The following is a 104,816-nucleotide window of genomic DNA, read 5'->3' as shown; positions in this document are numbered from 1 at the left end:
TTCCGCGGCGCCACAATTCGCAATGCCCATAGACTGTCGCGCCGCCAAGCGGAATTCAGGAGCGTCCTCTCGAGGAGGGTTAGTAGACGATAAAATGGCAGCACTACGCAGTCTCTCCCTTGTTCGGCTGTGCTAACCTGAGTGTTAACGCATTGGCAAGGAAGGAACACTACGACTTTGCATGTTCCCTGCATCAGTGAACAAACCGGGCCCTCCGTGACATGAGAAATCTGATTCGTTCTTGCGAGACGCGAAGTTTTCGTGAAAATAACGTGGCGAGTCGCGCTTTCAATGCTAGCCCACAGCGTACGCCTACTATCAGCTTCGCGAGGCTTTCTGTAGTCACGTAGGTTAGTTAAATGTTATCGTCTGACATATTCAGTTGAATCTCACCCTGTTTTACTTGTATATAGCATTGGTCAGTGTTTCTTGTAGAGCATGAATCCCATAACACTACGCGGGAGGTCGCGCGGGCTCGCGATGTGCTCTTGTAAAACTCAGCGATCTCAAGTTGTCGATACATCAAAATAGGGCCTTTATCCTTTGTCAGCAAAGCGCTGTTACTAATCGTGCGAGCGACGTTTCAATCACTCGAGGACGCGTCTGCTCCACGCCTTTCGTGGAGCGAACGCTTTCCACACCGTCCTTCGCCAGTGTGTTGGTGTTGGTTTCATAGCCAGCGCTGCGCCGTTTGTTTTTGTACGTTTGTTGATAGGTGGCAGCACACTGCAAGCGATTTGCTCGTTGACCGATCCGTTCTTCGCGCCCAGAGGTCTCTCTAATTGTAAACGTGGTGACGCGGAGTGGTCGCAGTCGTTCGGCGGAGGAATTTCTTCGGATTGCTTTCAGCAGTGATGTTGAAAGAAACCATCTTGATGACGAGGATTTTTCACTGGACATTGAAGACTGTGAAAGCACCGAGAGTGACAGCTGTGACAGCGACGATGAACGATCAGCTGAACTGACGAGGAGCGAGTTGCACTTAATTCACGTCCCCTCTTGCCTGAATGTTCTTTCACGCTCGTAAGTCACTTTGATTGTATTTAACGTATAATATCCTTGAGCGAGATCAGAATAAAATCATAGTTCCTCTTGTGCATTGCATGTATCACAATTATTGTGGATATTATGGAGCGCCGCATCGCCAACACGCTCGAGCTCGACCAGCGAAGCGAAATGGTTAGAGCGATGGAACGTGCAGTCACGGCCACAATCTACGCCTCTCGGCTAACTTCTTCGACGTTGCGAAAAGCACACGTGTGCATTCTTTTCGATATTCATGTTTGGATCGGGCTGATCGAATCTGCAACATGCGAGTGAAGTGAATTGCACACGGCTTGAGTCTGAGCATGACTGTGACACTAGCGCTACTGAATTGGCTGTTGGATGCTTGTGTTCCGTTGAAGAAGTAACTCCGCGTTCCTGACTGCGCAAGTAACGACGACGGCGTAATATATGTTTGCAAACCATAACCACGTTAAACGTGCGGTCCCGTGCTGCAGCGACGACGCTACTCGCTGGCGGCCTACTACTGCGGCAAATCCGTCAGGCAGGCTCGGTACGTACTACCTCGGTGTGCCGTTCAGCTCATACGTCAATTTTAGTTCCTGCAGTTTTATGTAGCACGCACAGGATTTCGCAAAGAATCGTTATGCACGGTAACGGAGCTGAAATATAACCTTTCACACCGCAGCAAATAATTAGGTGGGGGGTACTTTGCACTTTCCATGGTTTGGGAAAGTATTTTAGTCTCATATCCAATTCAGCGCGGCTCATGACTTCATCCGGTGAAAGTGGCACGGGCCGTACGTCCGCACGTCCTATCTGTTCCTATGCTAACAAACGGGTTGACCCTCCTCCTGGCGCCATCTTGAAAAGCACGATGCGCCACCTATAGTCTGTGGGCTGGATGGATGGATGGATGGATGCTATGAGCGTCCCCTTTATAACGGGGCGGTGACATGTCTGCCACCAGGCTCGAAGGATAAAAGAAGAAAAAAGAAAACAAACTTCCTTGTTTCATGTTGTCCTAATGCCTTATCTACATTGATTAAATCTATGTTATTATAACAAAAAATATAAATTCACAGTCCATCTCTCTGCCTCTTAAGGCAGAATAACCTTTTTCCCCCAATTATTTATTTTTGTACTTTATCTCTACTTTTCTGCCACCAATACTCTAACCGTCTCTTACTTATTTCTATCGCGGGCGTGTTCAGCTTTCCATTGTTGTCCCTAAAACCCAAGGCTTCATGTAGACTCGTGCCCACACGTATAGCTGGGTGAATATCGCCACATTCAATCAGTACATGTTCCATCGTTTCCTTAGTTCCCCCGCAGCATGTACATTGTTCTTCTTCGTTACTGAATCTCGCTTTATAACTACGCGTTCTCAGGCAGCCCGACCTTGCTTCAAACAGTAAAGCGCTTCCCCTTGAATTATCATAAAACCTTTCCCTCCTTATTTCGTTTTTTCCTTTTCGGTAGTTACTCAGAGCCGGCTTCTTTTCCATCGCTGTCATCCAATAAGTCTTCTCCGCCTCTCTGACCTTCCGCTTAATGCTCCTTGTTGCCATATCGCCCGCACTGCCAGCCGTATATTTACTGGTGAGCCCCCTAGTTCTTTTTCTCCACTGCGTGTCAACGCTTTTTCTATACAAATACCTGAAAACCTTCTCTGCCCATCTACTCTTCTTCATTTTCCTCAGCCTCTCTTCGAATCTCATTTTGCTCTGCGCTTCCCTCACTTCAAAGCCTGTCCATCCCATATCACCCTTCACCGCCTCATTTGTCGTCTTCCCGTGAGCGCCCAAGGCGAGGCGGCCCACCGTCCTTTGATTTACATCCATTCCTGATTGCACCTCTGACTTCATGCACACCACTGAGTTCCCAAATGTAAGCCCCGGAACCATCACACCCTTCCACAGCCCTCGGAGCACCTCGTACCTATTGTATCCCCATAAAGCTCTGTGCTTCATAATTGCAGCATTCCTCTTTCCCTTCGCTACCGATGCTTTCTCTTGTACCTCCATATATCTATCTCCCTCATTTACCCATACTCCGAGGTACTTGTACTCGCTTACCCTCGGTATTTTTTGGCCCTGTATTAAGACCGTATGGTCTCCGTGATCATTGAATATCATCAATCCACATTTTGTTGCACTAAATCCTAGTCCTAGAGCCTCACACTCCCTTCCGCATATATCTGCCAGTCGCTGTATATCATCTTGACTGTCCGCAAATAAGACAATATCATCAGCATAAAATAGACCTGGAAGCTTCTGCTCAACCATCGCTCCGACCTGTTTGTGTGACAAATTAAATCCAATGTTGCTACCTTCTAGCGCTTTTTCCATCCTCGCCATGTACAGCATGAATAACAGCGGGGACAAAGGGCATCCCTGTCTCAGCCCCTTGCTAATTTCAACGCTGTCCTTGCTACTTATTCTTTCCCATTCTATACAAACTGTATTTTCTCGGTATATTTCTCTCAAAAGCTGTACACAGTCGTCACCTATGCCCACTTCCTTCAATATATCCCACAAAATTTCCTGATTAACGTTGTCATACGCCCCGGTGATATCTAGATAAGCTACGTATAAGGGCCTGTTTTCTATTTTAGATATTTCTATACACTGGGTAAGAACAAACAGATTATCGTCTAACCGCCTGTCGATTCGAAATCCATTCTGAAGTTCTCCCAAAATATCATTTTGTTCTACCCACGCTTCTATTTTTAATTTTACTGCCTGCATCGCCAACCTGTATAGCACCGATGTAATTGTTAGGGGTTTATACGAGCGAATGTTATCTTTTTCTCCCTTGCCTTTATAGATTAAGTTCATTCTAGTTTTTCGCCAACTGTCTGGTATTTCCCTCTCCTGTAAGCACTTTTCTACGGCTTTCAGCAGTGCTTCTTTAGTGTTATGTCCTAGTTCGGGCATTGCGAATAGTGCGCGCCGTCGTGCGGTCGCCGATGGCGTCATCACTAAGGTATGCGGCGAGGGCGTCCACCGGTACCATATATTGAAATAAAGCGCTGCATGAACGGAGGCCTGTATGCAGCGGCTGTTGTGGAACGCGCCCACGCGCTGCCTTCCACGGTCTCCCGATTAGCGAGGCAGTCGCGCCTCAACTTATCGCAGAATCAAAACACCTAAACAGCTGCGCTCAGAATTGGCATTAGGCAGTATCATAATCATAGGTGAATTTTTTTATGTGCACCTTAATGTATGTGCACGGGCGCTTTCTGGATATACCAGCCCCGTGTAAAATGCTGCCGCGGTGACCGGGAATTGAACCCCACGACCCGTGCATGGTTAGCATATCAAACGTCCCGGTAAGCAAACACAGCTGGTTGTATGGCCTTGAAACGTTCGACAGATGAGCCAGAAATTATAACAGACGTAGCCTTTCTGCGCATACTAACGTGAGCTTGAATATGCTGCTGAAAAATATTAAAAGCTCTTATCCGGCTCCTGAAGCTTTAGCGCGGATGAAAAATAGTTGGGGATAACATCTGAAGACCTTTCTGATATGTGTACTGACTTTGGAGAGAGAGAGAGAGAGAAAAGCAATTATTTCATATGATGCGAATGAGAAATGATTTCCGTGGCGCTGACAGTGTTTTCCGTTACATATAAGTTTCTCTAACAGTTTAGGGCTGCTGATGCACCCTCGCCACTGCGTGTGTACGGTCATTTCCAATATGAGCAAAATTCGACGTCAAACTTAGCAGCAGGTCACTGTGGTACATTGCAAGTCGTGTTATACTGAAGCATGTACTGATTATAGTACATGTACTTCAGGCACAACGGAAGGGCTTAAAGATGTATGAGAAACTGTCTAAATATAATGAGTGGTTTCGCTTTTGCGCGGCGTGACGGTGACCATAGCGACCGAATATTACTTGATTGTCCTCTATAGTACACGGAGAGACGGAGTTTATACAGAAAGCGCATTACATATAATCTAAAATTTTCATTATTTTACAAAGGCTATTGCAACGACCACGGTTATTCTAAGAAATTCTAAGAAAATAAAAAAAAAGGAAAGAAAGAAAGGAAAGACAGGACGAATAACGCTAGTTCATTGTATACCGATGGCCCATTTTGTGTAGCAGGAAAAAAAGATGAAAACTTTGAAATCCCTGTGACACTCTTAAATTCGAATTGAAAGCAAGCTAGAATAATCGTAGTACGTAAGCTAGCGGTCCGTCTCACCTGTTTTTGTGGACGTAGCAGTATCTGCCGTCCACTATCTCCACGGCGTACATGACATTCGAAGTCGTCTTTTTCTTCTTCTTCTTCTGCTACAATTTTCTCGTTTCTCATTGAAAACGGGGTATGCCAGTGTAGTTACAATAAATACTCTTCCTTTTTGCTGGTATATTGGCGACTATATAGCGACGAATATAGGTTTTCAGGCATTATTATAGTGCGATGTATACCGAAGCGCACGCTGAGTGAAACGCGCTGATTTATTACGATATACAACTTTACCGTTTCTGTGCATTGTGTGGTGTTACTTTCGACAACACAGCGTGCGGTGAAATCGTGATAATATTTTACGTATCTCATCGCGCGCACCGAAGGACTAAAATAAAGTTGTTCATCCATCCATCATTGTCTCTCGCGATTTTTCTTGTACAGCGAAACTGTTTACCTATGTATATATCCATGCGTTCCCAGGTGGGGCATTTATTTGACGGGCTCTTTTGTCTCTATATGTAGACAAAATGGACAAAAAATATAAACAAAAAATTAGCGTAGCTTGCATTAGTGGCGCAAGGCTAGAGAAAGATCGGCACGTTGGTCCTGGTCTTTACGAGCTAGGTTATGCTTGGTTTTGCTAAGTTTTGCGAGGTGATGGTTGCTTTATTTATTTATTTATTTATTCGTCGATTATCGATTGGCCATTACAAGGTATTGGCCATGCGTTTTGAGCTACGGTAAGCTCATCGATTATTAATTGGCTATCGATTGGCAATAATGAATTAAGGTATTGGCCATGCATTATGGTCTAGGATAAGCTGGCAACCAAACATTTTGTACTATTTATTGGTTATTTATCGATTATCGATTGGTTATTGATTGGCTATCGCATGGTATATCGATTGCTAGACTATACTTCTCAATCATGTTCAGCTAGAATTAGCTAGGCTAATTATAGCTAGAATTGGGCACAGTTTGTGCGGGCACGGTGAGTGATGCGAACGCACTGATTTACCGCATGTAAGGCACTTACTGCCATATTAGATGCGAAGTATATCTTAAAGGGCCCCTGACAGCAAAATTTTTGTTGGTGACTTTTTTACTGTAATTTGTAGCTTTGTGTCTGGTAATCCCTAAGTTAAATCGTAAATGCTCTAGCGTATCGTATAACTAATTCTAGCGTAGTTAATTGTGACCATTCTAGCGTCACTTCAAAACGCCCGCCTAAAAACCACAAGAAACTAGCGCCCCCATGCGGGGGAGCGTCAGAGACCACGTGCACTCAAGCTGTGGTGACGTTGAAAGCGCGGTTTTCAAATCGGGGCCCCGCGCGCGGTAAAGATTGAAAGTATGTGGGTGCCTCTGTATGGGTCCCCTCACGAAAACTACCTCGAGAGCAGCCCGATAACAAAGCGAGAGGGGTGCGGAACAATAGGCCTCGCCGGGTGCCAGTCGTCGTATTGTGCACGTGCACCCCGCAAACCTTCCGTCACGTCCACAATACTTGCTTTACTCGTGGAACGTCACACGGGGCCTCTATCTACGTCATACCAGGATGTCGCGAGGTGCAGCCAACTCAAATGAGCACTCACGCTTACTTTTAAAACCAAATTAAGATATCTCAAAGGCAACGTTCGTCACTAATAATCAGTCAGATGTGTCCCCGTATACAGGAAAGTCAAACAACAAAAACATCTCGAGGTTTCAATTTTAAGGCGGAGCTCAATCCGGTGGTGGTGGTGTGCGGCGTGACCACCCTTACTGCGCATGCGCAACCCTCTCCACACTCTCCCCTCCCCCTCTCCACTTTCCCTCTCCCCACCCCCTTTCCACTCTTCCTCTGAAACGCGGGCTAGACATGCCGAAATTATCTCCTGCGCAACGCCGCGATGAGCTCGAGCGCATGCGCGTCCCCTCCGCTTCTCTCTCCCACGCTCTCGCCCGCCTGTCGACCGCGTTCCCCGCTCTCCCTGTGAGAATTAACGGCCAGGCTGGATGGATGGATGGATGCTATGAGCGTCCCCTTTGTAACGGGGCGGTGACATGTCTGCCACCAGGCTCGAAAAAAAAAGCTTCCTTGTTTCATGTTGGCCTAATACCTTATCTACATTGATTAAATCTATGTTATTATACCAAAAAATACAAATTCACGGTCTATCTCTCTGCCTCTTAAGGCAGAATGACCTTATTATTCCCCCATTATTTACTTTTGTTCTTTATCTCTACTTTTCTGCCACCAATACTCTAACCGTCTCTTACTTATTTCTATCGCGGACATGTTCAGCTTTCCATTGTTGTCCCTAAAACCCAAGGCTTCATGTAGACTCGTGCCCACACGTATACCTGGGTGAATATCGCCACATTCAATCAGTACATGTTCCATCGTTTCCTTAGTTCCCCCGCAGCATGTACATTGTTCTTCTTCGTTACTGAATCTCGCTTTATAACTACGCGTTCTAAGGCAGCCCGACCTTGCTTCAAACAGTAAAGCGCTTCCCCCTTGAATTATCATAAAACCTTTCCCTCCTTATTTCCTTTTTTCCCTTTCGGTAGTTACTCAGAGCCGGCTTCTTTTCCATCGCTGCCATCCAATAAGTCCTCTCCGCCTCTCTGACCTTCCGCTTAATGCTCCTTGTTGCCATATCGCCCGCACTGCCAGCCGTATATTTACTGGTGAGCCTCCTAGTTCTTTTTCTCCACTGCGTGTCAACACTTTTCCTATACAAATACCTGAAAACCTTATCTGCCCATCTACTCTTCTTCATTTTCCTCAGCCTCTCTTCGAATCTCATTTTGCGACGCGCGTAGCGTCCCTTTTCGCGTTCCACGACGCGAGGTCGGTAAACTCTATGAGGTCGGTAGCATGCCCAACGAACGCCAACGGAACGCGATCGTGCAAGTGCTCCGGCTTCGCATCGCCTCATGGTCCCCTTTAGCGGGAGATGGTGTAATTTTTTCTCTAGGGTAGCCCACTGTGTTCAATAACTGATTCTCCAAATACCCCTCTTAGGGACCCCGGACTAGGGGTTCCTCCCACGCGCTTCTTTGCCATGCAAACATCAATAAAGACGTTTTACTCTCTCTCTCCAAATACCCCATGCGGGGGAAAAAAAAAGAAAGAAAAAAAGGCCGTATCGAAACCGAAATACAAAATTCCGTCGCCGAAATCCACGGAAGCGAACATGGCAGCCTAAGTTGAAGGCCCATTATCTGATAATAATATGTAGTACACCTTCTTATTTAATAGACTTCCTTTTTGGTTGAAAAACTCAATATTGTCAAGGTCAACAACTTGCACTTGCCTGTATATGTCAACAATCGGTCAAGTTCAGCGAAAAAGACAATCCAGGTTGGGCACACTGTACATTTTTTTTTTCTCCTCCGTTATTTTTCACTCGCACATGGCAGCCGCTGTGAGCTGCTGCATTTGTTGACAGTGGTGACAGTCGATTATAATTTATCGCATTTCTCCGTGCATCCGCGTTAAAAAATTCACGCAGAGGCCGGACGTAGTTAGACCACGCCTTTACGGCAATTTCACCGTGTTGTCACTGGCGTTTTTGGACAAGTACCAACGAATGTTTTCGGCCTTTCTTTGTTAGTGGGTGAGCTATCTCGTTGTTGACTTCGTAACGCGAAGGACTGTGTGACCCGCCAGCGCAATGAAGGCAAGCAGACCAGATGCCGGCAAAGGCCACGGTGCCTGGGGCGGTAAGTTACGTATTTTGCTCTGTTACATATCACTGTAAATTTCTCTGCATGACTTCTTTTAACCATGAACATGGATGTCTCTGCGCTGTGTTTACTGCAGACCAGCGGCAGCAGAAAGGTGCGAGACCAGATCAGCATGGTAAACGAAAAGTGTTTGTTGGAAACATCGGTGCCGAAGCCAGAGAGGTAACGCGCAATCGTGACCCGTCCTTGTACATCTGTCCGATTCTGCGGGAAAGAATCACCCATTTGTGTTTGTTACATTACAGGAAGACATTCGCCGGGTTTTCGAGAAGTACACGGTGGAGAACGTGAACATGCGGTTCGAAGGAGAAAGGAAAGCGTGGGTATCAAGCTTGCATCAATTTTCATGACATCATGTCCCGTACATACTACGGCCGTAGCTTCGTTTCGCTGGCGTAAATTGAGAGTATGAAACAAGTTAAAAAAAGTCGTTTGGTCCAACAAGTAAAAAAAAAAAATTCGTTTGGTCCTGAATAGCCTCGAGTTCGTTGTAATAATTGTTAGGGTTTAACGTCCCAAAACCACAATACGATTATGAGGGACGCCGTAGTGGAAGGCTCCGGAAATTTCGACCACCTGTGGTTCTTTAACGTGCACCTAAATCTAAGCACACGCACACGGGCTTCGAGCATTTTCGCCTCCATCAAAAATCCGGCCGCCGCGGCCGGAATTCGATCCTGCGACCTTCGGGTCAGCAGTCGAGCACCATAATCACTAGACCGCCGTGGTGGGTTGGAGTTCGTTGTAGGAACTTAGTGTAAAATTTCCTAATGTAGTGGAGCAGATGTATGAACACTGCACTGCTTAAAAAACTCCCAGGGTCCCTTATGCATTTGCTTAAGACGACTTGAAGGCCAAATCATATTTTTTCTCTCAGCCGACATATTGATGCTGCCCCGCCACCCGTTGAAAGTTTTCTGCACTTAACATGGTTTTGCACTGCCTCCAAATTTGGAGGCACCTCACCTGGTTTTGCATTGCCTATGTGATTGGACCACCTTTGGCCAAGCTATGATGCGATGTGATGACGGCATCATGTGACGTCACAAATTTTGACTATCTGTGACGCCATCTCGTGCTGATGATTTTTTTGCATCACTCATCCCCGGCACTGCAGGACGCGAGACACCGACAGTCAAATTTTGCGTTTGATGAGGCATCCATGGCTTTCGCCTTAATAAACGAAGTGCGATGTTTGAGATCACTAAAGCCGCTAAAATGTCGCATGCGTTTTGAAAGTACAGAAAAGAAAGATGAGATGTTTGAAGCCAAGTGTTGATAAAGCTGGCCTCGTATGTGTGTGACCCACGGAAATCTGGCCACTATTTTGATTCCTGTATTTTCTTGCTTAAACACAGAAGATGTCTGGAAAGCTAAATATGGTCCATCATGGGCTTTGCGCCTTGCGAGCAAGGCTTCTCATGTGGGTGAAGAAGCTCGTTGCACGGGAAAAACAGTTGAGAGCTCGAGAAAGGGAAGCAGGTTATTGAAGTATTCGGACACATGTATGCAGGTTTTCTTGAAAGAGGGTTTGGCTGAATCCTTGACTCATTGCAGGCTATAAGCATCTCTACAAAACCGCTAAGGCATCTTGTGTACACACATGTGCCTTTGAATAAGATTGGCTCGCTGATGGGCTTTTTGTTTGTCTTCACCTTGTGTGCAGTGGTAAATCTTCTTCCTTAGCTCGAGTCGTGTTTTTTATTTTTTTAAAGCAAAGGGGAAAATCAACAGCATCTCAGTTTGTTGAATAGGTTATGTGGAGAATGCCGGCACATCCCAGAGAGCCTGACTACCACGCCATAATCCAGACAATATGAACTGTGGGGCTGTTGTGATGGAGAAACCAGTCGTTCGCGTTGCACTATTTCATTCATTCTCACTACTTTCGGTCATAATTGCCTTAATATCTCCAAGTGAAGTTGCAAAAGCACCTGCCTTGCGACCCTTGGACTTAAGGGCGTTGACGAGGCATTCGTGCTAATGCCGTGTATCTCCACCATAGTTTTATTATCACGAGCACTGCCATTCACTCCCGGTACACACATTTCACATCACCCTCATGATTTGAATACTTACTTTTTACGCACCTTTAGTGCGCAGAATTTTAAGGCCCGTATACAGCCACTTACCACATTCATTGTTCACATCTCGTGTCCCATGACCTGGCGCTCTTTGGCCATCAAATGGTCCTTGCGCCATAAAACACCATATATCACATCCAAGTAATGTTGCTTGTTGGCAGTGTCCTGGAGCAAGAAATTCCCGCTGTATAATTCCACAAACACTGTAGAATAAAAAAAACACAGATTAGCATCTTTACATGAGGGCTCTTGTGCATGTGTGTCTGTGTGTGTTAGTCTTGGCGTACAAAAGGCATCTTCAGCTCGGTTGGAAGGTTTCAGGGTCATACCCATAGCACCAGTTTTCGTCGCCTGTGCTTATCTTTGAAAAAGGAGTTTCGGTCACTTTTGGTGTGATGTTAAAATTTCTTGTGCAGAACCAAAAATGTCCTTGTTTTGTTTTTTTGGCCCCTCTGAGCAGGTAGCGGACAAACATTGTGGCAATACCTCTTATATGTTTACTCGCATGAGCTCACAAGTGATGCTATTAGCTTCTGAAATCTTGTCATTTGTGTGAAGACAACTCTTGAGTCGAAAGCTGGCCAAATTGAAGTTGGTCCTTAGCTTTCATTTCTCCTCTTGGAAATGCAAAAGTCATTAGAAGTCATATATAACCGGACACCTTCTCTCTCTCACTCACTCTCTCTCTCTCTCTCTCTCTCTATATATATATATATATATATATATATATATATATATATATATAGTTTGAAGCAGTTGTTGTGCTTCTTTATTTCAAGGCAGAGCTGTAAATGGAACAGTTACTTGATTTGTGGTGTCTCTTCATGTCCATCCATGAGCAGAAAAACATGTGACCTCCTCTGTGGGAATGACGTCGCAGATCGCCAGAATTGGTGACGTCATGATCGCATCATGACATCACACGATGATGTCATCATCACACGATGATGTCATCAATTGACATCGGTCTAAGGCGGGCCGATTCCGGAGGCAGTGCGACCAGTGTAACTAGTGGGCCAATCTTGGAGGCTGTGCAAACTTCAGTGGAGCAGTACGCCTTTCGTGCATGTTTCTCTTTGTCAGTCTAGTCTAGGCACTGCATTAGCGCAGTTGTGCGTGGCAAGCCTGAGTCGACTGCTCATTTTGAGAATGCCCAATGTGCAGCATGCTTATGAAGAACGTTGGCAAGAGCACAAGCGGGGGTGCGCCCGTCTGTGCCGATGTCCCAATTTCACAAGACAAGCATGACAACAGTTGGGACAACCTTGACCATGTACTTGCAGTTTACAGTGACATTGGATTGGCTACCGACTTGTGAAGTGTGCTTACGTCCACTTAGTGCGAGAATGTATTTGCAAAATTACAAAGAACTTCATAAAGTCAGTCTATTCCTCCTTGAGACCCTGCCTCATAGGATTGGGGGCTCATGTACAGAATGCAGTAGGCATAGCTAAAGAATTTCTTCATTTTCATTCTTCTTTAGGCACTGCTTTGTCATCTTCTCTACCGAAGCAGAAGCAGAGGAAGCCCTCAATGGTTCATTCATGCTCAACAATCATCCCATTGCTGTCAAGAGTGCTAGCATCAGGACTGAGCCTGCTGGTTTCACCCCTGGCACTGGAGCCCATCGAGACCATCGTGAAGGTAACCTGACGTGCCTCGACAGTGAATTTTTTCTTAAACTCTAGCGACTATTTACAGCAAGGTTTCTTCCTACGAAAACTCCTTGGGCAAATTGGTTGTACGAATGGAAGCCATTGTAGCACCAGTGGTATCTTGTTCTCTCTTCTTCGTCCGCTTTTTTTTTTTTTTTAAAGGAGTACTGACACAATTTTGAGACATCGCAAAAGGGACATTTTTCATTTACTTTGTGTTCAGTGTTAAGGCTCTCCACACACTGGAGTCAGACAACACGTATAAAATATTTTACTTTGATTTTAAAGTTTTCGTTCTTGGACATCTGCAAGCCATCCCCACCGCAGTAGATATTATCACAATGAGTCAACACAGTTCAACTGAGTTTGCAAACTCTGCATCGTTCATGCACCCTAAATCGCAGAAATCACTGTCGGGGTCACTGGACGACAATTCACTCATCGTTGTTTGCGTGCAGCACGAGCAGATCACAGAGCTGCTGCTATTACGTCGCAAGTTACTGTCTCCCCATGACGTCACACTGTGATTACACGTCATTGAGAAGCCACCCCTCGATATCGAAACCGAAAGTGCTTTTTTAAGGTATAGTGGTATTAATAATACCGTATTTACTCGCGTAATGAACGCACTCTTTTTTTAAAGAAAAGTCGGCGCCAGTTTGGGGGGAGGGTTCATTACGTGCCAGAAAAGAATTGCAGGAGTTATAAGAGCTGAAATTTCGCATGACGGTGTTAAAAAGCTTGCTGCCCAACCGCTGTTGGCCTTGAAGTCAGTGGCTGGAATGCCTTGATTTCTGATCGTGGTCCGCGCATGGGTTTAAGTCATTTTGTGGGACACTTAACATATTCGAGCCTCTTAACATAGTCGAGAACTTGTCTCTCGACAAGAGGAAACTTTCCTTGATTTGGCTCGCGAAATGCGCGAAGGTCCTTTTTCGTAGCTGAAAGCTCTTCCTCTTGTTTTCTCCAGTTACATACGCGCACCGATCGATGCTGAAGTGTCATCCAGCCGCACGATCTCCATGCTCCAGCATGGAGATCGACTCAATTTCGACTCACGTCGCTCGCGCTCGCGCTGCTTGCAACTGTTTAGCATGGTTGTTAAACTATATTGCGACTCTTATTGTGTCGTTGTTTTGAGTTATAATGGCATAATTTAACGTTGTTTCGATCGTCAGCGGCACTGGCAATCACACCGAAATAAAATGAACAGATACGCGCATTAAAAAAATTTTTTTTTTCGAGGACCAAAGTGGGGGGTGGGTTCATTATGCGAGTGGGTTTATTACGAGAGTAAATACGGTATATTTGATGTGCCACACCCAGGCACCACAATAATCTTTTTAGTGTTCTCGACACTTTTTATTTAGAACAACAATCTCAAAATATTTAAAATTCGTGTCAGTACTCCTTTAAGCTAAAGTGGCTTCAATACATTCCTACATTTGAAGCTGCAGTGTCATTGGGGATATCTATGTTGCTGCTTCATGGCATGCCAACCTGCCCATCCATTCAGCTTCATCTCCCAGCTGTGCATTGCTTTAGTGTTAAAACTGGAAATGTGCATTGCTTGAAACTCTGAGCCTAACTCCGGTCCAGTGCCTAAGGCAGAGTAATTGGTCCACTGTAACCTTACCTTTCAACAGGCTTGCATAGCCTGACAATGCAAGCCTACAGTCTAACCCGGCCGTGTGTTTCATATATTATTTCATATATTGATTTTAGTTCTTGTCCAGATCAATTTGGTCACTATCATGCAAATCGGTATGTTGCATCAGTGTAATAGAAGTGCCACGAGTAAAAATTGGGAGTAGCTTTGCTCAATGTTCAAAACAGCGAATGTGATAACTAGAGGCCGGATTTTTAGGCATGAAAAAAAGTTCATTTTAGGTGCCAAAAATAGGCAGGCAAAACGTATTAGGCTTCCAAAATCGTAAATATAGGCACAATAAATTTTCACATACATGCAAATAATTTCAAAAGAAGACGTGCGCAACCTCCATCTACGACAGGAAAACAAAAATGTCATTGCTTAATATGGCGCAAAGGCACCAACAGTTGAACATAGCCGTGCTTTGTCCCGCACGGTTCGCTGAACACGGTCTCTTCCGTATTCTGGATGAGGAGTCAAGTGTCCACTGTCGATTCAACACACCCTTGGGTGTCTTCTTGGCATGACTGAGAAAGGCAGAGCAGGAGCACATATAGCCAGAAAACTAAGAGACCAGAAGGGAGGGATTCCTCCTATTGGCCGGGTCGAATCGCGTAGAGCCAATTTCTGCTCCGGCAGTGAACCACTGCCGTAACCGTGGGGGAGGGGGAGGTTGGTAGGTTCAAATTATTACCCCCCCCCCCCCCCCGAAACTTTTCTGTTTTGCATGTGTATACATGCACGCACACATACAAATGCACGCACGACCATACGTAAAGTATGGTTGAATCCCCTCCCTCCCCCAAAATTTCACGCTAATGCAGTGAATACCTTACAAAGTAAATTACAAAAACAAAAGCCACGTGCACATCACATTTTTCTTTCTTTTCTTGCTGTTTGCCCTCATTTCCGCTGACGGCTCTCCACAGTCTCGCATTTGCCAACCGCTCGCACCATGTCTGCGGCGGCGAATGCTCGCTGGCATGTGCCACTTCACGGTTGCTAGCGGTGGTTTCCAGGAGCTGGTTGAACTAGAGGACTAGGTTGAACCCCATAGTTCCGAACAGTCAATGTTGTGCAGTAACATGAATACCGGTCTCAAATTGCTCCGGGGAGCGAAACTTGAGGCTCAATAGTGTTAATATAAGTGCCAATCTTGAAAATGGGCATTTATAGGCATTTGTAAGCATTTAGGCACAAACACCAAAAAGAGGCATTTATAAGCACTGTAAGAACACTATAAAAGCCTTTCTTAACCTCTAATTCAGGCTCATATATATAAAGTGGCGCGATAGGAGTGCGAGGAACAGAATAGGCGTTTGCTTAAAATTCGGTCTTTAGTGGTAACTAATGCTGCTCTGGAAGACTGCTTCCAATAATTTGCCCCCGTTCTATTTTTCATTTCACTTGTATTCACAATACAAGCAATTAAGCAAATATATTCCACTGCTGATGGCGATATGTAGTGCATAGGGCTGTGTGGTGTGTGTGTCATGCTCTCTCTGGTGTGTACTACGTTTGTATTGACTGGCCCGTGTGTTTTTTTTTAGGTTCCAAGGACATCTCCACCGACAAGTCGAAGGAAGTTTTCCTTGCGAATTTGCCAAACCTCATTGAAGAGGTCAGCTTTAATGCCTTTTATTTTAATTTAGATGTGAAAGCATGGGACTGTGAGCATGCCTGCCTGCAGACGTTTTTGGAATGTACTTGCTTCAAAAAGCTTAACTTATTCCCTGCTTGAGCACACAGCAAAAAAGTAAGACTTGCCCTATGCACATGCGTACGTGTACTTTAGGATAACACCTTTGATTCTGTGGGATGTACAGTTATGGAATTAAGAGTGAGCATATGGGAGCGTGTAGATCTTGGTATGAGTAAGCGGCTACAATATTGCGACTGTTGGGTGTGCGTCACCTGCTCACATGTGATCTGCTGTGGTGGTGGTGGTGGTATCTTTATTTCTCCCAGAACAGGAAAAAAAAATTTCTTCCTTGGCTTGGCATAGTAAGCTTAATGCACAATCATTGTTTTGTCTTGATGGGGTCATATAATACATACCGTAAAATGCAGAGCAAACGCCCCCACCCGAGCAAGCGCCTCCCTCCCTTTTTCGGGAGATCTGAAATAGGCGCCAGTGACTGAGCAAGCCCCCCCCCCCCCCCTTCCTCCCCTGCGGCCACATTTTTTTCAAGACGAGCATCACTTCTATAAAAAGAACCACCTGAATAAGTACACTGAATGCGTATCTAATAGTTGTATATGAAATTCCGTTGTCATGTGGCCGGTCGTATATTGGTCAAACCGGTTGCTGCTTCAATGGTTTGACAGTGACGAGGGGGAATAAAAACAATAAATAAATAAAACATTTCATTAGAAACATGGATGGGCATTTTTTATTTTTAGCGGCTCTCCCGCCGCCATCTTGAATTTCGGTCCGTGACCGAGTAAGCACCCTCCCTCCAAATCTGGTCCGATTATCCTTCACCGTAGGGGGGGTGCTTGCTCGTCATTTTACGGTACGTGCTACAGTTGCGAGAATTCGTGAAGGTGGAGTGATTTTTCAAACAATAGTTTGACTTCAATTTAAGATGACTGTAAACCTGCTCAAATCTTCCTGCTTTAGCTGCATGATTGCGGTATGTGTAAATAAATGATGACGCATGTCCCATAGAGCGACGCTGTGTTAGCTTAGTGGTTGTGGCACTGTGTTACTGAGCTTAATGCCACTGGTGCAATCCCAGCTGAGGTGGCCGTATCTTGATGGAAGTGCTGGGCTTTTTTTAGAGTCAAAGGTTTAGTCCTAGGATTGATGTCATTAGTTGTGAGGGATGTGTGCTTGTACAACACTGTTTTGAAAAAATTAGTGTCACTATTGCAGCAGTACCTCGTGTTTGTGTTTCTTAGAGGACTACAGAAGAACTCATTATTCAGGAAAATATAATACTATTTGCTTACAATTTTGTCGTGCAGAAAAATTCTTCTAGTGCATAAAAGTGTGAGAAAGAAAAGGTGACAGGGACAAACTTCATGCTGTAACAGTGATTAGGTTTATTATTGGTCAGGTGGCCTGAATAAAGGCAAAGGAAGCTTTTCAAGTACATAGTAAAATTGAAAGGCAAGTGGCACATGTGATTCTGTGCCCATTAAGGAATCTACATGCGTGTGCATGTAGGTCCGCAACAGCAGTTAGCAGTTAGGCTACGTATACTGATGAGGCATGACAGGCAATCTTTGTGTTCCTTGGGGAGACGACACCACAATACAGGCACCGGGACCATTCTCAGTGGCAAGATGTAGCAGTGAACATGGATTTCATTAACTCATACTAAACTACGGATTGCATTGTGGAATAGTGCAAAGAACAAAGGGACACAGGCGAGAGAGACGATACAGGCGCTAGCTTTCAACTGCCATTCATTTTCAGAAAGACAACATATAAACATACAACTGGTCATGTGCAATGACTCCATCCAACAGCGAAAAATGATCTACAATTCACTTTCCCCACTTACAACCCTGAAACCAGCTACCCTAGTCTCTTATCCAAAAGGGATAAAGATGGGTGGCTTATGCGCTTATCTCTCAGTCTTGTGATGACAAAAAGCTTCAGCTACCTCTCTAGCTGTTTGATCACCATGTTGAAATAATATGGTTGTGTCATCAAAACAAGGGGCACATTTGCACTTCGTGCAATGAAGGGACAAGTGGCTACTTGGCCTGCATATTAAAGGGACACTAAAGGCAAATAACAATTTATGTCAGAGTGAAAGCTCAATGTATGACAACATCTAAAACAGCAATATTATCAACAGCAGTGCCCTACTTACCGAGAAATTAAGCTAAATGTATCATGCGATGAGCGCCATGAGCGGGACATTTTGGAAGTGATCCTGATGATGTGAGAGAGTCCGACTACAATTCATCACTCGTAATCAAACTAGTTGCAATAAAAAAAGAACCTTCCGTGCATCAAGAGACGTAACAAAATGCTGCTTGTTTGTTTCTGTTTCACTCATGGAAAAAAGAACCTCTTTGGCGTTGCCATGGGGAACGGCGCGCGTGGTTTAAAGGTTCCGTTTTCGCCGAACTGCGCTTCGTCCGGCGTCCTGCTTCGCTCACGCGGTCGCGTCTCAGTGGTAGTTTCGGTATCGCGTACTGCCGCTTGTGTTTTGTGCACTCGTGAAAGTTGCTCTGACAGAAAGTTCAACAAAATGCTGCATGCATGTGATGTTGCCGGATGCCCGAATGGTGCACACCGCCGCGCAGTAAAGGCGGGCAACATTTGGCACGGCAAAGGTGACGCCAGAAAGACCGCTTTCAGGCGGGTAACTTGAAGTGCGCTAACGCGATGCGGACCACTAAAACGTGATTTTATTTCAAAATAAGCACTTCCTTGACACAAAACTAGCACTAAGAGGTTTCTGGACTGCTATTTCAACAATCAACGTCGACTTAATATTTGCCTTTAGTGTCCCTTTAAGGAAGATAGAGGTTCACGAAGTCGAACATTTACGCAACGTTCCAATTGTATGACATACGTGCGACCACATGACATTGGCAATTGATATCGTCAGTTGAAAGTTGAAAGCGCCTGTATCGTTTCTCTGGCCTGTGTCCCTGTCTTTCTTGCGCTATTCCACAATGTGTTCATACCAACTGACTCTGCTTTCTTTATTGCTAACATACAAATTAAACAGGACTGGCGTTTGAGAGCATGAGTCATGTAAACATAGAAAACGGGAACGTGTCAACAAGGTTTTGATGAGGTTGTTGCATTAAAGGCAGTCGCTTTCATTGACAGCTGTACAAAAGTCAAGTATTGCACGAGTCTGTATGGTAGGTAGCAGTAAACCTGCAACTAAGTCAATGTCCGATTCTTCGGACTCCCTAGGAACCGCGAAATCGTCCGAAAAATCGGGCAGTCCGAAAAAACGAATTCATGCTTTTTTATTCCGCAAGCGGTCAAATCGCCACAGCAACATCCGAAATAGCTTCAATGCCTCCCAGTACTCTTATCAGGCATTTTGGTGCGCGCCCAGGCTCTCGCAAGTACATTCAGTACCTGCCGCGAACCCTGCTTAACTACGTGCCAACTGCCACTTGCAAATTTGCATCTTGTGATGAGCGCCGCTGACACCAGCAAAGCGCCGAATAGATTACGGCTCTCTCGCATGGAGTGTTTGGAAACGATGACGCGGAACACAAACACGAGCGGACGACTCGTCCGGCTTTCCCTGATGTGTGTGCGCACGTAAACACACGCACACACATCGCTGAATCTCCGCTGATACCCAGAATTTGCTGCCATGTGAAGCCGATCGATTCTAGTTGTGTGCAGCACATTGCCAACTAAGCTGATGCCATCACTGTACTGTTGCTGTACCGTACGCACGCATTTGTCATGAAAGGGTTCGTGATGCCCACTCCGTTTCTGACCGCACACGGGCGCGGCAATGGCGAGCTGGTTTCATTCGTGAAGGCAACACGTCTGTTCTGCGCACTTAGCGGTCTCACACAAAGAGGCAGCATGAATAGTAGCACGGCATGTTTGGGTTCTCGCCTATTGAATGCGTGCAGTACGCATGCAATTGCGCTAGGCCACATGCAGTATCGAGCAGTTGACTGAAGATGCTTATGGTAAAGGTTGTCAGCGATTAAGCCGTACTGGTGCGTTTCCCACCTGCCGCCATCATGCCTCCGTGCATTCCGCTGCTTATCCGTAAAGACATCGCCGCACAGTACCGTGATAGTGGCCCCTTGAATTTCTGGTCTGCTTCATCCCATAACACTTCGGCATTGCGGCAAAGCTGCCTTTTGGACTCTGCTACTGTCGAAACAGATCGACTCGCGAAAGTGCTGAAAGCATATGAATTTTCGAGCATGTCCGGAAAATTGGGCGTCCGAAAAATTGGCAGTTGACTGTACATGTGTGTTTGTGTTATGTATTTGCTTCAAATGTGGAATACTGCTTCAGCAGTGATGTGATTGCGCATATTGTCACACTTACAGGAACACATCCTCCAGCTGTTTGAGAGGTTTGGACCCGAGAAAGTGGTGCTTAAGAAACCGGATAACAAGAAGCCGTAAGTAATATTATACAGGTCATATCATTGGTGGATATGTAGATAGTAGCTGCCGGGAGGCGAACTACTTGTATAGTGACATGGCATGGTGTCGTAACAGGCTGGAGAAAATGGGATCACATAACATAGCATCTGTCTCTTCGTTGGTTATCCACCTTCAGAGCACAATCGTTTTTTTTTCCCACGACTGTATTACATGTGCTGGGCATTGATATTTAAAACAGGTTTGCATTCCTGACACTGCGAGACCAGCAGGCAGCTGTAGATGCCATCGGCGAGATGAATAACCATGTTTTTCTGGGAAAGAAGATCAGTGTCATGGCCTCTGGACAAAAGGGTGGTGAGTTGGCATATGAGAATTCATTAAGGGGGGACGCTGCTCTTAAAAATTATTTTTTATTTCTTGGTTGATTTTGATGAAACTCCGTGAGTTTATGTACATTTGTGTGCTAATTTCAAATATGAAATTATTTTTATACAGTCGAACCCACTTATAACGATCCCACATATAACAATCTATCGGTTATAACGACCATATTTGGGTGCACTTACGATTTTCCTATGCTAACCATTGAAGCTGCGTCCAGATATAGCGAACATTTTTCAAAGCCTCCTACTTTTACAACGAACACTTCAGACACGGTCGCGGTAAAAATATGGCGCATACGAAGCGAAAAAAAGTTAAAACATGCCTTCTAAAGCGTGACAGTGGCGCGCGCTCGCGCGTGCCCCGCTCCAGTTTACTCGCGACTAAGCACCGCACGCAGATTTCGGACGCTGCGAGCGACGTCGCACACTTTCCAGGCGTTTCTTCAGTGGTAGAATCAGGGGCGTAGCCAAGGGGGGGGTTGGGGGGTTCAAACCCCCCCCGAAATTTTTCAGTTTTGCTTGCGTATATATACACGCACACATACAAACGCACGCACGAACATACATAAAGTATGGTTGAACCCCCCCCCCCGAAAAAAATTTCTGGCTACGCCCCTGGGTAGAATGGCAGTGAGGGAAAAAAAATAGTAGGCAGCATGAAGCCTTGCGGTCAGCTTTCGCACAGTAACCTTTCCTGACGCCGTTCTCTGCAGCTACGACCGCCTGCGATGAACCAAACAATGCCTCGGAACGCAAGAAGGCATAAATGCAAGAAGTGATAACCGTGATAACTTTCTATCGCAAAAAGGTTCACTGCGTCCCTAAACTCGTCGACGCCACAATGTGCCGCGAAAAGTCGTCCGTCTTTTCGGCAACGGCAGAGACCGGTCGATCGGTGATTACGACTTCCACGCGATTGCGGCGATGCCTTCGCAGATAAGCATCAGAAAAGAGCGAAGGCGAGGTGGCGGCCGTCGATGAACGTGCCATTATGCCTTATAGCCGACAACCTTATCACAGTCATCTGTAGATATCTGCTCGGCTGCGCGTGTGGCGTACGCCGTACACTGCGGATTGACGGCGGTACGGGCGCTCGCTAAGCCATGCTGCCGTTCGCAAGTTCGCCGCCGCCGCGTCGTGCGAGACCGCTTTAAGGTGCGCGTCGCTTTGTAGAAACGAAAGTAGCTCGCTGTTGAGCGGCGCGGGCACCGAGAAACGTCGATGCACTGACAGCGAGCGTATACTGCGTGTTTGACTAGGTACGTGACAACTGAAGTGCGCCGCGCATCGTCGTGCAGGGCCGTTAGAGCATCGCGGAGACGTAGAGTGCGCGTTGCTTGGAGAATGCTTGTTTTCGCCGCGTTGAACGAAGAGGCTAGTCGCCGCACCCGTGCACGGTCCGGAGTGAAGCAAGCTCGAAGAACGTACAAACGCGCGCTTACGGCATACAGCAAGCGGCCCGACAGTGACTCCGCGACCCGAGTAGGCGACGCGCTGCACGCAACTAGCCAGGGATGATCGGCTCCACGTCGCGGTACCGCGCTTCGGTGAAACGGTGTCAGCTCGTTGCAAAGGCGATTAATTCACTCGTGAGCATGCAGCGGGCATCGCTTCACGACGCGAAAAGGCTTAGCTTGTCACCGAAGGGGTTGTTAGCACTTTACTAAAAGTGCATAAAGAAAAAAAAATGGCTTGGCCGCTAAGCGCACGTTTTTAAGGGCGAGTCTATATACAACGAACTACTGATATAACGACCACTTTTCGCGACACTTTCGAGTTCGTTATAAACGGGTTCGACTGTACTATAAAGTGCAGTTCTTAAAATACAGAATATTTCATGTGCCTGTTGGGGAGCAAGATAAATGAAAAAAACACAAGCCAAAATTGTGCATTTTTTTTTTCTTCTGAATAAATGTGAGGGGCGAGGTCTTCTGAAGTGATGTCCGTCTTGTTTTGGTTTTGTTTTGCATGATACTACTTGCAGATTTTCACATGAAACTTCATATAACGAAAACCTGTATATCACAAAATATGGCCGACATTCGTCAATTTCGTTACATCCAGGTTCAAATGTATATATGCACACGTGCGCACACAGATACACGGAACATGATGTTGACACCGACGGCAAAAACCCACCGATAGTGTCCATATACAGTAGACTCATTAAATGGAACCTGAAGGACCAGGAAAATATGTTCCATTTAACAGGAGTTCTGTTTACCTAGAGACTAAGACGGCTGCAGAATTAAAGTATGAAACCGTTCATATCAGAGGCAGTTGTTCCATTTAAGCAGCAATTCCGTTTAACAGATTTCTGTTGTCTGAGGGTCTACTGGAATTGCCATTGCAATCAAACAAAAAAGGATATCTGTTATGTGGGCTTGTTACCTTGTCGTAAACTGGTTAATTTTATGACCATTTACTTGGAAATGGGCCATTCATTTAGATCTGGTACTGGCAAATGTGTGCGTTAGGGATATGCGAATATTCAAACTTTCGAATATTTTTCTAATAATGTTTGCTCTTCGATTCGATTTGCACTGGAATTTGACTGTTCGAAGTATTCGAACTTCTGGGAGATAAATACAGTCAGCGTCCGATTTTTCAAACTCCCTAGGGACCGCGAAATTGTTCGAACAATCGGGCAGTCCAAAAAAACGAATCCATGCTTTTTTATTCCGCTCAGTGGTCAAATCTCCACAACCACATCCGAAATAGCTTTAATGCCTCCCAGTACACATATCAGGCATTTTGGTGTGGGCCCAGGCTCTCGTGAAGGCATTCGGTGCCTGCCGTGAACCCCACTTAGTTAAGTGCCAACCTCCAATTGCAAATTTGCATCTCGTGATGAGCTCCCCTGGTACCAGCAAAACGTGGATTAGATTAGGGCTCTTGCATGGAGCATTTGGAAATGACACAAAACACAGAGACCACGGCAGAAGAGTTGGTGACTCGTCCGGCTTTTCCCAATGCGTATGCGCACGTAAATGATGTGCACATGCATTGCCGAGTCTCCGTCGATACAGAGAATTTGCTGCCATGTGAAGTCAATCGTTCCTAGTTGTGTGCAGCGCATTGCCAACTAAGCTGACGCCGTCACTGCTGGGGCGCTAGCTGTACTGTACACCAAGAAAGTGTTAGTGTCAAGAAAGTGTTAGTGATGTGTTGTGTATTTGTCAAGAAAGTCTTGGTAATGTCCACTCCATTCGTGACCGCACACGGGCGCGGCGATGGCGAGCTGCTTACGTTTGTGAAGGCAACGCGTCTGTGTGGTGCACTTAGCAGTCTCGCACAAAGAGGCAGTATGAATGGCGGCGCGGTGCATTTGTTTTATCGCCTATTAAAGGAGCACTGACATCAAATTTCAAAGTCTAGATGTGCCCTTCATTCGATTGCTCGGTATGCATAGGTCTCCTTGGCCAAATTTGAATGGCGTCCGTCGCGGGGAAGTAATTTTATTTCGAGGGCAAACATCGTACGAAAGCTCAACGGAAGATTGATCACGCTGAGACATCGCCACTAGTGCTATGTAACAGGTGTGATACATTCCGAGCATACCATCCTGTGTGACGATACGCTAGTAACAATGATGTCGACGATCTGAGTGTATTTATTGTACCGGCGACGCACTCACCGGCTCTCACTCCCAGCCAGTGGCTCTCCTTGCTGTCCTGATTCGTGCCTGCAATTCATCGTGTCGTATCGACTGATTTGTCGTGTGATCCTCAGCGCGAGTGCGATCAATCGGAGCGACTACGTACCAGCATGTCGGGGAACCGCTGCGTAGTACGGACCTGCTCATCGAGGCGCGGAAAAAGCGGAAAGTGCGTGGCGTTTCATTACACGTACGGTACACGCCAACATCGCTAACAAGTAACACGTATGTAGCGTTATTAGTGAATGTTAGTTGGTCCATGGAATTCTTTGCGCTAGCGTAATGCCGGGATGTAGCGGGTTACTGCAGCCGTAACCGTGAGAGGCCGGATAGGTGGGGCCATCTGGCGGTGCAAAAAAGAACCTGCCAAGCACAGAATTGTTATTGTAGAAACCTATCGTATTCTATTTCTCCGCTGGTGTGCATTCGCTATGCCGATATGCCATAGACCCCTCTGCGTATACCGGAATGCTGTGCACGCTAAAATTCTCTGATATAGCTAATTGAGACACACCAGCGAGTATGGCCCAAGCGTGAGTCCCCGGGCACCTCCTCGTTGCTGCTTGGAACGGCGTCCAATTTTGAATCGCTGTTTTGCAAAGGGTCGAAGCGAAAATGATTCGCGAGGTCGCGTATCGCGGTGATTCTAAGTTCCAGAATGCCGTCTTCAACACTAGTCGATACTTTTGACGGCGACGGCGGCGATGCTGGTGACAAGGCATGACTGAACGTGCGCGCCTAGCAGACGAAATGTTAGCTGAGCAGCTGATCCTCACGTCACTCCTTTCTGTGGACAAGTGGTAAACTGGGGCGCGGTCTGGAATTGACCGCGAGGGAGCGCTGTCAGCGCTAAGAAATGGCGGGCTTGCCGGCTGTTTTGAATCGTACTAGATACCGGTGATATAAATCAATGAAACTGATAGTTATTCGTCCCTCAGTTGCACTTTCGGTCGCGAATCGCTACTAGGGTGTAGATAACTGCTTGTGGATGGAAAAATCTTGACATGCGTAAATTTGATGTCAGTGCTCCTTTAAATGCGTGTTGTACGCATACCACTGCGCTAGGCCACATACACTACTGATCAGTTAGCTGAAGACGCTTATCATGAGGGTTGTCAGTGAATAAGCCGTACTGGTGCGTTTGCCGGCTGCCACCATCACGCATCCGTGCATTTTTTTTGCACTACTACGATATCGTAAACTACCAAGTAGCATGGTCATGCGCCTTGCCAATGAATAAAAATTTCATTTTTCAAGACACGTTACCACTGCAGCAGTGAAACTTAGCACCACCTTGAAGGTGTTGCCAGAAAGTGCATTTTCCGCTTCATCTAGCTCCTCCCCGCAGCAACAAGAACTAGAGTTGTGCGAATAGCAAAATTTTGGGTGCGAAGCGAAGTCAAATATCAGTGTGAGTGCGAATCGAAACGAATATTTCTCGAATATTTCTTGAATATTCTTCTAATACTTCGAAGTGAAATTGCAGAAAAAAAAGTTGGAGAGGATTCCTAAACATATTCTTATGAGATAGCAACATGAAAGTGTTTCTTTTTGCTAGGTTGATGAAGCGCTGGCAGGGTGGTGTTTCATAGTTGTCTTATCAAGAATCAGACAATGTGGAGGCCGAATTGCATTTATGTACATGATTTGGTGCAACCAAAGTGTTGCCGACAACACTTCACACGTGATAGGCAAAGATGCCATTTCCTCAGCCTCTCCTCCTCTTTCAACTTCTGTGGAAGCCCAACTGATGTGGTGGACATGGGTGTGCTTTCTTCAAGTCTGGAGTTCCAAATCTGCCTCGTAGACATCGATATACGTATAAGAACATCTGAAATTTTGGATGCAAAAAAGCTTCGGTGTCCGATTTTTCGGACTTCTTGCCCAAATTTTAGGTCCAAACAGCATTAATTGAGCCCCCACCTCTGCCACATCTTTCATCTCCATGTTGGAACGAGAGTTTTCTTGAGTTAATACATTTGCGAAGGTAGCGGAGCTTGAAAGGCAGCTTTGCCGCAGTACGAAGGTGTGATGAGGTGAAGCATGAAAATGTAGGGACCACTTCCAATCGCACATTGACTGTGTCTTGGCTAAGTTCGACCGTAACGGAGCTTGAAAGGCAGCTTTTCCACAGTACGAGAGTAATGAGGTGAAGCATATTGAAAATCTAAAGGGGTCACTTTCAATCGGACGTTGACTGTAATTGTTTTTGGGAAGTTCAAATTGTTCGAAAAGTAAAATTCCAGTGCAAATCGAATCGAATAGCAAACATTGTTCGAAAAATATTTAAAATTTCGAACATTCGCAGACCCCTAACAAGAACACAAAAGCAAATAATCTCCTTTTCTCTTTCTTTGTGCAATGCCGAAGGAGACAAGAAGAAAAAGGGTATGGAATTTAGTGCCAAGCTTGGAGCACGAGAAGCTTTTTTTACTCTTGTACACAAGGTTAATATAACCGTCTCCTTTGTTTTGCTTGTCAGGTTCATCAACTCAGCCAAACAGGAATGCACAGCCAAACAGCTCCAATTCTTCTCATGGAGGCAGCAGTATGGAGGAGTCTTGGGATAGCACGCCATCACCTGCACCAAGTAAGGGCTTGGGCATGTCTTCATGGTCTCTTTCTTTTCTCGCAACCATCGCTAAATTGTATATTCAAGCTCTCCTTATGAGCTGTGTCGAAAAAGTGACAAAAAAAAACCTTTGCTCTGCTGCCTGATGTTCTCACCAAGCAATCACACGTGCAACCACATGGTGGATAGGGGACTGAGGTCACAAATTATGTATCCCCCAAGATTGGCACCTGCCTTTTGGATGTTGTAGTGCTTGTTACCACAGGGCAAACAAAGAGCAGTTATGTGTTGTTTTGGCCTCCGAGATCTTGACATGTTTAAAGAGTACATCATGAAACCTGTACAGAGGACCTGAAAAGCAACTGCACGAGGTCACAAACAATGTGGTAGTGAACTAAGCAGCTGATAAAATAAACTTAAACCATTGGCTCACAGCATGTCATCATGGTAACCCAGACCGCCTCTCTGCTATCCCTAGTTGATGGATCATCCAGGCATCAAAACATGTTAATTGTGCAACAAGGTCGTTTGAAGCTGCCCACCCATTACAAAGTGTGCAGGTGCACGTGGCACCTTATGGACGCAAAGGGGGTGCTTCACCGATTTGCAAAAGGAAGAATTATGGCGTAGTGAGCACTTCGAAACTGTACTTGCAGTGGACATTCTAGGATAATTTGAAACTGCCAATGTTATGCACACAAAAGTTCCTTTCCTTGCGGCACAGTTGAAGGTGATGCGCACAGGGCCCGGTTACACAATCGCATTCTAATCTTGAAGGCAAAGCTCAAGCGTCCTCCAAATTTTTCAAACGCTCATCTGTTCTTCTTTTTCAATTCCTCCATGTTGTTTTAGTAGAGCGGTGCTGCTGCAGGAACGTCGGAATTTCGCATGCGATATCTATCTGCCAGTCATGAATGCAAACTCTGCAGTTTAGTCAACGGAGCATAGCAAGCGGCAAAAAGTGCACTGGACTGCCTACAAACATCGACAACGATGGAGAAGGCCATTTTGTACATTCATGCAGACTGAGAAGGCAAGGTTCAATTTGGCAATATTCAATTTGAATATCATTTACAGTACTGGCGAATGACACCTGCTCTGTGACAGGGGTAATAGACAGGCTATCTTTTTCTGCATCGTACTGCAGTGCATATATGGCTGATGTTTTAGGCACTGCAGGACACAAACAGTGTCCTTAGGCAAATTAACTGTAGTGTGCATAAAAGTTTATTTTAGTTTTCGCAATGTCAGTCGTTCTGCGTAATGGCATTGAAGTTAACTTTGCCGCAATACATTGGTGTCATGCGGAAAAGCGTACTAGGAGTGGAAAGCGACCACAAGCTTTCACGGAACATAGCACATTTTGTCCCTAAATTGCTGAAGCATACTACACACGCTGTATAATTACGAGTATCAATTTCATCGCTTATGTCTAAGAACATTACTCGTAGTTATTCAGAGCTGACGTTGCTGTGGCCCTGATAAGCTATAAATAAAAATATTTAAGAGTTTTATTTTTTCGCATCCACATCTCTGGCTTTCACCCTTCTTTTGCTATTACACAAAAAGGTATGCCTCAGGCTTCAAATGCATAACAGATAATGGTCTCCTCCGAGTTTTGAGACAGTGCGGTGTTTGTATCCATGTCATATATGCCACTTGAAAGCTTGAAAATGGAAAATGCTTCTAAATCTGTCATGAGCCACACACATCCATCCATAGATACCGCATGGTAGTTACTTTAATTCTCCACCATGGTACATTAATTTTGGTGGCGCTGGAAAACAAAATGCTCTTGTGCCATGCTTATGGTGCATGCAAATAACCACAGGTTGCTAAAGTTGGTTTGGAGTTCCCTCCATCTACATGGTCACTGTACTAGTGCAGTGTGCAGTTTCAGGACAACGATTTTTTGAAGTATTACTTTACGTTTCTGTAGCTACCGTCTTCTAATGGCTACAGCAAAGCCCAGCATTCGTCCAGTGCAGGTAAATTAAGGAAATCATTCTGTACTTGGCATTTTGTTTCTCTTTTTTTTCTCTAATTGCCTTTGCGGGCTTTTTTTCTTGCCAAGGCTCAGGTTCGGCACCTTGGCCAAGTAGCAAGGGTGTACAGAATGGCAACAACTCTTCTCATAAAGGCGGCAATTCAGAAGAAAGCTGGGACAGCGCACCGTCTGTGCCTGTTGTTGCTCCCGAAGCACATTCTTCCTCCGCCTCTTCCATGCCGAGCCTCGATGGACCTCCGATGCTGTGTAGAGTCTCGGATGCTCTTGGGGCTCGCGATATGCTTCCACCGCTGATTCGTGTCAGGAACAGTGGACCGTCTACGGGTCCCAAACGAGCTGTCCTTAACATGTCTGAGCAGACTGCTATGAATGGGGTGGACTCGCAGGATGGTCCGCCTCCCCTGGACCGTGTTTCAGCTCACGGAGCCCATGGCAAGCCGCGACAAGAAGGTTGGTAACTTTTTGACCACGGCTTCAGTTCCTCAATAGGTGATCGCTTTGTATAATGTACATAGCATTCGTCCTGATACTTATGTCCGGACATCGAAGCTTGATCATAGAAGCTGAACATAGAAGCTTGAGTTCTTGGGATTATGCTAACTTTTTTTCTTGATAAAAGTGATAACATCTCTTACTGATGTTTGTTGCTTTGCATTTAAAATTTTGTAAGTGTATTAAGAGATGATGGCCTGGAACTACTAGTTATTTCTACCGGTGACATTTAACATATATTTAAAGGGCCCCTAAACCACCTCCAATAATTTTTTTAACATTTCAAGTAAACGCGTGCATTGAGTTCAGAATGCCATCACAGTCAACAATGCCAAACGTGGCAGCGCTACGAGCCGCGGGCGCCCCACAAATTCCAAGAGACAATCCCTTGTTCCCTCTGTGCCTTTCGGCATTCCTCATGCCCTCAGTGTTCGCTGTGACGTCAACATGCCGTCTGTCGTCATCTACAACACCTGTTTGTCCGATCGCAGATACATGCGCTTGCTGCTCTTCCTCCTCACATGGCGAGGGGGAGCACTGAGCTAGGAGAAGAGACGAGCCGATAAACGGAGCATAGCGAAGAAAAGATGGAAATGAGCGAGGGCGTCTTTTGTGTCATCAAACGCGTGCAACTCCGCTATTACCACACCGTTTTGAACAATTCTCATGGCTATGTGTTCGATATAGACTCGCGCACAGCTGCAGCACAACTAAATTTCGACCTCTGGGTAGTTTAGGGGCCCTTTTGTGGGGTCTGAATACGAGCTGCTCTCGGAACACATCGACACAGTAGACGCCGTCCGGGCAACCAACACGTTTACATTTATTAACCTCGTTTACATACGGTGCGCGCGCCTGCCAAATCTGATACGGAACTAGGACCACGCTAAGTAAGCTTACACAAAGACAATGCAATACACAGAAAACATAACAAACACAAGACAACATAAGACATACAGTGCACCGCGAATGTGGCTTCACTGATGTTCGACTCACCACGAGGGGCCCGCAGGAAACGAGCCGCAGTATCGTCACCCACAGACCCACCTCGGCAAACTTCCATCCACGCACGCTACCAAATCCCAAAGAGAGAGTCTGCCATTTCGTGCACGCCGACCTAACCTCCCAGGCGGCGCTGCCGGCGCCGCGGCGCTAAGCCTTCATCGCGCGAGCACAGCGCCACTTTCGGTCAGCGGCTTTTGCATCCAACTGTGCCAATACGCGAGACGTGCGTGCTCCATGAGGCGCAAACGCTTTACAGGGGGTGATAGCGCCCCCACACTTTAAGGAAATGAACATTAACATGTGTTGCAGGTCCACCAGCGGTCAGCTCACCCAATGAAGTTTTTGTGGGGAATTTGAAGGCAGGCATTACAGAGGTAAGGTTCAGCCTTCCATTTATCTATTGTTCCTACTGCTTCAGTAGCGAGTGCCAGCAGATGTTATGACGTGCCAAAAACAAACCTTCTGAATTTCAAGTACATAGTATTACAGAGTTGCCATGCAATGACGAGTATCGCCCAGTGTTGCTTTCGTTTATTGATATATACACTCAAATCTTATTAATAAGAAAGTCACATCTGCGACCAAAAAAACTTTGTTATATCCAAAAATCCGTTATAAGCGTTCATTTGTAACACTGTATCTATGACAAGACTATTCTTCATTTACTTTGTTATAACCAACGTTTTTAGATTATTTCAGTTTGCAAACTAGCTTCGAGAGGCGGCCAGGTTTTGTCGCCATCCCGAGAGGTGGCGCTGGCGTAGCATTGAGATCGGTTAAGATGCAGTACGAAGGGCGACGCTTGCTTCAGCCGCGTGCTTTTGCTGCGTTGTTGGTGCTCGCGCGTTAATCACTCATGTATTCTGAGGTTTCACACGTTCCATCAAGGCATGAGCTGTTTGCTGTGGTTGAGCGTACGTATTTGAGTAGATACCGCGAAGTGTAAGCGCCGATTCTCGACATGCCGAGGTGCAGCGCGCCGTGTTGTTCGGGGTATGCTTCGGCTTCGGCAAGTCCCGTAGCGCGACGTTTCTTTATGGGAGCTTTTTTATGTTTAGAGGAATTGAAACCAAGTTGTTTTCAGTTTAGCTGCAAAGGAACTGGCTCTGTTTTGACACTTTTTGAACCCTTCTTGGCGCACTTCGGGACTGTAATGTGACAAAATAAGCATCGGTTGTCCCGTTCACAAGGACACCACTGCTGCAATAATATCTGGGGTATTTATGTGCCAAAACCACGATTGATATGATAATGAAGCACGTCGTTGTATTGCCTCCGGAAATTTAGACCATCAGGTGTTTAACGTGCAGTAACATCGCACATCACACGGTCCTCTAGCACATCCATCGAAATGCGATCGCAGCGGCTAAGATCGAACCCGTGACCTTCGGGTCAGCCGTCGAGCACCATAACTACTGCACCACCGAGGTGAACCACCACTGCTGCAGAGCATTTTGCTGCCAAAGACGCTTGCAAAAGCCTAAGGTCTTCAGAAAAGGTCGCATCTGCAAAAAATAAATTAAAGCTAATGTGAAGGCTTCCTGTACAGTTCCGTCATCGTAACCAGCTTGAACCGACGCAGCGCTTGCGGGGTGTGCGAATAGTGATTTTTGAGGCCGAATGGAATAGTGACAGAAGTGAATAAAATTGAACAAGGTATACTTTTTGAATAAAAACCACAAATTTATGAAACAGCCGTTCTTAATTAGAACAAATGTAATTTGATGTTCACGTCCTCGTATTCATATCTTTATTTATTTATTTATTCATTCATTCATTCATTTCGCGCTTTTTATTATCGGTATGAATATCCAACCAGCCAAGTCAAATAAATAAATTTCCACCTCATTGGCTCAATAAAATTTCCTGAAACTTGCCGATCGAGTTACTAAGGTAGCTTAGTAACCTTAGTAACTCGTCAAGTTTCAGGAAATTTTATTGAGTCAATGAGGTGAAAATTTATTTATTTGTTATGCTCAAAGGTCTCAAAACTAGACTTTACATGGGAAGTAATGCCAGAAAGATAGGTCGGTTGGGACGATGGCAGATAGAAAGGCATTCCATATATTTTTTTTAAGTATACAGCAAGCCCTTCACGGCCCGTGTGAGTGAGTACATAAATACAAGAAAGTATATACATTGCCGAAAATTCATGTTGAAAATTTGGGTTTCGCCCATACTCGTATACAGCTTTGCTGTAAAAGAAGGTCGATACGTATTTAGAATGGGCGCATGCTATAGGTACACAGTATTTGAAAGCGTATGGCGGGAGGAACGCACTGGAGTGACAGTTGCAGGGATGACAGCTATCGTACTTTTGCGCAAATTTTGGCCTTGCTTCATTGCAGTTGACATTTTGAAATATTCATAAAATATTCGGGCTTACAAATGACTGCATGCTATTCGATTCGATGATAGAATCGAAGAAGGCACTGTTCCATTTGAATATCGAAATTTTCGAATACTCGCACACACTCGTAAATACGTCGCTGCAAATAATGTACCTGTTGACTTCTGTTTCACGAAATCGAATGAAAATGACAAGACGTGTTTTTCTGGCTTTCTTGCTGGTTTTTGATTTGGTAGGCTTTTCAACAGCAGGCGTAATACGCATTCAGGTGATTTTGGAATATAATTGAGCATTACGGGAGCCTAAGATGATTTGTGCATATACTGGCGAGAAATTAATGCCGGTTACAACGGGAAACGGAATGAAGGTAAGCGCACTGTGCAGTGTTTGCCTTATCTTTAACTTTTTTTTTTTCATCTCCTGTCTTGCATGCTGCTTGTTTCTTGTTATAATGCTCAGATACAACTAAAACGCGCGTTTCGCTCGAGCCAAGTGAAATGAGAGCGACTACCACATCGAGTTAATCGTTGTATCGTTGTGGTAGTAGCTTGTCGACCCCTTTCAATCAGTAGAGCAGTAGCCGAGACCAATCCTAACGTGACCGCAGCGCACCCGCCTGGTTAGCGATCGCGGCGAGCCGCTCCGCGCCACTGGAAAGCCGCGCTCTTTGCCAACTGAAGTAATCTAAAAACGTTGGTTATAACTGATAATTCGTTATATCCGTGTTCATTATGTCGAGGTTTGAGTGTACAGTAGAATCTTGATAATTTGAAATCCTCTTATTTGAAGGGATAGATAATTAAGACTGCAAGGCTAATCACACCAATGTTCTGTCTATTTATGACCCGTCAATGCCACTTCTCATTACCCACAAGCAACATGATTTAATAGGTGACATGAATGTTGTACACTTGCCAACATTGCTGCTGCTGCTGCACCACTTTACCCTAGCTGGCTATGTGATCTACTGTGCAAAAGCATAGCTTGCTGCATGATATACTGTGCAAAATATAGGATTGACTTTCTTCTACAGCTTGGATGTTTATGTTTGAACTTACTGCATTGATAATAGTACCATATCGGTGCCAGTTTGGGGGGAGGGTTCATTACACGGGATAAAAAAATTGCGGGAGTTATAAGAGCTGAAATTTCGCATGACGGTGTTAAAAAGCTTGCTGCCCAACCGCTGTTGGCCTTGAAGACAGTGGCAGGAATGCCTTGATTTCTGACCGTGGTCCGCGCTTGGGTTTAAGTCATTTTGTGGGACACTGCACATACCTCACTACGGAGCCTCTTAACATATTCGAGAACTTGTCTTTCGACAAGAGGAAACTTTCCTTGATTTGGCTCGCGAAATGCGCGACAATCCTTTTTTGTAGCCCAAAGTTCTTCCTCCTGTTTTCTCCATTTACATACGCGCACCGGATCGATGCTGAAGTGTCGTCCAGCCGCACGATCTCCATGCTCCAGCGCATGTTCGACCACCTTGAGTTTAAAATCGGCCGTGTAGCTAGCGTACCGAACCATCGCACTCTACGCAGCAGGTGTCCAACGAAGTTCACAACGATCAAGAAACCAGACAGCATAGAAGCAGCGACAGCGCTATAAGCATGGCCTCCGAGATTGTGCGCCGACAAGTTTCTCTCGAGCCCATAGAGTTTCATACAATAACCTAGAGAGGAAACTGCCGCTGCGATCGTTCAACCACCATGGGAATGATGGGAAGTACAGGCTTTGGATTAGATTTCTTTAGCTAGCGAACTGTCTACGGATTTTTTTTCTACAGTTTCAGTTTCGTTCTTTGCGAGGCGTGGGCAGTGGGGTGCGTTGCAAAGCACTCAAGCAGTGCCTTTGTTGTTCAAAGAGGCTGAAGACCGCTAGGTTTCTTGGTTTGCTTTTGAGGTTGTATTTGACAGTTTTAGCAAAGCGTCGTGCACTCACCGCTGCGCATAGATGTGGCGTCTCATGACACTGCAGGAAGTTGCATAGAGTTCACGGTTGTTTCATAAGCGCGTCTCGCCAAATGCGTTCAAATTGGCTACAAAACAACGGTGAAGCTAAGTAGACGCGCCGTCACGCTCCTCTGACTTCACTTCACAACAAAACAAGACATGCAAGGGGGCAGATTACTTGGACAGATGCACCTGGCATCGCAGCAAATGATACGTTAAGTGTTTCTCACTCAATACAGTACTGTTATTTCCATAAATAGATAATGTGTACTTTCAAGGGAAAGACAAGCGCGTTTGTTATAAGTGTTGTAAAGAAAATAAATGATTATATTGTGACACCAAATCTAGAACACAATTGCAGAGTAATGCATACCCTGGTGGTTGAATTTGTTCAGGTTTCAGTTCCATCTCACAGTCACGCAAACATTTCGCAATAAATTTTACGTACAAAAGAATGAAGCAAGTTTTAATTGGAAATAACTTCATATCACTTCGTTTTACACTCTGCAAACAAGCGTTGCGAATCTCAAGAACCTAATCCGTCCGAAGCAAATTCGAAGCCTGTACTTCCCATCATTCCCATGGTGGTTGAAGCGCCGCTCAAGGAGCCCGCGTAGACACTAGTGCCAGATTCCCCTCTAGGTATTATTGTAAGAAATTCTATGCTCGAGCCGCTCGAGAAACCTGGCAGCACGCAATTTCGGAGGCCATGCTTTTAGCAAGGAGGTTTCTTCTGTATTCGACAGATGGTGCTCCGCCGCAAAAAGGCACGACTTTTAAATTTCGACTCCCGTTGTTCGCGCTCAGGCTGCTGGCAACTGTTTAGCATGGTTGTTAAACTATGTTGCGACTCTTATTGCGTCATTGTTTTGAGACATAATGGCGTGATTTAACGTTGTTTCGAACGTCAGTGGCACTGGCAATCACACCAAAGTAAAGTGAACAGATATGCACATTAAAAAATATGTTTTTTTTTCGAGGACCAAAGTTGGGGGGGGGCTTCATTATGCGAGTGGGTTCATTACGCGAGTAAATATGGTATATTGTGCATTTGTAAAAAGTGCACGGTGCAATTTTAACTGCAGTGTTACAGGTGAAGGAATGGGGTATATCCATACAGATACGGAACTTCTCATGTGCCACTGACACTGTCATTATTATTTCGAAACGAAGTGAGAGTTATGACTCTAGTGTAGCTTTACTCAAGTGTGCTATCTTTCACTTGCACTGTCTGTTTAGGAAGAAATAAGGAGCATCTTTGCAAAGTATGGAGTGGTCAACATTGCCCTGAAAGCGAAAGGCCCGAAGCCGTAAGTGTTCCATTGTTACCTTTATTCCAGGTTGTTATGTGTTGGATAGAAAGGATGTTCAGAGAACATCTTGCAGCTCTGTGGCACAACACATGGCAATTTGTTCGAAGTGAAAAGAAGTGTGTTTTGTCAATGAAAAGATTGTTGTGGTGCAGAATTTACAAAACTACTATAAAAATTCCTAATTGATGAGAATGGGGTCATGAAAATTATTCACTTTGGCTGAGCTTTGCCTTTGTTCGATGACTTAGTCCACCTCTGTAACTTTACACTGCTGTTTTGCCCTTTGCAGCAGCAAAATGTGCTTGGTGAAAGAAACTTGGTGCAGCAAGTCAACAAGCATAATGTGAACTATCTAATGTGCACTGGGATTGTATGGGAATGTCTACTCCTCTGGTGGCTTGTCACTTTCGTATTTCTGTTATGAATAGCAATATTAAATGATCTTTCCTGCTACTATACTACCACACAGACGAGTCGTTCTTTTCCGGAGCACAGACATTTTTTGCATTCACTTTGGTGTAATGCTAATGGTGCCGCATGGTTTACTGACATTTGTCGTTGCCATATTAAAGATGCTATGACTTTTACCCCATGTAGATGACACCTACATAGGTAGACAATGGCAGTAGTGTGTTGATCCGGTAGCGTTGCTGTGGTAGGCTGTGGTATCACTTACCTGCAAGAAGTGATGATTGAATCAGATAGCTCATACATTTAACTGGTAGCAGCATGCTGGAAGCAGCATTTAGTCTGGACAGCCAATAGAAAGCAATGTTCTCTTATACATATTCCAACATGTATAAGCATCTGGTTAACACTTGAGGGTCGATTTTTTTCGCGAAATGCGTCCAAAAAGTGTGTATTTTTTTTTATTGCTGAAATAAATTGTTTAGATGAATCTATTTAAGAAAAAAAATTGTCTAAAATTTTTTTGGGTGATCGTGAAATGGCAAAAAAAATCTGCTGTGTTGTTACATGCACATAATTTTTTCATCAGTAACAGCAAGATAAATTATAAGAAAAAACTATATAGATTGTTAAAAAGTTATGCGTTGCAACAAACATCTGTGTAGTTCATAGACATACAAGAATAAGTGCACAAAGTGGCGTCAAGTGGGAATATGGAAGGAGAAAAGCCGCCTTTTATCCAGTGAGCATCGTCTCGCCACGCACGCTTTTGAGATGTCGCTCACTCATCAACATCTGAATCTTAACTCGTAAGTAACGCCTCGTATGACAGGCTGACATTTATTGAATCAAGTTCTGATTCGCCAGTGGAGCGGCGATTAGGAGGAATCACTGCTAGACTCACTTTTGCAGCCGAGAAACCGGCTCGCACTTCCATAACGCAAGCAAACTGCATGGGTGAGTGCACTGAAGAAAACTGTGTAGTTGTGAGCACGTCCGGAAAGCAAAAACAAGTCTGAAACCTATAATAATCATTTGTCTTATTGCTAACAAAACGGAAGCGGTTTTTGCGAGTCCCCAAAACAGGAAATGCAACCACAGCGACATCGTTTGTGTCAGTCACTGCCTGCACGGAAACAAGCGTAATCGCTTACTGGGGAGCAATAAACGAGATAGTAACAAATCCATCACCTTTTGAGGCATTCTAAACCAGAAAGCCATCGGTTTTGCAGGCACAATAAGCCGGAACCGGCCGAAGGACGAACCCGAAACTAGCCGGTGCACCACTGTAGTAGAGCATAAAAAGAAATGGAGAGGCACCGGTTCAAGAAAAAAATTTCACATACTATTCCCGAAGTGTGTCAGCACATGCCAAGCAAGAGAAATGATCGAAAAAAGCGTGCATTTTAAACATACAGGCAATGATGTACATGTACGGCGTAAACCCTTTGGTGCCTCTTAGATGATGCCGTTCATGTACGGCGTAAACCTTCAAAGGGTTAATCCACGGAGCATGACCCCCACCTTACGGAACCAGGATGTGCTGATTAAAAGGTGTTATCGCACGAAGAAAGTAATACAAAGAAGGCATGGAGGAGTTGCATGAAGAAATTACATTTGGTGGAGTGAAATGCGAGCTTTTGGCACTGTAGTGAAACTGTTGCATCTGCATTGTCACTGCATGATGGCAATTGTCTTTGCAAATATGAATTGCAGAGCACTGTGGAGGAGTACACATACAGTATTGCCAGTTGTATGCAGCTCCCGATTGTGCATCTGTGCAATAGTCAGATTGTTGTGTTATGTCCTGGTACATCTTATCATGCTGTTGTCGTGTTAGTATCTTTTCATTATCACATCTAAGAAAGTGCACAAGTTTGTGGAGTATTACGCAAAATCCAGGGACAGTAAATGTGCACGGGTGAGTTAATATCATTGCAATGATTGCTAGACCTATAGGTGCCCATAATTAAGTCAACCAATTTTCTTCTTTTTTGTATCCAGCATATGCTTTGTGGAGCTGGAAAGTGCAGCAAGTGTTGACCGTGCCGTTCAAGACCTCAATGGTTCCTCCGCGGGAAATCAGCAAAATTTGGCTGTCCGCAAGGCGGATGGCACGAAGCCGAAACAGAAGCCACAGAAAGCAGGTACATATTGTACATATTCTTTTTAACCGCACATCTTGTCTGGAAGGTGTGTGTGCATTGTCATAATTGATGCTCTGCATTGCAGTGGCCTGAAGGTAAATTTTCAGGAATGCTGATGATAAAGTACTTGAGGCAGTCAATACAGTGATGAAAAGTAGAAAAAATTACTGATGTCTGTTGCAGATGCACCTGCTGCGAAGGACCCTTTCAGCAATGCAAACAAGCTCTTTGTGGCTAACCTTCCAAAGAATGTTACAAAGGTATGAAGTGTTTTCACTGATACAGCATAGACCGCTTATAACGTAAGTCCGCTTATAATCCGAATATACCGCTTATAATGCGAATATCCGCATTATAAGCGGTACCGCACTATAACCAAAACAACATTTTTGAAAGGTTGCACGTGTGCAAAACATGTCCAACAGGCAGGCGCGCGATTCCGACTATCGTGGCATGAGACTGGGACGTAAGTTTGCATCTGCTTACATTTGAAAATGTTGAACGGTTAACGTCCGCGGACCTGCGGTGCCGACATAACGAACGCGGAAAAAACGCGCCGTCACGGGAAGTCGCTGCGGTAACACACTGCGCATTTGCGATGTCGAAAACGGTGGCGACCACAAACCACCACTCGAGTGTTTCACACGCACGGCCGCGTTTTCGTTAAAGATGTAAGTCACCCCTTCTAAATGCAACAACTTCAAAATGTTTCATTGACTCGGCACCAAACCGCAACTTCTGTAGTCCGCGGCCGCCGACATGGTAGCTAGCGCTTGTTAGGCCTAGCGTGCGCGTTGCAACTTGGCATGCCGTCGCGAGAAGCTTGCCCATGACAACACGTAGATCGGGCGTCGAAGAGATCGCACTCGCGAGCTAAACCGTGGGCATCACGCATGAAACGAAGTTTCGGTTCGCGATCGGGAGAACAGTCGCGGCAACTATCCTGAAAAAGTATTTCAAGCTTGTAAGTCCGCCTGTTGGTGGCAAAGGCGAAAGCTCAATCGCGTCTCAAAGCATTGTTACTTGCGGGGGAATCGAGGTTGCACGCGCGATATCTGCGCTGTACGAAGAAGCAACTATTTTCCCGACGGAGACAAACAGCGGTGACACGCTCTTGATGCGGACGCGGTCGCCCGTACGTCGCGGAGCGCGCATGTCAAGCTGCCGAAGGGACTATACACGCGCTATCCGCACGTGGCGGCAGGTGTCCCGCCACGTGCGGAGCGGGTGTGCGGATAGCGTGTGTATAGTCCCGAAGGGGGGCAAAGGCTTCTTCGTCGGCCACGCAACCGCTCCCCCTCCTCACACCACGCACCTGCGCCGGGCTGCTGCCCCCCACAGCCATCCCTTTTTTTTCTCCCCCCGCTCCTTCTTCGTTGTTCGTTTGTAACGCCGTCGCCACTGTCACCCCCCCTGGCGCATCTCCGCTGAGAAGCACGCTCGCTCCCTCACATCTCTGAGAACGTTCTGGCAGGCGCATTATAACCGGTCTTTCATCTCGGGGGACTGCACAATAAGCGGTATGCCTATACATGGAGTTCTATGGTAGGGTAAATGGGAGTCAGAAAAAAACGCATTATAGCCGGTACTGCACTGTAAGCGGTTACATTATAAGTGGTCTCAGCTGTACTAAATTCAGTGACATTCGAGGAATTCAGAACAAGCTCCACACAGAAAAATTCGCCTCTGATGCCAAGACGGTTACTGAGAAAAGCCAACGAAATAAACTTGCTTCCGCTGTGACTTCATGGATATAAGCGTACAAAATCAGTTGGTGCATATAGCACAAATCCTCTTTGAGATAGATAGAAATCTTGTTTGATGATCACCACAGTATACTTATTTGCTGCCTAATCATTCCACTCTTGTGCCAAACAGTTCGAACTAGGCTTTGCTACTACATCCTGATAAAATGAACTTCAATTGTGCCAAGCTCACCAAAATGATTCTCAGAATTTAATGGCACCTGCTGCCAGTAGTTGTGCATTTGGCGCTTATCTTGCCAGCATCACTACTGCCAGTTCATGTTTCCGAACCGAATTATAGCTTCTTTGATTGTTTAGCACAAGAGCAAAATTTTAATAATTACTAATACTTCATACTTAATGAAAGAACGAAAAAAAAGGCTTTGTCTAATATGCGAATTTGAATCGGGGCGTCCGCAATCAGAAGCTAGACTTGTTACCACGACGGCAAAAAAAAAGGAACATAGAAATAACATGATGTAAGCCTGTTTTTTTTGTGTTTTTATATGTTTGAAACTACATACTTTGGTAAAGCAAACCTCAGTTTGCCCAATGTACTTTGTGGTGAGTGTGTTTTGTTCACAGGTACTGTTCTGACTTTCTTTACAGGATGACGTAAGAAATATTTTTGACAAGTACGGAGTGCAAGAGACTTTTCTCATCACAACGAAAGGAGCTCCGTGAGTTGTAAATTTGGTCCTGCTTTGTTAAGATATTAGAGCGAGAGGGAGGAGATGGCATGTCAACTCAGAATAGGCCAAGCACAAAGTGTGAGGCAGCATTGCTGGTTATTGAAAGGTTGGTCAAGCAGGCAGTATTTAAGAGGTGTGCAAGCAGGATCAAGCATAGCAAAATTGGCCACTTGTAACATTATATTGCCTTGTTGTTATTGCTTTTTTTTTTAAACAACGAACCAGTTACCTCTAAAGGGAGATCTTGATATGATGAAATTGATTATTACGAACCGATGGATATAAAAACAGACTGCAGACAACTACAGTTTATGGTACCTTCAACTCATCTACTGTGATAGCAGCAGATCATAGTTGACCACTTTTACGATCTGATGCTGCACTGAAGCAAAGCACGGCAACCATACATAACATGTAAAGCCTAAAGACAAGCAGATCCAATTTACTGTGTGATCAGTGTATTCAAAGCTCTCGCGCCCATTTCATCGCTGTGACTTGCCATTCGAACCTCTGCGATTAACCAGAATGGCAGGTCACTGAGTTCTCTGATCACCAAACTGAGCTGCTTGCTCTTCGCTCAGTTCGATGAACGCGCGCCATTGAAGCACATTGCACACCACAAAAACAAATTAGCTTCAGTTTAAAATCACATGAATACATTGAGACAACCAGAATTGCGGCGCCCTTGTTCGTGGTGGCCACACTTTCTAATTTGTGATATTGCATGCGAGTGAGATCTGGTATAGCAGCACAAATTGTGATCATCACTGTAGATTAACGTAGCACGCGCTGCACGCTAGTCCAACAAAGTCTTCTCAATCACTTTTTCACGCAACAGCCACTTAGCACCTCCATAACATTATGGCATTTTCAAAAAAAATTCAGCCTGCGGCTTAATTAAGGCAGAGCGCTCACCGAAAAAAAAAAAAAAAACTTCTATCTGCAGTAAAAGTGCCTGCTAGTTCTCATTTCTTTAGCTTGAAATGTATCCAATTCAAAGTTCAGTATAGTACCTTCTTTCAGCTTCAGGATCATGGAGAGCGACCTCTGCGATAGCTTGAAACATGTGGTGGCATCTTTTCTTTCACTGATTGGCGATCACTTGCAAGATGCTAGCGTTGTCGGCAACATCCATTGCCCGCACGCTCGTGATTGCTTGCAGGATAAGCGAGAGGTAGTTGCGTTTAGTACTACCACCTCTGTGGCTACCCATGCTTTGTCACTTGACACTGCAACAAAAAGCACTACCGTATTTATTAGAATATAGGTCGACCTTTTTTTCCGAAAATGTATCTCATAATTAGCTATCAACCTATATTCGTGACCAAAGAAACTCGACCTGTATTCGTGATCAAGGTTAGCAAAAGTATCGAAATAATAGGGTTCCACTGTTACGCCTACCATTTTTCAAACAGCGACAGCTACACTGGCACATTACATATATGTATTTGCAGTAAATTAATACAACTCAAAAATAAAAAGGAAAAATAGCATTACGAACTCTAATCAAAGTTTTCACAGAACGCCGTGAATATTGCCTACAGTTCAGACTCTGCCACCGTAGCTGCACACGCCAGCACACTCAGCCAAGACCTTTTGTCGACAGATAAAACCGTGGAAATTGGGAGGGCATCATTCAGAGAACCATAATCACTGTGTGTGATTTCGTTGTTGCCAACACTTGGAGGCGTTAAATAACTAAACACACGAAACACACTTGCACGACGACTCGCCAACATAACAAACGCAAAGACAATGGGATCAGACCGCGGCAAGCATAGAAGCACCTCCGATGATGATGAGCCCACGCCAACACGACAGCTATGAACAACAATCGCAAATCTTGAAGGCTTTATTTTTGCTAAGTGCGTTAAATACGTGATATCCACCATCTTCGAATAGCAAATAGAGATCGCAAAGGCCATGCGTTTGCTTGCGAGAATCTGAAACGTTATGGTTTTCTAAAAAAATATGGGTTGACCGGTACTCGAATATATATATATATTTTTTTCGGAGAAAGCAATATATATGGGGTCGACCTATATTCGCACTCGACCTATTTTCAAGTAAATACAGTACGTCAGGCTCTGATGCACGGCATGCACAGTGAGGAATATTCAACTATGTTGCATTGAGTAGAGTGCACAATATGGTGCACCAGGGTTTCTGAATACTGTCTTTCTGTACTGCTTTGGAGGTAAGGAGAGCATCCAGGTGCACCCTTGCCTTAAGCTGCTGCAGCAAAATGTGCTGCTCCGCTGCGGCGGCTGCCCTCTGTCGCGCGATATGCGAGTTGAGAAATGCAGTAGCAAAGACTATGTATAATGTAACCATTTGACCGAGGCACCAGCAGAAGCTTAAATTTAGTGCCTCAATCTTCCTTTCCGGCAGCACTAAAATTTTATTAGTACAGTCAAACCTCGTTAATATGTACCCACTTAAAAGGTACTAATGGTTAAAACGTAGTGGTTGCGACGAATCCCCGACTGAGTCTCATAGAGCCTAATGCATTTGCTGACCGCTTCAGCTGTAATGGTTCATCCTATGCCTACCGGTTAGTGTGTACCCCACGATAACTTTTTGCACCATAAAATTTTACTGCACCGCTGACCTTGCCGGCGTCGCAATGTGCTGCAAAAGGTTTTCCACCTTTTCGAGAAGGGCAGAGATCAGTCGATCAATGATTCCGACGTCCGCGTGATTGCGGCGATGCCTTTGAGGATAGGCATTGGGAAAGAACGAAGGCGAGGTGGCTGCCATCGACGAACACGCCATTATGGTTTATTGCCGACAATCTTATCACAATAGGTATCTTCAGCTATCTGCTCGGGCACGTGTGTGGTGTAACGCTACGTTAAGCCTACTGCACGCTTTTAATGGGCGACAACCCGAACACTAAGCCGCTGATTGCTGCTGCCTCGTCGTGCGGCACTGTGTTCAAGCACGCACCGCTTTGTAGAAACGAAAGCAGCTCGCTGTTGCGGAGTTAGACATGTGCGCCGGACCCAAAATCACCGGCGGCGGCGAGTGAACAGCGCGGGGTTCACCGGACTGGCGGCGGCGCGGCGCGTGGGGAGGGTGGAGGGGAGGGCGAAGCAGTGAATGCGATAAGTACATGCCGTAATGTTACATGAACGAGGGCTAGCAGCTAACTCTTTTTGCTCCGATCTCACTTAAATCTGCAAAACGCTGGTGTATGGCAATACGGCCGCTCCCAGGAGAGAAGCGGTCTTCGGTCAGTTGTCGTATCAGTGGTCCGAGCGCGAAGCAGTGAGATCACAGCGGTCACAGCGCGTAGAAGGTATACGAGTCGTTCGCTGGGGTATGTCTGCCGAAAGAGCGCGTGTGCCAGCGCTCTCGACGGTGCCCTTATAGTCAAAGTTCACAGTTGCTGCTCGAGTTACGCAGTCCCTCTCCCCAGACATCCCTTCCTGCTCCTTCGCCCAGCAAATGACGGGCGGGGCGTTTCCTTCTCCTTGAGGAGCAATCGATGGCAAGCCTCGCACGCGGGATGATGTTATTCCGTGTGACTGAGATGGCCAGCTTGTTTCACCTCTGCTTTAGCCATGTTCCTTGCCAACGCTAGCGAGCTTTTACTCGCGGGTAGAACATACAATGCGCGGAGCGATGTTATTGATTGAGAGTTTATACGGAACATGACGGCGATGGTGAACACCTGTTCTGAGTGTCCATACAGTTGCTAACGCAATAAAAAATATACAAAAAACCATCGACGCGGGCTCGCCTTTTTCCTGGAAAGCTGCATCGTCTCCGCTGTAAAGAGTGCATTCGTTGGAAGAATCATATAATCCGGCGCCTTTTCCATTGGTTTCGTTATCGCCTTCAATACCCTTCTTACAGGGGACATCTCCTCGCCACTTATTTCTTCATAAAGCACGCGTACAATGTCAGCACTAAGCGTTGAACCTATCATGATTTCGCGCTTGTCGGCTACAGTCTGTTATCTCTGCATGCGCGGTCGCAAACGCACAAAATGGAGTGAAATCAGTTAATCGCGCACGATAGTCGTGCGAGAGAAGGAAGAGCGGGTGGGCGGCTGCATAGCAAAGCAGTGTGGGAGACAATTCACAACTGTGATTTCTCGTATATGGACCAGTCGAGAGTATGTACCCTGATGATGTCACGTGAATCACTGTTCTGGCATCACGAAGTGCACCAAAAGACAAGAAACGCCAAGAGAGAATAACGCGCTCGTTGTTTTTGTTTTTTGTTGTATTTTCAGAGGCTGTTAGGGGCCCTTTATAAAAACAGGGCGTGCAAACACGGACACAGGAGAGTAGTCAAGACACCAGAAACGCCGCTAACAACTGAAAATTCACACAGCAGTGGAACCGAAGGTAGACACAAATATTTATCTGCGCATTCCCACGCAAGAGGCAATACCTATCAATCAAATGCGAGTAGTGGTCTACGTGAGAGATAGCTGTTCACTCTCTCGACTTCTCTCTTATGTCCGTGTTTCGACGTCATGTCTTCTTAACATGAATACCTAACAACTAGCTCAGCTATATTCTAAGTTTGCCATTCTCATTACTTCTGTATTTATTTATCGATTTACTCGAGTAAGAATGAAAGGAAAATGTCTACTAACGCACCGAGATATATATTACTTATCTATTTTATTTATTTATGCACAGTGTACTAGGTCCAAGACTCCAAGAATATGCTATCCAGCGAGTTGGGTCGTCGCCCTTTAAGGCTAGAGGACGCGGCAGCGTTAAGGTCAGGCAATACTCGTGATATTTCTGAAGAAGAAAAAGATACTACAACTTCTGGGGAGCTATTCTATATGCGTTCATCCAAAGGAGATGTCCACAGTACATTTCGGCAGAGCGCATTCAATGATTCGAAAAAGCGGTGAGCCGTGATGTCACCTTGCTCTTGACCACGACGCCGCACCGAACGCGCCAGCACATTCCTAGCGTACGAAGAGAGTGGACGAAATGCACAGAAACCGGAACTTTTCAAGTCTAAATTTGCATATGAATGTCTCCCAGATGTTTGGGAACGATGCAGGGAATGCGTACCGACCTTACAGCTACGTTAGACGAGCGGCCGCATTAAACCTAAATCGATGGCTAATATGATCAAAAGACATGTGCACCGAAAATTGGACCTCTGAGGGCTGCGTCGTTGCATTGAAGCGTATTCCGTCCCTATCATTTGTGTCGAGAGTGTTTGAAAGCTTCGTGATGTCATGATGACGCTGCAGAACAAGAAGCGGAAACAGGGGGGCGCGCTTCTCGCCGAGCTCCCGCTATTCAACGGCCGCTGAAATGGACATTTCATTACATGGACACATTGAGAAGAGCTCCTCCGATAAAGTGCTGTATTTTATTTCCAGATTCGCCATTCGAATTAAAAAAAAGACTAACGGCGGCGTGCCGCAATTATTGCACGGCGGCGGCGTGATCTCTCTTGGGACTTCGGCGGCGGTGCGGGGCGGCGTGACCAGAAACAGGCGGCGGCGGCGCACACCTCCATGCAGAGTTAAGCGTTTCAAATCGCGGCTGCTGAGAAACCTCGCTGCATTCACTCTGTGGCAACACACTGCGCACAAACCGGCGCAGCCTCCGCCTCGTCACTATCTAGCCCGGCATGACACGGCTTCATGCTACACCACGCCTCCGATAAGGGACAGCGCCACCGCAGCGTCACCGGAGGCTTACGTCACCGACGGTGGCTTTAAAACCAAGCTGCCAAGCTCGGAAGTAATGATTCCTTCGCTACCCGACTGAGCGCAGCGTCGGTATGCTTGTCCCGCTCCTGCTACTCCGTTAATAAACAGTTGTTACGTTTTATGTTGGGATGCGTCCTTCCATCGACACGGCATCCCACATCTGGTGACCCGGAAACCAAACTAACCGCACTGCAATGGCCGACCTGGAAGCGCTTGCCGCTCTTCGCGAACAAGTACAAGAACTTGAACAGCAACTGCAGGCCCAGCAACAGCAGCATTCTGGAAACGTCTCCACAACCCTGGCTGTACCTGCCGGCTCCGCTGAGGACGTCAGAGCCCCTTCAAACGGCTTCCCGCATGCTGCTCCACACCACGTCTGGGGCGCCGCTGTCAAGCTTCCGCCATTTATGGTGGACTCGCCCGAGGTGTGGTTCGCCCAAGTCGAGGCCCAGTTCTCCCTGGCGCGCATCACACAAGACCGTACACGCTACGATTACATCGTCGCCCACCTGGACGCCCGCTACGCCAACGAGGTACGGGATATTCTTAGCAATCCAGCCGGTGAAGAAGGCCGAGGAGACGTCTTCCGCGGTGATTCCCTCGAGGGGCCATGCCTCGGGCCATCGAGTGTACCGATCGATGGCGGTGAGGCAGTAGCGGTAGGGGCCAGCCCCAGTTCTGTGCTTCGAGAATATACGAAGCAGTGCAACACTTTCGCCGTATTCTCGATGCACAGAACTGCACCATCTATACCGACCACAAGCCCCTTACCTACGCCTTCTCTCAACGTCGCGACAAACTCCCGCCTGTACAGCAGAACCAACTCTCGTTCATTGCACAGTTCACCACCGACATCCAACATGTCAGTGGGAAAGACAACGTTGTCGCCGACGCGCTTTCACGTGTAGCAGCCATCAGCTTGGTGCAGATAACAGCGGACGCCCTCGCCGAGGCTCAGACTACTGACGCCGAACTGCAGGAACTTCTCAAGGGCAGGTCCTCACTTCAGCTGCAACAAGTCCCCATCCCAGGGTCGACAACCACAATCTGTTGCGACATGTCGACAGGACGAAGCAGGCCCTATGTACCCCTGTCCCATCGCCGCCCTATTGGAAAAAGTCAAATGGTGGACATGGTGGAAACCACCATCCACAATTATAGTGGATTAATGTAGTGGGTGGATGGTGGACGGTGGTGGATCGTGGGTGGATAGTGGACGGTGGTGGATGGTGGACGTTGGTGGGTGGATAGTGGACAGTGGTGGGTGGATAGTGGACGGTGGTGGATGGTGGACAAGGTGGGTGGATAGTGGACAGTAATTTAGGTGGGCAGATGGTGGACGGTAGCCTTGGTGGGTAGAAATTATGCTGTGTACAAGGTATGTGACAGGTACGGAGATGGCGGGCATATTTGTCAATGAACTAATTCCCTTTCAATGCTATTTCAGTTATATTTCAAAACATATTTGCCTGTTACACAAGGCATACAGGTTAACCACAGAAAACCAATTGGTAACGCTCAGCTTTGGTTCCAAATGTGTTATCAGGCAAAACAGGCACAATAATACCATGTTTGCACTAAGCGAAAAACACACTGGCTCAGTGAATAAGTTTATACCCTTTTCTACATTTCTTGGCGTTATGCTTACTCCTTTGCCTCGACGAGCAGCTTCTGCAGAAAACCCTTGTAGAAGACCCTCACCACGACATCACGGTAGTTCCTCGGTGGCTATAATTAAAGCGGCTACAAAGAGATGCATTTCTCCAAGCAACCTGAAAAATATTTAAAAAGCATCATTAAAAAATATAAATGATTTGTTTAGTAATCAATATATTGATGCGTCTTACACTGCACCTTTCAATGAAATAAATGGATACTATAGTGAGTCCTTGTTGCAAGTATGGCATGTTGTTGGGCTAGTTGGTTCATAGATACAGCAGACACCTTTAAACTGGGCGAAGACAACACGTTAGAAGACAGAAATAAACAGACACACACGAAGCGCACCGTGTGTGTGTTCTCTGGGCTTCCCTCGTCTTCGCGCAGTTTATACATGTCTGCTGAACTTCCGACTAAGTGACTTTTGAATTAATACAGTAAAATTGCACTACAAATGTCTACAGCTGGTGAGGTACTACCGGCTGTTATATTATTTTTTCGCGAGTTGCTGTAAGCGAAATAGTGCCGGCATTCCGTGCGGGGACAATTACTTGCCCTCGAAACAGGTCGGCAGCGTTCACGTGATGGTTGCCCTTGAAATAAATCTTATTAAAACCACAAGTGGGTCAGTTCTCGCGGCACTTAAAGGGACCGACAACTGATTTCTCTCGACCCAGTTTTTTACGGCGCGACAGGAAGCTTACCCTTCGTAGCGTTTGTAGCTACAGTGGTTTATCCTAAAAGCACGTAGTTATTTTATAAGCAGTATTTTTCGATCTGAAAGGCTCCAAACACGCATGAAGGCTTGCTCCAGCAACGCTGAGAATTGATAGCAATGCCGCTAGTCCTTGTGAAAGCTGTCGTTGTTCTGCTTTCGCAGGAGTTACTGTAGCTATGCTTAACCACCTTTATTTCAAGCTTTCCAGCCATTTTTGAAAATAGCAAGCTGTTACAATGAGATGATGTGGCTTTATACACCTTCTCGGTATTTGTACAGCGTTGTGCGCGCCTGCGAACAAGGTTGCCTGCGCCTGTGTCATGGATAGCTTTTCGCGGCATGGGATCATTACACCAAGCGAAGGCAGCGCCACTTGGTTGCATACAACTAACGCAGGCCTATATGTGCATTTTTATGGAGTAATATCGGTTAATATAAAGAAATGAACAATATTTCAGTACTAACAGAAAAGTCATCGAACGCATACACCAATCAATGGTCACGTGACCGGCTTCATCGGACCGTGTATGATTTTGCCGCCAGAGGCGCCAAAGGTCATTTTTCGCGACTTTCAATGAAGAAATAAAAATATAAATCCACGTCTCACGAGATAAACAGGGTTGGTTTGAGTCAATGCGACGGACAATCTTTCTATCAGTGCAGTCATCTCATTTCATGTTCTGGGCAGTTGTCGGTCCTTTTAACCTACCCCTCGCAAAATGAACGCGCGATTCGCTAGCCCGCGTTGAGCAAGAGAAAAAAAAACACCGAAACCACAGCCTAAACTTTCAAACGTTGCGGCAAAAGAAATCCACATTGGACGATGCCGGCGGCCAGCCAACGGGGATACACAGCCGGCCAGTTGACGCTAGCGCTGCAGTGCCGAACCCCCACCCCATTCCGCCTTCCCCACAAGCCCGCCTACCACATTATATCGTCCTTCAGGGGCGGATTCTGAACAAATTCTCGTTATTTCCGACGTAAAAACTTATGAGTGCACAAGGGTGTTAGCATAATCAGTGTTGTTTATTGCATCACCAAATGAAATTTATCGCGCCTCACCGATTCCCAGTCACAGCACAACCCGGTGGCAGTAGCAATAATTTTTTTAGTTTGGTTATTACAAGTGCAGTGACGATTGTTAAATACCCGTGTAAGACGACAGCCTTTCTGTCGAAAATTTGATCTATGCTTTCAGTTTTACGGCGGGTAGTGCGCCCGTCTCACATATCCAAGCACTTTGTAACAGTAGCGATTAAGCTGTTCACAAACGTCGGGCGGGAGCAGCTTCAACACAACTGCAAATACATTCAACACCATCGTATTCAATATCCCTTGGCAATACGCATACAGCAATAATAATGCTTAACGTGCACAGAGTAGCACTCACAGCCACCTACCTTTCTCAAGAAAACATGCAGCGCACACGTTGCGACGTCCGCCGGTCTTCAGGTGATGTGACGAGTCGGCGTTGGCTGACCACCCCGTTTGCAGGCATCCGTCGGTCTAGAGGCAATATGGTGAGTTCCCATGTGCACGAACTGTGACGTCGATTCTCCATGCCACAGCGCGCGTTGCGAGAAACTATTCCGGCACTCTTCATCGATGATGATCACCAACAAAGGAATCGTACTTGGGAAGCTGGCGCCTGCAGCTCACTTAAGTGTGCCGTGTACCGCGCATCATACTGATTCAAGATGTTCCGCCTAAGTCAATGACCGCAACATAAAACACAAAGCACGGGCACGCACGAAAATCAACCGCATCAGCACAAACACAATCACCACGCCATGACCACGTTGTAAGCAGCACGCCGCCATGTCAGGAAAGAAAAATCTGGGAGGACGACAGCGGCGACGCCAGTGGCCACGGCCTAAACCAATTTCACTTCCGACGCTGTCGGACGTGACGTCACCGCCGCCATTGAGACAGCGCCTATGGCGAACACGGCCTCAGAGACAGGCAGTAGACATTAATTTTGGAGGCTAGGTTGTAAGGCGCTACCAGTGCAGCGAGGAGGAGGGAGCTGGGAAGCAGCTGCTCGGCTCAGATAATAATAACTGCTGGGGTTTGACGACGTCCCAAAAGCACGATATGATTTTGAGAGACGCCGTAGTGTGGGGGCTCCGGAAATTTCGACCACTTGAGGCTCTTGCCAAAATCTAAGTATATGGCTGTGCTTTGCACCATGCCCCCGTCTAAATGAGGTTCTCGGCTCAAGCCGCAAATTGTTTTTGCAATACAGTACATTGTCAATCTGTTTACACGAGGTGATTCGGTTGCAGCATGCATTTCACGGACCTTTTTCTCAACGTTTACATCCGTAGCGCACATGATATTGATGTTTACTTTCAGCCTTATCATAAATGTGAGCGAGCAGCAAATTCAGCGCGAATGTTAAAGCGCAACAGGCGTAGTCTCGGGTAGGTACATCCCACGGAAGTCCAAAAATTAAATGCTATCCAGTGATCACTAATTTTGCTTTTTCTTCGTGCTCGAACCAATATTCTCAGCCAAGAAAATGGTATTAAAATTTACTAATAATCAGGCAATACACTCTTGAGCATTTTTGCGCGATCAATACAACAGGTACTGCAAACAAATGTAGCATTGAAAACGAAAGCTCAAGGGGCTCGACCACTCACCACAAAAATATAGATTTATTTCATATCAGTCAATAAGAAATAAAGAAAAGGCATGCTCACAAGGGGTGTATTACAAATACAAAACAAGTTCGATCCTGTCTATTGAGTTTTACATTGCTCCATTAGGCATTACCAACTCGCTCAAAATGCCGTTCATTTGCACTGCAATGATATTTCACATTATACTCATCATAGTTGCCACTGCTTTCGAGTATAATGACGGTGTTTGGCGCAGCTTCTCCAGCATGGTGCAGCATGGTACACCATCATTTTCCTCACCCACCATTCCCTCGCTGCTTTCCACCATTCGCGCCATAGTGGGCGCTGTCTCCTACCCCTACCCAGTATTTTGCTGCTACTCTCCACCATCGTCCACCATCCTTCCCACCTTACCCAGCTAACTTACACCATGCCACCCACCACTGTCCACTATAAACACCATGATTTCCAGCATACCCAGCATTATTTCCACTATATCCAGCACCTTTTCCAGTATCCACTAGGGTAGTTTTTCCGATAGGGCGTGGTCTTTTCAACCAGCTCCACAACCTCAGCCATCCCGGCATACACGCCTCGACACGCCTCGTGGCTGACCGCTACGTCTGGCCCTCCATGCAGCGGGATTGTCGCACCTGGGCACGCTCCTGCATTCAATGCCAATGCACTAAAGTCACCAGGCACGTCACGTCACCACTCGGAACATTCCCTCAGCCCTCTGGTCGGTTTGAGCACGTCCACCTCGACATCATAGGACCCTTTCCCCCGGCTGGCCCCTACCGCTACTGCCTCACCGCCATTGATCGGTACACTCGATGGCCCGAGGCATGGCCCCTCGAGGGAATCACCGCGGAAGACGTCGCCTCGGCCTTCTTCACCGGCTGGATTGCTCGTTTCGGCGCCCCCCCGCTGCGTAACCACCGACCAAGGACGACAGTTCGAGTCGCACCTTTTCAGGCTCCTCGGGCTGACCGTCAGTTTCGAACGCTTGAGGACCACCGATTACCACCCCTGCGCCAACGGAATGATCGAGCGTTTCCACCGACAACTCAAAGCAGCCATTATGTGCCACCCGGACTCAACCTGGCTCGAGGCCATCCCAGCCGTCATCCTCGGTCTTCGCGCCACCTTCAAGCCGGACATCCACGCTACACCAGCAGAGCTCGTCTACGGGGAACCACTCCGTCTCCCAGGTGAATTTCTCGCTGCACAGCCATCCAGCACTACGACGTCAGATCCCACCGATTTCGTCGCCCGGCTCTGACGCACCATCGCCGCCTTACGCCCGTCACCTGCAGCCCACCACTGCTAGCCTACACCTTTCGTCTTCAAGGAGCTAGCATCGTGCATGCACGCTTTCCTCCGCGACGACACTGTCCGCAGGCCTTTCCAGCCACCCTATGCCGGACCCTACCTGGTCGTCCATCGCGACAACAAAAGTTTCACTCTGCGCTGAACCGGAACGACGTCCGCGTCTCGATTGACCGGCTCAAGCCCGCATACATTGCTGGGAACGAACCGGGCAGCGCCACTCCATCCGCAGGCATAGATCCACAGCCGCCGACGTCGCAGCCCGCTCCGGTCACAACACGCTCTGGACGTCTGGTACGCCTCCCAGATTTCTACAGACCCTGAGGGCTCTGTACTCCGCGGGGGGGTGATGGGGCAACACACTGCGCACAAACTGGCACAGCCTCCGCCTTGTCACTATCTAGCCTGGTGTGACACGGCTTCATGCTACACCACGCCTCCGATAAGGGACAGCGCCACTGCAGCGTCACCAGAGGCTTACGTCACCGACGGTGGCTTTAAAACCAAGCTGCCAAGCTCGGAAGTAATGATTCCTTCGCTACCCGACTGAGCGCAGCGTCGGTATGCTTGCCCCGCTGCTGCTACTCCGTTAATAAACAGTTGTTACGTTTTATGTTGGGATGCGTCCTTCCATCGACACAGCATCCCACAACTCTAAACGCACGTATACAATACAGCAAGTGTAGCGCTGTTGTAACTATTCGCAATGCCCATAGACTGTCGCGCCGCCAAGCGGAATTCAGGAGCGTCCTCTCGAGGAGGGTTAGTAGACGACAAAATGGCAGCACTACGCAGTCGCTCCCTTGTTCAGCTGTGCTAGCCTCAGTGTTAACGCGTTGGCAAGAAAAGAACACTACGACTTTGCATGTTCCCTGCATCAATGACCAAACCGGGCCCTCCGTGACACAGGAAATCTGATTCGTTCTTGCGAGACGCGAAGTTTTCGTGAAAATACGTGGCAACTCGCACTTTCAATGCTATAGCCCACAGCGTACACATACTATCAGCTTCGCGAGGCTTTCTGTAGCCACGCAGGTTAGTTAAATGTTATCGTCTGACATAATCAGTTGAAGCTCACCCTGTTTTACTTGCATATAGCATTGGTCAGTGTTTCTTGTAGTGCATGAATCCCATAACACTGTACGCGGGAGGTCCCGCGGGCACGCGATGTGCTTTTGTATAACTCAGCGATCTCAAGCTGGCGATACTGCGATACCTCTATCCTTTGTCAGCAAAGCGCTGTTACGAATCGTGCGAGCGATGCGTCTGCTCGACGCCTTTCGTGGAGCGAACGCTTTCCACGCCGTCCTTCGGCAGTGTGTTGGTTTCATATTTCATAGCCAGCGCTGCGCCGCTTGTTTTTGTACGTTTGTTGGTAGGTGGCAGTACACTGCAAGCGATTTGCTTGTTGACCGGTCTGAGAGCAGAGTGTTCTTCACGCCCAGACACCCAGACGCCTCTCTAATTGTAAACGTGGTGACGCGGAGTGGTCGAAGTCGTTCGGCGGAGGAAATTCTTCAGATTGCTTTCAGCAGTGATGTTGAAAGAAACCATCTTGAGGACTAGGATTTTTCACTGGACGTTGAAGACTGTGAAAGCACCGAGAGTGACAGCGACGATGAACGATCAGCTGCTAACTCACGAGGAGCGAGTTGCACTTCACGTCCCCTCGTGCGTTAATGTTCTTTCACGCTCGTAAGTCACTTTGATTGTATTTAATGTATAATGTCCTAGAGCGAGATCAAAATAAAAGCATAGTTCCTCTTGTGCATTGCATGTATCAATTATTGTGGATATTATGGAGCGCCGCATGCCGCCAACACGCTCGAGCTCGACCAGCGAAGCGAAATGGTTATAACGATAGAACGTGCAGTCACGGCCGCAATGCACGCCTCTCGGCTAACTTCTTCGCTGTTGCGGAAGCATACGTGTGCATTCTTTTCGATATTCATGTTTCGATCGTGCTGATAGAACCTGCAACATGCAAGTGAAGTGAATTGCATGCACACGGCTAGAGTCTCAGCATGGCGGTGACACAAGCGCTACTGAATGGGATGTGAAATGCTTGTGTTCCGCTGAAGACGTAACTCCGCGTTCCCGACTGCGCAAGTAATGACGACGGCGTATTATGTTTGCAAACCATCACCACGTTAACCGTGCGGTCCCGTGTAGCAGCGCTGGCGCTACTCGCTGGCGGCCTACTACTGCGGCAAATCCGTCAGGCAGGCTCGGCACGTACAACCTCGGAGTGCCGTTCAGCTCATACGTAAGTTCTAGTTCATGCAGTTTTATGTAGCACGCACAGGATTTCGCAAAGCATCGTTATGCACGGTAACGGAGCTGAAATATAACCTTTCACACCGCAGCAAATAATTAGGTGTCGAGTACTTAGCACTTTCCATGGTTTAGGAAAGCATTTTAGTCTCATATCCATTTCAGCGCAGCTCATGACTTCATCCGGTGAAAGCAGCACGGGTCGTACGTCCGCACGTCCTATCTGTTCCTATGCTAACAAACGGCTTGACCCTCCTCCTGGCGCCATCTTGAAAAGCACGGAGCGCCACCTATAGTTCGTGGGCATTGCGAATACTGCATGCTTTTATTAGGCGACAACCCAAACGCACATCGTTTGTAGGAAACTCGTCGTTGCCGCGTTAACCCAACAAGCTACTTGCTGTATCTGTGCGCGGTCTGGAGCGAAGTGTGTATGAAAACACTACCACGGGAAATGCGCGCGTGTGGTACAGCAAGCGGCCCGGCAGAGACAGTACGAGCCGAATATGTAGGCAATGTGCTGCACGCAACTAGCCAGGAGACGCTCGGCTCCACGCGGCCGTACCGTGTTTCAATGAAACTTCGTCAGTTTTTGCTTAGTAGCAGATTGCGGTACAGACGTGTACACATGTATAACAGAAAGCCGATACTGCCCGTTTTGCCACTATGTCAGTCGCTGCGTATCCCAGACCCTGTAATAGTTTCGAAATGCTCCTTGGCGTCGCCACCACACGCTATCGGACGGTCGTGCGCTAGTGTGCCAAAATCTTTTCTGCACTTTGGCAATAATAAAGAAAAGGCTTTGTGGTGGGTACTTTACGCAATATTTGCTATGGCACTATTTATTTCCTTGTTGGCGGGGATGGTGCATGTCAGGAGATGCAAACTTGTACTGGGTGGTTAAAGCGTATTACCGTTTAGTGCGTAGTTATGCCGCGTTCCCGGCAGGTACGTAGTAACGAGCTTTCACTGTATATAGTATTGAAATCGTAGATAAACACACTTTATTGAGAATAGATTGTATTCTATGTACGCAAAGTTACAAAAGTGTAAATACATCGCTACATTGAGAATTTTGTTATATTGAGGATTAACTGTGTTTTAGTAGTTTCCAGCTTCAACTGTAGTACTTTTTATATTCCAAGGTTGGCAGTTTACAAACTTGCAATAATCGCCATGAGGTGCGTTGTTTTCATCATTGCAAGGAGAGATTGATGCACTCGTTTATAATAACTTTCTCCTCCATTTTAGGTATGCCTTTGTCACCCTGTCATCACAGGCTGCCTTCAACAAAGCCTTGCAGGAGATGCAGGGCTTTACTTTTCAAGATCACAAACTATTTATTGGCCTGCCTTCAAAGAGGGATGGCAGCAACCAAGCCCAACCTGTTCCCAAGACCAACACAGCTCCTGCCAATGCCCCTGCCACTGGCAGTAATAGTATGTGGTATTATGTGTCCTGCAGTACCTGGTCATGTTACATTTAATAATAGACAACTTCTTTAACCTACGAGGCAGCTTTCCTGTTTTGTGAGATTTTATTCACTGCGGCAGTGTGAACAATCTCCGTTGAAGTTATTACAGTAAAAGCTCGTTGATTCGAACTTAGAGTTACAGCAGAATCTCATTACAACAAACTTCACGGGACCGCCGAATTTAATTCATTATTCTGAAATATCGTAGTACTGAAAAATGATGTCGGTAATGTAACAGAACAGCGAAAAAAGCGTACCTTTGCAGGAGGTGCATGTGTTGGGGCGTAAACAATGAACGAAAACACTGGGCACTGAGTGGAAACAATTTACTGCTTAAGGGGAGATGCGGGTCGAAAAACACGAGTTTTCTAAAAAATTATCGATTTTTTGTTTTCGCCTGTTTGGTTAAGATTAGTACCTCTGCTGTTCTGAAAAAAAAAATCAATGTCGAGACTCAACTGGAAATGCTTTAAAATTGCGTCTAAAGAGCACAAGGTGACTGTCAAAAGGCCGAAAGTGTGTCATCTTCGAGCACCTTGCCGCTGATAATGCGCCGCCGCTCACCATTGTCGACCGCATGAGGCGAAGAGCTGAGTCTCACTCTTCAAATAACAACAGTTTCCCGCGCTGCTGCAGCGCAAGAAATAATAAAGAGAAGCACGCTTTTGCCGCCTTCTTCGAGCGCCGCGACTGGCTTTAAATCACGTGGTACGGATCGGGAGCCGCCATTGGCCGCTGCGCGCCTGTGTGTGCTGTGAAGCCTACTTGCAGGATCCGTGTCTCGTCGAGCAGCGCAGCTGAACAACGCTTTTCTCGAGTGCTTATCCGTTATGGATGAAGAAAGCCGTAGGAAGCGCGGTCACCGGCCTGTGAAGTTTCACGCGACGCACAAATTTCGAGGACGCCGGCGCAAATCAAAGCCGTACACTCAAACCACGAAAAGATCGTCTGCTGCCGCAAGGCTTAGTGGCAGTGACGCCGATGCGTCCGACGAGTTTGCCGCGGCATTCGAATATGTGTGTGCCTCCAGAAAAAGATCGGACTCTTCGAAGACGAAGAAAAATCGCAGGACGACGAGTCTTCGTTGATTGCTGATATGACAGCATTGAACATGTTGGTTTAATCGAGGGCACTCCAGTTTTGAACGTGTTCTGGAAGAGCTTGGCGTGCTCCCGTCTCATGATCTGGTTGCTCTTGGCACATCACGGGACAGCACACGCCAGAAAAAAAATGTCTCAAAAACTAACAGGAGAAGCAAGGGCCTGTCGGCGTGCGCTGAAGAAAAAATCTCTTGTCGAGGAGTCAGCTCGAAAGAGCCGTGAGGGCCAAACCTATGGTACTGGCGCATTTTAATGGCAGTGGCCACTACAAGGAGGATTGTTCTTTCTTGTGTACAAATTTCGTTGCATTCAATGACATCTTTGATAAATAAACATGCAATTTTGACTTTAAAACTCGTTTTTCTCAAAACACAAATTTTGCCATTTTTGTCAATGTGCCCCTCCTTTTTCGGGTACTTCTGGTGCTCAGATCTGCATGAAATTTTTCACAAAGTTTTTCCAATGTACGAGAAATGCAATTATCTTGTTTAAGTTTCGATATTCTTATTATAAAATAAAAAAAAAGTTGTGTAAACTTTCACTAGGGTAGGAGAAATATGAACTTCCAACGTTAAAATTTTTCACGTCTAGTACATATTTTGTATGGACTTCCTAATTAGTTATTTGCATTCCGCACTTTATTTGAAACATTATGAACTATCAATTGTAAAGAATTATTGAAGTTTAGGTCTGAAAAGAGGGGGGGCAAGATGCTTCAGTGTTTCACTTTGTCATGTTGCAGAACTAAAAGTATGCAACTTGCAAGAAAACTAATTATATATTTGAAATCAGCATAAAAAGTTCTATAAGCAGCTCAAGTTTCATTGCTCTAGGGTGAATATTAAAGAAAAAGTGTCTTCGAGTAGCATCTCCCCTTAAAAAAGTCGGTTAATCTTCTTCTGGCGAGTAGAAAGCAGGCGCTGGTGCATGTATGCCTCCACGTCCGCAACCTTCCTAAGGATGTCTTCGGGTACATCCTTGCAGCACCCGAGGTACGATCGGGTCTTCTCAAGGAACACCACAACATCCGAGCTGGAATATTCTTTTCCGTTGTCCCAGACTCTGCATCTCCAGCGTCGTCTTCGTCACTGCTACAGCAATCTTGCTCATGCACTCGACTCACGATTTCTTCGCAGGTGAGCTCTGCGGACGTAGCCGTTGCGTAGTCACTGTCTACGTAATCCTCGAAGGTTACCGCAGCGGGAGCTTCTCGGTAAGCTCATTCCAAAGCTCTGGGTCGAGCTCCACTTCGTCATCGCAGTCTCGTGGCATAGTCTTGCGGCGTAAGCGAAGCCTCAAGACCTGCCTTTCGCCAGCAGTTGCTAATGGTGCTTGCCTTGACGTTCCACCACGACCCTGTCAGCATTTCTGCGGCTTGACGGATGTTGACCTCCGTGGGCAGCTTCAGTCGTATGTTAATGAGAAGACGCTGCACAAGTCGCTTCTGAAATTCGGCCTTCACACATCTTATTATGCCCTGGTCTAAAGGTTCGAGCAAAGACGTACAATTCGGGGGCAGAAATTCAAGCTACACATTGCTCAAACGCACGTTCACCATATGTGCCGAGTGGTTATCAACGATTAGGAGAACCTTCTTTTGTTTCTTCTTCATTGTGGTTGTCGAACTGCAGCAGCCACTGCGTGAACAGTTCCCGCGTCATCCACGCTTTCTTATTTGCCCGATAGTCGCAAGGCAACGAGACAACGTTTTTCAAGAAGCGAGGCTTGGCGGACTTGCCAATAACAAGAGGCTTGAGTTTTTCCGTGCCTGTGGCGTTGCAGCAGAAGAGCACTGACACGCGAAGACGCAATATTTTTCCGCCCCTGCATTTTTCACCTTTAAAGTTCATTGTCTTATCAGGTAACAGCTGATAAAAGCACGCCATTTTGTTGGCGTTGAAAACGTCATCTGGACTGAACGACTCGACGATTTCCTGAAAGCGCTCGTTCTGCCAGGCAATCGCACTTTCGGCATCGGCCGCCTTTTCTTGCCCGCACGCGACTTGCCACATGATGCCATTCCTTTGCCGGAACCGATAGAGCCATCCGGCACTTGTGTCGAAGTTGGAGGTGCCCAAAGCGACCGCCAACTGTCGCGCCTTTTCTTGAATAATAGGGCCTGACAAGGTCACACCGTGTTGTCTGGCATCCTTAAACCATGTGAGGACGGCGTCGTCGACGGTTTGGTAGTTGCCCAGCCGCAAACGTTTTCTTGAGGGAGCCAGCTGTGATTCTCGATGTAATTTCACGATCTTCTCCCGATCCTTCAGTATCGTTGCCACTGTTGACGGCGCGATATCACGCTCCCTGCATATGTCCACTTGCTTTTTTCCAGCATTCAGCTCCGTCAGAATGTCCACTTTTTCCTTGAGCGAAAATTAGCGTCGCTTCTTTTTAACGCTGTGGCCAGGAGAACTCATTGCCAGAAAAGCGACCGCACAACACGATCTCAACTTCGCAGCTCCAAAGGACAGCAACTGGAAAGGGGTGAGAACAGCGGCAACAGCGGGACTAAGCCTACAACGTTGTTTGATTTGGTTTGACTAGTTTGACCAGTTGGTGACGCTCGCGTTGATGTCGACGCTGATGGGGCTGCACCTATTGAAGCGGGTTTCCGGGCTCATATCTGCTGCAGATGATGATAGGTGTAAGCTTCAGTGATTTCTGTACCAAAACATTCATGGAACTTCGTAATAACGAAGCATCTTGTTGATTTCGAGGTTAAATTACGTGCGTTAATCTGAAATATTCGGTATTCTGAAATTCGTAGTACTGAAAGTTTTTTACATTGGCAATATAGGCATTTTGGCGGGGATTTAAAAAAAAAAATCATTAATCTGGAAATTTCGTTAAGGGGAGATGGGGGGGGGGGGTCGAAGACACTTTTTCTTTAATATTCATCCTAGAGCAACGAAACTTGAACTATTTGTAGGTAATTTTATGCTGATTTCAAATATATAATTAGTTTTCTTGCAAGTTGCCTACTTTTTGTTCTGCATCATGACAAATGTGTAAAACATAAGCCTTTTAACCCCCCTTTTTCGATCCTTAAACTTCCATACATTTTGACAATTAATGGCTCATGTTGTTCCATTTGAACTGTAGAGTGCTGAAAACTATCCAGAAAGTGCATAGAAAATATTTACTAGACATGAAAAATTCAAACATGAAAAATTCATTATTTCCCACACCCCAGTAAATGATTACTTGCAAATTTTCTAATATGCTTAAATAATGTTGAGATTCAGAGGAGATAACTGCACTCCTCTCACCTTAGAGAAAATTTGGGCAAAATTTCATGCAGATCGGAGCTCCAGAAGTACTATAAACAAGAGGGGCACACTCAAAAAGTTGCCAAAAAGTGTGTTTTGAGAAAAACGAAGTTTAAAGTTAAAATTCGATGTTTATTTATGAAAGAGGTAACGAAATCTGATCGAAATTGCACACAAGAGATGTAAATTGTTCTTCTAGTAGCCACTGCCACTAAAATGAGCCAGCGCCATGAGTTTCTCCTTCACAGCTCTTTCGAGCATGGTAGCTATTGCACGAGCTCCCGCTGCCGTAGGTTCTGCTTGCAATCGGTCCGTCACTCGCCGCCCCTACGCTGGCCTCCTCGCTCGAAGCAACTCGCCGCAACGTATACGTAATCGAAGGAATACTTTCGGGGCACTCACTGTTCTCGCATAGTAGTTCCAGAAACGACGCCTTTGCGTTTGTAGCTGGTTCCCGGACGCGTATGCCCGAACGGTGACACGCTGGACACACTGCACCGATCACGAGTATGTTCAATGCTGTCGTGTCAGCGATCAAGGAAGACTCTCTCTACCGTGATCTTTCTTCGTCGTCGAAGAGTCCGATCTTCTCTTTGAGAGGCACTGACATACTCGAACGCCGCGGCAAACTCGTCCGAAGCATCACTGGCATCGCCGTCGCCGTTGGTAGGCCTTGCGGCAGCAGACGCACTTGCCGTTCGGTGAGTGTTTGGCTTCGATTTGCGCCGGCGTCCTCAAAATTTTGTTCACCGAGCGATACTTCACTGACCGGTGACTGCGCTTGCTACGGTTCTCTTTGTCCATGATGAAAATAAATACGCGAGAGAAACGTTGTTCAACTGCGTAGCTCGCTGAAACACCGACCCTGCAAGCAGGCTTCGCAACACGCAAGGCGCGCAGCGGCCAATGGCGGTCCCCGATCCGTACCACGTGATTCAAAAGTCAGTCGCAGCACTTGAAAAGTGCGGCAAAAGCATGCTTTCTTTATTATTTCTTGAGCGTCTGCAGCGCAGGAAACCGTGGTTATTTGGAAATCTCCTCATGCGATCTCCAATGGCGAGCGGCCGCGCGTTATCGGCCGCGAGGCGCTAGAAGACGTCACACTTTCGCTCAAGATTAACAGCCACCTTTGTGCTCTTTAGACACAATTTTAAGGCATTTCATGTTGAGTCTCGACTTGATTTTTATTTTCGGAACAGTAGAGATACTAATCTTAACGAGACAGGTGAAAACAAAAAATCGATAATTTTTGGAAAAACTTGCTTTTTTCGACCCGCATCTCCCCTTAATCTGATGTTCGTAGTAACGAGATTTTACTGTAATTCGAACTGATTCCCTGGTCCCGGCCCAGCCCTGTGTATTTCTATGGGCAAAAACTCCAAATAATTCGAACGCATCAGTATCCACAACAGTTAATTCGAACTGGGAGCGCCTGGTTTTCATCGCTCTTCGCAGAAGTCAGCCCCGAGTGATCACATTGTGTTGCAAAACCAAACTAGAGCTGTGCGAATAGCAAAATTTTTGGTGTGAAGCAAATTCGAATAATAAAGATTTTGAGTGCGAATCGAATCGAATAATTTTCGAACATTTCTCAAGTATTCTTCGAATACTTTGAAGTGAAATTACAGAAAAAAGCTGCAGAGAATTTTTAAGTATGTTCTTACAAGACAGGAACAATTACAAGTCACAAGCATGGTCAAAGAACAGATTTTTTCCTAAGGGAGGATGTGGCTTTCGTATCGCGAAAAATAAGAAAAAAGAAATCGATTTTCGAAAATGACACTTTCAGTTTGTGTAGTCCTTTTTCTGATTCCAAAATATCGTCACTGAAAACTACATATAAGTGCGGTAAAAAAATTGTTGTGCTTGCCGAGGTGGCGAGAATTACTGCGGAAATCGCAAAAAAAAAAAATGCGTTAAAAAAATATATAGTTCTGCAACGGCACAACCGGGCACCGCCATCCTGGGCTTGTCTGAAAGAGCATTTCTCAGTCTTCAAATTTCCCGCTCCAACTAGGTCCTCCATTCAGAAAAAAGCATACAAAAAGCAAACTTTTGAAGTTCTTTTCGAGGCCTTCGATTGGCTGCATCCACCATGTTGCCCCAGCACGCCTCGCCATTGGTCTGATCCTTGCTCCGGGATAGCGTCGTCTGCTCCTTGCACGTCGCGAGGTCATGGCTGTCAAAAATCGCGCTACTTAGTAACGCATTCGCACTTGTTCTGTGTTCACAGGTCGACGATCATTTAGAATATAATTACGCTTTAGTTTGGCAGCTGCAAGCAGAAGCTCAAGCATCAGATTACGATAGTGCGCCGCGCTTGTCACGAACATCACAGACATGCATCTCGGACAAGCTGTTCTGCTTATCAGCATTTCGCACCTCGTGACGAAGACCATCGCGGTACGACCCTTCGTACTCACGATCGAGCATGACGTACTTTGAATCATCGGGTACAGCGGCCACATAGATCGCGACTGAGCTTAGTGCTCTGAGTCGTGGCTAGGTCTAACTCCGCTCACGGCACCGATGTACGAGATGAATCCGAACTTTGCGGACAAGAACATCACGCTAGCAGACAAGCGAAAGCGAAGAAACCACAGTGCGTTTCGTCGCAAGCAACAAATCGGATCGCCCGCTGGTTCCTCAGAACCCCAGATGAGCATTTTACGCATCGGCAGCGGAGCCCCCGGCAAGCTCGTCGCGCAGCGACCGCTCGGGGCATCGGTGGAAGCGGCTAGCAGTTTCGCACTTCGGTGCTTCAAAACGCAAGACCAAGCACGCTGCACGCCGATTTAGCGTCTTTATACTTATTTTCCGTTATTATAAGCCGTGTTTTTATTTTCCGGAAGTTCGAATACTTCGAATAGTAAAATTTCAGTGCGAATCGAATCGAATAGCAAACACTATTCAAAAAATATTCGAAAGTTCGAATATTCGCACACCCCTAAACCAAACCAAAGCAAATTTACTACAGATTCAAAACAATGAAACAGCAGGATTTCTCAGTAGATGAGAATTCGGACGCTGCGCTGGAGCTCTTTGGCAAGCTGCAAACGATGCTCATGGAGGCACGACAGAAGAAACGCAAGCAAATGCAAATTACTGATTACTTTTAATTATGTTTGCGTTAACTCTGCCATGTAAATACAGTAATACAGTTGAACACGAATATATCAAACTCGAAGGGGATCGCGAATTAGTTCGATGTATGAAAAATTCAATATCAAAAAATACAGGCTCCGAGACCTTACCAGTGGCGGACGATCATCTACAATGGGCGCATTCGAGAATTGACAACTAATTCTGCATACACGATGCAACAGAATGTTTTATTTGTGTGAAAAAAATTGCTTATCTTGGCCTGCTCCTTCATCTTCGAAATGAAGTTGAAGACGCTGACCTCGATCTTATTGAGGCTGTCCAGGTGCAATAGTCGCTGCAACAGCGGCGAATCAAGCGGAACGCTGCTGCCACTTCAGCGGCGGAGTACGCGTGTGTAGCCGCTGCCTCGTCCGGACAATCTTCCTCGTCACTTGAGCTGTCGGCCTGGGCATCCTGGGTCCCTGTGATTGCAGCTACAATGTCCTCGTCAGCGAGGCTCGAAACAGCCTGAACATTGCAGTCCGCTTCCACGAAATCGTTGCAGCCTGCTTCCCGACTTGCCCAGCTCGACGTCCCACGCCTGCAGCCATTCTGTGAACAGTTGACGCGTCATCCATGCCTTGTTGTTCGAGGCGTAGCAAACGGGGAGCTGCTTAGAGTTCTTGAAACAGCGCGGTGCCCTTGCTTTTCTTATCACAGAGGGCTGGAGCTTCCGAGACCCAGCCATGTGGGCTGCCAGCAGAACGCTCACGCGGACTTTACTCATTTCGCCGCCGTGACACGTGCTACCCCGGACATCGAGTCTTGCTCGGCAGCATTTGCCAAAATAGACCGGTCTTGTCGGCGTTGAAGATTTCCGCGGGTGAAAACTTCGCGTAGATTTCTGGCCACTCTTTCGTCATCCACTGCTGATGTCCTGGCTGCTTACGGCTTCGCTTTCGCCAGAGATGGTTTTGCCAACGATGTTGTAGCGTTGCTTGAATCGGTGAAGCCACCCGCTGTTGTCGGCGAAATCGTCTTCACCGAGTGCGACGGCAAACCATTTGGCCTTTGCCAACAGCATTGGGCCATCCACAGGAATGTTCTTCGCGCGCACTTCTAAAAACTAGGCATAGAGTGCCTTTTCTACTTTCCTGTGGGCGGGAGTGTGCACACGACAGGCTCCCGACGTTCACTGCTCCGTCGCCTTTGCCTTGATATCTGCCTTGTTCTTCAACAAGGTGCTCATAGTGCTCCGTGGTATCCCGATGTCATCCGCCACCGTCGAACTTTTTTCGCCCGCCTCAACACGCTGTATGGCTTTCAACTTTGTCGCAAAGTCAAGGTTCTTGCGCTTCTTGATGCTGGCCATTGCTACATGAGAAGTCATCAATTCAAGCAGTCCGTAGCACCTTTGCACAGCACGCACGCAAAAGAGGAATGCGGTGGTATGCGAAAACTCACGGAAGTGGACTCCGCCAACAAAGCGCTCGCGATCAGTCGTGATGGCGGCGATGGCTATCCGGGCTACCTGGCTACCTGCGAGTGCAGCAGTGATGTATGAAAGGGCGCGAGCTGTGGTTGGCTGAGCAATTACGAAAGGCGTGGGCTGTGGTTGGCTGATCAAAACTCACAAAACAGCAACAAAAATGAAAGAAAGAAAAAGGCGGAAGAGGCTGCCGGCTCCTTCGTTCCTGCTCTCCGAGCTGACGGTAACGCAGAGAAAGCATAAGAAAGAGAGAGAGAGAAAAAAAAAAAAGCCGTTCCGCAAGTTGGAGAACGCGCCCAACAAAAGTACAGTCCGAGCCCTCTCGCCCTCACGTTTTCGAGCGTTTCGGGTGTCGGCGGAGGCGCGGTGCCGCGAAGGTCGCGGGGTGTAGCGAGTGCTGAAGCGCACCTTCCAACTCGCGCGGCGTTCAATATATCCGATGGCGGGTAAAAATACCGTTCGATATAAACGTGCGAATTTTTATACTTTTACAAAGGATTTTCAAGGGGATAATTTACGAGTTCAATATACGCCTTGTGCACCGCCTATAGAGGCGCCACTGATAGCCACCTAGCGGGCGCCGCTGACAGTATGTGCGGGAAGCCGAGCAGACGACAGCGCTTTGCACAGCTTTGCTGTGAGGAGATGAATGTAGTTCGCGGCTGCTATTTCCCCTTTGTGCGGGTGCCAGACAACTAATTCTGCACTGGCAGCTGCAGGAAAGGCGCGGGCCTCTACGAAAGTGGACTTGTGCACGATGTTTGTCATGAACGTGCACGTTAAAGAACCCAGGTGGTCGAAATTTCCGGAGCCCTCCACTACGGCGTCTCTCATAATCGTATCGTGGTTTTGGGACGTTAAACCCCAGATATTATTATTATTAGTGTATAAAAGCCAATGTACATTGCAAAATCCAATTGTAAATGGGTTTGCAATGTTTAGAATTATATCTGTGGCAGTAGTATTGATCTCCTTTGAATACTTCAACATTTTGTTGTGGATTCTACATGGCTGTAGCTCCCCAATATCTTCCTTTTGTTAAGTCTGTGTCACCATTTACAGATCCCGGCCATTCGTCAGACTCATCTCCAGTAGTGCTCTGCATTGCAAACTTTGCACCTGAAACAAAAATGGCAAGTTTACTTGAATAACGTTCTTCAGAATCTGGTAGTGCAGTTTGACAGCTCAGTTTCTTTTTCATTCTATTGCCTGTTTATGTACATGGGCACTGTGTATCTTACTTAAAATTAGGGCTCCGTAATTCGGATTATCCGATAAGCTCCGATTTTAAAAAAAGCATTTTCAACGTTCAAAGGGCATTTTCAAAGCTGACAATCATAATCGAAAGGAGTGCACTTCCATCAGCGGCAGCAACCTCGTAAGGTATGCTTGCATCTATTACAACAAGCTTTAAGGTTGTAATACGAACATACGTAAATGTTTCGTGTTCAAACCTTCCAGACATCTGAAATACATTTAGTGTGTTCACATGTTTTCGTGTTCAGATATCATTTAACTAAGATTTCGGAGTATTGAGGGTAATAATAATGATAAGCCCTTTACTTTTCATCAAGAAGGTGAGGGAGGCTGGGAGAAAAAGCTGAGAAGCAGCTTGACTAGTTCCTGCTCCCCCAAAAGTACACTTTGGCGAGCTTACAGCAGTGCACATCAACCACCTTATTAACTGTGTAAGTGAACAGGAAGTGAGAAAAAATGAAAGGACGGAAAAACAATCATCAGCAACAATGCAACGTAGTTTCATTGGAAATAACATTAATAAGAAGACATTGCAAAACTTATAATGCATAATTAAACAGCAAATTTTGGAGAATTGGAGATTTATGAGAAATAAACTCTGAAAAACACCCTCCGAATTAAAAAAAAATAAACTCCAAAAACACAGAGCCCTACTTAAAATGTTCAAGAAGATAGGCTGGAATGGAATTGGTACTGGTATTTTGGAGGTTTATGTAAGTGCAACTGAGCTCCCAAGAGTCCCATATGTACTGTCGTGAGCACTAAGGGAGGGAACACGCGAGCGCATGGCAAATAGCTGCGAACCCGACACTGGGCAATTTGTGTCAGCGGCTGACTGAAACAACGTGGAAAGGGCGCTACGGTGTCGCTAAACTCTGGCAACTCCCGGCTCGCTATTGCTGATAAAAAGCTGCAGCTGACTGCTGTTGACGCTTGTGACGAAAAGGCAGGAAAACGAAGCAGAGTGTGGCGACCGCTGTTTATCTGTTCATCCATTCGTTTGTGTGTTTGTGTGTGTGTGTGTAGTGGGAGTGACAACAGTGCATGGAAAAGCGTTGCCCTTTCCACCGTATTTTTAACAGCGCCATTCAAGTGTCAATCTAATTGGGCTTTAAGGCTATTTATCACATGCTTGTGTGTTTCCTCTCCTACTGCTCAGATAGTACTCGGACCACGTGTTTGATGCACTGTTCGTCTGTGACTTAAATTTGGAGGTGTGCATTTGGAACAATCACGCATACATTTCAAAACATGCACAATTGACACTTTTGGTTCTGATGAGTATACATACAGTAGAATCTCGGTAATACGAATCGTGTGGAATCATGAAAAAAAATTCACATCAGACAAAATTGGTATCCCTGAAAAACACGAAAAACTACTATGCCAAAAGTATGCGAGTAAAGAAAACTGGCATATGTCTTTATTTATTGTTTCTCAGGGCTGCAGCAATGTCATAGACAGCTCCGAATGATTTGCCAGTAAGTTTTTAGACATTGACGATTATACTGGTACTTGTAGTTACACGGTGCTTGCATGCACGTGAAATTAATGTACAAAACGTGTTGTGTCCCGTTACATCTAGTAGCACCTTCCCAATCTGAGTATGCTTTTCCATGCGATTCCAGTGAACTGCTAAGAAGGTGAGGTTCTGCATGTGATATACCAAGGCCAGAAAATTTTAGAACCGCTGTTCTTTGTTATTATTATTTTCTTTTCGCAGTGGAATTGTGGCTATCTTTGGGTAGATTTATGGCCATGCCCTTACAATTGGGAGTTGCTCAAAATTTGGGAAACTTCTAGGCAAAGTTTGCAGGGATGTGTTCCCCAACAATCATATAATACTGACGTTGCGAGACTTAACTCCTTCACCAAGTATGTCCAGTTCCTCTTTGGGTCCTCGTCCGCCTTTCGTAGGATGTCCAGTTGCGAATGTGGCTTGCTTTGATAAGGCAAGCAGGCTTAAACACAACAAAAACGTGCCAGGACCTCACAAAAATGGTCAAATAAAGCATGAAGTCAACGTCGTCTGTAGATTGAAAGCGAAGACACACGAAGGCGCATTGAGGCCTCAAAATTTGCGCGCACCATCTCCGAGGTTACAATGCGCAATGGGCCATGCTGACAACCAGACAAACCACCGGTGGGGCGTGCACGTGCATGCCCGCGTGTGACTGCCACAACTTCAGCGGCCATGTGGGCAGCAGCTGCGCATATTTGCGGGACAGTGTCCGTTCGTATCAATCGTTGCAGGGTGAAAATTGGTTCGCAACAACCACACTTTAGCACTTTGTAGGCTAATGAGCCTTGACTGCTACTATGAAAAAATTTGTGCGAGCCGTGATAGTGTCACTGAAATTCTACTGTATTGCATTCCTATGCGGAGGCCACCTGCATTATTGTAGAACAGAAAAGCAGTCCTTGCTTTGTTGAGCTCTATATAAATGAAGTACTCTAAGTGTAATACTAGAAAACCTGTTGTTTCTCTTTTAGCTTTGTATTGTTTTACTAGCCATATGTCTGTCTTTACATGTATATTAATGCAAAACAGGCCTGTGCACTCAGTTCGAGGTTTTTTTTTACATGCTTATTGTTGTCTCATTACTGTTATTCTTACTTTGCTTTTGCAGGCTGAAGTTGCCGATCTTTTCTCCAGCTGGGACCCCATTGAAGTAGTGATGGGGAAAAGTGATTCTTCTGGTCTAGGATCATAGTAAGTGACCATGTGCAGAAACTTGTGGAAGACCTTATCGACAAATGGTATCATTGTGAAAAGATAAAGGCAAAGTTACTCAGTGGCTATAGCATTTATTCTGCTGAGCATGAGGTCAAGGGTTTGATTCCTTGCTTCAGCTGCGGTATTCCCTTGTGGGCCAGAATGGAAACACACTTGCATAATTAAGATGCAAATGCAGGTTAAAGTACTATATGTGGTTGAAGTTATTCTAGAGGCCTCCACTGCTTTGTCCCACAGAGCAGCTGCATTTCTTTGGGACGTTGGACCACAAATGTGATTTTGAATTGCCCTTACTTAATTTTGCATGTAATGGCGTTGCATCAGGTGGTTGACTGCTTGTAGCAGCGCTTAGCACATTGGGCTATGTGCCTTCATTCGCTGCCTCCTCTTGTAAGTGTGTTTGGAAACAATGAATCAGATCAAATCAAATGTGCAGTTACTGTAGAGCTCGCCTATGCAGAATGTTACTAAGGTGAAGTGGAAACTTGAACATACTACAGTAAACTGTGATGAATTCATCTGATCTTGCAGTCCGCACGCCTATGTGACAGTGGCCGACAGAGACACTGCAGAGACTGCTGCGCTAAACCTGAATGACACCTACTTCAACGGCCGGATAATTGCAGTTGTGCCACTGCCTAAAAATTGTGAGTGTTGATTGCCTTGCCTGCTCTTAGACTTGTATTTGCTACTAAAGGCAATTGGTAAGTCGGGGTAGGTTGGTACAACTTAAGTCCAGAGAGGCCCCACTGAGATGGCTGTAACGCGACAGCCGATGGCCTCCGTGACTAAAGAGATAGTCTAGGTCATGCACTCGCCAATGTTCTCTAAAGGCGGGCTCACCAGCTGTCCAGCTCGCGACGTCAGTCTGGAGTGCGTGCCCATCGGTGCAGGCTTGTGTGCATCCGCCTATTAGGAGGAAATGCTGCAGATTTCTAAAGTTGTGCCTGACTATATCTGTGAACAATAATTCTGTTCATGATTGTGCTAGATGCGTTCAAGAACTGCAGAATACACCTTTTTTGTGGCCCACAGATAGTGATAAAGGGCAGTATGAAATAGACAATGATAGGTATTTTAAGTGTAAATTAACTTCTGCATTGTAGAGCTAAACTCTGCAGTATTTATCATAACATCAGAGATGTGCTGCATTCAAAAAATAAAAATTTGACGCACATTGTTGTGAATTCAAGGTACGTTGCCACCCTTTAAAATGGCTCTTTCTTTTTAAGTGAATTTTTATTTTTTATATTCCAAAAATGTACATTCAGAATTGTGCTGCAGAAAAAAATTACAGTAAAAGCTCCTTAATTCTGAAAAATTGGATGATTGTGACGTGTTCTCTGGTCCTGGCAAGCATGCGTATTATTTAATTGCATCAGACTATCGTTAATTTGGTCATATTTGGCCGCAACCCAGTTAATTCGGACGATCCTTGGAGTGCACCAAGCACAAAGCGCCGCACATGTGCGACGCAAAGGAGCGAAAACTGCGTTCGTGAACAACTGAAGTGGCTGCGAGCCTTCAGAAAGGCATTTTCGCCATCCACAATCTGACCACAATCGTGTTGTTGGCAACCAAGGCTTCAGCAGCTGCGGCGAACTTGTTTACTCGATACACGCGAACTACGTGAAATTATGATGAACGAGCGATCGGTTGGCGGCCATTTTACCAGCGAAAAAATTATCGTCACGTGCGCGTAGTGTTGGTGGTTATGGTATGTACCGTATAAACCAGAATATAGGTCGATCCCCCCACTTTTACTACTGAAAATCGAAAAAAAAGTACATGGAACAGCCAAAGTATCAGAAGGCACCTTTATCCGTGAAGCACGCAATTTCAAATGGTGCACAGTGAAAATGCCATTTATTTACACGTGTGTTTACACGTAAGTTCCACATGGCAGAAAGCCCAAAGATGGGCTCAAGCATTACCTTCATAAAAGGTCACAACCGTCTTGACAGCATTAATTTGGATACACTTTGAGGTCCCTGGTAGCAATCATGACGCGAGTGCGGCTCCCGGTTAAAGTGTGCAACCTTCGTCTCCAGCTCTAGATACGCTGCATTCTGGCACTGAAACAAAGTTTTCTTCTGATCGCTGCGTGTCGTGACGTGATCCTTCAGCGTCCGCCAGTATCAAATGCTTCTGTGGTGCACTCGATCTGCCCCCTGGTCATAGCCATACGTGCCGCCGTAACCAGAGCTGCCGGCATTGCAGAAAGCAACAAAGAAAGTGTATCCGGTGAGATTGGAGCAGCGAGAACACCCTTGCAGAGATAAACTTTCAGTCATTGTTTGTGACTCACGGCTCCGGCTCGCGTTCATGTGCACTAGCATTCCAACACATCTTTCACACACTTCAGACCAGATTTCTTCGTGCCTTCGCGAACTCTATCGCTGTTTTCTTGAATGCTACGGTGAGCTGTTGCCGGCCACCGGTCGAGAACAAGAACGAGAACACCTCGGAGCCCAAATAGATTCACTAGACAACAACAAAAGCACGAAATGAGGCCGCCCACTGCACAAGGCTGGTAGTACAGTGTATTAGAATGGGGCAGTGGGCTCACTGCCGTATCCCTGTGCCGCTCCGCCACGGCCCTCTCCGCGTCGACTGCTTGGGCGCCTGCCAGGGGGCTGCTACCAGTTTCTCCTGAAAACTTCTCTTGTGGAGTGTGAAGCGTGTCCCCTTGGTTGGTGTTACGCCGGTTATGCTGTAATTCCGGGGGGATCAACAAAACGTGGAGTTGGAGGCGGGGAGGGGGCCACCACAATAACACAACAAGGGATAAAAAAAAAGAGGGAGGAGGGGGTTTAGCATTTTATTCTTTTTTAAAGCTGACCCAAGTAGTAGAAGCTACTGTTTCCATTTGTGTGTGCCCTGCAGCGCATGTTCACGCCATTCATTCATTTGAAGGACCTTTGCCGGCACCATGCGTGCCGCTTTGCTGCACTTATGTATGCTTGTTTTTCTGAAGGATCGGCATCTGTGTCTATCCGCAAATGGCAACTGCAATGGCCCGCCGCTGCATCTGGATGGGAACGCACTTTTTACAGCCTCCGGCGGTCGTGCACATAGAGCATGCAGCGTACGTGCAGAGAAATTTCTGGGGCAGCGTTTGACAACAAAAAACAGCTGGACCCAACGAAGCTAAGAGTGACCGCAAAGTCAAGTGCAATAACAACAAAAGCAAGAAAACACAAGGGCGGTGACAGCAAAACCATACTCGTGCTTTGGTAAAGCAGGGGGCGGTCAGGGTACTTCTAAAAAATTGATAAAGAACTCTGGTACTTGGCTGCTTGTTTCGCTATCGAAGTCCTAAGCACAGAACTACTGACGGATGAAACGAGCTGGATAGAGATCGGTGTACAGAAAAAGGAAATTTAAGGGGATGACTGAAGTAGCTGTCATTAGGTTGCGAGGGAGGCCCACAGGGATTGGGCTCCTTTTGGGATGCTCCAGTTAGATCCACGTTGTCATCGGCTGTTTATTGTTAGACCACGAGTGACCATGCATGCATTGTTAATGCATATTGTGATATGGCCAGCATTTGCGCATACATAGGCAGGGTTTTGTGTAAATAAAATCAGTTTGTCAGCAGGTGACGCTGTCGAGTGTTCGTGGTGCAATTCTACGGTGTAATAAAAATGTACGTGCGTAATGTATGTTACTTGTGTTGTACTCCTAATAACTATGTATTGATATTTTTTTCATTGGACCCGCAACTCTAGTACCAGTATATGTCGCCTACGAGTCCAACCAGTTTTGGTAACCTTGTATGATCTATGTCTGCAAGTAAAAAAAATTTAAGATTACGGTGCGGATGCATTTATTACAAAGCTAAGTGATACCACCCATTATTGATTCGTGAAAAAAAAACATTAAGTAGGTTAGTCACACAGACCAGTTGATATGCGAAAGCAAATAAATTTAAAAAATGAGGTGTTTATTATTCAGCATAGTGGGGCTTGAAAGGCGGGAGTAAAGTCGCTAGTATTGCCACAGTGACGAAAGGGCATTGAAAATCGTATCGATCAGCAGGACAAAAAAAAGCTTGAACGCCCCAAACTACACGCAGGAGCATTCATATTCATCATAGCCACTTAAAATATCGCCCAGCCTCCATAAATCAGTCACAACGACAGGAATTTACTTCACAACTCACAGAAAAGTTGCATGAAGAGAAGCTTTGTGTGTTGCGCACCATAACTCTGACTTTTCTTGCGTGCAAAACAGCAACATGCTCTAGCAGCGCCCTGCAACCCGCCGGAAAGTTTCAGGTGACGCTGCGAGCCGTGCTGCCTGTCGGCGGCGACATGAAGTGCATTACGCTCTGCCACTCAATGAACGCACTACAAACTTCTAGAACACTGTAGCTGGTAGTAAACAAAGCGACGCCGATGATTGCGGTGCCGATGGAGGCGGTTGACTTTAGTTGCCCATAGTGGTCAGACTTGCGAAGTTTTTCTGCCAATGACTGGTATATAAGATGGGGGTCAACTTTTTAGGGCTGATTTTTAGAAAATAATTCTACCTATATTCCAGTTTTTACAGTAATAAGGGATGGATTCAGAGCACGTTTCACCTTAAGACATGAGGCTCTTGATCTGCGATCACATTGCGAACAAAGTCTTGAATGACGTATATTGCGACTTTCACTCTGGTTTTATGCAAAATAAGTACCGGATTTACATATTCGTCAAGAAAATTAAAATGCATTCATGTAATCGACACTTGTTTAATTGTCTTCTGAGTACTTTCGATAATTCGGCATGTGGTTAATTCGAAGCAAAACTGCTAGCCAGCCTAGTTGGAACGGATTCATTGTGGTACTTGCGCGAAAATTCCAACATTTTTCTTGGTCCCGTGAAATCCGAATTACCGAGCTTTTACTGTGCGTCTCTATTTGGTAGTGTTCAAAAGTTATGGTCTTTTTTTTTTTTTGTGACTACCCTTCAACTAAAGATGACATGTTCAGAAAATTGAATTTTTGTTTTTCTTGAAACCTGACTTTCAGTTGGTTTTTGTTGCGCAAAAGCTCATAACATTTGAACAAATCACTATTTTCCAATAAAACTTTCCGTGCTTCTTGCTTAGACATTAGCCTGTGCAATGAACTAGGCTAATTGGAAATGAATAAGTTTTGATGTCATAATATTTCGGTTGCAATGCTACCTTTTGAAATGACACAATTTTTGGTTTTTAGGTCATAATATACCTACTATTGAGAATAGCGCAAGGATCCCAGTTCATTGTGCAGCCTACATACACTGCTATAATGTTGCCAAACTATTTTTTATGTGGTTGGATTGGTAGTTATGACTGCTGGTGTGACAGGCATATTTTGGGTAATTTGGTAATTATATTGTAATTAGTTTCAATTTTTTTGCTCTACACACTTGTAGTGTCCTTTTAAACTGTTCTCCCAAAGGCAAACACAATACAATCACTTTTAGGTCAAAATCTAAAAAAGATTTCTAAAAAAGTGGCAGCATACCTTAAATGGCATCAGGATTCAATTCGAATACCTCCTGCATAAAGAGGCAGATGTCTTTAGCTCTGGCGCACCATTGCAGTCAGTGCATGAGTGTTAAGAACTTGGCACATTCTGGTTTTAGCTTCAGATTTCACAGTAGCAAGAAGTTCTCATGTGTAGACGCAGAGTTTGTGTTAATTGTGAGGTGTACTGCATCGACAACATTTGCTGAAGTTGTTCTCTGCTAATGATATCTTTTCTTTCCCCATACTTTCACAGGCAAAAAAGCACCTTGAGACTCGCCCAGGCCTGCTTTCTTCTCGCCTCTTGCCATCAAGCCATGTGAGGGGCTCTGGGAAAATTTCGTCATCATGTTTCTACCACTTGTGTGTCTGATGTTGTGACTGTGTAAAAGACATTCCAAAGTTCCTCACTACCATCTTCATGGTCTTGACAAAGCTGACATAGAAGTCTGTGTTGTTGTTACGTCTCACCTTGCTGCTAAACTGCAGGTTGGTTTGTTGTGTTTTACACCTTTGTTGGAAGGACATTGCAAGGTAGCATTGTTTCTTTTTGAAGTACGGTAGCTTGTATCGGCAGGGTTTCCAGTGTGGCATGTTGTATTGTGTGAATATATATATATATGTATATATATATATATATATATGTTGGTCACATATGGTAGCTGAAAAAATGCAGGTAAGTCAGGAACATCGGATTCAAAGACAAAGGACTGCATGTCATATTTTCCATCCATTCCTTGCCTTGTTCTCCTTTTAAAAAATTTACGTCCCTTATGGTGTACTTTTCTCAAACAAGTCAATTTAAGGGTGCACTCTCCTAGTTACGAGCATTGCACTTTCTAGCTGGGAGGGAATCAGCACACTGTGCTGGAAAGCTGTGCAAAGTAATGACGTCTATCGTTGTTGCAACTGAAGTTCACTTGATATGTGTAAAACTTTTGTTCATTTTCCTGCCAAGGTGTTGTACACAGAAGGCATGCCTTGTGTTTATTACAGCTACGTTTGCATGCTGCCTAGCGATTCGCTTTCTGCAACGAAGGAGCAGTTGCTTCACTTATTGTCATTTTTAAACGAAATGTTTAAAATTTCACTCTATGATTCATTTTTGTGTTTTAGAGCAAGTGGCACGTGTCAGTTCTGTCGTGCAGTTGTACTTGGATCCATTTGATCTGCCAAACTATTATGAAAGGGAAAAAGAACAACAATTTTTTTTAAATTAAAGGTTGCAGGGCAATGTATTGGCAGCAGTTGCTTTTGCGGAAGCGCACGGCATAAGAGGTCAAGCTGTGAAATATGCATGGTGCGTGCTTGTATAGCATTGAAGTATTGTATATAGCCAAGTGACCTTACAAACCTGATATAATATGAGTCAGCTTGAGCTTTGGGGTGGTATTCTTGAGTGATAACTTTCGGGGAATTCTTGGCATTGAACTGTTCATGTCGTTTATGACTTTTTACGTAATGCCTGATTCAATTCGTTGCTGTTGGTCACAGATGCCCTTGCATCTACTATGATTCAGGCAAGTCGCATGATATTTTGGAAAAGATGTTACCTCCGAAAGTGATTTGCTCAAGAATACCACTTCTGCACACACGTCTTGACAGACCCAAGCATCGAGGGCTGGTGTCTGTGAAATACATTTTTCGACTGTAGTTCGCAACCTTGAGAAGTTTAAAAGATAATGCGCACACGGTGCACTTTTCTCCCTTTTAATGAATATAACAAGCCTTCTTGATTCACAGGAGACCATAGCACATACAATATTTTCTTTGCATGAGTGACTCTAGTAAACTAGGCGTGAATCTTAAGTAGAGCTTGCAATCTGTCCATGAGCCTGTATGTAGCACAGTTGGGGAGCACCTGAGAAGCCTGCCTATTGAAGTGGTAATGGTAATGCCACCAGAGAACTGTACTTGCACAGTGATAAGTAAGGTGATGATATTGTTCTTGAATTAATTGACTTGCCTCTTGGGCTGCATGGTCTTTAAAGAAGCTTTCAGAAGAACTGCCCTCTTGAAGCTGCTGTTCACACGGCATTGTCATGTGCTATGGCATGTGTGGGGTGTTAATGGAAAGGGCTGTGAGACAGTGTGTCCATAAGCTTGTCTAGTTAAAACAGGTTCATCATGAAAAAAAAAAAATGTGTGAGGAGTGATTTTGCATTATTAAAAAGGAGGCGAGGCAGGAGTGCGATCGTATAAGCTAAACAGCACTTGGTCATTATAAAGGATTCATTCATTTACCACGATGGCCATTTTTGTGGCCAAGTTCACATATTATTCAAGCCGCACGCTTGTCTAAAGAATATCTTGAGGTGTGCACGTTTAGGCACACCCGATTTTGTGGGGGCAGCACCTTTTTGCGTGTTTATTTAGAGTGAAGAGTTTTCACTAACAGCATTCAAACAGCATGTCATTACAATTAAGGTTTTCAGTTAAGTTGAACACAGCCTTATGATTCATGGTTACTTGTTCGTTGAGCATAGCGTAACATTGAAATGATGTAGACAGCTGCTCACATAAGTTGGTTAACTGGGCTGAGGTATATCTAGTGGTTTCCTAGATCCAGCAACAGAAAAGCATCATGTTGCACTGTTTCTTGCTAGGAAAATTTTGTTCAGTATATCACTGCTGCTGAAATCAAAAGAGATGAGATCATATATTCATGCTCTTATGCCCTTACAAAGTTTCTTTTCTGCTATCGCAAGACATTCATTGATTTGCCAATTGAGTTAAATGTCCAACTCTGATACGTGAACATACAGTGCACAGCTTGGAAACATTGCTTTGAATTCTGTATTCTTGGACGATGGTTTTGAATGTCCTAGTTTTTATTTAGAAATCTTCATTGTCCTATAATATTGTAACTCAATCATGTCGATTGAAACATTGCTATCGTGAATCCTTCCTGCGCAATGTGCAGATGTGCAGCATACAACTGTTCTTTTAGAAAAAAAAGCTATTTGATGACGTATAGGTATAATCTTATGAAGTGCAAGCTCCGGCTGGAATCATTTTACTGAGTACTTAAGTCCACAAGGTGTTGAACTTGTATCTATAAAAAAAATATATTTTTTTCCTATACCAAACCTCTCCTTATGCCCCATCCTCCTGTAAGAAGGCAGTCGGGATAAAAAAAATTGTGCAACATCGAGGCAACAGAAATGTGCATGAAATATTGTATTCATTTTCTATGTACAAGGCATTTATTTGGTCCCATGACCATGATCACTATGGGCAGTGCAAATTTTTGTACTTGGCAACAAATGTGTACAGCACCAAAAAAAAAATTAATACGTGTACATGTGCAGCTCCATCTTCCATGCGTGTTTATATTGTAACAAAAGTCATTTCATTTTTTTTTTTTTTCACTGCACTGAACTGTGTTCACACATCAAATAAAACTACTTTGCAAGCGAACTTCGCTTCTGTACAGTACATGAGTGTGGCTTGACTACAGTTATTTAACAACGGCACTAGCTATAACACAACACACATGACATGGCAACGGAGAAGAGGCCTCAAAGGCACGCTATGGTTATGTCATTTACAACAGGTGTACAATAACCACAAGACAATGTGATATGGTCCCAAGCGTGGCACTTTTGATCAAGCTGATGATCGAGGGAGTGCCTTCATCGCAGCAACTACTAATAATTAAAAAGCCATGACACACGAAACATATCAAGGTCATGAGCGCACAACTGTAACACATCTAGACGCACATGCAGCTTGGAGGGGTATGTGCAAAAGCAGTTTGCTTTTCACTTATACATGTATTGTGTCTTGCTTCATTAAGTGCTGTGAAAACACATGCACTTCAGGTCAGTGCCACACATTCATTCTACAAGACTTTCCAGATAAACTCTACATTATGAGTATTGTGCAATTTGTCATGCATTTTTATCCATGCTACATGTTAACCAGGCCCCATTATTGCATTCTCAGTGCACACAGCATTTTGAGTAGGTGATCTATTTTAACTGAATGAGCTCTACATTATTCATATTTTGCGATGCAGGAAGAAGTGCCCATATGCATGATTCTATAAGCACAATGCTTCTACGTTTCACACGTAAAAATAGCAAAGATTGAAATACATAAATGTTTCTTTATAGATTCTTAACTTGCTTACCTTCTATAAATGAATGTAAAAATGACATTTTACAAACAAGCTTCGATTAATTTCTGGCTTGGATGCATTGTTTCCATTTCATCGAAAATGAGCTGGAAATGTATGATGTCAGGTTCATGTAGTAGTTTTCTCAAAAATAAGAAGCAGCTGAAAAAATTGGGTTTAGGGGGCTGGTTACTGTAGCTCTAGTGATAAGTCTTGTGTCACATAACATTCATTTTCAGCACTTATGAGTGTTTCTGCCTTTTACAGTGAGCTATGTAATGAAGATTGCTTGGTCAAAATGGCACATGGTGATAACAATTACTGTTGTAAAAGTTCTTCCTAAATAAAGATTATCTTTGTATTATCAACACGCATAGCTAAATTGGTCGAGGTGTGTAAAACTACATCGATTGGTTCACTGTGAAACATGCAGTGTACCACTCGTAACATGTCTACAAAATTCCAAAAGAAAAAGAGATGTTTTCGAATTTCACAATGGAAATGTGGTGCAGATGTGACGATGTTGATTTGTTTTCGTGTTGCTGCTTTCACTTCATTGTGGTTAAGAACATTTTACAGCAAGCAGAATAGTTGTAGCTGCATATATTCTTCTGGTCCCTAGGAGATCTTGCACACTATGACTTGCACATAGTGTGCAACATGTGAAAATTGTGTTGCATCCTGGAATCCGCGCTTTTGATTCGGTATTAGATTTTTTCCCTGGTGGGACAATTCGTTCACCCTGTTTTTACAGAATGACAACAACAGGTTGATGGCATTCTCTGACTTGTAACATCTAGTCTATGAGGGACGGTACAGTAAACATTTATTGATTAAATCTGACCATCTAGAGTTTTTTAATGTGCATGTAAAGTACACGGAGTCCTGCCACTGACGTGCCAACATATATCGCTGTTTTACCTAAACATTAGTGGAGGTATGATTAACTCTGTTTTAATTGTCTGTGGCTTCTTGTGTTGCCCACTTCCTAAATTAACTGCTATGATAACTCTTTACGCCCTGTGTTTTCTTCCTGATGGCTTAAGTACTACACAGCTTGTAGAGCAGTTTGTTCACCCTGTTTCAACTATCTTATCACTGCAAGCTTTTCTGTGGATGATAACATGGCTGGCCCAGAAGGCTGCTAGAAGAGTAAGAAAAGCAAGTCGCGATGTGCCTCTCTCACACTATGTTTCACGCGATTCACCATCTCAAGAAGTTGCAGCATATGCTACATGGTGCACACATGTGGAATTCCATTAATGAGCTTAAAATTGAAGACTATGCTAAAGAAAAAAAAAAGATATAAGGACATGTGTCTTAAGCTCTACTGCTTTAGGTGCCTGATACAGAAATTTCTCTTGGCTACACCACAGTTTTGGCAGGCTTTGTGGGAGCAGAATGGTACATTTTAATTTCAACTTAACTGGTGGCTCTGCTCCGAATACTTTAGGAACAGTAGAGCAGCTGGATATGAAAAGCGAAAAAAAAAAAATCACAATGTATAATGAGCAGACTGCGAAATGAACTTCGAAACCTGCAAACAGTGATTCAATGTGCAAGTACAATAAGTTAAAAAGCTGCAAATTAAACTTCATTAGAATATCGCTGGCAACTTTCAGCCATGCTCGTAGATAAGGCCTAGCGGAGCAGTGGTTGCTGTATTGAGGTGTAGAATAATCTTTTCATTCATATGAGAGGCCCCATGCTGACTAGCTTCTTTTACCGTTTGCTAGCAAAACTCTTATGTCACTTATGTCACATGTCGCTGTGAGCAGGAGCACCGGTTGCGATTGTTCCTCGTTCCTGAATGACCTCCGTCTTGTGTGGTAGTCACTCGTAGCAAGCATCACCATCACACACACAGTCACACCAGCGTCGAGAGCTCAAGGGTGTGGGTCAGGTCCGGCTGCACACCGAGCGCACGGCTCTCAACCAGTTCACGAGTGGCACAGGTCTTCTCCCACTGCCAGAGGTAGACGTTGTGGACAGATGCCACACCACAGAAGACGATGCCCAGTCCAATCACGACACTGGTCACGATTGCTGGCAGCTCGTGGAAGTGGATGAATGTGAAGAGGATTACTCCTGGGAAATGGCAAAATTGTTTTTCTGGTTATAGATTCCACTCATGGTGCTTAGAGTTGAGGGCATATGCAGCGAACAAAGAATGAACACATTCTGTGGGCAAATAGCTGTATACACAGCTGTTAAAGGGACACTAACGAGAAAAACGATTTTTCTCGTACATTAGTAAATTATTCTTTTGCGATCCAACAATGCCACACTTGCTGCAAGAGTACGCTTGGTGAGAAAACACATAAAACAAAAATGCAGGTGGCGACACCACCTTGATGTTCCCACACCAATCGTTGTGACATAGATTATAACGGTGTCTTTCAGGGTCTACGTGTACCTCATCGGTAATAATGAAGTAGACTGCCTTCCGAGGTAGCCAGAGACTTAAAATACCAAGCTTCAGGAAGCTTTGTTGAGACAATGTGACCAAAATACAAAAAAAAAAAAACACTTTGAAATCCATGACGTCACCATCGGAGATTTCGGCAGGAAATTTAAGGGTGACACTTTTGAATTTGTTTTTCTCATCTATTATTAAAACCTGTAGGTGAAATTAACAACAATAGAGTTTTCTTAGTATAGCTTATCAGTCTAAACTAAGAGTGTCCCTTTAAGTAGATCTATGAAACTGGGGGATCACTAGAGAGGCGAAGGGAAATCCTGTTTAACAGGAAATGTCAAAGTGGTTTGCAAGGGCTTACTTTGCTGAATGCTCATTTTATTATGTGCATGGGGAAATAATGAAATGGTAGACCTACCTGTGAAAAAGACTGGTATTGACAAGAAAAAGCCGGCGATCGCCAGCACACGGGTGTGGGAGCTCCTCTTGATGAACATGTTTGTCCTGTAGCAAAAAAAGTAAGAGCAAAATTGTGGTTAACGTATGATTAACCCAATGAAGCCATGCTAGAGAGTATTTCATTTGAGCGAGGACAGTTTCCTTGGCAGCTAATCACGTTCATGAAATGACACGACAGTTGCTGCTACTGCCCTTTCATATTCATCATAACACTGTGCCCGTTCCTTATACCAATCATTTGAGTTGTGTGCAGTGATGCAGGCATAGGCGTGCCTCCCCTCCCAATTATGTCAATGTATGGCGCTGACATTGCCCCTCCCCCCCCCCCCCCCAGTCGCAGCGCCCCCCTCCCTATTATGTCAATGTGTGGGGCTTACTTTGCGCCCCCCCCCCCCCCCCCCGTGCGCACGCCTATGGATGCAGGCATTTGTGTACTAATTAGCCCAACTGCTACTTTCGTTTCACTGCCCTACACTCGCCATTATGAAATACTGAAAAGTAGTTTCAGACCTGTGTTGTTCAGTAGTGCCTCTCGAAGAGGCACAGCTACCTATATGCAGAAGCAAACTAGGGTACCTACATGTGCGCGCCTCCGAGACGGAGGCGCGCACATGTAGGCTCCCTAAGGCAAACTAAAACCCCTTAATATATAGAAAGTAGCGACGCTCTCCTCCATACCCTCTCCAAAGTGTCCAACCGTCCTCTTCCAAGTGCCCAAACCTTATCTATATCCTCTCCCAAGCGGCCACCATGTGGGCGCCGGCCCTATAACCCAGCTTGCGCCACTTTCCTATCCAGAATGCTATGTCACGCTGATAACGCGCGCAACGTTAGTAACCGCGAAGTGGCGGGAGAGGAGGGTGCTCGGCGTGGCGGCTCGGTTAAAAGAAAGACGGTACTTTCCCAAAAATATCCAGGGATTTTAAGGCAAACTGTTCTATACTGCCATCTAGAGTGCAGGAAATTAAACTTCCTCCGCAGACCATTTTAGTTATTAAAAAGGACTTTCATGCGTCCTGATAAGAATGTTTATTAAGCTAACTGGATGAAGTGGCTTTGGTTGCATGCTCCAGTGTTCCGAAGCTGTTTTGTGTGAAGTCTATCCTCATTTCTATGGGAAATGTTGTGCAGAATCCTGTTATGTGAGATCCTGTTTATGAAGACATGACACATGCATTGCGTCTCGGGGTAGGTGATGTGCCTGATTGATCTTCAAACGAAAGTGGCATTTGGTATCGCTGTGACAGGCACGTGTGAGTGAGTGTACTTGGTGATCTGCATGCGTCCCGATACGCGAACAATCCTCGTAGAACAGTTATGCCCCCAACCTGTCGAGTCCGTTCGGCGTCCGGAGCAGCTTGACGCCGAGCAGGAACTGGATGCAGCAGACGAACAGGCAGCACAGGTTGAGTGATATGGTAAGGGTGCTCATGGCAACGGCCACCTGGTAGAGGGCCAGGTGTTCCTCCGGGCTGTCGGAGTTTTGCGGGCCCGCGCTGGCCACGCGTTGCAGGAAGAAGAGAGCGAGGAAAGCCATGAGCAGCGACAGGAGGCACAGCAGCGCCAGCGAGCCCAGTAGCTGGTGGACGGCGAGACGGGACGCGGAGGCCAGTTGGAGGCGCCTGCGCGCGTCGGCCACGAGCAGCGGCGTGCCCCCGCCGCCCGCGGCCGCCGAGTGCTTGCTGAGTGAGCTGACGTTGAGCAGTTGCCGGCTGGACATCTTGAGGGTTGGCGGCGTGGCGGACGCCTCGAGGCTCGCCGAGCTCGACATCACGCCGCCTGGGCCCGGGACGTCCCGGCCATGGCCCAGGGCTCAAGGCCGGAATCCTGCACGGGCGGCACAGGCATACACCGGTCGGTCAGCCAGCCAGCCACCGCCGCTGCCCGTGCAGCCGAGGCAGGCCCTCGGTCGACGGGTCAACGGCTCCCGCGGAATGTGTTGGCCGTCACGCCAGAGGGCAGAACGGCGCTCGCCCGCTGCCAGCCGCACTCGATCCCCTGATCGGCCGCCCGGCGTGACGGGATAGGAAGGAGCACGCTTCGCCGCCGAGGCGTTGCTAAACGCGGCACGCGCTGACCGGAGCTTCCACCCGTGGCTTTCTTTCTCGGAGCTTTCTCCGGCACTACGAACACACGATGTGCTCCGAAGGGGACTTGTGTTTACGCGGCTTTCTATATGCGGACGCGTACGATGATTTGTTTCCCTTGGCAATCGGTGCGCGCGCCTCCTCTTTCGACTGTTCGGCCGGGCCGCTCCTAACGTCTGGTCTGTCCGAGCGGAAATAGAACGGCCCGGCTAGATAGAGGGAGGCGCGCGGTGTGCGTCTTCATGCGTCTGCAAAAGGAGTATGTGAGTGCTCGGTCGGTGGTGCTCGGCGAACCGTACAGGTATGCTGCCGACCTAACCGACGATACTAGAGGATCGCGCGGCTTTCAACAGAATACCACAGCGCGCTGCGCTAGAATACGCACGACGTAGTCCCGGATGAGGGCATATATCCTGGCATCGGACGCTGCGCGTGAGATGGGAACGATATCCGTTACGCTCCAGCTGTACTCACGCTCGCGCCCATATGTGTCATTGTGTTTCGCATGTAAAAGCTTTTATGTCTATCAACAGCGGACGTAATACTATGTGAAATGCCGGGAGCTTTCCGCATCCGTTGGGAGGCTAGTAGGAGTTATATATATGAAAGGGCGCTGAAGCAAAGCGAATCCGCGTAATTACAAAAAAAGTACAGTGCACAGGTGTGAACTCCATTTGAAGGTAGATTATATGGCGCAATCTTTGCTCCGAGTCGCGCTACAACTACGGCAACGGCTGCAGCTTGAGAGCGGAGACGAAGCTTAGCGCGATGCTGCTGACATCTCAGTGACATAACATTGCGTTTACTGCGGACAGGAGCTGACGGCAAGCGGACCTACGCGCCGAGCGTAGCGCAGACTTCAGAATGAGCGGCGGTGGCAACGCGCACTCTCGCCCCAAAACAGAGGCGGCGTCGGCGGCATTTCAAAGGCGACCGTTGTACGCACGCACGTCGAAAGCGTGGGCTCATGGCGGGCGCAGGATGTGGCGGAAGCAAACTCACCTGAGCGCAGCGCGGTGACCGTCGTCGTATCCCCGACACTGCGCTTCCGACGGTCACTGGACTGGTTCACTGAGTTCGAGTTTGGTGCATTCGTGGTACCTACGCGACTTCGAGACAACGGCCACAGGCGGCCGTTGGATTGGCGGGGGGCCGGAGGTGGGGGGGCCTCATCACAGCCCCACACGGGGCACTCGGTTCGATTGGTGCTCTTGAGGGGCCCGCCGTTGCGGGCGCGCCGCGCTTTTCCTCCTCTCTCTTCTACCTTTCTCTCCGCTACCACGAGAGGCCTGTGGTGGCGGCCTTCAGAATTGTGGCGCTGATGTCGCCGCTCGTGAGTGGAGCCATTTTGTTTGAGTCTAAACGTCGTTTCTTCCGGTTTTTAGGCTCTCGGTACACTGTAGTTGTAGTGTGGCATGCTGTCTGTCTGCTGTCTGATTATCTATAGTATAAGAGGGGTAGCGCTCGTGTTGCGTTGGTCTGGCACGTGCACTGCGGCTGGCTTCGCTTGTCGTAACGGGGCTGTCGGCGTTTCGCTTGGTTCGCGACGCCTGCAATGCACTGTGGTGTTCGTAGCACTCGAGCGCTGGCACTTTCTGTGGCAATATGTAACGAATGTTACATTGCTACAGCTGCGGATATCCAAAACTACAAACACAGTTGGCGTTGCCCCAACATGAAGCTGCGCTCAGAATTTGCTTTAGGCAGTATCGTAATAGTCGGTGAATTCATTTTTTTTTTCTTCGTTCAGATCGACGCCTAATATTACCCAAATCTGTAAGACTCGACAGATGTCAGCGTTTACGCTGCACGGGGTTGTGTGATGTTTGGGATATGAAGCCTTCTTAAAATTCTGCTATGACCCTCAGGGCATTATTTCGTTGTACAGCGAGCTCAAAGGCACGGGCATCATCTCTACCTGAGATGCCCTTGGAGATGACGTTCTACAATTCGCATAGCGGCCAAACTCGAACTTGATGTCTTGAAATGCATCCTGCGCTTAGAGTTGACAATGCATCGAGGTGCATCGAGTTAGGCTCACGTTGGCGTATCGCCAACATGAGCCTACCTGCAAAGCCCTCCCAACGTGCCTGGCATAAAAAAAAAAGAAAGAAAGAGACAAATGCTCCGCATAAAAGTTGATCCGGCAATACTCCTTACGAGCCATCTGGTACGGTGATTCGTTTCCAGCAGTCGCACTGCGTGCGTATGCTTTTAGAGGTATAACAGTGGTGTTGGGTAACTTGCACGCAGCATCGGGTGACCCTGGTATCCGGAGGAGAGCGCGTGGTGCTCTTGAATGATCGGCATTTCGTCACCGCAGATAAGTGATGCTTCATCGTTTGTTGACTTTTGATGGCTTAGTAAGGCATAACGGAGTATGTATACGGTTTGAAAAATTGCGGCAGGTCCCACGCATTGCGATTATGCGAAGCAGGCGGCATACACCTACGAAATTTAAACGCCTACGAAATTTCAACAAGACAGAACTTCAGGTGAAATGGAGGCTTGAAGGTGTACGTGCCAAGCCGTTAAACAAAAGTAATGCCGCTAGAGCCAACATTTCGACAAGGGGATTTGTCGTCGTCAGGGGTCAGTGAAAAATTAAATACTCCTCGCTAAATTTGTCGCATAAATGTTTTCATAAATATTGCCCTTATAATTAATAAGAACACTCGAACCACCGCCTATAGGTATTCACGATCGCTTATCTGCGCGCGAAGGGCTAATGTAATATCTGGGTTTGTACGTGCCGATATCTGATTTATGAGGCACGCCGTAGTGGAGGACTTCAGAAATTTCGATCATCTCGTGTTCTTTAAAGGGACACTAAAGAGAAACGATCAATTGGTTTAGTTCGATAGATTGTTGTTCTCTGAGAACTCTAACGTCGTTAATTTCGCCGTCATAGGTTTATTGATAGAGGAGAAAATCAAGTTCAAAGTTTCATTTTTAAATTTCGCGCCGAAATCTCCCCGCGTGACGTCAGGGATTTCAAAGTGTATTTATCGTATTTTGGTGCCATTGGACAATGTACTTCATTTTTACCGATTAGGAACTACGTAGTCCCTAGTAGGCGCCGTCAAAACATGTGACGTCACGGCGAATGGTGCAGAAACTTCAAGGTGGCGTCGCCACCCACATTTTGTTTTTGCGCGTTTTCTCGCTTACTAAGCAACTTCTCGCAGCAAGCGTGGTGTTTTTGGTACCGTGAAAGAGTACTTTGTACTTTACTAATATGAGAAAAATCGTTTTGCTCTTTAGTGTCCCTTTAACGTGCACTGACATCGCACAGTACTGGGGCTTCTAGCATTTTGCCTTCATCGAAATGCGACCGCGCCGTGGTCAGGATCGAACTCGTGACCTTCGGGTGAGCAGCCGGAGCGCGAAGGGCTATATAAAGGATATAGGTATATGGGTGAAACCTCCTTTCAAATTGCTGTGTCAACGATCTCGAATTTCTTTCTTTGAGTACAACACTGCACGGCAGTAACTTCGTTGGAGAACATTCACCGTAATAAATCTCCGTTTTACTCGTCTATAGGATTCCGCATGGTAAGAAAACGTGTAAGCTCTCGTCGGCAACGTATGCATCGGTCCGCGACATAGCCTTGCTGTGCACCGTTGCGTGCTTCGGGGGAGTGCTCATTCTGCCTCGTCTATCTTTCGCTGCGTTTGTTCCCTTTCCTCTTGCGCAGGCCAGCATAGCGATCGTGTGCCTACAGTTGACCTCCTTGCCTTTTGTTGCTGGTCTGTATATCCACAGCTCCATCTTTCCTGTGCCAAATCTGACTACGCTATAGCAATCGTGTTGTGGAGCGACTCGTGCCGTTTACTCTCGTCTTCGAGTGAGGGTCTGCATAGTCAACCTCGCGCACCCTTTCGCAGGCTACCGTACGCGCTGTAAAGGTACAATCGCGGCAGAAAGGAAGATTAGCACGAGGGCCGAATCGCGACACTGCATGGGCGCGTCCTGTTCGCAAGCATGACATGAAAAGAGCAGCAGACACTACCTACCTGATGAAGCGGGAGGGACCGGCAAAAATTAGCCCATCCTAAAGCCGTAATTTGCAATGCTATTGGCGATTGTGTTGCTCCGGTCATTGCTCACTTGTGCTCATCTCTTCCGGCTGTGACTGCACCTTGCGATGCGCACACTAAAGGTCATGTCTCTAAACTGTTACATTGTGCAGTTAGGATGTCGTTTTATCGGAACACCAAAACAACGATGACGTGGTCGCCAACAACCGAGCTGGTAGTCATATCTTTAATTATGACGATTTGTTCAATCGCATTACGTCAGTAACGTGTTTGCTTTTACACGTCAGTAACGTGTACATTTATCCACATATCACAGTTTCTGTTCTGTCGAGAACAGAAACAAACGTGTTTGCTTTTTCGTCGACAAAGAGATAGAGACAATAAACAATTATTGATTTGAAGCAGCGAGAAAGAGTATCTCTTTTTTTTTCACCCAGTGCAGGTGACTTCGTCAGTCCTGGTATAGGGCCATTGGCTCTTGCTGCTTCCCTGACCTGACCTGGTTAACCAGCTTATGCTGATCCCCTAGATCCGGGCCCGCGATCTTTTGTATACATCAGTACGTTTTAAGTCTACCGAAGTTTTCGTAAAGCATATGAATAAAGATTCCCGCACATTGAGATATCACGCACTTCTTTATTATCACACGGTAGTTAAAAAGAAAAAGTTGCCTGTAGGAAGAAACGCAGATTACTTCAAAAGACGGAAGGTTTCTCTAAACGCACGTACTCAAAAATCAGATTAACAGATGCATGAAATCAGCTCTCGTCCTCGTCGTCTTGTTTCGTCCTTGCCTTTTTTTGCGCTGCGGTTCTTTAGCACATGCTCTATAGAGATATTCAACCTCACGGTGATTTTGGGGCTGCATACGTACTCCCTGATCGCCGTGAGATCGGGCAACAGGTGGCAGCACCGTCGCCGCGTTAGTGTGGATGGGTGGTCCGCGGCACGCATCCAAATGTACACAGCGCCGCTTCGCCGTGAGTGGTTTGAGCCGATTGTCGGCGAATAAAGCGCGCTGACTGCAGCCTGATGGTGATATATACGCCCTCCATTGCCACATTAATGCACGAAGCTGGCCTAATCAACGCTCCTATTACGTGTGAGAGAAGCGCAATCTGCCAATCAACTGGGTGCTGGCCTTCGGTGACAGTCGTGTTTTGCACTGTGCTCGATGTTTTTTCTTGCTTTATTTGCACGTGTTTAGCTTGTGTTCTGCAACACTTCACGAGAGGGTGTCGCTAAAATTCTGCATTCACACCTCTACATTTAATACTTCTTTCGTTTAGGATAGCGCCAAATGCACTATGCGACGTGCTTCAACAACTGGTACCCACATTGAAATGATTTTGGCGAATGGACGGCACGATGATTATACCTAGCGCCATATCGACACGTGCATGCACTCGTTAGAGCGCATACAAGCCTCGGAAGGCGAACTGCTTGTGTACAGTGAAACCTCGGTGATACGATCACAGTTCATACGAATTTCGGCGTGATACGAATTTTTCGTTGGTCCCGGCCAAGGCCCATTAGACTGCAATGCAATGGAGTACGGTTGTTGCGAACCAATTTTCACCCAGTGACGTTTGATACGAACGTATGCCACCGCATAGGTACGAAGAGGTGCTGTCCGTGCTGTCCCGGAAGATGCGTAAAGCACGTGCGAGCGCGGGAACGCAAGCGTGGGCATGCGCGCCGCACCGCCAAATTGTCAGAATCACGGTGTCAGAAAAACGCTCTTCTTACGGTCAGAATAAACCTTCAGAGACGCGTCACGGCTTCCGAGATTGTGTGCACGAATCCTTAAAGCTCTTAAGTGCCTCCGTGTGCTTTCGCGTTTAGATTACAGATGATATTAGCGCCATGCTTCTTTTTCTAACGCGTCGACGCGGGCTTTTGTCGTTGTACTGTGTTTACACGTGCATGCCTCGTGCATCAGACATCCTATGAAAGGTGGTCGAGGACCGAAAGAAGACCAGGACGGTCTTTGCGAAGGAGTCACGCCTCACAGTGTCAACATGCGCGACCATTGAGGTCGCACTTGTGCGGGCATGGCCGTAAATATCCCCAAAACATCCCCAACACCTCCGCGATAACAAAATCGTAACACAAGACCGTGGTTCTGTAATTTTGTGGCCTTGATCCATCGCGTCAAAGCGCTTCTTTCGTTACTTTTGCTGCAGTACTCCGGTGTCATGCAAAAAAAAAAAAAAAAAAACATACTAAAATTTTAAAGGGGCTACTGCTTTCGCCGACATCTAAAAACTTAACTGACAATCATTCAGGGTTCTTGCGGACGTTGCTGCGGCCCTGAAAAACAAATGAAAATGTACGCCAACTATCTTTTGCCGCATGCTAATTTTTCATGCTTTCTGGTGATACGAATTCGGATGATATGAATATTTTTGGTGGTCCCGTGAGATTCGTATCACCGAGGTTTCACTGTATATCGTGTAGGCATACGTACAAGCATTTGATACTGTGCTAACAAAACGGAATAAGCTACCCTCTGAGGACGGGCATGACGTTCGCACACATGCGAACACGGTGTGGCTGGCAGACGACGCAAGGAGCCATCCACACCGCAGGGTTTCGTCCGCTCGCCGCTAGGTGCCGACTCTGTTCGATCTCGAGGCCAATAGTAGATTACCGGAAAAACCGACGTAGTGTATCGCGGTGTTTCAATATGCCTGTTTGACATTTATATTGCGCCAAAGGCTGCGCAGATCGACTGGCATGCCATTTGGTAATTCATACATATTTAAAGGGGAGAAAACTAACAGTGAGCGATGTGATACTTAAACCTACCTTTCTCGAATGCATTCTCTCGAAAATATACAGGAAGAACTCGACAACCCTGGTCTACAGTACAGTTAGTTGTCTGCGCTAAGTGAATTGCACTGTGTTTTGTATGGCACACCGACTCGTGGGCGTCAGTGCCTCTGTTTTGGAGGGCACAGCTGACAGTATACTGTAGCACATGAATACGACGTTGTGCACATTCCAGAAATAATGACCTGTGAAGAACCTCTTAACCCAATTCTTTGCATAGCCATAATTGTTATTCTTTTAATGTTAATCATTTTAATAATCATAATATCTGGGTTTTAACCTCCCAAAACCACGATATGATTACGAGAGACGCAGTAGTGGAGGGCTCCGGAAATTTCGACCACCTGGGGTTCTTTAACGTGCACCTAAATATAAGTACACGGGCCTCAAACATTTTCGTCTCCATCGAAAATGCAGCCGCCGCGGCTGGGATTCGATCCCGCGACCTTGGGTCAGCAGTCGAGCGCCGTAACCACTAGACCACCGTGGCGGGGCATTAATAATTTTGAGTTTTATTTCGAGTTTTGTTTATGTTTAGGACAACTCTAATGAATTAATCATTTTGAGTTTTGTTTAAGTTTACTATTTTATTGTTTACTACCTGATTTGATTTATAGCTGGTTTCGTCTGTATCTTTATTTGTATTTTTTGTCAACGTAATAGCACTGACCTCCACTTGGGTTTCTAGTGGAGGTCAGTGCGTAATAGCCACCTGGTACCTTGGCTATTTTTTTTTTACAGAGGGTCCGAACCATTGCTGCAGTCATCATCATCATTACGATTTGATTTTCGAGAAGGCTTAGTGCCATTATAGGAGGTGCAAGCAACCAGCAATATGGCTGTGTCTGTCACGAAAGTTTACGGTACTGTGGCAGAGGAGTTCGCTGCCAAAAGCATCGCCATAGACTGCTTCTTTTAAAGACGATAGTCTTTCTTGGGGAACTTAAACGCAGAAATTTTGGTCTGTCTTTCTGTCTTTCTGTTTGTCGGCACGTCACCCGATTCAGCCAACCGGCCAAAGTTGAACCACTTGCTTACCGCCCACCCATCTTGAACTGGTACGGCTGTTCATACTTGTGAACGTTGTCGATCAAAAAGTAAATATTACGCATATCTGAGGCATAACATCATTAGGTAAGTATTAGGTGGTGTGTTCCTTTAATAGAAAATACATAGATACGCAATTTTAAAGACCTTGATGGTATGCGTTTAACGTTGAGACAGTAACGCGTTTATTAAAAGATTGCCACAGCTGAAGCGATGAGTGGTTCAAGCCGAGCAAGCGCGAGCGCCAACAACAACCGTCTTCATCTTCTTCTTTCGCAGGCGTTCTTGTCTGCGCCCTACTATGTTACAAATCACTCCCCCGCGGAAAAGGAGCCATCCTGGCGACCTAAGGAACAGGTACAACTGGTGGGTCATAATGCGGCTTCAGTCGATCGACGTGAACAGTCTGGCGGCCGCGACGACGGCGGTCCGTAGATGATTGAACAGGCTCAATCATATAGTTAACTGGGGATGCTTGACGTAGGACGCGGTAGGGGCATTCGTACTTAGGCAGTAGCTTTGTGGAAAGGCCAGGAGCGGAGGAGGGAACGCGAAGCCACACCAACGTTCCAGGCGGATACGACTGAGGAGGCAGGTTTTCGTCGTGACGGTCCTTCTGGCCCTACTCGCCCTACAATGTTACAACCCTAGTTTCTTAAGGTGTGCTGAAAATGCGACTGCGCTGAAACTTGTCTTCCTCCGTGCCCTCTGCACAAGCTCATGTTGTGTTTTGGTTTCGGTTCAGTATTGCATTGTACGAATGACAGGGGGCGCCGCTCTGGCATTCCTGCTTTACCCAGGCGACGTGTAAGTAAGATAGTTTGTGGAGAGTAGTCGCTGAGTGCGGACGTTTCTTCTCCTTCGGCGCATCGCGCCAAACAGCGTGTTCGAGCTGGCCGGCGTCCCCACCGGTCGCGGTGCCGGTCTTCGCCTGCCGCTGCGCCGGTACTACCAGCCCGCAACACAGCACTCATGTTTCCCGACGTATTGCCAGATGGCGTCCATATCTCACGCAGCGCCTCTTCTATCGTCTTAAGACGACATTTGCAGCGAAGCACGCAGATACGCGGCCAATTTTTTGTTGTTGTTTTTTTCACCTATGCTCACCAGTGGTAACTTTTGGTCGCATTGCAGCTAATGAAATTCGGGAAAGACATCCATAACAATAAGCTTACGCGTTAAACGCGTTACATTGTATTGAATAAGCTTACGCGTTACATTTTATTGAACCGGCACCCCGCTTGGCCGGAAATGAGAAAGATTTAGCTTTATAGGACCTTCGCGTTCGAAAGAACATTCGGGATTAACCTCTCCTGTGGCTGGGAGATTTTTCAGTCCACCGGATGCCCTGAACTCTAGGCTAGCTCCATAAGGTATGGAGTTTTTTTGTTTCCTATCTTACGCAATGGTCATGACTCGCACCTGTACGTACAGGGAAAGACAGGTGTTAACGCAGACACATTTTAATTTTCACGCTAATATATTTGTCTTTCCCTATGATTGAGAGTCAACACATTGCTGTTCCTCCTATTTATTTTATTTATTTGATTTGTATACATACAAGCACAAGGACACAGAGAAAAGAGGGAGAGAGCAAGCTGGCAACTGCCACCAAGAGGGGCACAACGCCTGCCTGCTCTTTCGGGAAGAGGGAAGAGACAGAGGAAAGGAAGTTAGGAGGAGAAAGAGAGGAAAGGAGATAGAAAAGTGAAGAAAAAAAATTGACGAAGACTTGGACAAAAATAGGTAAACACACACACACACACAAAAAAAGGAACGCTTATAGACGGGTGGCCAGATCTGTTTGGTCCATAAAGGTCAGCAGAGCTCGATGGGCCTGGTCGCGTCGAGATACACAACCTCTCGGAAAGAGGTAATCGTCGATGGTCGCGCATTTAAGTCCGAGGAATTTATATTCCTTAATCAGCAAAGCCCGCTGCGTAGCGCGCTGCAAATGCGGGACAGTGTATTATAAGATGCTCAAGTGTTTCACATGAGCCACAAGCTGCACACAACGGACTGTTCACACGTCCTTGACGGAATAAGCGTTCGCGCACCAATACCGAACCGACTCTTAGTTTATATAACAGTGCTCTGGAACGACGAGGCAAGCCACGACCACGAACACGGGGAGGAAACGATCCGTTCGCGACGCGCTGGTCTGGGTGCTGCTTTAGGAGGTGGCGGCGTATAAGCAGACGAGCGTTGTCCATCATAGACGAAATTTCCGGGCAGTCACAGTCATCATGATTACAAGATGAAGCGAGGCGATCAGCCTCTTCATTTCCAGCAATGCCCACGTGCGAAGGTATCCACTGGGCAGCTAGGGACATCCCGCGTGAGAGAATTTTGTCGGCTGATTCTGCGATACTGCATAGAATAGGGCTGTCGGCCTCTTTTCCGGTGAGTCTGCTAAGGGCACCACGAGAGTCTGTAAGGATGACGACTTTCGATGTAGGCAATCCTTCTTGCACGTACTTAAGGGCGACATCAATCGCTGCGAGTTCCGCAGTCACTGATGATGACGGGTGAGGTACTTTAAACACTCGTCTGATGTCTGTCGAAGGACAAAAGAAAGCTGCAGAAGCACCGAGGCCGTCGCTGCGTACAGATGCGTCCGTAAATACTTTAACGTAATCTCCAAATTCTTCAAATAAGTGTGACTGGGCTAATTGGAATAGTGCCGAAACAGGTTGGTCACACTTTTTGCGTATTCCTGGAATTGACAGGTGACTGAGGAAAATACATTGACTGTGCCCTTTCGATGATGTCACAGAGGTGGTTTTGTCCGAATTGCCAGTAATGACAGTAAACAAAGCCGCCATTTTCCCCATGCGAGAGAGCGGGCGCCGAATCAGCCTATTAACGAGTGCTTTGCCATCTGGGGCGCGGTGCATGCGCTCGATATGATGTAACGCTCTCTGATCAGCTTGTAGCCTTAGGGGCAACTGGTGTGCTTCAGTGAGCAATGGAATAGATTGGGCCTCTCGGGGTAAGCCAAGCATGACTCGGAGGGCAACACGATGATCCCGTTCCAGTTGAGACATTAAACCAGGCGCAACATTCAAGACTGGCAAGGCATACATCACGCAAGAGAGTACAGATGATTGGTACACATGTAGCGCTGTCGTCTGGTCAATGCCATCGCCCCTAGCAGTCAAGGCGGCCACATACTTGAACAGGGACAGCGATTTGCGCCGCACAGAGGCAACAGCAGGGCGCCAAGAAAGACGATCATCGATGATTACGCCCAGGTAGCGGTGTTGCTGTACCCATTGTATCGGTGTGTCTTCAAGGTGTAGCCTGCTCATGCTTCGACGAGCGCGTTGCCTAGGGTGGTAAGCAATTGCGGCTGATTTCGCAGGTGAAATGTGCAGGCCAACTTCCACCAAGTATTCTGAAGTTGCATCCAGAGCTCTCTGCAATATTTCACGAAGACGGGGACCATGGTGTGACGGACCGCTTACCCATAGCGCGATATCATCGGCATAAATCGCTATGCCTAGTGGAAACTCACAATCTTGCGGTAATCGGCTTGGAAGTCCAGCTAGCACACTGTTAAAGAGAAGCGGCGACAAGACGCTGCCTTGCGGGACGCCACAATTAACAGTGCGAGATTGACTCGTTGCTTCTCCGACGCGTACTTTCATCCTGCGCTCCGATAGAAAATCACGCACAAAATGTAGCAGACGACCTGAAATTCCCGCAGTCATAAGTGCGCAAATAATCGCCCTATGTAGTACCGAGTCAAACGCTTGCTGTATGTCAAGGAATAGAACGTACGCAGAGTGCCTGCTTGCTCGAGCAGATTCCAGCGATGATACAAGATCTGCGATGCTGTCGAGGGCTGAACGGTGACGACGAAATCCACTCATGACATCAGGGAAGAAAGAGAGCTCCTGTAATCTGTCGTCCAGACGAAACAGTACCATTCGTTCCATCAACTTCATAACGTTAGAAGTTAGCGATATTGGCCGGTATGACTTCAGATGTTGTGCAGGGCGCCCAGGCTTTAAAATTGGCTTCACCACAGATGATTTCCACTCAGTAGGAATCAGAGACGTTCTCCACACTTTGTTGTATTCGTCTAGGATACCCTGATGAAAGGCTTCATCGATGTTTCGCAAGGCTTGGTACGTAACACCATCTTCGCCTGGAGCAGTGCGACGATATGAAAGGCTGAGCGCATGGCGCAGCTCGTCGAGAGTAGTCTGCTTGATCCATCTCACAGGGGGGACCACAGAAAATTGTCATCGAACTATCACTTGTCAACGAATTCAGGTCGCCGCTTGCGTTGTCTCTTGACATAGGAGAGGCGAAAAGATCGGCAAGTTCTTCCGCAACAATTTGCGGAGACCGTCCAGTCGTTATGCACAAGGCTGCCGTTGGATTTTTGCAGACCTCGGGAGTTCGGAGGGCCTTCAATATGCGCCATACACTTCCAAAACCGTTCGCCGTATGCAATGAGCTACACAATGCGGCCCAGCTCCTTCGACGAAGTTGTTTTGTGTGCCGCCGTATGGCTGCATCTAAGCGGTTATATAGCGTCCAATCAGAATTCCTTTTAGAACGCTGCGCCCTCCTGTAAGCGCGTCGTCGACAAGCACGTAGCCTCAAGAGCTTCAATCGGGGTTTGGTTTATCTACGCTCCGCAGTCGTCGTACCGTAGCTTGTTGTAGACACTTCCTCACGAGTTGGAACAAGTTGTCGTGTGACGGTGCTCCTGCAATCAGCCGACGGAACTTGTCCCAATTTGTCACACTGTAGGCAGCACTCTGGCGGCTAGGAGAATGTTCGGGAACCAACCAAATCGGCAGATGATCTGAGCCCCATGGGTCAGCTTCACGTGACCAGGTAAGGCATACATCTCTCGTTGATATGGCAAGGTCAATGGTGGATTGTTGCTTTCCTCTGCCGACTAATACTAACTAAATAAGGCAGAGGTTTAGGAGATGGAGGCTTACCCACGCAGTTCTTCACGCCAGCTTATTTATTTATTTATTTATTTATTTATTTATTTATTTATTTATCTATTTATTTATTTATTTCAAATACTTTCAGAGCCTGAGGGCATTACAGAAAGGAGTGGTTAATACATATATAAGTGTGCGGTAATACATACAAGTGTGCAATAATACATTTTCTGAACATACAAGTTAACAAAATACCGTATCTTGAATGGAACTTTTAAAGTTGGTGTCGGCGATTGCAGCGATGGAGGCAGGAAGGTGGTTCCATTCCCTGCTGGTTTGGGGGATAAAAGAGTTGTTGTATAGGTGAGTTCGGCAAAGTGGGACACCAACTTTAAAGTTATGGTCCACGCGTGATGAAATGTAGTCATGTTGAAGACAAAGATGGTTTTTAACTCTTCATTTTGATGATAAATTTTGTGAAAGAGGCAAAGACGAAGACATTTACGACGTAAGGACACATCAGGTAGTTGTAATTTCTTCTTCATTGTGGATACAGAAGCGTAGCGGGAGTAATTGGAGAGAATAAACCGGGCTGCGCGATTCTGAACAAATTCGAGTGAGTTGACTAGTATAGATTGATTCTGATCCCAGATGCTGCAGGCATATTCTAGTTGTGGACGGACTAAAGTTGTATGCAGAACTAATTTTAAAGAAGAGGGCGCTTTAGAAAAATTACGGCGCAGGTAGCCAAGAGTACGGTTAGCATTGCGGGTTACGTAATCAACGGGCATATTCCAGGATAGCACTTTAGTGATGTTAACTCCGAGGTATTTGTAGGAGTTGACGGAATTCAAGGGGGCTCCTTTAAGGTGGTAAGGGTAATGTGTGCTGTGAAAGCGTCGGGTTATTCTCATGACCTTACATTTACTAATGTTTAGTTGCATAAGCCATTTGTCGCACCATAGGGATAATTGGTTAAGCTCATTTTTGGATATTTATTGAACCAGATGAGTTTGTAATTTTGTGATAGATGACACAGTCGTCTGCGAAAAGTTTAATTGATTAAAAAACAATACTGTTAGGGAGGTCATTTATGTAAATAAGAAACAACAAAGGGCCCAGCACAGACCCCTGTGGCACACCGGACGTAACAGAAGAAAGAGTAGACGAATAATTGTTAGCAGTGACATACTGGGTTCTGTTCGAAAGAAAATCTTTAATCCAATTGAATACGTTATAGTGTCAATATTGAGTTTACTTAGTTTGAAAAGAAGCAATTCGTGCGATACCGAGTCAAATGCCTTTGCGAAATCGAGAAAAATGCAGTCTATATCGAAACCAAGATCAGTAGCTACGAAGAGATCATTAGTAAACGTTAGTAGTTGGGTCTCACATGAAAACATTTTCCTAAATCCATGTTGGGAATTATAAAGAAAAAATTGCCCTTCAAAAATCGTACTATATGTGCGAATATATGGTGTGTTCTATGATTTTGCATGGGATGCTTGTTAGTGAGATCGGTCGGTAGTTATCAGCTGTATGAGCATTACCTGATTTGAAGATAGGGACCACCTTCCCAACTTTCCAGTCGCTGGGTAATACGGAACACCGTAAAGATTGTTAAAAAAATTTGAGAGAATTATTGCTGAGTACACTCCAGTTATTTTTAAGATCTTTGAGTTCAGGAGGTCAGCACCAGCGGAAGAGATCTTCAGATTATCAATAAACTTTGTAACGCCATCCCAATCTATAACAATGGGATCCATAGGGAAAAAAGTTTCGGTCAGATAACCATGGTAACAATGCAGGAGCAGTTGTACTGAAGAAGGAAACAAATACGTTGTTTAGTACAGTGCACGACTGGCTAAGCGGGAGCATAGTGTCATCGCTATGAGATAACTGTATGAGTCGTGTTGTTGCACCGCCGACAATGCTCCAAAATTTTCTAGGGTTACTTTGCAGTACAGACGGCAAGGCGTTGTCAAGAATCGAATCTTTTGCGCTCTGAATCGCACCGGTATACTCTTTATGAACTTGACGATATGCTGCCCAGTGATCAGTATTATTAGTTCGCTTCGCGCGACGGAACATTCTTTTCTTTTTATTTGACAGACGTTTTAGGGAAGAGTTGAACCATGATGACCGGGAATTAAATACGATTTTCCTTTCAGGAATATATTGCTCGACCAGGTATGGAATTTCTTCTTTATACAGGGTCCACTTTTCTTCTACGGAGTGATTGTCAAAGTTGCTCATATAGCCCTCTGCAAATAATTCCAATTCAGCTATTATTGAGCTTGTGTCAGCTCTGTTGTAGTCCCGTATTATTTTATGTTTTTTCGTATTTCCATGTCGCATTTTTAAGGTAAAGTGAATCAGTGAATGGTCACTTAGTCCCGGGAGATAAGTTAACTCAGAAACTAGCTCTGAAAAGGTAGTAAATATTAAGTCAAGAATACTGGAAGATGTTGCGGTTGTACGAGTTGGCTCATGAACAAGTTGAGTAAGATTAAAGTCAGCACAAAGGTTAAGGAATTGCGTACATTCGGAGGAAACTTTTTTAACGCTATTGGACTTGTTACTCCATAGTATTGTGGGAAAGTTGAAATCACCTAAAATAAATACAGGATAATTGGGAAACCTAATTACAAGTCTATCAAGGACATCATAAAACTCATTACAAAAAGAAGATGAGGGGGGACGGTACAATGCACAGAAAATAAATTCACGATTTGCAATAGATACACTTACGCAAACCAGTCCTAAAGACTATAGGAATAGCTGAAGACGCGAGCATATCACAAACAGCGATAAGTACACCGCCGCCAGAACGGACGTCACGGTCCCAGCGGTATATATTGTAATTCTTTTCACATTGGAGTATTTCAAAGTCCCTTATTTTAGCAGAGAGCCAGGTCTCAGTTATCACAGCTATGTCAGCAGAGCAAGAATCTATGGCTGATGATTAGAGGCCGGATTTTTAGGCACTAAAAAAGCACGTTTTAGGCGCCAAAATTAGGCAAGCAAAACAGCGTTTTAGGCCTCCAAAATCGTAAATATAGGCACAATAAATTTTTCATAAATTCAAATAATTTCAAACAAAGGTGTGCCCGACCTGTATCTACTACAGGAAACTCGGAAATGTTGTTGTTCATGATGGCAGAAAGCCGCCAATGGTTCAACATAGCCATGTAATTGTCCCTTTTCCCGCATGGTTCGCAGAACACGGTCTCTCCTTTTATTGTCTGGCATGGTGAGTCAAGTGCCCACCGCCGAATCAACACACTCCTGGGTCTCTTTCTTTTCGGCGTGGTTGGGAAGGGCAGCACAGGAGCAGATACCCAGGCCGCTAAAAGACCAGAAGGGAGGGATGCTTTTTATTGGCTGGGGCTAATCGCGTAGGGTCAATTTTTCCCCTGTTGGTGAACACCCCGAAGGGCCCATCTCCAGGTTTGCGAATTTCAAGCCGACAAGTGTAATGGATGCACTCGGCGCTCATGATCACGTCTGCCAAGGTTTGCGACGCTACGCGCTGCGGAAAGACGTGAAATTTCAAACTGAACGCCGGTGCCCTCCTTCTCGTAGGCGCGCCCCCAGATGGAGGGGCTGACGTACAACAATGAGTGGTCCTGCGTCGTGCAGGAAGAGCTGTCGTTCAACAATGAGTGGTCGTGTGCTCTTACGTCGCTCACCTACGTAGACATTGATGCTCTGACGTCGCTAACAATAGGACATGACGCTGCGAGAAGTATTCGAGACGACACGAGTAATTTGTTTAATCTATTGCTTGAATGAATGACCACCACCACTAGACCACCGTGGCGGGGCGAATGAATGACCGAAAGCTGAGAGAAATAATAAAACACAGATACGGAATTTAACAGCGAAGCTGTTAATGCTAGCCGTAATGTGTGCGGCCTACCAGAAAACGGATATGTGCCTGTCAGAAAGCCACCATCAACGGGCCACAGAAATTGGGTAAATCCCACCACTGGTCAACTAAAGATGAAGAAGGCAACATTTAGCCCAACAAATGGCTGAGAAGCGATGGCGCCGAGCCAAAGACCCCGAGTACGTACAATACTAGGGAACGGGAAAGGAACCTGAAGCGATGGAAGGCCTACGTCAACGTAGGCCTCGTTTTATGTGCGCTTATAAGCTTTGTGCTTCAAAATGAGTGCCCGTAGATCGAGAGTTGCAAACGTTTAGTTTCAGCGCGAGGTTCTGTCTCGGGAGTTTGGACATCCGTGTCGTGTCTATGACAGTCTGGTTTAACTCGAACCTCTGTACGCTGAGGATCAACGTAGAAACAACCCGGCATCACCTAGCTAAACCTTGCAACGACCTAGAAGCAACCTAGAAACAATCTGCATCACCTAGCTAAGTCCTAGAAACAATCTGGAAGCAACCAGATTAGTCTTCAGAATGGTCCAGTTTCGCTGTTTCGAGCTTTGCTCGGCTTAGTGCAAGCTTCGCCAATTTTTTTTCTCTTCCTTTTTTACTTCTAATCGCAGCGAGATGCCAGACTTATCTGCCGCAATTCCACATGCGTTCGTGTTCTCGCGCCATTCCCGCGTCGTGCCGATGCCAGCCCCGACAACGCTTGGCGCCTTTTTGGTGTGGTGCCTTTTTGACGCATCGTCCCTTACAGCAGTTCATCGTCCCTTACGCGGTGTAACGATACATGATCCGAGCCAGCCTTTCCAAACGTGCACGCACTGAGGAGTCCATCCCACAGAAACGAACGCCGAAACGACACACCGATCGCGTTCACGAGCTGGCCCTGGCACGTCATGCGCACGTCATCTTGCGTGCGCATGACGTGTTGATGCGTCTGCGTCATGTGATCCTACGTCTGCGATACTGAAGAGGGCAGGGAAAGGACTTGGCTTCCGAAGGATACCCGGGGCTAGTGGCAAGGCTTTCAAGATCGCCTTTTCGCATCACGGTTTCTCGGCTCATAATGAACCAATTTGAAACATTCTTGTGGTAAAACGCTCTTCGTTGGGTACGCAACAACGCCCAGTGTCTTAACTACAGTTTCTTATGTGAGCTCGGAGCGGCTTTTATAGAAGTAAATTACAAAGAAAACAATAGCCGCGTGCGCATCACACTTTTTATTTATTTTGGTCTAAACCCTCCTTTCCCCTGACGGCACTGCACGGTTTCGCATTCGTTCTCCACCTTCCCGCGGCTGCACAGAAGGACCTCCTGTTCCCTGCCCACCACCACACGCAGGTCTTCAAGGCTCTTCTTGACTTCCTTGGACACACTGGACTGGACAACTGGCTGTACAAGCCACCCGCCGCGTTCTCGGCAATGGACGCCACTCTCTTCTTCTTTCTGATTGCCATCTTTATTTCCCTCTCCCCATTCCCCTGCAGACGCTGAGATGGGCTTCCATTCAGGTTCACTGCTGCTAACGGTTGTTTTTCCCGAACTTGGTTGAACTAGAGGGCTAGGTTAAACCCCACAGAGTTTTAAAAGCTCAATATTGCCCGGTAACATGAATAACAGTTTCAAACTGCACTTGAAAGCGAAATGTGAGGTTAAATATAGTGCTCATATAGGCGCCGTTTTTGAAAATAGGCATTTATAAGCACTTATACGCTTTTAGGCACGGACCCCCAAGATAGGCATTTATAGGCACTATAAAAACACTATAAAAGCCCTTCTTAACCTCTAATTCATGCTCATATATCAAAGTGGCACCATAGGAACGCAAGGAACAAAATAGGCATTTGCCTAAAATCCGGTCTCTACTGATGATAAAGCGACACGTTAAGAACGCTTCGTGCATTTGTAAAGAGCAGCGATACATCGTTTTCGTGTTTCTTACTTATCTTAATATCAGCCCCTGACCTCCTCCCCCTTTTTTTGTTGTCGTACTTGCCCTCTCCTCTTCCACTTTATGGCTGGGAGAGAGTGTACGAAGCATACACATGCTAGGCAGTTGTTGCCTTGAAGAAGACGAGACCGCTTGTCGAAACATTGGCTCCAGCAACACACCCTGTTTTCGTCTAACACTATAACTAGTGATTCAGCTCGGCCAATTAAATGACCATCGGTTACTGTATGAAATTCCGCGCTGCATGCACGCTTAACTGACTTGCGGAGCGAGCGGAGGTCTGTCGTAAGATTTGAAGGCGAAGACGTCCTTGGACAATCGCGACACAAATCCGCGCTCCACGGCCACCGTCGTGAGAATCGGCGCTTTCGAGAACGGCAGCGCGATGGCAGAACGGAGTCGAATTTAGTGCGCGTCGTCTCGTAGAAGAGATTAACTCAACGAATTATAGTATAGTACGTGGTTCGTATAATGTTCGTGTGTGCTACGGAACTGAACGAGCCAAGGACAGCATCGCGCCGCCGCCTGCTCGCGGAAGTAATTAGGCAAATGGGAGCTCACAACTCTGGAGCTTAGCCACGAAGTCGCAGTATATGGCGAATGGAACGAGGCGTGTCGCACAGTGCATATACGATATATATTCGAAGGCGGATCTCCAGCGAGACACGTTCAATGTTCGGAGTGTTGGCTTTAACGACGCCATTACCAGGGTTCTCAAAGGAGCTTGGGGTCTATAGTGAAGCCAGCTTTGAATGCTAAGTTAGATTGCGATTGCACCGTGGTATAGTCTAGAAACGAATTTCCATTAGATACGCTTTTAGTACAAAAAAGAGAGGGAGAAAGGAACATTGGATAGTTCAATGTTTAGTAGAATGTGTCTGTAGTGAGTTTTAGTACCGGGGCCCCCAAGAGGCTTGCGTACCCAAGCCGCTTTCTCTTCTCAAACTTTTCTTCTTCCTACCCATGGTGTGTAGGGTAGCAAACAGGACTCAGCTTTGGTTAACCTCCCTGCCTTTCCTTTATCCTCGTTCTGTCTCTCTCTCTGTTTTTGGGGGCGGCTGGCGAATAGAAGAAAGCGGTCAGAGAATAAAATAACGCAAAAGCTTGGGACCCAACGAGTGGTCGCCGGCACTAAAGTTCTGTAGAGTAGCGTCGAATCGGTAGTAGTGAACTCTCTTGTCGCTTCAAATCCACCTGTCGCGTGGCTCAGGAAAATGTCTCGCCGAGCCTGCCAACACGTACACAATAGCCGCGAGCACATACCCAAAGCACCAAACGCGGGCTCTCTCTCTCGCTGTCTTTCACTTTATCTTTTTGTTTTCGTTCTCTCGCGTATATAGATTTCTGGTTGCACCGCCTCCGGTCGTTATCCCCGCGGGTCTATATAGACGGCGCGGCGTCGGCGGCGCCGATGAGATTTAGTCACGGCTCGATGCACCGGCGGGTCCATCGACGACGCATCTCTTATGCCGGCTGGCACGCGCGAACAAGCAAAAGCGAAACCCGGTGGCCGGCCGACCACTCCGGGACGTCGTCTCACGCATCCGGCAGGTGCTTCGACCCCCTTCGTGTGTATACGTATAGCGCACGTATACAGCATGCGAGCCGAGCTGTTATAGCAGAGTCCGCGCTGCCGGGGAGTGCGGAAACGGCTTCGTGCTCCGCACCCAGAGGCGCGCGGGAGAGCCGATCTCCTCG

The 104,816-nt window shown here is 46.2% G+C and overlaps 2 protein-coding genes across 3 annotated transcripts; one reads left to right on the top strand and one right to left on the bottom strand.

Annotated features, from left to right (window-relative positions):
* Positions 1-8,599: 8,599 nt before the first annotated feature.
* LOC119387737 (uncharacterized) lies at positions 8,600-78,787 on the top strand. 2 transcript variants are annotated; one of them, XM_037655232.2, is made up of 19 exons: positions 8,600-8,924; positions 9,025-9,110; positions 9,194-9,267; positions 12,516-12,676; positions 15,889-15,959; positions 20,348-20,421; positions 20,646-20,761; positions 26,931-27,038; positions 29,101-29,478; positions 30,835-30,899; positions 36,067-36,137; positions 38,553-38,695; positions 38,879-38,955; positions 41,050-41,120; positions 56,689-56,876; positions 66,919-66,989; positions 69,744-69,826; positions 70,382-70,497; positions 75,606-78,787. In XM_037655232.2, the coding sequence occupies exons 1-19, from the start codon at positions 8,876-8,878 to the stop codon at positions 75,620-75,622; spliced, it is 2,019 nt and encodes a 672-aa protein (XP_037511160.1). In that variant the 5' UTR covers positions 8,600-8,875; the 3' UTR covers positions 75,623-78,787. The 2 variants fall into 2 exon arrangements, with proteins under 2 accessions (XP_037511160.1, XP_037511159.1); XM_037655231.2 differs by having other exon boundaries at positions 29,095-29,478.
* An 841-nt stretch (positions 78,788-79,628) lies between these two features.
* Positions 79,629-85,653, bottom strand: LOC119387742 (uncharacterized). Its single transcript, XM_037655245.2, has 4 exons — positions 85,437-85,653; positions 83,676-84,174; positions 82,307-82,392; positions 79,629-81,557 (listed from the first exon to the last, which is right to left on the bottom strand). Exons 2-4 carry the CDS (start codon positions 84,116-84,118, stop codon positions 81,337-81,339), a joined length of 750 nt encoding a protein of 249 aa, XP_037511173.1. The 5' UTR covers positions 84,119-84,174; positions 85,437-85,653; the 3' UTR covers positions 79,629-81,336.
* Positions 85,654-104,816: the final 19,163 nt, after the last annotated feature.

Source organism: Rhipicephalus sanguineus, chromosome 3 (assembly GCF_013339695.2).
Source record: "Rhipicephalus sanguineus isolate Rsan-2018 chromosome 3, BIME_Rsan_1.4, whole genome shotgun sequence".
Lineage (NCBI taxonomy): Eukaryota > Metazoa > Arthropoda > Arachnida > Ixodida > Ixodidae > Rhipicephalus > Rhipicephalus sanguineus.
Note: the sequence above shows the minus strand (reverse complement) of the source record. Positions and strands in the feature narration are given on the sequence as shown.

Coding starts and splice junctions, on each gene's coding strand:
- LOC119387737 (XM_037655231.2), top strand. CDS start 8,876: ATGAAGGCAAGCAGACCAGATGCCGGCAAAGGCCACGGTGCCTGGGGC. Junction 8,925..9,024: donor AGGCCACGGTGCCTGGGGCG/GTAAGTTACGTA, acceptor TGTTTACTGCAG/ACCAGCGGCAGCAGAAAGGT. Junction 36,138..38,552: donor AAAGCGAAAGGCCCGAAGCC/GTAAGTGTTCCA, acceptor TTTTGTATCCAG/CATATGCTTTGTGGAGCTGG.
- LOC119387742 (XM_037655245.2), bottom strand. CDS start 84,118: ATGTCGAGCTCGGCGAGCCTCGAGGCGTCCGCCACGCCGCCAACCCTC. Junction 82,393..83,675: donor ACGCCGAACGGACTCGACAG/GTTGGGGGCATA, acceptor TTTTTGCTACAG/GACAAACATGTTCATCAAGA. Junction 81,558..82,306: donor AATACCAGTCTTTTTCACAG/GTAGGTCTACCA, acceptor GCCATTTCCCAG/GAGTAATCCTCTTCACATTC.